Raw genomic sequence first — 113,913 nt, 5'->3', positions numbered from 1 at the left:
CTCAAATAAAGTTCAAGAAGCGCAGCAGGTTTAGTGCCATGACAAAGGAAATATAGAAGGGTCATTTAAGGACCTAACTTTTGCTAAGCATTGAAGTATATGCTTAATCCTGTGGGCATCAACCAGATACTCAGTACTTACTAAAAGCACACAATAGTACTAATAATCAGAAAACAGGAAAAATTTCCATGGCTAGTTATGGTTAATGGGTAAGAATTACAACACTCTCACAAAAAAAAAAAACAGTATCACACTTAATTACATATTTTGGAAGTTTAAATTTAGCATGCCATCCTCATAATGTAAGACATTCAGTAATAACCATAACCTGACTGATAAGACCTTAGAGACACATGACAACGTTGTACTAGGAAATACTTCAGTACCTGAGCTAAGCACGGCCTACTGTTGCCTTTTCTTAAGCCCTCTGGGCTACAACAGGTTGAAGTACATGCACCTTCTCTAATACATTACCATGCAATTACAAGCTTAAGTGCTGAAAGGAAATGAAATATATTAACTTCTTTTCATCAGTTAATTTTTATTAGACAATCTAGAAAATACTTTATTGAAAATCTTCATTTGCATGAAGTTTAGATGAGGCTCATTTTTAAATCATTCCGAGATACACATTGCTTTGCTCTAAACTGGCCATAGGTAAGAATGTATTTCCCTGCTTTCTACAGGTCTCCTTGAGTGTGTTATCTCCTGAGGTTATGCAATGGCTGCATGAGGCTCTGTTTAGGAATGTAACAGTACTACAACAGGAACCATTTGAACTCGCCATGGGTTTTATAAAGGAGATGGAGAATTTTCTAGGAATTGCAAGTGAACTTGAGGCATTTTAAGACTATTACTTGGTTTTCATTTTGAATTTGATTTTAACAAAAATATCCAATAAAACATGCGAAAAAAAATCATTCTCTTCCTATACACTCAGCAAACAGAATTTGTTTGCAGAAGTGAGAATTCATTAGACTAAATCTGTCATTAAAGGCCTCCACAGAGGGAGCCTGCACAGCCTTGCCAGACAATCTAGTGCATTGCTTAACAACTTTTCCTATTGGAAAAGTTCATCTCATTGTCTAACCTGAATACTTCTGCAGCTGAAGCCACCAGGTCTTGTGTTCACCTTGCTCAAGGAGAATTGGTGCTTACTTCTCTGCAGGGTAATTATTTATATCTGTATATACCTATACCAGAGCATATCATCATGCCTGTTTCACCCTTGCATCTCCCAGCCTGTCTTCCTTGAGCCAAAAAGCAAAACCTTTCTCTTTCTTTCTTCTTGCCTCACAGGTTGCATTTTCTAGACCACTGACTATTTTCATTTAGGTTCTCTGGAGAAAATGCTTTAGGTCCAGCACCACCATTCCCTAACAAACTAGAAGGCTTGTCTTCCAGAGTTTGCAGTGAGTATTCCTGCTCATACACAACCAGTGCAAGTTTTGGCTTTTCTAAAACAACACCGTATTGCTCATTGACATACAGCTATCACGGATCTGTAAGGTCTATATCCTCTCCAAATGAACTGCTCCTTAACCGGCCCTTTTCTCTTCCTACAGTTGCTCATTCCTGCCTACTGCAGCATCTTAGCTTTATCTTTATTGAATTTAAAAGAGCACTTTATCAAGAACATTTTGATCAGCTCAGATTATTGTTGAAAACAGCTTTCTTCCATTAAAAAAAACCTATATATATTACTTCCTTTTGTTAAGGACGTTATCTTCCTAAAACTTCACTAAGCATCTGACAGTGCACTAGAAGCAAAGCACTACAAATTAGAGAGACATGATGAAAGCTCAGAGGCTATAATTGTTCAAAAAGAATAATTTCCTTTTGAAAGGTAAACATCAGCCTTGCAGACAAAGATAAGGCCAAGTGCACAATTGGATACGCAAGTCTGTGTTTCTGCTCCTATCTCCTGGTATCAAAGATTGCAGGAAAATTTAAAATGTTTTCTTAAAACGTAAAAAAGAAATGAACAGGAAAAAGTGTAGGAGACTCTAAGGAGTCATAGCAGAACTGCCAGCAGCTTTTAGGAAAGCTGTTTTCCTCAATGCAGGAAGTCTTTGAAACCAGAGATAACCAGCCATGAACTGCAGCAGCCATTCAAAGCAGAAATAATTTAAAATGTTTAGATTTTGTGCTCTGCTCTTTTGAATGAAAGCATGCCAACCTCCATAATGTTATTTAATTACATGTCTTTGACAGCCTGTCTCTTGCAAGCAGAAAAGTATATTGTCAATATACACTGGGGACAGAGAAGGAGTAGCAATTTCACCTTTGCAGTGTGAATGCAGGCTTGAACTATTATTAACTCAAAGGTACATGAAACCTAAAACAACCTTTGAAATATATACTAGCAGAACCCATTCTTTCTACTTTACTATTGACAATTTTAAAGGCAAAAGTCTATGCCTTTTATAACAGAAACTTCTCTTTTATTAGAAAAGATACTCTGTGTACCAAAGAGAACCAGCCCCTCAGGCAGCAACAAGTAATGAGACACAAAACTCTCCATTATTATCCATTTTATTCAGGTAGACTTTGCAGCCCTAGCAGAAAAAAAAAACAAAACAAAAAAAAAAAAAAAAAAAAAAAAAACAGCCTTGAACTAGATTGAAATAAATTGAACTAAGTATTGCATAAAACACATATAAGGGTTTCTACCTTTCCTAGATGTTTAACAGTTTATAAATAGACAAGGCAAAAAGAGAGTGACTACTTTGCCAAAAGGTACATGGAAATGTATGGGCATAGCAGAGATAGAAATAAAGGAGTTGTGACTCCTGATGAAGTGAATTACCCATGGGTACTCGTGGGACTCAAACCCTGTAATAAAATTTTACATTCTTCACTTTATCACTCCCACTGAGAATCTTCTTTTTCAGATGCAAGGCAGCAAACTCTGCACCAGATCATGAAAAGCAGATTAAACAGATTTGATCATTTATGAAAAGGTGGTGCATTCAAACTCTTTTAGCACATTTCCCTATCAAAACGCTTCTTACCTGCAGCTACCTCTGACATGCTCGCTGTCACTAGGCATTTTCAGTGATATCAAGCCTGATTCTTTCCAGCATGATCTGGTGCATTCTGAAGGTGCAAAAGAATGAGTTCTCAGGTGCCCATAAAGTTACGCAGTGGCATGCAGACAAGTCCTGCCCTCACAGACCCCAGCCTCTCAGCATCAGTCAGTGCCTGACCTTCTGGTGGAGTCAGTCAGTCTCAATCCACTCTTCTTCCAGCCTAATGTGAACAATTTCACAGTAGACAAAAAAAAATCCTCCCCTCCACCTAATCTTTTCTGATTTTCCCAAGTGGAGTCCATCGAGCTTACATCAAAGAACTGGTTTCGTTAAGCTATTGTTTGATAAGTCTGCTAATATTTTTCCTGTCCATAATACAGAAGACACTGCTGATAGAAATATGTCAACAGGAAAACAAACAGGCAGCATTTGACATGCTATTAGTCCAAGTCTGGGTGGATAAATAAATCATAGATCAAATATTCATAAGGGGGAAAACACTGTTTATTTCCACTGGATTCATTACGCACACATCTACCACACATCAGCACGGTGACAAACACATCCCACAAAAAGAACATCACAATGTACCCAAGACAGGACTATTGATGCATTGAGGACAATGTATTCCCTCCTTATAAAGCTGTTCAGCCTCTTGGGAATATATCGCACCAGGCATACCAAACAAAGTCATCCAGAAGTGTCTTTTAGCTATATCTCTGCGTGAGGCAGGGTAATTCATTAAGACTGGATCATTCCTAACCACTGAATGTTTATCTGAATGTAATTTGTGCCATAAATGCTATAAGTATTACGTATTTCACATCTTTCTTTAAAATATCTAAACTCCCATGCTATTCTTGGATGAAAGATATATTCAAATTTTATTCTGATCCTATATCTAGCCTACCTATCAGACTAAGCCAGGATAAAATAATGAATTAAGTTGTTAGCCATCTACATAGATATAAGCTCACAATGCTCCTCTCATGAGGATTATTTCAACATAGAACTCTAGGATGGGTCGGGTTGGAAGGGACATTAAAGTTCAATCAGTTCCACAGGCAGGGACACCTTCCATTAGTCCAAGTTGCTTCAGGCCCCTTCCAACCTGGCCTTGAACACTGCCCAGGATGGGGCAGACACAGCTTCTCCTGGCAATCTCTGCCAAGGCCTCACCACCCTCACAGGGAAGAACTTCTTCCTCATGTCTAATCTGAATCTTCCCTCTTCTACCTTAAAGCCATTCCCTCTTGTCCTACCACTACATGCCCTTGTAAAGAGGCTGAATGTAATAAATGGTACTGATACAGCAAAACTGAATCAAATGTATTTTTGGTGACACTTCTTATTAAAAACATCAGTAAAGAAACCACCATAGCAATTGTTTCAGATGCAGCCTTGGCTATAATAAAGCCAGGATGAGATGGCTGTTGGCATCTCTTCTCTCCTGAAACAGTGCTATTGAAATCAGGTCACCCGAACTCTAAGGAACAAAACATATACGGTTGTGGAGTCTTCAGTTACTATAAGTCTATAGCTCATGTTTTTAGTGGTGAAATGAAACATCAAACAAGAATATTCATTCTGCATTAGATGATACCTGTGACCCACTGGCAGACAGTGGGGAATGATTAAAAAGAAATCAAGAGCTCTCTTCTATTTCTTCAGAAGGAGTTACTTCAGAGGAAGGATCTCAGATAGCTAAAAATTTACTTTGATCTCTAGATAAATGCTATGTGGAAGCACCACAGACAAAAGGTCATGTTGTTTAAAGCTCAAAGGTGCCTCTGTGCCTAACATACCATTTTCCAAAAACCACCTACAGTTTAGAGGACCAAGTATCACTGAAACACATTGTCAGTCTGTTTCTCCAGAAAACACAGCCCAGCTGAGCACAGGGTACAAATAGGGTGTGACACAAGAGAAGACAATCCCTATTAACTCCATTTTAACTGTGAACTAAGAGTTCTGGAGGACTGAAGCCCATGACTGGTAAAAAAAGTACAAGCCATGATTTCCCCAGTGCTTTGTTTTCTTAGAGCAAAGAAAGACTCATGAGAAGCCAGGCAGTATTCATAGCTCTGGCAGAACAACTCTCATCCTTGTTATTAGACAACTGCAACTAGAGGCACAGGAGCGGCATGGCATGGACTTTGGGGTTTACAAGTAATAAGCCAAGTTATTTCCAGTCAGTATTGCTCCAGGGTTAATGGAAAGTGTTTGCCCCGCACTGCAAGAAATCCAGTGTATTTTATCTGTTGAAAGTCTCCTTTATGCATGAGGAAGCTCAGCTCATATATATGGCACAGTAGCACACTGACTTAGTTATTGCTATAAGTGGGTGCCAGCTCGCGAGGCAGGTCCATTGTAGGCTTTTCTCCAACAATGGCAAATTCTATTCAATTCTTTCATTATTTGGTGCTGGGTGAGGAAACATTGCCAGTGTGCCAGATCTTGTTCTGGCATCTTGCTTATAAATCTTCTGTAACTAGCCAATGTCATCACCATACTCACTCATTACAACTTTGGTTTCTCATTAACGATTAAATGGTTCAAAAGCCAGGGTTGATTTTCCTGGAATCCACTCATCATGAGAGAATTGTTTCAATTGAACACATTCGGCCCTGACTTATACCACAGATCATCTTCCACAGCTTTAGCCTTACTTACCAGTCCTGGTACATAGCTGCAGTGTGTCCTCTGCTCCTTGATTGGATGCTTCAAAAAATATTTTTAAAAATTCCAAACCACCTGAAAAAGAGGGGAATACAAACCACAAACCTAAAACACAGCCTTCCAGGAAATATTAATGCCTTTCCAGGCAACACTAATGCTAAAATCAGGGTGCCTTTAGTTGCGTAACTTTAGCTGTGTTGAATGTCTGGCCACTAGCAGTCTGACTCTTATTTTTTCCTACAGAATATATTAAGTGATTATGCCTCACAGATTTAGTCAGTGCTCAGTCTTAAGCCACAAAATCTTTTAGATTGTATGGATTCTCCTTTACCTTCACTCTCTCCATTTCTGTCTCTTCTCTGTACAGAACATTAAACACTGAAAGTAACACAGATACATTTGCATTTCAAATAACTACACTTACTAACTGCAGACAAGAAGACTGGTAAGAACTTAAAAAAAAAAACCAAACCAACAAACCTGTGTTCAAATCACATCTGTCCATCGCAGTAGTAAAAATCAAAAAAAAAAAAATCAATTAAATGCAGCAAAAGCCATGCCAAATGTTAAACACATGGCAGTGCCCTACTACCCATTCCTTGGGCCTAAGAAACTAGGTAAGTTTCTGGAGAAGCAGAGCAGGTTTCTCAGAGACAGATGAAATGAGATCTCCTCACTCCAGGAACAGGCTCCCCTCATTTGTTTGTTTCAAAAATCATTAAAAAAGCCTGAAACAAAATCGCATACCCATAGTGAAATGTTAAGGGTGTTGGGTTTTTTTACGTATTACAGGCCAATGCTCACCATTAAAAATAAATGTGTGGAGTTTTCCTAAAGACCCCAAATAAAGTCATACACCATGTGTGTTATCAGTGTCATTCCCTTGCTGCAATTCAGTAAAGGAATTATCTCCCAGCAGGAGATAACACAGCAGATTTTAACAAATTCAGCAAAATTCAAGGGAGATTCAAAGAATGGCTGCTTCATTCCTGCAAAAGGAACCAATTAAAGACCCAGTGCTAAAAGGGATTTTGAATGTATTGCTCTTGAATGAAACTATGTTTGAAGAAGGAAATGAATTTGTTTATGAGACACATTGTTGGCTTTGCTGAGTTTTACCACCACAGTTTTCCTCCAAGAGGAAATACATTATTAAACAAGAAGGAAGAAAGCCTATATCAATCCCAGTAGGGCAGCCTAATGTTAATGTCAGCAATGGTAAGGCTCCTACCAGAGTTTTACTTGGCATCTTTTTATTATAAACTCTGCAGAGCTGCCAAGTTCCAACTTACATCCAAGTTCCTTCCAAAAGGTTGGATTTTGACCTGAGTCCATTACATATTTTTAGCTACTGGGTTTAATATTTTTTGTTATTTAGAACTTGTACTGGCTTTTAATTCAGATGTTTCAGACAGCCTATCACAACAGGGCCCCTAACACCATCAAATAAAAATGATTATTTATTCAGCACAGCAACCTGACCCTTTAATGTACATTTTTGGGAGCTGCATTATCAGGTAGATCTGCCCAGAAACAGGCCCCGGAAAATAGGTCCTACAAACCATACACCAGAATCAGATAATTACATTGTATGATAATGACCTAGCACAGTTAAGGAAGCATCAATACTGCCTTAGTGGTTCCTAACAGTAAAAAAACTGAATTAGTGGGCCATCAGAGCTGTTATACCACAGAAACACAACACAAAGCTTCCAGCATTTCTCTTGCTCCTGGCCTCACACTCATTCCAGTAAGAAGACTTATTTCCCTGCTACTGCCTCTCTAGCTCTGACCCATTTTCCTCTTCTCCCTGCAGGGGCTGCAGACTTGTCCAAGAGCAGGTACTGGAACAAAGTTTTGCTCAGATCAACTCAGAAAAGGCAAAGAAAGAATAAGGGTAAGAGAAAAAAAAATAGGGCAAAGTAAAAGACAAATACTATGTGAGTCAGTGGTTAATGTTAATGATTAATTTATTGAGAAAGAGAATACTGTTGAGTATTCAACTGAGAGTGCTGTTGCTGCATTAAACCCTGCTCATGCCTCCTTACAGACACACCGATCATGAGTTGCAGGGGCTGAAGCCCATAGGAAAGGAGATGTTGAAATAAAAGGAGAAACCATGATTCCCAGCTTCCTCTGGCAGTTTTGGGTTTAACTCAACTCATGTGCATCAGACCTTCTTAGTTCAGAGCACTCACTGAAAGGACTCTGAGCTCCTGGGTGGAATTGGACTCAAGGCAAACCACACTTCTGTGAAAAGGTACTGAACATACCTGACCCTCCTCCAGAAAACCTGCAGACTGCTAATGAGACAGGCCCTTTGATTTCCTTCTGCAATATACATGGAAGCTCAGGCAGGTCCTTGTCCAGAATTTGGAAATTAAACCAAACAAAACAATAGGAAACACTAGGATTGCAAGAATGTTTTAAGAAATAGCACTGCCTACATTAATAACAAGCAGACTAATGATGAACAACAGCCTTTTCTAACAGCAAAAGCTTCTTTGAGGAAATGGGAGTGAGCATGTATAACTCATTGTTCTATGCTGTTCAGAAGCACACACCATGTATGGTAGGACATCTTAATTTTCTGTCATGATGTGCTAGTTTGCATTTGTTTTCACAGCTTTCCATACACATCTTTTTATTTTAAATTTTTAAATTTCCATGTGCTCCTTTGTGCAGGAAGTTTCTGCACTCTACAGCTCCAGGAGAGCACAGCTGACTGGAACATAATGTTATGAGGGCCTGATCCCTAATTTGGTTCCCCATCTCTACCTCCCTACCACAACACACCTGCAGAATGTGAAATATCATAGAAAGGTTCTGAGATGTCTCCCTGAATGTACAGAAAGAAGCTCAAGTGGTTTCCCTTTCCTGGGCATTCAAAGCCATGCAGAAAAAATTGTTAAATTTATCTTTTATTTTATTCCTAAAAATAGTAAGGCATTTATTTTTATTATCCTTCCAGTTTTGAGCCCTTATGGTTTATATTTTCAGCTTACGAGCTAGCTAACTTTTTATTCCTGGATGGAAGCTAGGTATTAAATAGAATCACATGAATTGAGATGGTGGGACTTTATCAAAATACCCTAAATATTGTGAGGTTAGGGCAAGCTGGCATACCTGGGCCACCCACAAAGATGGAGGATCCCTGGGGAGCTGCAGTATAGCAGCACATCTGCACCAAGGCACACCACCCACCAGCCTTCCCCAACCTTATTCCAACTCCCATCTTACTGCCAGGCACTCCCTGGGGCTGGCAGTCTCCCTGATGCTCTTTTTAAAGAGATTCCCTTATGCAGGAGATCCTTCCAGAGCATGAACTGCTGTCCCATCTTGTGCTCGTTTTCACAGGTTCCTCTCTATGGACAGAAGAGGGGCTGTATTTGCATTATCCCAATTCCTTCCCTTACACAGTGAAGGCAGGCCCAGGTTCCATTCCATTCCATTCCCATTGCACTGGCCTTAGCATAAGAAAAGTGTCCCTTAAAACAGGAGTGGTGGCACCTGGGCTCCTCTTCTCGATCAAACCCTAAAAAGAACAGTGGCTGCAGTTCACCAGAGGGAAAAGCACAGATGAAGGGTAGGCGGGTGCATAGCACAATGTTCTGTCGTGCTTGGAGATCAGCTGTGTAGCAAATTTGCCTTTCCAAATCTAATATATCCAAATTGAAGACACAGGGAAGGCAGGCAGAATATTATTCTGCTGAGATTACATGGACTATCCAGTTAATAATGATGATCCATGAGGGGATATAAAAGACCACCAGTGGGATAGAGAATGGGGGGACTGCAAATGCACATGTTCACTAAGAAAGGAGCATACCTGTCAGTTCTTCTTAACAAAGTAAGTCCTCCTTATACCTCATAAAGTGCAATGGGACCCCAGTCACTGATGTGGAATACCATCGCCCTTGCTGCCATGATCTCTCCTGGTAATGTGAAAAACTTTGTAGTCTAATTTGTATCAAAAAAGCAACCAGCCCAATATTAAGCTGGATTTCATGTAGAACAGAAACTGTATAGTCTTCAGATGTATCCTCAGTCTACAGGAAAGTTAAGGAGTAACCTTGAGAGGATCTGATGGAGTAGCAAACTCCAACAGTAACAAAATCTCAGCTACTGCTCATTTATCTTTTCTACTTTCTTCCTAATCTGCTGCCACCATACTCTTCTGTCTCTGCATGAGCACAGGATGAAGGCCATTGTAGACTTACTATTACAACAGGGTTCTTACACTCTGCTATCAAACAAGTCACAAAATTCTCTTAGAAACAGCACAGAAATTGACAGTATAGAGGTGAGTATATTCAACTGCACCATCATACTTTCCCAATGGGTGATAATTTTTGAACTTGACCATGAGGAATTATACACTATCTCATCATAACTTGGACACTTGCAAGAGAATGCAACATGCAATTCTTCAGAAAGCAAAAGACATTTTTTCATGTTGAGGATACATCTGAATGACCCATCTTTCCTTCAGAGTATGATGTCTCACAAAGAACTTCACATAACAACTAATCTGGTATTATTACTCCTTCAGTACACAAACAAATAGTGAAGTTTTTGCTTGGCAATGTACCATCATATTTTTTAATTACATAATTTGATGGTTAGCCCTTTTTATGCTTATGATTTACTGAGATGCAAGCGCTGTACCTTGATTAAGAACAGTCTGAAAACTGAACAATCACAGCAAGGAGGGGTAGCTGCATGTTTACCTGCTGGTTACATCTCGGCTTATTTGTTTGAAATGAACAAAGAAACAAGTATTCTTCAAATCTACATCTAACTACAAAATCCACACTTTCATTCACTTCCATTTTACATGAAAGATCCTTGTCTGCCCAGGACAAGGAGCAATCAGGCAAAATTTGGTATTAGCTTTAGGAAAGCTACATGGAATTACTAGGTCACAAAAGTTTCAATTCCTGCAAATGGCAGAAGGACAGGAGATGTCTGGTGTGAGAGAGAGGGAGCTGTCAGTGGAGTAACCATGTTTTAACATCAGCTCTTCCATTTACTTGTGCCACAGCAAAATCTTAACTAAAATGTTATCTTGACAACATTTCCTGAGCTTTGATTGCTTGACTTTGCACTTGGACTGGCCTTCAACATTGCTATTCATAGGTCTCAAATGTATAGAGGTCAGTATTTAAAGGGTAGGTACAAAGGAGACAGAGACTTCCTTTTTACAAGGAGTCACATAGAGGAGAGAAAGGGTGACTGGCACAAATTACTCCTGGGGAGATTCTGACTGGACACAAAAGGAAAATTTTTCACAATTAGAACAAACAATAATCAGTCATTGGAATAATCTCTCCCTAGGGAAGCAGTGAATTGCCCCGTCCTGAACACTGTTAAGACTGGATAGGGTGGTGCTGGGCCATCTAGTCTAAGGTCATGCTTTACCTAGAAAGGTTGGACTAGGTGATCCTTGAGGTCTCTTCCAACCTGGGATTCTATGATATGTTTCAAATCAGCATATTTGCTGGACAATTAAGGGAGTTTCTGTCTTCCTTATTTGCAAAGCAGCTGTCTAATTACCATAGAAAACCACTGAGCTCTAGTAGTTTTAGAGGTCTATAGTATTTAACAGGAGGAAGATGAGAGGCACGCAAGGCAAGTCGCTGCTTCCTTGAAGGGCTGTTCCTGGGTTTCAGGTTCGGCAGCACCAGGAACCCCAGCTCCCTGCGTCCCGTTGCCTGCACAGCAGAGCCCTACCCCCACCCCGCCGCGAATCCCTGCACTGGAGAGAAGGACCAGTAGGTGGAGCTTCAGGGCAAGCCAAAGCACACTGCCCGGCCTTCAGCGCCGCAGGGACACTGCTCACTTCCCTTCCCTGGCAGCACTGACAGCAGCATCCCTCTTCGCTGCAGCCCCACCAACCGCCTCACAAGGCTTCCTGACAGGAAAGGAGAGCTGCTCAGAGAGCAGAAGGCAAAGCACTGTAATTATTATCTATCTAAATACTCAATAACCCAGTCTGGACAAATGCACCCCCATCCTGGCACCAGCTTCCTCAGGAGACGGGGCAACAGAACTTGCTACAGCGTTCTCCTGGAGGCAGCGCTGTGTCTATGTGCCTCTTTTTCTGTTTCAATAGCCACACCAGTGTATGCTCCCTTTAGTGTACGTACATCCAGAACAGTAACACGAGTATTTTTTTCTGCATATTTTCGATCTTTGCAAAACAAGGTTAATGACTATGAAACCATTTGGGCTCAGTCTGGAATGCAGAAAAAGAAGTTAGGTAACAACAGGAAATCCTACCAGTATTTCTATCTACATTAAGTACATACAGGAGTTTATTTGAAGTCACTCCCTCTAAAATTCACTGAGTTTTAAAGAAAACTAGAAAAATATTATTTTTCTTTATTCTGTAACCTTCTGTCGTGGACACCTTCCACTCCATTTGACAGTGATCAGGCACTGTCTCCAGAAGGAATTTACCATATCGTACATTCCTAGCCAACATTTCAATTTTACCTGTTTCTTTTAACTAACACAACACACACACACTGCACTCCTAAAACATTGGCTGCTATGTCTACTACAGTTGTCACAGTGCAGCTTTACCTTTTAATATCAGAGCTGAAATGAAGCGATACATAGAGGTACATACCTGTGTGAGTGTGAGGACTATGGGGCACCAGTTGTTTTTAGTGGCAAATGATTTCAGGTGCCCAAATTAACACAGATGTGGCTAATTAGGATTTATTTTCTCACTTAGAAAACATGTCCCTTCTGTAAGGACACACAGTTTGATATCTCCTCCACTCTTCCTGTCACTCCCCAGCATTCCTGCTGATTTGGAAACTCACAGCCACTGTACTTACAGAGTCTAATTGTCCACCATCCCTACCACATTTAGGATCCAGAAGTTAACTTGGTTTACCTAGGCTTTTTTTTTTTTTTTCCAGGTCCACCTTCCTTCAATCTGGCTTCTTGCTTCTAACCTTTCAGCTTATCAGCATTGATTTATTTAATACAAAGTAGCGAGGTTACCTTAGATCAATTATACCTTTTTTTCTGTGCAATTTCCACTGCTTAATACATCTGCTACTGCTCAGCCGCAGGGACAACTTGTCCAACTGGATTCTAAATTATTTCAATCCTTAATTCAATTGTATTTTTGCCACAGCCCAGCCAATGAGCATAATTCTTTTATGGCTAAGAAGCCTCTTTAGAAATAATCCAATAGCCCATATTAAAATATAGGTCATTGTGAAAACTGCCAAGTGCCTGACTTGTCATAACTTTGAAGACAAGGCTCCGAGTCTCCTTCGGCATTGCTGATTCTTTTAGTGCTTGGAGGCTTAATTTTAAAACAATCAGCTCAACAAAAACAATTTACTTATAACTGTCCAAACTAGTCAATGTTAGCCTGGAAGCTAATCTGCTACTGGGTGCTGCACTTTGATAAACACTACAACTGACAACAACTGGAGGTTTTCAGGTACTAAATCAGTTGACAAGTTGATGTACCTGTTGCTATAGAACTGTAAAAGCTTTAGGCAGTAAAAATAAGTAAAACTCATTCGCACATTTTGGTTTAGTGTGAGGTGTCCCTGCCCATGGCAGGGGGGTTGGAACTAGATGATCTTGAGGTCCTATCCAGTCCTAACCATTCTATGATTCTATGATTCTATGAACATATACATGAGGGAAACAAGTGAAAACACCTGTCAGACGAATGTGTAAACTTACATATGGCAAAATAGACACTAAGGTTCTTAAACTTTGAGATTGAGTTATTTTTGCTCTTCAAATAATAACCACAAGGAGACTTGGATCCTTTTGAATATTTATATTTTTACAAATTCACTTTGGTTTTAGGAGACATAAAGATCTGGTCTCATTCAGTGTTTGGGAGGAGACTATTGTCAGTTAGATACTGGGTTTTTTTCTCCTTCTATCTCAAAGAGATGTAATCAGACTATCAGAAGCTTAAGGAAATCAGTTGCCTTAGGACTACTGACAAACACAGTAGTCCTTTCTTTCTGAAGATACCAGCAATGGAAAGCTAATTGCTTCTAAGTAGATAAGGTGAATCTGACTGTGCTTGTGCATGTTCAGCGTCTAGCACAACAGAACTCTGATCTGGATCTGCAGTGAAAGCCTTGGGTAACAGTAGTGTGATCTGCTGCTTGCACACCTTCCCTTACTGAAAAGACAACTGTATTGATCACAACTGACTGGTTTCTGAGTACTCTTTGAAAAGCCAGAAGTGACAAACAGAATTTACATAAGTAAGGGTTGTTTCATTCCCACACCTCCTCTCCAGATCTGTGTATAGCATTCTCACTGGCTACAAAGGGAGTTCTGTTTCTATACCAAAGGAAATAACTTGGTCCCAAATGTTAATATTAGGCCTAACAGAAAGCACAGTGCATAACTTAATGAAACAACAATATATAATTAAAATGTGCTCACTCTTTGTTTGTTTAGTGTAATCAGTGAAATCAATTGTTTTGCATTTAGAAAAAGAATCAGTCCTATCACGTCTTCAGATACAGGTGCATGATGCCTCATAATGAATAAGGCTATGTAACGATTTGCTTTGAATATGTTCTATAATCAGTATAGAACACAATAAACTTCACATCAGAAACCCATACTGAGGTGCCTATTTAAAATTAAGCAAAATATCAGTGCTCATTCTCAGTCTTTTCTGTAGCAAGAACAGTTGGACATATTTTACTTGCTGTACAAGCAGAGATGTCAGCAAGAGACTGGCACCAAGTGAAAGGGCAGGTCCTCCCAGCAAGTAGGGACAGATTGCTTCCGTTTTTTTGTTTAGTCTTTTCAACAGGAGGAAAATAATATCCAGCATCTTGCCATCAGCAGTGCAGTGAAAAACCTAATCTTAGGATCATCTGAAATTCAATGAGTTTTTTCATATTATAAAATATTTTGGGTCATCTCTCAGTCTAGCTTTGGACATCAAGCAAGGTGTCTTCTTATAAAAGCCCTGATTTATGGAGATGCATATAATCCTATGACCATATGGAGTTCCCAATTTAAAATACTTATCATGTATTCTACCCATAGGCAACATAAGCACAGAAGACTGCTACGTGAAAAACAGCTTCCCAAAGTAATCCAGGTTAATCTGCTAATTTATTCTGATAACTGCCTTTTATAAAAGCAAGTAAAATGTGGTAGATATTAATCTATCACTATTTCACAAAAGCAACTGCTACAATGACACTTGTTAGTCTGAGCAGAAGAGAGAAAGATAAATAGAATTGTTCAGACAGGAAAGGAACTGATTGAAGATTATATAATACTGTGTTATGCTGCAAGGATAATTACAGGCTTGGAGTGATATTGCCCATCCTGAAAGATCTGTTATTGGGAATGATTTTATTAAATATTTGCAGTAGTAATATGCACCCAAAAGTCTGTGTTTGCTAATGAAACTTGGAGATTATTAAGTTGGCCACCAACATTAAATAATGAAGAACGGACTCACACAGGGGAAAAAAAAAATCCCAAGTAACAGAAATGGGATGGAAGTGAATACAATTACACATTAAACCTGGCCTTTCAGAATTAGAGAAATGATAGAACAGAATGACTTGTGTGTTTATAACCTGTCTGTGGATATACCTGTAATGAAGGTGTGAAAGAGGCAAGTAGTTCTCCTTCTTATTAAAGTCTTGTATGGGAATTACTACTGTTGCACTAAATGTTGGTAAGACTTCATCTGAAATCTAGGCTATTTTTATTCAGGAAAGATTTATTCCAACTAGAAAAGAGAAAGATCACATGGACACATGACATGGTGAACTCAGAGGATGGACTACAGTGTTCTGGTTCTCTCACTGCTCAAAGCAGGTACTCGGTCAATGTGTGCCCTTGCTGCCTTCTGAACCCACAACTGGATTCTCTCTTGCACAAACCAAGATGAAGGGAGGATGGCAGAGTCCAGCTAGACTGAAACTGGGAGAGCTCCCAGTTTCACCCCACTTACATGCAGCTTTACAAATTACTCTATTACAACTATGTCTGAGATAGAAAAAAAACATGATGCTAAGCAGCAGCAAGAGTTACTGATTCAAAACAACAATAAAGAATATTGTTGAAGCTGTAACTTATCTGCTGCTGGTGTGAAATGTTCAAAAATAAATTTATAAACTTTACAAGATAGTAAGTGCTAGTAAGCTGGGAAGAGGCCAAAGAGAGGCAAAGAGAGTGTGCCCAAAGAGGGTGGGTAATGGTGAAACTGAGAGGAATAAACCTCCTAGACTTCAACATCATCTTCTACACACAGAGGTATTCTAGATGTGATAAAACAATGAAGTTGCCATGGGATAGCTTGCTTGGGTGACACTGATGTCTTCTTTGAAGAAGGTTGCCTTCTGCCCTGGGTAGCAGATCCCAGATGAAATAAGCCTGGGACTCATGTGTTTGTGACAATCCTAAGCAACTTGGTAAGAAAGATACAAATGCTACTATTGTAAGAAACAGGGAGAGATGTTGTCTTCCCCTAGAACTTTGCATTCTTGCATAAATGGAATACCAAAACATTGTAGAGTGCTTTTGTAATATTTATTTTCAGTCTGAAGACAGTTTCTAGCATGACAGACACTGGCAGTGGAAATACAGGGCTGGACCAACCCAAATGGGCCCTCTCAGTGAAAGACACGCATTTCTTTGCCTGTATGGAAGAGATACTATGACAATAGCCTGCTAACAATAAATACAAAGCTTTTAAATGCTAAGCAAACACTCCATTTGGAAGGGCAATATGATTTTAGAGGTACTATGTTACAAGTGTCCAACCCACTTGTAACAGTGCAAGAAGCTGGACCTGACATACACGCTGTCATTAAAGGTGTCTGACACAGTCTACAGCATAGCATCCTTTACCTGCTAACCTAGAAGGATGGGTACCCCTGCCACTGCAATGTTCCCATCACTGTGAAATCATTTTAACATTGATTCAGGCAGAAGGCTGTTGTCTATTTTGTTCCCAGTTCCTGCAGCAATTGGCTGCTCCCTGAGTTTCTCTTATCACAGAATAAACAAAACTAACTACATTCAGCTTATGCACCTCATTTGAAAAATGTTTAGTCTTCCAGTACCTATAAGCCCCAAGGCCAGAATGAGCTCAGTTTCTGATGAACCTGGTGAGAAATTAAATATTTCTTGCCCCCTTTTTACTCTTTCCATTTTATTTTGGATTGTAATAAGAAAATGATTGTCCTCGGTCTTCAAGCCCAAGTCACAGCTCTCTCAAGCAATATACCCCTGCTCATAAAACAGTATCCTAAACCCCATGTCTTTAGTTCCTGCTGTATTGACTGCTTTGGTAGCAAATTTATTATGATTCTTTTGTCCTTTGATTTAAATAGTGGTGGGTATTTTTCTTGGTGAAATTTACCTCAATTTATTAATAAAGCAATCATATCTCCTCTCACTTTTGTTTGGCTCAACTGCCAAATTCTTTCAAAAAGTGTATCAGACATAACATGAAGCAAGACTCTTTGAGATGCACCAGCCATAAAGTGAGTTCCAACATATATTCCAAGTGTTTGATACAGGCCTCCTCAAAAGCTGATTCATAGGAAGAAGTGTAGCCAGCTCTTGGAGTTCTGTACCATCAGTGGCAGAGAGCTGTCCTGCCAAAAGGGGAGAATTCAAACCCTGCTGACAGCAAGCACAGTGAGCCTTTGCACCAGCAGCAAATGGAGATCTGGAAGGACATGCTAAATAGTGGTTCACTAGGGTGGGGTATTTTCATCTTAGACACTAACGTATGGGAACAACAATCCCAGCTTACTGTAACAGTACACAGTACATTTTTCTATACATTGCAAAGAGGATGACAGATAGAAATTTGAATAATTGATGACTAACCTAACAACACCTGACTGTTTTCTGAAGTCTTATCTATATTAAATTATGGTGAATTAAATACTTTCTAAAGTAAATTTCCCAGCCAACAGTGGAATATCACAAGTGCCCTGCTAACTTACCTGGCTCCATTGAGGTTTCTGAATACAATATTCCCTTCTCTGACTTCAACTCTACCAGCTGTCAGACTCCATTAGGCATAATGAGATCCAGACAGATTCAAGATTAAGCAACTTTTTTATAAAATCCAATTGAGGACTTTCTTACCTTGAGGGTGCAGCAGATATTACATTAACCAGATTGTGCACACTTCCCATGCAAGTACTAAAGGTATATATATATATGCAGAATGACTTAATTCTCTTGGGAAATAAGTGGGGGCTTTCTGGATTCCTCCCACCATAGACATCATGATCAAGCTCAGCTAATCAAGACATTGTGAGGAAAAGGGTGCTCCTTAACAAGGCCTTATTTTTCCAGAAGCAATATGGGAGTACTGTTGTCTAGCATAGGAAGTCTGTGCAGATCATTAAGACAGTAATAGTCACGTGGAGAGAGGGGAACCAGGTTTAAAAAGCTCCTTAGTGGCTACAGCCTCAGCTCCCAGAGAGACTGCAGCACCCGAGTGGTGGAATCAAGGAGGAGGAATCCCCCTTCTGTCATCTTTCCCCTCCCATAGGTACCAGGGAATGGGACAGAGACACCCCCAGTGCTACCTGGTGAGTCTGTTTGCAAGATGGCTTTGGGGCTCTGCAGCGGGAAGCAGAAGCTCTCCTCATGCCCAGAGAAGAGCTTGTCTTTGACTTGCTGTGGGAGAATGGGTGTGATGTTCACTGCAATGCAGGGGAATGGGGCAGATGTGAGGTCACTGCACATATCATGGGTCTGTATTTGATGCATGTGGTGGCACTGACTGAGGGATGTTATGAGGAAAAGTCAGCAGTGTATCTGCACACAGATGTAAAAATGTGGCTTTTACAGCAAGTGTCTGTAGGGTACTATGTAATGACTGTGCACAGGGGAAGTACTTGCAGCATGTGTGGCATGAAGTGTCAAAAAAGGAGAGAAAATGGTCTTATGGGGTGTATGCAGAGAAGATGAGGGTGCAAAATCAGAGAGTAATCAATAGAGAACATATGAGCTGCATGTTCTAAGCATCCAGTTGCTCTGAAACAGTACAGCCACTGCTCAAATGCTGCACCCAGATGAGAGCTTTAGGATCCAAGTCACAGCCTCGGTCTTGAACCAAGAGCTTTTTGTGAAGGCAGAAAATCTGCAAAGTGTCAATAGATGTCTTACTAGCATTTTTGTTGTCTCTGGCCTAAATAGAGGAAGGGGAAGATGCCAGTATGTGAGCTTTAACTCTGGGTTGAGGCTCTTTTTCACGTTTACACTTATAACACTGTGTTATCAGTCCTAGGAAGTACTGGCAAAGAGAATAAGAGCAGTAAGTTGCACCATCACCAAGTATCCTCTGCAGTCCAACCTATTCTTATTGATGACAGGCAGAAGGGAAGCTACTTCACACTGGGGAAGGGGAGCCCATTTCTGCCTTATGTGCTCAAATTTTGTCCCCATAAGAGAGACTGAACCTAGAATTACTGCTTACAGCTGTAATAGGAACAGCCCCTGAAAGCTATTTTTTGCAGCTGTATTTAGCCAACTTTTGGCACTAATCCCTGTTGCTCTGCCAGCTCATTTTTTTGCTCATTTTTTTGCTCATTTTACATGTAAAAGACTCAGGTCCTATTTGGAATAGCAGCAAATAGTTAACGTCCTGCAAATACCTCAACCTGACAACTGAATCCTACCAGGCCCACACTTGCCAGGAAAGAAAAAGCTGGGCACCCATCCTCCCTGGCATAGGAACATCAGCAGCTTCCAGCTCTGCCAGTCAACTTGCACCCCGCCAGGTCCTGATGTCAAAAGCCAAATTCTGTTTAACTAAGGCCACTCTAGCAGACAGGGAGAAGTTGCCTCTGTACGATTTAACCAAGGCCACTCTAACAGACAGGGGGAAGCTGCCTCCGTACGGCAGCTCTGCCGGGAAAGGTGGGAAATGAGCAATCCCGTTTAGCTCTACCTGTTGCCCGCTACAGGCATCTCCCGATTACTCGAGCGGGGCCCTTGCGGCAGAATGAGCTCTAGTGGACCCGCAGCTGGCGGAGGGTCAGCGCAGAGGTGCCGCAGCTCACGGTGCAGGTCGGGAGGCTGCCGCTGGTGTCGGGTGCGGAGCCCGGTGCGGTGCCCAGGTGCGCCCGCTGTTCTGGGCAGGCTGTGGGCAGTGGCGCTGCTCCCGCTCCCGGCTGCTCGCCGGCGCAGGCAGGAAGGGCGCGGGCAGCCCCGCTGCTCCCCGGGGGCTCCCCTGTTGGCGCGGGCGCAGCGGTCCCCCCTCTCCCGCCTCATTTGCATGGCTCTTATTACGGCCGTGCCTCTCTCCTGCTGCTCTGACACCGGCGGGCTGGAGCGGCGGAGTCGCCTCCAGCGGGAAGTGCACTTCCGTTATCTGCGCTCCCGCACCCCGGCTCGCCCGCTCCCCCTCCTCAGCTCGCTCTCTCTGGATGTTTAAGGCAAGGATGAACAAACAGATCCAGCCCGACCGCAAAGTGTCGGTGGTGGCCCCCTTGCCGGAGCGCGCGGGGCCGCCGCCGCCGCGAAAGGACGTGGAGCTGATCCTGGTGAAGGAGCACAACGGAGTGCAGTACACCAGCAGCAACCTCCTGCCCGCCGCCCCGCGACACGGACCCCCTGACAGGGAGACCTGGGGAAAGAAGATCGACTTCCTTCTCTCCGTCATCGGCTTCGCCGTGGACCTGGCGAACGTTTGGCGCTTTCCGTACCTCTGCTACAAAAATGGAGGGGGTAAGAGTACCGCTTGCGAGGTCTTTTTCCACCCCACACCCCCCACCGGCCCCACAGCCCAAAGCCGCTCCCCCGCACGGGCGGCATCCCCTTCCCTCCTCCCGGAGTTTCAGGGGCAAAGCTGAGCGGCGAGGCTCGCTGGGTAGCGGGTCACTGCGCTCTGCCGCTACCCACTGCTCTCTCTGCCGCCCGGCCCGGGCACCCCGCACCCTGCCCGGTCCCACTCGGAGTGTAACTTCGTTGTGAGCACAGGCGGATTTGCTTTCTGCGGGCACTTCAGCCTGCTGAACGCTTTTTTCGTTCGGAAAATAAAATAGGATAGGGAGAAAAAAAAACAATAACAAAAACCAACCCAAAAACCAAAACCCCAACAAAACCAGAAACACTTGAACAGAAAAGTTAGCGCCGAGCCACTGAAAGGTTTTTGAGGAATAGTTTTAACGTGAGATCAGGATTTCTGTCCCCCCTTCTGAAGTCTGGGGGTTCTACCCCCCTCCAGAGAAGGTAGGAGACTCGTTACAAACCAAACCTCACCTCCTGCACAGTTTGGCGATGACAGCAACAACAAAATTACACTCACTAACTACAGTTAGCTGAGATTGTCTGGCACATCTGCAAGACCTAACTTCCAGCATCCCCTGCCATCCCCCTTGAACGAGGCTGTGTAGTGATGAACCCATGCCGTGACGGAGTAACAGCCCCTGAAAGCCGGGCAGACACTGGTGTGCTTCCAGATCCCAGGGAAGAGGAGCAGCGGCTGCCCAGCAGATGCGGGACTGTGTGTGAATGGTGAACCATACTGCAGGTAGTTGCAAGACAAAAAGTATGTTCTGTAGGATAGTTATGTATATCTTGATAACGTGGTTGCCTGGTGATAAAAGGCTAATGGTTCACACTTGTAGCATAAAATCCTTGCTTCCTGTGCAACGAGGAATGTAGGTTGGGAAAATCCCTACCAATTAACATGGAATTACATCTGCCCTTGAAACTTAACAGGACACCGAAAAGGGCTGGTACCAAAACACATGGTCGATTTTTGTACCTCCAAAATTTCTGAATTAAGTCAAAAGATCTCCGTACTTACCACCCAGACAGAAAGTAATTAGTTGTCAAAAACAACCTCCATCCTTATTTCATTATGGCCAAAAATAATTCCTGCCACTTCCAGGGCAGCAGCACAATGCATCACAAACCCAGCGGGCTCCACTGTATCAGGTGCAGGTGTGGCAGCAGCATCATTCATGCCACTAAGTACACAGACACCACTGCCAGGTCTCCAGTTCCTCTGCCAGTCTTCTGGAAAAGAGATGTATTCCCCTACCTCACACTGCACAAGGTGACACCCAGAATGCTTGAATTATTTTCTATCATATTTTGGGTCACATAATTTCCTAACCTACTTCCTTGGTAATTTGCTACCTGCTCAGGCATTGAAGCAACTGAGCAAATCTGCAACTCTTCCATTTTCTTTGGTCTCCACATACGACCTTATGTCAGTTCTGCCAGAGAAACCAGGGTCTTCATTAGTATTTTAACTCAAATACTTCTAAATTGCAATGGGGAGAAAGCTAACTATTTGACAGGTACGAGAGGCGCTCCTCAGTGGAAAGTTTGCCCCAGTTCTTCCATGCCATCAAAGAGAAATCAGACCTTCACAAGCAGAGGTAGGGAGGCCCTATGCTAACAAAGTCTCTAGAAGGACTGACAGCTGCTTACTGGTACCAGATTATAACCACTCATTTACTTTGCTCTTCAATAGAGCGCAAACTGCAGTATGAAGTGTCTCAACCTAAGATGCCATCCTTGACCACATACATAGCATCACAACATCCTTTATTGGTGCTTAAAAGACTTATTTTACCATAAAATGAAAGATGGGATAGTCCCGATGGCCAGAATCCATCAGCAGTGGGCTTTTCCTAAGGAGGTGTTCTCATGGAAGACATTGGCAGCTAGCCTTGATGCAGATGCGTAGTCTGTGACTAGTAGGGGTACAAACTAATTTTTACAGTCTGGTTGTATAATGAAGTTTAATCCAATCTAGATATTGAGATTATTTTTCTTTTTCTGTGCTGTTTGATAGAATATAGTCATCAGCATACCACCTATCAGAATTCAGTCAGGACAGAATTTCCAGAATAGACCCTGTGCTGAGAAGTGGGGAATAGAAATAGAGCCAGGGACTGGTTAACAGCTTTATTCCTTCTTTTTGTAACAATTGTTTCTGCGGTATCTTTCAAAAATCTACACACACAAAAGTTTCACAAATGTTCTTAGATGTTGAGCAGCAGCATCAAGGGCATGAAAGGGGTAGAAAATGGCATTCTCCTTTACATCTGAACAAAGTGACTTGGTGATATATGGACTGTTATGTTCCTGTGACTAGCTGTGATTAATTTAAGATGCCAGTAGAAACACTGAGGGCCTTTCCATGTTTTTAAAAATAGGTGGCTCTCAATAAAGCGTGAGAACTTAGAGGAATTCAGAAAGAAAGTATAAATACACTCTGTATTCCCTTGTTCAAAGTTGAAGTTTTAGAAGAGCGGGGATGCATATACACTATCACTTTCTTATTAGACAAATCCATGAACTTCTTTCTTTGATAAACTCCAGGGAATCTTCTTGATTGAAAACTAAGCATACAGGCTTTTGGGTTTAGATCTCAAGTTCCACAAATACAAAACTCTGATAGTTTACTTGTGTGAATTTTAGGTACATGAGGCATACACCACCCAGTGGTAGTTGCATAGACTTTTTTATGTCAGATAACTTTGAAGACAGCACAAGTAGTGTTAACAGAAGGTCCCATTTGTATTTTAACAAGCTCTCATTAACAAAAAGCTAGAGAGTAAGAAGTATCCAGCAACAATAAAATGCTGAATGATGAGCCAGAAACATCTGTGTTTTGGGAGTAGCCTGGTGAGAGACCCCAATGGGATTTATGCACAAAGATAGATGGCAGAATGTAACCCTTCTGTGAGCAACTGTGATTTTTGGAAACATTCTTCTGCTATTAAAACAATAATTCCCGATCTTTAATAAGATCTAAAAAGCTAAAGCATTTATTTTTTCATATCAGATACCTACTTCCATAGGACTTGCCTGCCTTACAGGGGCACAGACAGATTCAGTGGCTGTATTAGAATATGAAATGGGCCACAGAAAACTTTCAGGACACTTTAGTATGAACAGACTGGATGAGATCTTGCCTTCCCTGACTTCTTGAAAGCAGGATATGCCCACTAAAAGACTCTCTCCCTCTCTAAACTGCTTTACAAGATTATCAATAATCTCTATACAAATGGTAAAATTCTGTGAGCTCTCATTAAGCAGATAAGGCAACACTGTGGCAGCAGGAATTCTGAACATTACCATGTCAGGACAGCTGATCAATAAATACCACAACTTGCATGGATTTGACTGCTAAAAGCTCTGTTTGCAGTGAATCAAATACATTTTACACAACCCTTCTGTAAGAATTTCAAGGAGCAGTGAATGTTACTGGAGAAATCATCAGCTATGGTCACTCCTAATGCCTGTTCTCACAAGGGTCATATCCTCATTATAACTCATTTCTGGCAAGAGCCCATTTCTCTTTTTTAAGAAGAGATTCCCTATCTGTATAACTCTCTGCAAGTGGTCAGCAGCAGTGTGCTCAACACAAGTCTTTATAACACAGCCAAAGTTTTAAGTACTCCCCAGTGCTGTAAGAGGCTATGCTGAATAAAGTGTAAGAAGAGTATTAAAATTAGACTCTCCTCAACTTTGGGAAAGATTTATCCTGATATTTGGATTACGTCTGACATTTTACTGATGCCAAATGAAGTTGAGTAATGCCTAGCATAATTAACTGGTGTGCTCACAGTGGGGGAGGACAATGCTCAGTCTTAGTTAACAAAGCTATTTGTAGCTTTTGTAGAAAATACTTTCAGTATTAATGTTCATTTTTGCTTTGTTTTCCTGCATAGTTATTGGCAAAATTAGTATTTCTCATTGAAAACTGTGGAAAAAGAATTTACCTACATAAAGTATTTTTTGTGAGTCAAAGTATTCGCAAGGTCAGTCATGTTCAGACTACTCATTAGGAAGCATGTAATAGTTGGATTAGTCACTGGAGACTTATTCTATCATAAGAATCAGATTAAGCTTTTCATGAATACACTAATAGCTGCAGATAAATTTTTTAATAGTTCTCTAGCTATCATAATATGCACTTCTAATCTCTGAAGCATTATTTTTTATGTGGTTTTAGACTACAGTATTTCTAGAAGAAATCATTGGCTTCAACGAACAGTTTACCAGCACTCAGTACACCTCAGAAGTATCTTACCATTCATCCTAATGCTTCCTTTCCTATTCCTATTTCCATAAGCTGTAATGCAGGACTGAGGAACTCACATCATACGTACCAAGACAGCATAGAACTGAATCTGAATATCCCCAAACAAGGCCAGCAAAAAGTCAAGAGCCAAGATTTGTCACACACTGAGAATGACACCTGTGAAAGCATCACCTCCCACAGAGCTGCGAGTCAGGCTAAAAGCAAGCTATGATGCTGACCACCAGCAGCTTGCATTTCTGATAGGCTCTATCCCCTAAGTTTTGCCAAATGTCTGCCACCGAATTTAATTTCTATTTTGGGAAAGAATATACTTTGGCATTTTACACTTCAAAGATGAATGACCTTTGCCTGTAATATCAAGGTTTAAATTCCAAAATAGCATTGATGATGATATTAATAAGTTAACTTTGAAGTAATCTCATTGCAAAGCCTACGCCAAGAGTTTGACTCATCAATCAATCAAAGCTTAGATGCAAATCTAGAGATTTAGGTTTCCTAATAAGAAGTTTTTAGTTCCCATTAGAACATCAAACCAGTAACCTCAGACAGGTTAAGCTACCATACTGATCTCCACACTGTGACCATGAGCTTTGGGCTTCTGAGCTTCGTGTGGCATTGGGGACAATTTTCAGTTTTGTGGTGTGACAGTACCTCTTTCCCCAGATCTGAATTCAGTGGCCAGCTCACAGCTGCTCTCTTCCTTTTCTCATGTGACTTATCCCTTTCTCTTTCCTTTCCTTGATCAGCCAGTAATCATCCAGTGTACACAACGCACAGATTTACCCAGACTTACCAACACCGTCACTCACATGCTTGTTGCCAGTTCCTTCTTGTGAAATTCTGTGTTCTCCTTTGCATGCCTTGCTGGCTCTGCAATACAAATCTTCAGAACTGTAATGTCTGCAGGGTTATAAGCTACTGCATCATACACCTACTACCTATGAAGCATTTTGAATAGCTGATAAGGAGTCTTTCTCACTCATATCTTTCAATTCTAAAATTCTAGTTTCCAGCTGTGGGGTAAGATACCATGAAAGAATGTCTCAGTGGTACATACATGGACTCAGCTAAATACCTGCCTGAGTGCAGAAATTATTTGTCCCTGAACAATTCTAGCAACCCTTAGATTGACAATTGTGCAAAGATTGTAGAGATACACAAGCATGGAAAGGTTCTAGAAAATATTCATAATATGTAGCTTGACACTACACCTTAAGAGGACAATGCTGTGTGTAATGTGCTTTAAGTATTAAGCACTCATCTAAGGAGTGCTCCAATCACCAAACTGATTTTCTACCTTTGTCCCTCCAAGTTACCAATAAAAAAGCTGGTGTGAATCAAATGAGCTGTTCTGACAACAGCAGAAATACCTTTCTAAGTGTGTTGAAAGAGCATGTTTTGATTACCACTTAGAAGTGCTTTATTCTAACATAAGAGGCAGAAAAGGCATCAAGTAGTAAACTTAGTTCCATTGTTTGGAAATTTAAAATCTCTGCTTAAGGTCTCCCTGCTCTTCACTCTAGTATGGCATTCTCAATTCCGCCAAGAATCTGAAGAACTGAAATATCTAATGGAATATATTCCCTCCTGGACAAGTAAATTCTGAAGTCACACTAGAAAGTCTCTTACATCCATATTAATACCTACTATAATGGGTACAGGAGGTCCTTGTAGTTTGGCCGGGGGTCTCAGGTTCATTCGAGCTGAAAGAGCAAGGTCTTTAGCTTCACCTCTCTCTAGTCTGTTTTCTCACCAATATTTGAACTCTTTATTAAATTTTCTGGGAGCAATGGAAACCAGAAATGCCATATTAGAGGAGCATAACAGCCAACAGCTTAAGAAACCAAAATATTTCTAAGGAGACTGAGACATGATCTACATGGGTTTGGGGCAGAGTTTCCTTTTCATCTTTTGGTAAAATATCGGAAATCCATCTGTCAGTTCAGTAAATATGTGAATACAACTTCAACAGTCTAAAGATGTTATTTCAAGACAGATATTTTCCACCCCATACTTACACCGACAGGAAGCAGAATGCTAAGACAACTACCTACACGTAAGATCAGAGAGAACATACAGCTTTAGTGAGCGTTTAGATATACTGTGAGGGAAATGATGATTAAAATCAGTCTGCAAATTACTGAACCCCTTGCTGTGAGTTCAAATGGAAACACCATTTAAAGAATTTTGAGCAGTTCTGAGGAGCAACATCAAATAGCTCAAGCTTTCATTTTTTGTTTAATGGGAAGCACATCAGCAACTCCCAACTTCTAAAGCCTTTGTACAGGTTAACCAATTGATTAAAAGTTAAGAATTCTAGTATGGCTCTCTAATATCAGTTTGCACTGTAAACTCCTAGCATTTACATACATTTTAATTATTAGATGATGTACCTAACTGCTGTGAGCACTATTACAAAATAACAAACCATAACCAAAGAAGTTCTATATTTATATATATATTTATATTAAAATATTGTCATTCAGGAGTGTCTCTGTAATATAGTTCTAGGTCTTTCAGTACTACCTTTCTCTTTGTACTTTCCTTCATATAGAATATAAGAAAACATGACAATGGATTTGGGGGAATCTTACAAGTGACTTTTGGCTCCTTCACTTGAAATGTAAAAGTAAGAAATAACAGCAACAGTAATAATAGATATTATTGTTGTTGTTATTATTACAAGTTGAACTAAGTTGTACTCAATACAACTTCAATGCCTCAATCCAGTTTCAGGGAAGAGTGTCAAGATTCCAGGAATATCACATTGATTATAAACCTCCTGTTTCCCTTCCCTGGGGCATTTGGAGACAAGGGATTCATGTTAGTGTCCTGGGTTTAGCAGTAACTGTCATTTTTTTCCTTCCTAGTAGCTGTTGCAGTGCTGTTTTTTTGACTTTTGGCCTGGGAACAGCACTGATAACACTGATGTTTTTAGTTACTGCTCAAATGTTTAGTCTGACCAAGGACTTTCTGAGTCTCATGCTCTGCCAGGGAGGAGGGGAAGCCGGGAGGAAGCAGAGACAGGACACCTGACTCAAACTAGCCAAAGAGGTATTCCATACCACAGCACATCATGCCTGAGATGTAACTGGGAGTTACCTGGAAGGGCACTCACTGCTCAGTCGGGCTCGGTCGGCAGGTAGTATTGTATTCTCTTGCCTTGTTCTTTTCCTTATTGTTATTCTTATTGATGGTAGCAATAGTAGTTTGTGTTATACCTTAGTTACTAAGCTGTTCTTATCTCAACCAGTGGGAATTACATTCTTTTCATTCTCTCCCCTGCCCCTCCGTGAGTGGGGGCGGGGGGGGGGGGGGGGGGGGGGGGGAAAGGTGGGGAGGGTGGAGTAGACTGAGTGGCTAACTTGATGACAGGGTTTAAACCTGTTACTCATGTCTATACAACCTGTAATTCCCTCCTCCAACTACAGCTCCCTAATCTTTGCCTTTCCTTCTCCATGCCTTCAAGTTAAATCTTGAGCCTTTCGGCAAGATTTCATCCTAATTGCATAGATCTTAAGGACTGGTACCAAGTCAGAATAGTTTCAAATGAAGGCTTTACTAACACTCCAAACTTGAGTTTTTGAATATGAATATCAGTCCTCCAGGAAACCAGCACCAAAAATGCCTGGCCCCCAGTAATGCTGGATAATCTCTGTTACGGAAATTCTGTGGAGATAACTGCAGTATAATTCAGCATCTTAACTTCTGTGAATTTGTATTCTGTATATATTCAACATAGTTAATTTTAGCTGTAGATATTTTGAAACCTATAATCCAGAAAGAAGGGGAAAGGGAAAGAGTTAAGCTCCTTGCCTTGTGACATGCTACTCTTCATGAAGACCATAGGAAAGAACCTCTAAACTACTTATGAAAGTTATCCTTTGTTTTATTTTCACTCTTCTTTCTCCTTTCCTCTATTCTCTATTTAAGCAACTTTTGCAATCTCTCTTCTGAAGCATAATAAAGGTGACAGCACAGCACCACACTTTGAGAACAAGGGTCTTGCCATTCAGAAACAGAAACTGTCCACAGGGAGGTCTGGCGACGGAAAGCACAGACTCCTTTGCACTTGTACTCATCCAAAGCACACTACCAACTTTCCAGTGCATGTAATTCCATGGTAACATATTACTAAACAAAACTGGGGCAGGACTGGGCAGGCAGTTGTCTGTTGTCAGTTCATAAATGTTTTTATGAATAGCATTCTCACTGCTGGCAGTAAGGCAAGCTGCCCTTATTATACAGTAAGGCTTTTTATAGAAGATTGTAATTTTTCCAGTGCTCCTACTCTTTAAGGCTTTAAAACCATAACTACTCACTTCCAAAAGTACAAGTGACTGCAGAAGCTGTGCTCTTAATGTAGGTATTAGCTAGTTGCTGTTGTTTGACTATTACTGTTGTTCAAGAATATACATTAATTGAAGTGTCCAAAATAGGATCCAATGCTCCCAGACAGGTGATGTTAGACTACACAAATATAAAGCCTTTCTTGGAGTGTTTTGCTATAGAAGTGCTGTTAGGTTGAGAACAGCTTTAGTGACATTGATGTACAAGAAGGATTGTGAACAGGCATTTGCAGAGTATCCATCTTCACTGAAGGCTGCAGGACTGTGGGAAACTGCTGATTTTCTGTCCCCTCAGCAGCATGCCAAAATACACCCCAGCTGTGTCACTGACTTTACAAGCAAGCTGTTACCATGGGCCTAGTGCATGGACCAAAAGAAAAGCAGCTGAGTATTGTGCACCCTAATTTTGGCTAGGTATTTATAATTTATTTGCACCTTCTGAACTATGTGCATTTAGTAGAACTCTCCACTAATTCAACTTCCATTTCTCTTCCTCTTTTCTACTCCTCTGTAATCAAACATGTCTTGCAATGTCTATCCTGAAGTATGCCAAAGGTGAAAACAACTTAATTGCCCTTAAAAATCCATATCTCGAGACCGAGTATGATACTGATTCCAACCAAATTCCTGTTTAATAAAAAAAAAAAAAAAAGAGGAAGTGGTTGGACTTCTGACACAGCACTCTACAGAGAATAACAGAAAACTTTTTCAGGCCACAAGGTGGAGCAGTAGATCCTTATAGGTCCCAGTAGATCATAACCTGGTAATTAACCTAACAGCAACCTATTGCATTTATGGAGAAAAAGAATTACTGGAACTGTCCAGTAATAGCAATGATTGTTCCCAAGCAGATCCTTGTTGGCTTTCCATTTCATTTTTCAGGACATTATAGGAATGGCAGCTTTTCGTGAAGTGTCAACTTCACATCAAGGAGCACATTTGTCGGCATTGCCACAATGACAGCAAAGAGACAATCCACTAATAACAGGATGTTACCTCTGAACATCCAGTTAACCAGTTCTAAAATTAGTGCAACATTATGATAGAGATACAGTGTCTCCCCTAAAAAGAATGATACAGGAGGATATAATTTTTCAAAAAGCTTAGGAGGTTGTTCTCTGCAGTCCCCTGAAAAGATCCACCTTTGGAAAAGAAATAAGCTCCACACATGCTTTCACTACCACTCTACAATAAAGAGCCAGGGTACCTTTTTTCCTTCTTCAATGCTAACGTGACCTGCCTTGCAGCATGTTTCAGCACCTTGCCTTCTTGGCAGAAGCATGATTATTTCACAACATCAGTAACAGAAAGCAAAGAACCTTTAAGTATATCAGACTAACTGTGATATTAGGTCAAGGCCAAGTGTTATCAAACGTCAAGCTGACCCCTTAGAAGCTAATCAGAAGTATCTTTGCTACATGACTCTTAGTCAGCATGCAGGACTGTATCTGCCTCCTGATGTCAAATAAGACTGATGCTGAAAGAGAGCTCAAAATCTCATGCCCCCAGCTGAGAGGTGATTTTAACTACACAGAGGCATCTTAGAAATCAGATTTATCATAAAAGTAAAGAATAGCTTGTGCTGTGCAGTGCTTTTGTTTCCTCTCCAAAGAGAAACACAGATGTGTCAATAGATCATGAGGCAGGTGCTGGTGAGACCAGAGACACCCCAGGATTTTGTTTTGGGGGAAGAGTCTGATCATTTGCTCCTTTTGTGCAGTTTGTGTCTCGTTTATGTGTAGCTCTACAGCCTTAGTTGGAATCAATAAATTCGTAAACCACAAGGGAGAAATCCTGACCCGGCTGAAGTCAATGGGTGTTTTTTTCCATTGACGTCACCAGAGTCAGGATTTCAACCCAAGTAACAGACGTCTCTCTCTTAAGGACTCCTAAGTAGACAGAATTTCCAGACTAAGAATTATGTGAGAATTAAAATAGAGTAAAGTCATAAAAAACATTCAGACCAAACTGATATAGAAGACTTCCATTGACTAATAACTTATCTTCACTCAGAGCAATAGCTCAGTATTTTACCTAAGAAGCAAAATGTCAGGATGTACTGTGTAATAATGATGGTCATTATTACACAAAATGAATTTACTCTGTGAGAGTTAGACTATGACCTCGGCATTCTCCTCTGTATAGTTCCAGATAGATTAATTTTTAGAAAGTACTATTTTAAGTCATGCTTTTTACTCACAGTTTTATAAACACAAATTATTAGGCAAAAATATCTTTCATTCTCTCAAGGCTAAAAAGAAAAGCTGGAAAAATACAAAGCAAGTACAAGACCATAAGCCAGCAGGTAAAAAAAAGTTGAACTAGAAGATGTTCCATTTTGAAACATTTTAAATTAATTTGGGGCCTAACACATAGTTTCTGAACTTTTGAGATTGGCAGCTGTAGGAATATAACTGGCATTGGTCATTGTCTCTCCCTTCACTCTTCCCTAAAAGAGTAACAGAGAACACTTGCCAGGCTTTTCCTTAATTCCAGGTTAAACCTATACTGACATATACAGAGGCTTATGACAAAATCACTGTCTGTAACCCTAAATTAAGAGATTTGGAGATCTTCAAGATCAGCTACATTTTTCTTTCTCAATAGTGTTTTACAGTTATGAGGTAGTATGTGTTTAAAAGCTGTTCAGAAATTGGAAACGCAAAGCTCAGCCACACTGATTTATCATAAGGTCTGAGTAATCAGTGAACAAAACTGCCCCTCAATCTGTCCTAATAAAAGTTTGCACTGTGATGAAACAAGAAGGATTATGCTTCAAACTGTTAATAGGGCTCTGCTTCATCTTGGCAGTGAGCTGATGGGCCCTGAGATCATTTTCACATTCTTCTATGGCATTTTAAGCTAGGAGGTCCTGTGCAGAATGGCAGTGATAAAGTATGTACTGGACAGATTGGACTGAGGAGAAAATTTACTTCATTGCTTGAAGCCTATTAGGAAAATAGTCCTTCAAATAAGAACAAACAGTACACCTATGTTTCAAACTTTAATAAATGATTTTGTCTGATCAGTTTCCACCAAAGAGGGAGAGTAGCTAGACAGAGAATGAAGGGAGGATATTGCTAGCCAATACAGTGAGATTGATGCAGTACTGTTGTGGCTTTACACTTATCTAGGTGAGACTCAGTTTACCCATCAGAGTAAGGGAATGTAAAGAGAAGTAGTTTTTACAGTCCTGCCGCAGGAGCACTGCAGAAAAGTTTTGCTTTATGCCCACAATGACCAAATTCTCCAGGCCCCAGCTGATGGTTCTGCATCACATACAGAATATTCCCAGCACTACTCTAGGCCAAACACATATTTTTCCCAAATGGAAAGCTTTCCTGTGAAGAATACTGTTAAAGTTCTTGTGAAATTCTTGTGTTTGGTGCTAACAGAAAGATACGAAGTAAAGAAGCCACAGCTATTGGGAGCTACCTTCACCCAGAGCCTCCAAAATTTTAGCAAAATCCAGTGGTGACTCTAATCTTTGGTAAGAGTACATTTTACTTGCGTAAGAGTACATTGTACTTTGATAAGGGTACATTTGACAACAGTTGCATTGGTCTGCACAATTATGCTGTAGTAGCCATCACTGTAATGGTAAATTTTCCAAAATTTGTATAAACATGCATTACATGTAGTTTAGATTACAGTTATTCTGCTTCCTTTAGTGGCATCAGAAAGAGCATTCATCCCAAAGGCTTAATTTATAATGACAGAGTAAAAGTTGGATTTACTACAACTCTTACAGATAGGAATATATAGCTATCTCATACTTCTGTGGTAGAGCACAACCTTTTATTGACAGAGGGAATTTAGGAGATTCTGTTGTGAAAGAGTTTTTAATAACTAAAATGGTATAGAAAGTACTACACTATTACAAATAAAGCTCTAATAAACCCTGGAAAGAAAGGGAATGTTTTGCTTTCTTCATCAAGTCCAAAAATTGGAGTTACAACTTAAAATTGGATTAATCACTAAATGGTAAGGCAAGCTTTAAGTGTACCTCAAAGTGTTTATACTTAATTCTTCTCTAGCAGAATTTCAAGGCATTTACCTCCTATTGGTTTATACATTAATCCTCTTGAAAGCTGCCTGGCATTTGTCTAGGGCTGATTTAAGATGTCTTAAGCACTTTGTTTTACTCTGGCACTGTTATGAATCTCCTGCTGCCTAAAATAGGTACTGAGGTTCAGAGGGTGCTTAACTTTGGGCTGTTTTTTATTTTGACAATCTGCAAAAGAAAAGCAGTCTTTAAGAGAAGCACCCTGCATCTGAAGTTGTGTTGTGAACCAGCAATTGCACTGTTACATGCACATAAAAAAACACTTATAATATGCCGTGTATCACTGTGCACATTAGTTACTAACTGCTGTGGTTCTAATTAGCTCTGCCAAGGCACTTGTATCACCTTGTATTAAGCACCCACTGGAGGTAACGTAACCAGGAGATGTATACTTCTCCAAGTATACCCTGTTCAGTATGCACAAGACAGTGAGAAACTGCCACAAGGGCAATCCTGAGAATGGTAAAAAGAGCAGAAAGACCAAAGCAAGGAGTAATGCTGCCTAAATGAGGGCCTGAAATCCAGAGGATTCATCCCAGGCTCTTTTCTAGTAAGGTGCAGGAACACCTCAGGAATATAAACTTGGCATTCTTGAAACATCAAATGTGCAGCTCAGGAAGTGAGTACCATCATTTAATGCAGGTATAAAAAATGTCCACATTAACTCTTCAACCTGCCAATATATGAACCTGGTACACCAAGGAATACCCATAAGATGGGAATTTTAGACAGAAAAGTAGGAATCATTATTAAGAATCACAGCATGATTGAGGTTGGATGTAACCACTGGGGGTCATTACTCCAGCCTCCCCGCTCAAGCAGGGTCACCTAAAGCACATTATTCAGGGCTGTATCCAGTCAGCTCCTGTGTATCTCCAGGGAAGGAGACTCCACAATCTCTCTGGGCAACCTATTCCGATGCTTAGTCAAAATTACAAAAATTACAGTCAAAACACTGTAATTCATTAGTTTAGTTCACTCAAGTATCTTCAGATTATAAAAAGAAGACTGGAACACTTGATTGCAGCACTTCAGAATCTTCACAGGAGGGAAATAGAAGGTATTGCAGTGTATGTTAATTTATCAGAGAAAGAGCTGCCACAATCAGATGTCAGATATATTCAAATTACAAATAATGAGGGGGTTTTAATTATGTTTTTATAACATCAAAGTTATTAATCTATGAAATAAACTGTCAAAAAAGCGAAGAATCTGCCTGGTATATTCAAATCAGAATTGTATGTTTTTCTGTCTGAAACTCTGGTTTATGTTAAAGAAGAAGTTAGATCAAAGTATCTAACCATTCTGGCATCAAAATCATATGGAATCATCAATTTTGAAAACATTCATTTTAGTTTACAGTTGACTGAGACAAAACACATAAATATAAAAGTTCTCTGAGAAGGGAGATAAAACTATGAGTAACAGCATGTATCTGAACCAAAGTAAAACTAGAGTTGCCAAAATCTCCTTGGCACCAAGCAAGGACTTCCCCACATTCAAGAGACAGTTAAAGCTGATGAAGTGGTATTTCCTTTCACGTACATGACTATATTCCACACATTACAGATTGTAGGTTTTCAGAAAACACATTTCGAGCAGAACTTACCACATGATGTTATTACAGATTTTCTAGTGCTGGAATCTAGCAAAACCTGCTCTTTTTGAGCCACAAGCTCAAAGCTTCTGGTGTCTTAATTAAAAACTATTTTTAGCCATGGATGTTCTGCCACCAATAGATCAGGGTACATTCTGACAGACACTTGAATTTATACATCTGAAGTACTACTTACACCTTACATGGATACATAATTGCAGGTGAATATACCCTTGTGTTAACCCCAGTAATGGCAAGGTTGAAAGAAACCAACCAAATATAACACTCCTATTAATGAAATCATTGAATAGTATTTCTTCTTCTTTATTAGCATCTCTTAAGCTTCCATTCATGTCTGTGGTGAAGCAGCAACTTTCTCCAGCTAGGCATCTGTACACTGACGCAGCAGCCCAGTACTACAGAATTCCCCTGACCAGCACCTTCTGAAGAGCTTGTGAACTACAAAGTTTGCTGTTTTGTTCCCAACAGTGTTAACTGTTCCAGAAAAAAGATACTAACCACTCCTACAAACACTGTCCTATTGAGCACAGTAACAGGGATTTCATAAATCACTTAACAAAAGAGGTTACAAGCTGGCTCCACAACCCAGCTCACTCTCCCATTTCTTGTTTAAACCAGTCAGATAGTTAAGAAAAATCAACAGGATGATTTGCACAGGAATGTTATTAGCTAGACATTAGGAGCTAGATATTGTTATAAACTCCAGGTTATTTACTTATCCAGCTACTGTCAAAACTCACATTGATGCTAATTCATTCGAAGGAACCAGGCCAATAGTACCTCTGCTATAAGTAGGCACAATGTCAGACCAAAAGCTGTCACTGCACCTTGAAAAGCAGATTTTTGGACTTCCTATGGTCACACTCATGGCAGAAGATGGGGATGGCTTAACTTCCTAAGCTAGCAGCAGTGAGAGCGTTGTGAAGGTCAGCAACAGAAATATCCCACAAAACTCCAGAGCTCCGACCTGATTTGTATGCTATCAAACTCACCATGTTTATTTCTTCTTCAATTTCCTATCCAACAACATAGGCCAGGGTTCTGTTCTTGTATGTTCCTGCAATTATCTTTAAACTACACACTGTTGTAAATGTGATCATTAATTTATGTAAATATGACCTTAGCCAATTACTTGAGTGTTATTTATGAATGAATCATGCTGCTCTGAGTGGCTGGGTATATTTAACTGTCATTTATTTGTACAAAATAGCTACTAATGAGTTTCTTTAGATCATTACTCTTGTAACAAAAAGCCAGAGAGATTACTGTTTTGCATGGAAGGGCTTGGGTGACACTTTTTATTACAAATCAGCAACCAGCTTATAAATACACTGCACTTCCAGTCACCACAAATGATTTCAAGGCAGTAGCAGGTTAACAGTTCAAGACAGGAAATGCAGGCTTCAGCTAGCATGAGCCCATGGGCAGCACTGAACCGTTTCTGGAAACCTTGTTTTCACTTCCTTTTGAGTGAAAAGAACTCTATTATAATTGGAATTCTGGAGAAATTGAAGGCTCTGAGCCCAAATTGAGAGTAGACATATAAACAGGTTTAAATCTAGTAATGGTAGAGTTGCTAAATATAAGGGCTTCAGAAGAAACATGTCAATCACTACATTATAGCTCCACAAGTTTTATGTTCAAAAATACTTTCCATGAAAAAGGTTGCATACTTGGAAGATTTTATGGCATACTTTGAGGATTTTATATGTGCAAAGTGCTGCTGAACTTTTTATAGTATGTCATGAGATCTGTTTTGCAGAAAAATGTTATTTTTGACTACTATAATCTATTGCTGGCAGAGTTCACTATCATCATACAGCTGCTGTTAAAATCATCAGCTTGGCTTTGACACTGAGGTTACATCTCACACATTTGTATCTCTGACTTCTCTTTGCTGTACCATGCAAACCCTTACTGCTTTCAGTCTCAGGGCAGTAAAGATCTGCCCTTCCATTCCTTCTCTCCCCAGGATCAGCACAGGCTTGGGCTCCCCTCCATAAGAGAAGCCTCAGTGGCTGTGCAAACCAGATGGTCACCAGTTTGCTGGAGAGCCAGGACTAACATTCATGTACTAAGAAACGCCCACCTTTCTCATTACCTAGTTTTTCTACCTACGGTGATCTTGTACAATCTAGATTTTAAGATCTCTGCATCAGGGAACTCTTTTTTCATTCACAAGAGCCTGGACAAATTAGTTTCCACTCATTTTCCTCACTGTCAGAACAAATGTACTACATTCTATCAACTGTTTGTTGATATTGTTTAAAACACTACTTCATACTCCTGTATGAAAGAAACAAGCGGTGTTGATCAGACACAGGATTAGCTTGTATTTCAATTCACCAACTGGGAGATCTTTTTTTTTAGATTCTTTTCCTTCACAAATTCTGGAAACGTTCCTATCTGAAAATGCACTGCAATATTTGCTCCCAGTTTGTTGTTTTAGCAGACATCCTTCCAGTTGCCATTTCAACTGGGATATCCATGGTAACAAACTCAGAAGGCTAACAAGCACAGAGTTCAAAGTTGCTTCATACCCCTGGGCTGGCCTGCTTCTTGTATATGCATCAGGTCCTTCCAGGATAACAGCAGCTGTTGAAATGATCTTTTGAAAGTCATTAGTAAATTAGTGCTTCTTTTTTTTTCTGGTATTTAAAAGTAAAATGAGACCTCCCCATAGGACTGTGAGTATTTAGAGCAATATTCCTCTTTGCTTCCCACCCCATAGGATGCTATGGATGCTGAAGTACAGAAGAAAGACACACTCTTTGCATGGATTCAGTTGCACCAAAATTAAAATTTTTTTTGGCACTGAACACAGGAATGCAAAGCCAGTCTTGTATTTTGTCCTTCACTAACTAAATATGATAGGTTTTTTAAAACCTTCTGTGTAAGTTTCCACTTTAAGTTTCACACAGATGGTTCTTGTAGAAGCTGAGAGTTTGACCTGATCTAGTTTTGCCTGAGACACAAGGCTGCCTTAACTCCGTGGACACACTGATGCCTTAAGGGATGTAGATGGATCTCATGAAATCTATTAACTGAGAGATGTAGCAATTTACAACAGTCTGAAGTAGACCTGTAGCTTTTGAGCTGCATGTGACTCAGCAGCAAGTCAAGTATGGCTCTTATGCCAGGGCTTTGTTACAGATGTTAATTATTTCAGATTCTTAGCTGTAAAGGGAAATTAGGGAATGCTGAAACCAATATTGCCTTGTGGGATGCAGCTGTGTGTGCATTCAACCTATCCCATCACACAGCAGGAGAGCGGAATCCCCTTGAGAGCTATCAGTATGTTACTGCCAATGCAGCAATCCCACAGATTGCATTCTCTCAGCTCACTGAGGTAGGTAGATCTTGGCAAGCTAGTCTGAAGTGCTGGCCAAACTGTGTGCTCCTGTGAGTTCAGCTGTCTGGGCTATACAAATCTGACTAGAATCACGCAATTCAAGAACAGCAGTTTCTGGAGCCAGTGGCACAGCCGGGAGTGACACAGCTGACAATGTGTCACTCTTCCTAACTTATTTTGACTTCCTATACCAGGAAGGCATTAACAATGAGGCTGTTCCTTCGGAGACATCTGGTGTGATGCTCAACACAAATTCCCACAAGTGTACCTAAAACAAGAGACTTGTCAGGAGGCTGGTTGCCTTCTCCCTAGCCCAGAGGATGTTCACACATGCAGGACAGAACAAAGTCTATTTCAAAACAACACCTCATGCTTGTAAGATACTGTACGCAAACAGTGCTGTGACAGAGCCCTGTGCAATCACAGAGTGAAGCTGGTCATAGATCACACATATGCTGTTTATAAACATTTGCATACCATTCTAGTTTGCAGTAATTTGAATGATACTTTGACCATCATTTATTTTCCTCTGAAGTGCCCATAATTTCGAAAAGTGTTCAGAGAACATGATGAAGTTTGGTTCTGGATATTGGCTGGGAAGAGATGAGCAAATATCAAGATATTTACAATACACCTGAGTACTTGGTATTTTTTACCTAATCATAACTTGCCAAACAAGAAGTTTTAGGAAGCCACCAAAAAATTAAGTCAGCTTAATGTGACTAAGCACCCTTACTTTCATCTGTATCTCAATTTCAAAATACTTCAGTCACTTAGTTACGTGAAAAGTAACCCAGCTACGAAATCCTGCCATAACTGTTCTTTACTGAAAATGACACCACACCTTATTAATCCCTGCGGGGGCAGGGCAGGGGAATTAAAAAAGTTAGAAACCTCCTTTAACTGAAACCTGGAATGTCTTGCAGCCAACTAGATGACGCTAAAGCAAGTATGCCTAAGTACAGTACACTTCACAGTTCATCATGGTATTAGTCATACTTGAAAAACATACAGTTTAAACTAGCATTTATTGTGTATGTCTACTACACATTGCCAGGATTTATTTTCTGAAACACAAATTCCCTGTTCAATTTGTGGCATCATGTTTTCCACAGTCTCTTGACGTTCACGTGAATCAAACAACATTGTGCAGACTCCATACCTCCAAAGTACAAGCTAGGCTGGTGAGTCAGCTCCACACACTGTAATACTATTAAAGTAAGACAAGTACAGCACTTCAGAAGCTGTCACTTATCAGAAACCTGACAGTAACAACACCTGAAATAATTTTTATAGATACTAGATAAAGTGAAAGCAATATATAATATCCCAGATTGATTTATCAGAGTATGATTCAACACAGAACAGAGATGAGAACTGCAGGGTATCAAGTATTTGTTAAATACAAGCATTTTTTTTTCTCTACAATATGACAGTTTGACATGAAAATTGTAGAAAGCAGCTGATGAGCAACACTGAAATACGACTAAAACATGTATTACTGGTACCATAGTAGCTAATGTGAATGCAGGTTGCATTTACACTACACTCCATATAAACACCATGAACAAGAAGATACCTTCCCCACAGTGATACAACCAATACATTTCAACTTTTAGGTTACATTGTCAAAGCTTTAAGCTATTATTTATTTCTGTTGATGTACCTTGTCTTCATTTCATCGCAAGATTTCAGCTTTCAAATGCCTGAACTTACAACTGAATGCTGAATACATTGTCCTTACATTACATTCCAGCACATTACTTTTCAAATTAGATTTGTGGTTTGACTAAGAGAACAGAGTTTGTTTTTCTGTTCTTATTCTCCAGTATATGCTTTAAATTTTCCCTCTGAACAGCCACGCTAGGCAGCTTGCATTGGTAATAGCTGTGAAAAACAAACATGGAAAGAAATCAAGTATTCAGACTTTTAAAAGCACTACAGTGGTTTCAGAAGTACCTTTAAAATACGCAATTCACTCTGCTGACTAGCATGTTTTACATGGCTACAGTCATGCTTCTAGCTTTTATTTTTTTATAGACTGCACATATCTTCTTTAAGTTTATATATTTAGAAGTAATGCAAATTTACTTCATTTTGCAAGGAAAGTTTTCCAATTACTAAACCAGTACACGCAGATTTTAAAGGGTTGCAAAAGTTCCTACTACTTGCTGTTGGGAGAAATAGACAGCTGCTGCTGTTTTCTTTTTGTCTTCTGCTGAACAATTTAACCATGAGTTTCACAATCTGTTTTTATTTTCATCCATAACTTCTAAGGACAGGAGTCAGTTTATTCAGTATATGTAGTTACTCTGGCAGCTCCATATTTATCAAAACAATCTAATGATTTTTTTAATACTGACAAATTTTACATGAATTGAACTGTTCTGGACCAAGTAAGCTATGCAATAAAATAAAAGCTACACCTGATTGGTATCACAAAGCAGAGAATTGACAGAGTATCCAGTTACTAAACATGACACCAACTACAATTATTAAACAACTACACCAACTACAGTATCATGTATATCCGTGCACTGGGGGAGTCTTCTTCCTGTGACCTGAATCATATAAAAGAGCTAAGAAATCTTCAGATAGTTTCTACATTGAATGATTCTTCTGTATTTCAGTTCACAATACTTTTTATGATAGTACCATTGCCACATCAGGATTTTTCCAGAAGTGACAGTTTCTGCGGTATGAACTCACAGGAGAATCCTCCATCAAGGAAAGTAATGTATTCCAGGCAAGCAGTCCTGGCACTGTCCTGCTGCAATATAGCAGTGAGCCTAGCACTGAAACCTGGTACATACTGCATTAATATACACTCCATAGAATCATAGAATCATAGAATAGTTAGGGTTGGAAAGGACCATAAGATCATAAGTTCCAACCCCCCCTGCCATGTTAACAAAGGTTGGAAAGGGGGCTGTTGTCTACCACTTTTCATAAGAATGAGGGAATTTATTATAGCAAAAACCAAAATATACCATGGAAACCCAAATTCCATATAACTAACCAGCTTTGATTAATTTTCAAGCCAGAGGTTCCTGCAGACAACCTTGCACAGTATGAGTTAAACTGCACTTACAGGAACCCACATGACATTTTTTCCCCTCAGTTGGCGGCCTCCATGCTCCCGTTTGAACATACTGCACTAACAAAAACTTAACAAAGTGTTTCATAGTCCCTTTCCCTTTTAGCTCTGCAAATGCACAATTCCTTCTGCAGTTAGGGATTAATTTTCAGGGACACATCTTTTTCCCTTTGAAGCCAAAAAGCGGTCAGGAAGCATTAGAGGGAAATAAGAGCCACAGTTCGCAGCTTTTTTTAGGGCTTCTTTCTCTGTGATCTAAAAAAAAAAATAAATAAATAAATTGGAAATACAAGGAAGGGACCAGAGAACATGGGTTCTTCCCCCCTCATATTTTCTTTTTACTTCCCAAAGACTGGTTTTGTCTTTAGCCAGTAAAAGTAAGCAATAAAGAAAGCAAAATGCAACCAAAACCGAGACTGCAATGACTAATTATTCTTTTTCCAGGTGCTTTCCTTATTCCCTATATCCTCTTTTTAATCATTGCTGGAATGCCCCTGTTCTATATGGAATTAGCACTGGGACAGTATAACCGAGAAGGGGCTGCCACTGTGTGGAAAATCTGTCCAGTTTTCAAAGGTAAGTGCTCCTCTGTTTGCTTGAATAGCACCGTGAGGGTGCCACAAATTTGTGATCACAAAGTAAAGGTCTCTCATCTTCCCACAGACATCATGATATTTGCTGACCTTTCCCCAACCCTTGAAGTCAGAAGTCTTTTTATTATCACAGGTGGAGCACAAAATGGGAAAAGCCACAGAAATCAGGGTGATTGCTGAGGACTGCAATAGAGAGCAGTGAGCAGGAGCAGATCAGTCCTTTTCTCCCTTCCCTGCATACTGAGGTGTGGGAGGAACTGGGTACCTTGAGGTAGAGGGGGGCTTGGCAATGAGAACAGTTGGAAATTCAAAACCCCACACAGGTCAGTTCAACCCTTCTTCCCTGGTGATTAATATAACCACTGGCTCCATTCAGTTAATTGTGTGGAGCTCTGCAGAAGTCAGCATGCCACAGTGGCTAGAACACTGAAATGGAGTTGTGAAGTCTATCATTCAGCCACTAGACCTGTAACCTTGCACAAGTTATTGGTGGCTATGTACTTCAGTTTCCCTACCTATGAAATGGGAGCAATTATTCCAATAGACTTTTTTAAGTGGTTTTCAAATCTAGCAATAAAAACCCCTTAATAAACCATGAATTTTACTATTACTGTTGAGTGTTTTCCACTAGGGATAACTCTCCAGCATCACTGAATAAAATGCTGTAGGTTGTTGTCTGGTGCACTAACTTGCGACCATTCTGTAGGCTAAAAACAGCCCAGATTAGGTATTTGTATACCGATCAGTGTGCCTGGCAGTGATTAGGGATAAAGGAATCACTCTGGGCGAAAGAAGCCATATGCTTTCTGTACATGAAGCAGATACCTGTTGAGGAGCTTCAAGAATCTTCGTAAGCATTGCTTACCAGTAAAAATTGTAAATTTCCCTATATCTATACCAGGTTGTATCTAAAATCTTATGTAAAAATCTTTTCAACACAGAGCTATCTGAAATGAAATCAGTCAAACTCAGTTGACCTTACAACCTTAAAATTCAGACCATGTTCATCCTGTGACTGATAAAACCTGAGGAGCTTAACCATACAATCCAAATTTGGTGGATCCAGTGCTTGGATATAGGTTACACTGAGTAAATGTTAGTCTTCTTTCTCAAAATACAGGTTTCCTCTTCAAGGAGTCTAGTGCAGAATAAGAAAACTGGGGGGGTTTTTGTTATCATTCACACCCAAAACTCACAGCAAAGTTAAGAGAGATAAAAAACAAATAAGAAAGTTAATAAAATATATGCTCCCCAGTTTTCAAATTAATTCATACAGACCTAACCCTTCTATAATCCCTTCATGAGAGGCAAACCTCATCCCAGCACCTGGGAACCTGAAGACCTTGCTCAGTGAAAATTCCTGCCAGTATCAGTTAATGTATTTGGACAGCATTGAGGATTTTGAAAACCTAACTGCAAAAATTAGGCCTTAAGGATCTCAAAGTGCCCGAGCCAAATATGACTGTGCTCAGAGGCACTCTGTTGATTTCAGGATTGAAAATATGAGAAAGGAAAATAGAACTTATTTCATGTATAGTCTTGTTGACTTTACAGCTGTGTTTTTAAGCTGACATTTTCAAGGTGGACTAAACACACCTTACTGTTGATTTTTAAGTGTTCTTATTACTGGGATATAGAATAGCATAAGTTATTTGATTCTCAAAAGGTAATAAGCATTGAGTTGTATTTGCACCACAGCACTAGTATAAACTCAGTACTGGTAAAGTTTTCACCACATCTGATGACGTACAAACATTTTACTGCTAATGTTTTTGTTATGTTTCTGGGCTAACTCAAAACTCTCACACAAATGAAAAGTACACAGTCTACACAAATTTGTAACAGGTTCTCTAAAGCAACACCACTATAATAGTAATTTTAGCTATGAATATTATTGCTGTGAACTCTAAGGGCTTTACTTCTAATGAGATTTCCCATAACATATGCAATTAAAAACATACCCTGTATCCTTTACAACAGTTTATTTTCATCTCTGCATTTTCCAGGGTCTGTTTTAGAGTGTGGTGGTCCAGCATTACGTCTAAGAAAGCTAGATCTAGAAACAGTTAAAATACAGTTTTAAATCTTGATATTAAATATCTATCATTGTTCTCCTGAATTGGAGGAATTTTGGGAAGACTTTTTAAACAGAAATAATGAAATGCCAATGCAGCATATATTACTTAGTATTTTAGTATCTTGGTATTCACATTAATATTTAAGAATGATTCACTTGGGTGATTCCCCAGCCCTATTCCATTCTGTTGATCATAACTTATCACTAGATTTCGAGTGTTAATGTACTGGATTAATTTAAGCACCAAGGATTTGAAGTTACAATTTAATTTTTACTTTCACAATCTTTTCCCCAGTGTTAGGGATGAGCAAACTGGTCTACGTATTAAAAGCCTCCTGAAGAGCAAGGAATAACTCTGGTGTATGCAGCAGTATCTGAACTGCCAACTGCTTCAGGGTCAGCATCTGCTCCTTAGGCAATTCTTAAACCAAGGGTTAATACCAAAGGTGTATGCTGCTTCCTTGCCTTATCAAGAAATATGAGGTTTACACTTAGGTGTTGTGACAGTACAGTGATGATAGTCATAAAACAGCAGTATTCTCCACATACAACTTCTGAGTAGGTTTCAGAGAGCAATGCTGTGCACACAGTAAAGGAAGAATAATATAAGCCAAGGCAAAGCAAGCTTCCTGAAAAGCCTGGCAACAAACTGTAGCTCTACTCTCACATTAGTACCAAAACTTCCTCCCAAACCACTTAAAAATGTCAATTTTCATAAGGAGAACATGCACTCTCTGGGACTCTCTCACTATAAGGACCCTCCAAGCACACTTCACAGTATGCAAAAACACAAAACAAATATTCAAAGTCAGAAGAGAATGCTTGCAGTGGGGATTCTGTAATCCTGGGGAGATAATTATATAGTCTGAAGGTCCACACACAGTTTAGCCCTAAGCTTGATATTCACCAAGATTTACTGGCGTGCCCAAGAACCCCTTGGAGCCCCTCAGTGGAACAGCACAGGCTGCTTCACACATTTTGGACCTAGTCACATGCTGAAGGAAGCCAATCTGGAGAGTAACAATGGGAAAGAAACAGGAGAGGGATCAGTGTCTGTTCCAAACTAGCTCAGGGTGGGAACGTGAGGCATAGGGAAACTTCACTTAAGTCTGGAACTTCACTTTTCCAAGAAAAGTTGCCAAGGTCTCTGACATTAGGAAGATGAAGTGAGTTTCACTCCTAACATGGGCTTGCAGTCTTGTGCATTGGAAGCAAATCAGCAACATAGTTGTACAAGAGAAAAATTTGACATAGCACTGCTTAATTTCTTTTTCTGGTAAACAACTGGATTTGCCAACAGCCAGTCATTTTCCAAAATAATTAACATAATCTTTTGGATTAAGGTCAGTGACACTGTTTCCACATGTGTGGACATAAATGTCAAAAAATCCTTTTATTGGTTTGAACACCTAAAATGAATTTGCAACTATGTACGGCTGAGTAATTACAGTGTTTGTATATACTGCTGCATGTAAAACACGATGTGTAATCTAGTTTTCCTTTGTCTTTAGGTGTAGGCTACGCAGTGATACTCATAGCTCTTTATGTGGGATTCTACTACAACGTTATCATAGCTTGGTCTCTGTATTACCTATTTTCATCATTCACATTTGAGCTCCCCTGGACACACTGTGACAACAGTTGGAACAGTCCAAACTGTACAGATCCCAAACTCTTCAATGCATCAGTGCTTGGCAATGGTACCAAATACTCGAAGTACAAGCTCACTCCTGCAGCTGAATTTTATGAGTAAGTGTTGACTTAACTTTGTTTTATTTAATCAGAATTCTATGTCTGTGAATGTTTATTCTGGGACATAAAAACTTAGCATCCAGCCTCTAGAATAAGCATCAGAAGGCTAAGGTTAAAATGCATTTGTAATGTTGTTCTGTATTCCCTTTTAATAGAGACTCTTGCCTCTGTGAGGTTTGGTTTCTCCTGTACAAATGCAATTCTTGCCATGAGCAAAATGGAATTGAACAAAAGACACAGATCTTCCCCAATGTACCACTATTGCTTGCAGCAACTTTGCCAGGGAACACAACCATATTTTGACAATAACGAATGCATGCCAAACTGAGCTGACTTTAGGGCTTTAAAGTAATAATTTGTTCAACAGGCTTGGCCTGCTTCTCTACTTGCAAAATATCTGAGAGTAGTTCTCTGCTCAGCTGCTTCAATAGTTCAATGCAGCAAGGGGAAGCACTGAGCAGGAGAGTGACCCAATTGAAAAAGATGGGCTTTTTCCAATTCCTAAGCAAAAGGGCATTCTGCAGTATGGGCCAAGACAGGCAAAGACACTCAAATCAAATATGTGGAATCAAAACCAGAAAGGTATCTCAATTAACATCCAAAGTATAAAACAAAAACTTTGATCTGTGAGTAAATACTTGTATTATTAACCTCTTGGGGGAAATGGGATTTGATTAGAATAAAAAAAAAGAGGAAAGACATCAGGATTGAATCAGCTGTTGAATCAATCTGAATAATCAATCAATTGATATTTCTCTGTTGGGAATGGAGCAATACCAGGGCACACACCTGCTGAGTAGTGAGTCCAACCATGCAGAAACAAAGGAACACCACTGTTAAAATAAATAACATGGTGTGTGTTACACTATGCCTGGCTACAGCAGGGATCGTGGGGTCTGCATTTATAGTTCTGAAACATTTGTGGCTATTTGTCCTCTGAGGCCAGCACAGTGAAAGATCAGGAGTGATACACAAACTGTTGGCAGAGGTTTGGGTAAACTAAATTCAGTGCTTTGAAAACAATAACAGAGGTTGAGTTCAGAGGAGCTCACTACAATGGCAAATAATGACAGCTGGGAAATCTACTGCCCTTACAAAGACAAGATAGGATGTGTTCATAACTCAAATGTAAAGTTAGATCATTTATAGCAAAGTGCTATGACATGTAGTCAGTTAACAAACCTGATTTTGAAGTGAACTATAAGAAACTATATATTCAGGATCGTCAAAGAACTGCACCATTACAGAACTTTGTTTTGAACAACATTTTAAAAATATTTTCTTTATAATTTTCTTTAATTTAAGCCTTTGTAAAGCAAAACACAATCCCTATATTATTCATTAGCTCCTTTATGACTTAAAGTAGTTGAATGCATTTTCAGTTATCACATCATGCTTGGGGTACAACTTTGCAGGGGGTGAGACTGTGGTAGAATCTATTCACAGTGTTTGGATTTAGTTCCACAGTTCTGGGAAACAGCTCAATTTGTGACTTTGCCTGTACACTGAAAAATTAGGCTTCTTTCCTCACCATGACATAGGTTCAAGGTACAGTTTTCAGAAGATGAGAATAAAAAGTGAATGTAATATTTTGTTATGCTTTGATACCTGAATTAGGGGGCTGTAATTAAGTCTATAGGCCCTGTATTTATTAGCAATTACATTATATTGCAAAACCGGAAGTTTAGATTGGATATAAGGAGCAAGTTCTTTACTGTTAGGTTGGTGAGGCACTGGAATAGGTTGACCAAGGAAGCTGTGAATGCTTTATCCCTGGCAGTGTTCAAGACCAGGTTGGACAGAGCCTTGGGTGACAGGGTTTAGTGTGAGGTGTCCCTGCCCATGGCAGGGGGGTTGGAACTAGATGATCAAAGTCCTTTCCAACCCTAACTATTCTATGATTCTATAATAACCACCACTCAAGTAACACAGTCTGTAACCTGCTTCCCCAGCTGTAAAAACAGTGAATCACAAGGGGCATTGCGTTCACTTACCCAGTATTTGGATTAGCTCATGAAGCACAGCTGTACAGCTCAGGTGTGGACCTAAACTTGTGCAAAGTTTTAGTGTATTTAGATCCAACCAATGAAAGACAGCCCAATTCAGAAAACAATGTTTCTTCTTACAACAGGGACAGCTGATTATAAAGTTTCACATTATATGCAACAGGGTTAAAGAAGCGGAAGTAATTATGTAATATTAAGTTTGCATCAGTATAGTGCCTTTCCAAAATGATACACCATTTTTGGATTATGTTAAATAATAGCTCAAGTAAGGGTCTTGGCTGGCTATATTCCCTCTGAAAACCCATTCAAGTAAAGGCTGAATATTCCCTTATCTTATTGGGTGTCCTTATACCAGATTGCACTACTGCTTGAATGACTGCTGAACTTGACCCAAGTGTTTATGTGGAATTATAACTGATTCTTCCTGGAAGATAGCCATTAGTCACTTCTTTATCAACACATCTTTGCTGGAGGAGAGCTACAGTTCACTTGGTTTCCAAATTTTACAATCATGTTTACTTTCGAGGTTTGTACTGCTATCCAAATATTCAAAACCCACCCAGGCACATTCTGTGCAACTTGCTGTAAGTGGCCCTGCCTTAGCAAGGTGGTGGGATAGACAATCTCCAGAGGTCACTTCCAGCCCTAATGATTCTGTGACTCTATAATCCAGAGGTGCAAGATATTAACAGTAACAGAAACAATTACTTTTGCAGCAATAGATTTAATATGGCAGATTTCAAATGTTGGGGTTTTATCAGTTAAATAGAGAAACAAGGAAATAGAGCACCTACTTTTATACCAGAGGGAAATCAAACTATGCCACTCAAATTTCAGTGGGATACCTATGGAATCCCAGCCCCAACACTAACAGAACAAGGTATGATAATTAGCATCATTAAAACAAGGACTGAAAACTGGTGCCCACTGTAAAAATATCATGGAAAGGAGTGATTTTGTTAGGTGGGGTGAAAATAAGTTCCATTGTTCTCCCTAGGAGCATATGGGAGATCATCCAGTTTGGAGTATTTGGGGCCACCTTTTTCAACCACAATAACTTGCTGCTGGAATTTGCTAGAGCTTATGGAAAACTTGTTAAGGATGCTAAATGCACCTCAGCACTTGAGCCTTCAACCTCAAGACTAAATGGGAAATGATACACCTTGAACTTGGTTCTGTAGGTTGTATACTTACATCGAGAGCATATGCAAACCTTTGCCTTCTGGTGGGCAGGCAGAACTGGAAGCAGGGAGGCCAGAAACACTAAATATCTATTTAACAGTTGGAGAATTATTGAGAAGAGGTACATCCAGAATGGGCCACAAACAGAGAGCTGATGTCACTACCCTTAAGAGAAACTGACACTTCTGTTTGGGGCATGATTCCTTCACACCTGACCATGACTGCAGAGTAGCTGCAACCATGCAGCTGCCAAAGCTGACTGCCTCTACCTGCAAAGGAATAAACTGTAGGAAGGGGTGGAAGTATTGTGATGTGCTAGTTCATCTAATACTTTAAGAAAGGCACTGCTAAGTTTAATAGAAATATGATGATTTTCAGCACTAATGTTCAGTGAGAGACAGGAACACTTGCAAGAATCTAGAGCAAATCTTTTAGGTCCAGCATGAGGAAAAGCAGGCAGAGACCTCTAAATCTCAGACTTGGAAGAAATCCTTTCAAATTGCAATTTCCATGGCAAGGCAGTGACAGACAGACTTTGACAAGCATGTTTGGCTTTCGTTATTAAGCCTTAAGAGCTGGGCAATAGTTCAGGTTGAACTGGATCTACATGTAGGTTTTCTAGAGTGTTTCACTTTACTAAATCTGGTTTCGGTCACTCAGGCTTATTTGAGGCTAAGGTGCCACTGACGTCAACAGGGCAGTTGCTTATGACAGGAAGGAATGGAACCCCTACAATACTTCATTAGAGACAGTTAGAATCATTTGCAAAGTATTTGTACAGTGCAAACTTGGCAAAGAGAACACTCCACAATGTGAAAACAACTTGTGCTCTTCTGTTCATAATAGAATCAGAAAATCATAGAATAGTTAGGGTTGAAAAGGACTTTAAGATCATCTAGTTCCAACCCCCCTGCCATGGGCAGGGACACCTCACACTAAACCCTGTCACCCAAGGCTCTGTCCAACCTGGTCTTGAACACTGCCAGGGATGGAGCATTCACTACCTCCCTGGGCAACCCATTCCAGTGCCTCACCAACCTAACAGTAAAGAACTTACTCCTTATATCCAGTTTAAACTTCCCCTGTTTAAGTTTGAACCCGTTATCCCTTGTCCTATCACTACAGTCCCTAATGAAGAGTTCCTCCCCAGCACTCCTATAGCCTCCGTTCAGATACTGGAAGGCTGCTATGAGGTCTCCACGCAGCCTTCTCTTCTCCAGACTGAACAGCCCCAGCTTTCTCAGCCTGTCTTCATATGGGAGGTGCTCCAGCCCCTGATCATCCTCGTGGCCTCCTCTGGACTTGTTCTAACAGTACCATGTCCTTTTTATGTCGAGGACACCAGAACTGCACACAATACTCCAGGTGATGCCTCACAAGAGCAGAGTAGAGGGGCAGGATCACCTCCTTTGACCTGCTGGTCACACTTCTTTTGATGCAGCCCAGGATACGGTTGGCTTTCTGGGCTGTGAGCAGACACTGAAGCTGGCTCATGTACTCATCGACCAAACCCCTGAGTCCTTCTCCACAGGACTGCTCTGAATCTCTTCTCTGCCCAACCTGTAGCTGTGCCTGGGATTGCTCCAACCCAGGTGTAGGACCTTGCACTTGGCATGGTTAAACTTCATGAGGTTGGCATCAGCTCACCTCACAAGTGTGTCAGTATCCCTCTGGATGGCATTCCCTCCAGCGTATCAACAGAACCACACAGCTTGGGGTCATCAGCAAACTTGCTGAGGGCACACTCAATCCCATTGTCCATGTCAGTGACGAAGATATTAAACAAGACCAGTCCCAACACCGATCCCTGAGGAACACCACTCGTTACTGGTCTCCAGCCAGACATTGAACCGTTGACCACAACTCTTTGAGTGCGACCATCCAGCCAGTTCTTTACCCACCGAATGGTCCACCTGTCAAACTGATGTCTCTCCAGTTTAGAGACAAGGATGTCCTGTGGAACAGTGTCGAATGCTTTGCACAACTCCAGGTAGATGACATCAGCGATTCTACCCCGTCCATCATTTCCGTAGCCCAATCATAGAAGGCCACCAAATTGGTCAGGCAGGATTTCCCCCTAGTGAAGCCATGCTGGCTGTCACCAAGCACCTTGTTGTTTTTCATGTGCCCTAGAATGCCTTCCAGGAGAATCTGCTCCCAGATTTTGCCAGGCACAGAGGTGAGACTGACTGGTCTGTAATTCCCTGGGTCATCCATTTTCCCCTTCTTGAAAATGGGGGTTGTATTTCCCTTTTTCCAGTCATCAGGAACTTCACCTGACTCAAATATGATGGACAGTGGCTTAGCAGCTTCATTCGCCAGCTCCTTCAGGATCCGCGGATGGATTTCACCAGGGCCCATGGACTTTTGTACATTCAGGTTCTTAAGATGGTCTCGAACGAGATCCTCATGTACAGTGGGCCCAAGGTCTAGGTTTTCACAGTCCCTGCGTCCGCCTTCCAAGACTCAGGTGCTGCGGTCAGAGCCTTTGCCAGTGAAGACTGAGGCAAATAAGCCATTCAGAACCTCAGCCTTCTCCAAGTCCTGTCTAGCCAGTTCTCCTGAAAGTTTCCGGAGGGGCCTACATTGTCCTTAGTCTGTTTTTTAGCCGCTACATACCTATAAAATCCCTTCCTATTATCTTTAACATCCCTTGCCAAGTTTAGCTCCAATTGGGCCTTAGCTTTCCTAACTTGGTCCCTAACTACCCTGACAACATCCCTGTATTCATCCCAGGCCACCTGTCCTTGTTTCCACCTTTTATAAGCCTCTTTTTTCTTGTGAATTTTTCTCAGCAGCTCCTTATCCATCCAAGGAGGTCTAGTGGCCCTCCTGCTGCACTTCCTTCTGGTCGGGATGCAACACTCCTGAGCCTGTGAAAGCATCACTTCAAAACTAAGCACAAGCAATTCTGCCTATAAATGCCCTTGAAAAGTGAATCCAAGAACAGGAGATAATGAGGTTAGATAGCCCTATATTCTGCTAACCATATTTGATAAGTAAAGAAAGACTCTAAGCTTATGCTAAACATGAACAGCAGTTCTCAATGTATCCACCTTCCTGGACAACAAACCCCCACTGAATATATCTGGAGCTTCTTTAAGAGGTTTCTTCATGCAACATCCATACCCTATAAACTAATTAGAGGGTTTGTAAACAATGGCAAATTAAGAGCCTCTCTAGACATCTAGATTTACTCATCTTTTACATCTTAATTGAAAGGAAAGTTGTCAGATGTTTCCGAGAGGTTTGAAGACAGCAGTCATCTGTTTTACCCTTACAGAGATCATGCAATCAAAGGCTACGAATAATTTTAGCCAAGTTATGTACCTTCACCCCTAGAAAATCCCTTGACTATAACAGAACTCTGAATATCATGTACTTAGAATCAGGTACGTTATTAAATGCTTTATGTGGGAAATGCATGGTCACATTTTGAATAGCAATGAGCAAACTACTTTAGATATCAATTCTACATTAACTGCACAGGCATATTTAGGAAGTGTTTGGGTGCATTCTTTATGCATCTGCAGTCTGAGACTAACAAATTTGCCTCCCGACACATTACAGGTTTACTTTTGACTCTATTGACTTTTTGGACCAAGTAACTCAATCCTTCTCAGTGCACAGAAGTTTCTGCTACAAGTGCATAAAATAAGAATAGCTGTTCCACAAACATTTACATATGCAGCTGTGAAACTTACTTTTCATATATGTTCATATCTTCACATTTGTTGACATATTTACTTACACAAAGAGAAAAGAAACTAATGTGAATACAGTGGAAGTCAATCCATGTAAGGGTATACATATGTTCCTAAGCTTTGGACAGCTTTATGGAAACAATTCCTAAATCACATGCCCTTGTGTAGGAAGTCCTGAAGACTGGAAGAATAACCACTTTCCCAACTTAGGTTTACATGGGAGGTTTATGAGATGTGGCAAATGTCAGGAGCTGCACATTATGCTTCATGCAATTGACTTGCTTTGTACTAACTTGTAGGAGGAATTTTAACTGCTTATCCATACATACAGAACCCTCTGCGGTTTGGTAGTGGTGCCAGTATCTGAGCAATAATTACAGCAGCTGAGGTCAGTGAGACAGCACCTTCCCTACATTACTTCGCATTTGAAATTCTGGCAAGCAGAATCAGAGTCTTTCCATTGTTAAAGCCATGCTAATAAAGGTGTAACACAACTAAACACCCATTATTTTCACTGGTTTTTCATAAAATGTTCTTTCCAACACAGTACTGACATAATATCTCCACTAGTATTTTATGCATTGCTTCCAAAACATTCACATCTGAGCATTAATCCATTAAAAGCTTACAAACTTCACCTTATTGTGCAAAAGATCCAGCATTATGAAAAAATGTCAAACCTTAAAGTGAGCATTCCCTCAAGTACCTAAAGGTGCCTACAAGAAACCTGGAGAGGGACATTTTACAAGGGCACATAATGACAGGAAAGGGGCAATGGCTTTATACTGAAAGAAGGTAAATTTTGATTGTATATAAGGAAGAAGTTCTTCCTTGTGAGGGTGGTGAGGCCCTGGCACATCTTGCCAGAGAAGCTGTGGCTGCCCCATCCCTGGCAGTATTGATGGGGCTTAGAACAACCTACTCTAGTGGAAGGTGTCCCTGCTTATGGCAGGGGTTGGAATTGGATGAGCTTTAAGGTCCCTTCCAACCCAAACCAGTCTGTGATTCTATGATTATTCATTCATTTGTTTAAATGTCTCAGTGCTCCTCAGTTTGTGGTGCATGGGCTTATTCCTGTGGTTGGCATTCTTCTGGCAATTTTATGTCTTTCCATGCATCTCTTCTGAATCAGAAAAGCATCATGAAAGCTGAACAACTTCTTTGGAAAGACTGGAGCTCTTCTTTCATGGCCATCCTGTCTAGGCCAGTGCACAGCCATTTGAGAATAACAGCTGAAGCACCACTTAAGTTGCTGAATAAGTGCTGGGGCAGCTCTCAGCATGTGTGCTTTAGTTGCTTTTCCATGTATCCTCAAGCAACAAATTTAATCTGTTCATTATTCAAACTTTTTATAGTCATTAGATATATGGGGTATGGAATTCAAGAGTTTCCAACCTGCAAATAATATAATGGGTTTAAAAGCAGATTTTGAAAATATCAGTGCAGACTTGAATGTTCTGAAGTGGGGCACAAACAGGAGGAGAGGTCAGATCTATTAAGCTAATGGGAGAATTAAGCTGGATAAAGACTTCAGTGAGCTAAGCATTCTCACTGAATGAACAGGTTAGTCCTGGCTGCATATAACTTCAGGATTATCATGATTCAGAAAAAAAGCATAATTTCATTCAGTATAAATAATAATGAATTACATGACAGCCAAGGTGCCACTGGTAAATTATCTTTCTGATTCCCAAAATCTAGTTTGTTACACAGCTACATTCTCCAACACAAGAGGGAGCTGAAATATCTTGAGAAACAGAAAAACCCAGACAACAAAGATGTTGGCTAGAGACAGTGCAGTGTCCAACAAAGCTGGAGTGAAAACACACAGCTGAACCCAAGCTGGGTGCTGCAGAGCCCTTGGCATACCTATGAAGTGTGTCCAGTGCTCCATGGTAGGGGAGAGCTACATAGTGCCCATCAGGTGGCTTGGAAACACTCTCCTTTGTTCTTGGCACTCTCCTGGACCCAGGCTATCATTCAGCATCTAGAGGCACCAAAGCAGCTATCAGTGGCTGTATGTTTGGCAGAGGTGGGTCAGAGCCAGGCTAACCCTGTTGCACTTTCTGACTTCATGTAGAGGCAAGCTGCTATCTCTGCAGTGCACACCTGCCCCTACAGTTACAGTGAGCAGGCAGTGATGTTCTACCTGCATGGAGCCAGCTCAGGTCTGCAGAGTTTGCACTATAAGCTCTGCCCCACACAGCTGTGGATAAACACCTTTGAGACACAAACTCCCATACAAACATTACAACTGAATTTAAGCAGAGCTGTTTCTGAAGTAAAAATACCTGAAGCTTGGCAAACTGTGCACAAAGGACTCTGTCCATGACTGCTCAATACAGACAGCTTAACCTTCCACAGATAAAAGAACCAATCAATTTCCAAAGGAAATTGGCAGCATTGACTGAGCTATGGTTGCCCAAATACATAATGCAGAAGATGTATGCTGGAGAGCCTTCTCATTAAGCACAATTATCATGCTTCAAATTGCCTTCTAAATAGAGTATGTAATTTTATTTCTATAGATTGCACACTGTATACATTGACAGTCCTTTTAGCATCTTCAGCTGACAATTTGCATTTAGTTTTAAATCATAAAAAACTACCAGAATAAGGAATGGAGCTCAGGAGACCACGACTATTTATATATTTTTATATATTTTATATGGCTATTTATATCTCAGCCAAATAGCTGATACTTATTTCATACATGCCATTTGCGTTTGATCCCATAAAAGTGACTACTAACTTTTAGAAGTTTTTGGAAATTCTTAGAAGTACTAATGTGTTAAACAAGAAATACATTTTTTAGTTTACATACTAATTTGTTGACAAGTGGATGACATTTTTGCAATCCAAACAAACATACATCAACACATACAACACATCTAAAAATTGTTTAGATGAATGACACCCTTCTGTTGATCACATCAAAATTAGGCAGATAAATTTTGCCTGTAATAAAAAAAAAATGAGCCTAGAGAGGTGTGTAATCATATTTGGATTGAAATTTAAGATTATAATTGATTTGGGATTGAAAAAGCAAGGTCTGCTCCAAGAACTTTCACTTGAACTGTTTATACAAAACTTTCTAAATTTCAAAAATGCCATGACATAAATCTGCCTAGAGCTAAGTAATACAAAAGGCTCCTTAGAAAGTCCTTAGAACCAGTCTGACAAAAATGTTTTAAGAGAATTCTACACCTAAAACTCACCTCCTGATTTCTGGGTACAGACTAAGTATTTTGGATTGAAAAAGATACAAAGTAATTTTCAGGCCACTATCCTTGGGTGTTTCTTTTCCCTTTGATTTGGCTCTCTGTTTATACTCAAATACTCACAAGTCCCATAAACAGTATGTTCTGTATTGCTCAGTGGAGTTTAAGCAAAGGTTTCTAACAATCCTTATTTGATAGATGGAAACACTAAGACAAAGAGGATTTTATTGGTTCCAACATTAGCTGTTACTAGAACTATGACTGAACCCTTCATTTACTGAGTCCCACTGAGCAGCTGCCTCCACCTCCTCAATAATTTGTCTTTAGTAGGGCTTATGTGTGAATTCCAAACAGCTGGACTTCCTGATGGCTCTTTGTGATCTGATACCAAATTAAAGAGAACCCAAGTGCTGCATGAAGACAAAACAGAGGACAGTGGTACCAGCAAATGAATGGCTATTGGCTCATTTCAGCAGAGGTGAACTATTTCCCTTTAACCGAATGCAGGGTGGAAGTAAGGCAAGAAATAGTGCCAGGGTTATTGGGTGACTAGGGGAGTCTTCCCAGTAGAAAGCACAGGAAAAGACAAAACGAGAAGAAATCTCCCAGAGAAATCAGAATCTCTGAATGTCTGTCAGCTTCCTGCTGTTCTTGCAGATAGGCAGGAAGACTCTTGGGACCCATATGTACAGTGATGTACAGTCTCAAAGTCATTGCAAATGTAATTTCTACTTCCTTACATGGAAAGAACTTTTAGCATAAATCAGGCTCCTTTGCACAAAACCCTGACAGAAAAAGAAAAGAATTTCTGATCTCTAGTGCATGTTCTTTGATGCTTGGTGCTATACTAACTAAATACGGCTAGAGCTCTGACTAGAATATCAGAAAGCTTAAATGATTTATTAGCTCCTCTTGTATTTTGCTCAGCATAATATAATAGGTCCCTGTTCTATACTCTCCGCTCCATCTGCTAACATTTATTGCCATTCTTTTCCCTATAACATTTTCTTCTCCTTTTTTGCACATATTTCTCATCTACTTCTATTCTTTTCTCAATAACACATGATAGGCAAAATACTCATTGCCTTACTGCCTCTGATTCTTCCTTTCTCTTTGACTTAGTGTTCTGAATTATGAGAATTTATTTTGAGAGCAGAATTGGACATACATCTCTAACATATAAATCAAGAATCCATTACACACTTTCAAAAGCTTTTACTTAAGACATTCCCAGTAGTTCTGGACATGATTTAAAGAAGCTGACAGACAACAGAGGCTGACATTTGTTGGTGTTGTATCTCCTCTGGTTCCCTGCAGGGATTTAAGAGAGACCAGTTTATGCTATTTCATCTATGACTTGTACATGTCTTTATAGACTGGGAAATGGGTCAATTCTGCGGCTACTGAAAGCAACCTAAATTTAGGAAAAGTCATTGGCCACACTGCATTATTGCTATAATATCAAAAGACTAAAAATTCAGGTGTTTTGAACTCAGAGCTTCCTGAATGGAGAATCTTGCAGTATCTCTTACTTCACATTTCCCTTTTTGTGACCAGTATAAGGGAAGCAACGGAGTATAATTGAAAGAAGCCAGTTAGAGATTTATCACTCAACCTGTCTTAGCATAGACAGGGTAGAAACAGCCTCAGCTGCTCCTGAAATAAGTACAAGCATTTTCTTGGTGTGCAATAAGAATAATTGTGGCATAAGAGAATTGGATTTTTTATAGCATCACTGATGTATGCAAACTTGGATGAAGATGATGAATGAAAAATTCTTTTCAAATCTGCCCTCCTCTAAAAAATGCCTGTTTTTCAAAGAATAAAGCCAAATCCTTCAAGCCAAGAAGGCTTAGTCTATCTAACCCTTTAGCAACTGCTTCTCTCCTCCATCTTTTCACGTCAGCACATCTTCAGCTAGATCGCAGTTTAGCACTAGATCTTTTATAGTTTACAGTGCTGCTGGAACAGAAATGTAGTTTCTAGTAGGTAAACATTCATGAACTACTTCCCAGCAACCTTCTATAGGGGCATCTGTTGGAAAGCTTCTATGACTATCTCCAGAGGTCACAAAGAAAAACAAAAAAGAAAAGGAACTAAAACCTGCCAGAATTACAGCTCAGAAACAGCAGCTGTCTATGAAGTTTTCCTTGTGTAGTTGCCTAGTTACACAGCTGTCTTGACTGGTTACTGTTTTTCACTTCCTGCTTTATGATCCCTTACCCTGATTAAGCGAGCAGAACACTTGGAATGGAGATGCTCCTGAAAATCCTGGGAATCCCACATTTGAAATGGCAGTTCTGGCAAGTGTTCCAGACAGCAAGACACATTGCAAGCTGCTTCTTGGAAAGCAAACACACGAGGAAGTAGGCTTCTTTACAAATCCAGAAAAAACATTCAGGCAAGAAGAAGAATAAGTTAAATGGGCCCAAAAATACAAGTACAGATACTGTTCTTATGTGTAGACATCTAATGTTATAATCCAAAGGATTTTCTTTAAAACATCCAGCTCCAATACCAATAGCAGTATAACTGTGACAGCACAGATTGCCAAACCCCCCCAAGATCCTTGAAAAATGTTCTGATCAGAAACTCATGAAGCTTTTCCTGGCTATACTTATCACTGTCCAGCCTGGTAATTTAGAAGGGAGTCAGGCATCCCTGCCCAGGATTCACTTACATCTGGGAATGCTCTGGCAAATTATACTTTATTAGCAGAAATGCAAATAGGTTTCATTCACACTCTAAGCAAAAGTTAGAGATGTACCTATTTATTTACATTCAATTAAAGATAATAGGTTTTCAGATGAAATAAAGAAGTCTGTTTCTATGTTTTACTGTTTTCACAGGTAACAGCTATATTGTTAAGCTGGCATATTGTTGTATAGTAAGAGTTAAACTCACCTCATATTTTCCAAATAGGAACATTCTTGAATACATGCCACAAACACATGGTCACTACTCTTTTAATGCCTTATTTATTGTTAGCCTTACAATGCAACACAAATGGATCAGCTGCTTAATTCAGGAGGATGCTTTCTACAAGTGTCTTTTATCCAACCTAGGATTAATCACAGAAACAATTCAGAAACATAGAATTTCTTATTACACATGAGAAACTACAGACGCAGAACTAATACAATTCTTAGCTGATCATATCTTGATGCTTTAGGGATCAAAAGAAAATTGTGTACAACTTTTTCATGTTACTAGATGGATCATTCTAATGGGCCTTAATTTTCCCAGCATGTTTCTATGATTTAAGTAGTACAGAGATATAATTCAGTTTTCCCTGTTTAAGTTGACAAAGGTTTGCCTTATCTTGGAACTTATTCAACTACCTCACTCAGCTCTGGCTTGGTAAGACAAGTATTTAAGCTAACTCTGAAGCACCATCTATCTAGTAAGAGATTGTATCAGGACAGTCAATGGGTTTGGAATTAGACTCCTCTAATTAGTCTCTGCATGTCTGCAGTCATGCAGGACAAATCAATCAGTTCTTCAGTTTCTCTAAAATGTAGTTATCTTCCTAAAATATGTCAAGGACCTCCAGTGAAAAAGGCTTCTTTGATTTCATTTGTTTTCTTTATCATGGTGATAAGAAAAGCCAACAAGGATTAACTTTCTATTCTACCCAAGCAGTGCATAACAAATAAAAGGTGATCGAGAAAAGGGAGGAGGCAAGGAAGTTTCTTTCCATTTTATCTGGATGAGCACTGAAACACTGGGAAACTGAATCCCTGAGCCAGCATCCTGTAGATCCATATCAGAACCAGAACTTAGCTCTGCAATTCACCTCTAGTGCAGGGCTCCAGCCACAGTGCCATTCCCCTGTGCAAGTACAGCTTTCAGTAAAGCAAAGTGTTTCTGCATTTTCTAGATTTGTAAAAGCAGCATGAGACACTTCAATAGCAGAGATATGAGTTAAAGCAAGATCCACTGTAACATCTCTCCCATTTCCCTGTGCTGGTTGCTTTGACAGCTCTAACTGTAGATGTCACCAGTTATGAGGACAAACACTTTTTTACGCTTCAATCCATTTCACTGTGTATATGTCTCAAAAGAATTAGCCTGTCCTGGTGAGCAGCAAAATTTCCTCTACTATCACTCTACTGCCTCAGTGAACACCACAGAGCACTATAATCCAGTTTAAATTTACCAGCAGTTGCTTTTCCTACCCAACCACTTTTGGAGCCTCGCAATAGCCTATTTCAAATAAAAATCAAAAGGAACTTTGGAACTGTTCAAGTTGGAGGAATCCAGCTGCTTGCTTACCTGGAATCACAAAATAATTTAGTTTGGAAGAGGACTCTGAAAGTCACCTAATACAACCCCTTACACAAATTCAAGGCTAACTTCAAAAGTAAATCAGTCTCAAAGGCTTTTATGGGCCAAGTTTTAAAATCTCCAGTGATGGAGGTTCTGCAGCCTCTTTGAGCATCTGTTCTTTGTTCAAGCAAGAATCAACAAATAACACTTCCATAATCCCCAAACACTTCCAGACTTCCAGTAAAGGAGAGTGCTATCGTTACAGCACGGTGGTGCTAAACAGACATTGGTGGCCAGTGAGACCATAAAGGCATTGTAGAAGAACCACAATGCATGACTTCATTAAACAGATTCTACTAACTGATAGCAATATCAGTAGGGCAACTACAAGTGCAGTGCAGCATCCATTTCTGCTGGCCGTGAGACATGTAAGAGCCTTTTCTCTAAGTGACTCATTTGTTTCTGTGTATCTGGTATGTAGGCGAGGAGTTCTGCACCTGCACGAAAGCCGTGGAATCCATGACCTTGGCTTGCCTCGCTGGCAACTTTCCCTCTGCCTCTTGGTGGTGGTTATCATTCTTTTCTTTAGTCTGTGGAAAGGCGTGAAGACTTCAGGAAAGGTAGAGCTAATATTGTCCTTCTATCTTAACCACCTTCTTTGTCCCATTTAAAAAGTCTCTTAATTTTAGAAAGCAAGAGGCTAAATCACTGCTTCTGAGGGAGCCTTGTGGACCAAACCATGTGAGAGACCTTCACATTTGTACAGCGAAAATACACAATCCTGATTCAGCCTTTAGCTTATTTACAAGTTTTACTATATGATGAACCAACTGGAAATTTTATCATCAGATTATTTTCAATTGAACATTAATTGTCTCATCCAGCAAGTATTTTGAAAGACTTTTAAATTGTCTGAAACATGCCTTCTTTTCTTAGCCAAATGTGCTAATGTTTCAATGGTATAAGATGCTTTGGTTTTATTATATAATAATGACAAGAGAAATATCCAATGAAAGTAATTTGAAATTAGTCTTTGACATCTTTCAGAAAATACCTTAACAGCAATTCTACGGTTGGATACATCTGAGAGCTTTCTGTACATTGTCATGAAGGTATTACCTAGCAGCAGGCGATGAATGTACTTTTTCTTGTAAATGAATAAGCAGCTGAATAGTTAATCAGCAGTCTAATACACTGGTAATGTGTAAGCACTCCAAGTCTTCTATTTCTCAGAACTGTCACCTACTAGTATCAGTAAACATATATACATAAAGGTTCATAACAGCATTTTCCCCCCAAGACACCCTATAAAGAGCTTCCCCATCGAACTGAATGAGCAAAACCAAGAAAATGCTACCTGTAATTTTCACTCCTTAAACCTTCTGTACCAGGTGATTAACCTTTGGGGTCTCTGTTGTCTGCAGGTTGTTTGGATAACAGCCACTTTGCCTTATGTTGTATTATTTGTCTTGTTAATACATGGAATAACCCTGCCTGGCGCATACAATGGAATAAATGCATACCTGCACATAGATTTCAGAAGATTAAAAGAAGCCACAGTAAGTGTACTCTTCTGCTCTCATTCCATTACTACTATTAAACCTGTTGCCCTTGTTATTACAGATGAAAATAACAGAGCTAATTTCTCAAACTGTATAACCACAATTCTGTTTTTGCAGAAGAACTAGTCCACTGTCCCTAAAGGTCTAACTTTCCAACACTCTGACATAACAGAACTGTCTCAGCCTCAACTCAAACTGTTCTGATCACAACAAGTGTACAAGGGCAGTTTCAGGTGTGATAGTCCTTTAAAAAGTCCATGCTTTGACTGAGATGCTGTAAATTGCAGTATCCTTTATACATGCAAATTGAGTCATGCAAAAATCAGTTCTCAAGAGGCTAACAGTTCTGTCAATAAAAAAAAATTGCTTTTTTGAATCATAAGGTTAAATGTTAACTGGGTAAACAAAAATCTGGCCTATGAAAACCGTGCTAAATATACTAAATAAGAGCTAACTCACCTAATCAAATCATGGTCCTTCATACTGATGAGATTTTCAATAGTATGGTGCTCTTATCTTACTATTGAAAGTAATGCACATTTCACTGTATCATTTAATAACATTGCAAGACATTCTCATTAAATAAATACAAACCAACTCAATTTGCAGAGTACCTTGGAACTAAGAGTTATTTCATCCGTTATAAAGCCAGATCTAAGAGTACAGTCACTAACTTACGAAGTTAGCAGCATTTCAGACCTACAAAGAACAATGATCTGGTGACTAGAGTGATCTTACAACATAAATAATTTCTAAGACAGTGGTCTCTCTGTGGATTGGTCATGAGGCCATTCAAATGGTTGCAGAAGTAAAAATCAAGGATGTAGTTCTGCTGGAATGAAACAAACTATTCAGAAAATCTTCAGTTTTCAGAGATGTCTGTAATCTGTACATAGTGGCACTGTACATTACCTATGCATCCTATCTTGATTTCCATGAATATTTAAAAACACACTGAGAGTTAGAATACACACCTATTTTATACACTCTTAGCAAACCAATCCTTCCTTGGCTTTTTAATACTGAATTTGGAAACTGGAATTTCTTCCACAACAGAAATTACCACTAGAACCCAGACCCCATCTCACTCTATTTTGAAATAGTCAAACTGAACGTCTTTCATTACATTCTTTACTGCCACCAAGGCAGTAGCCACCTCGGTAGTTCACATTCATGCATACACATAAATACAAAGATGCAAGGATGAACAAAGTAGGTGCTTAAAGTTTTCTTAAATATTTAAGTGCTGTTTGAAAAGAACATCACAAGTTCAACTAAATGTCAATGGAGCTGTGCCAACTGGCATCAGCTCAGAATCCAAACCTTCATAATCATTGCTGCCTTCTGCTTTTGGAAGGATATTCTGTGCACTGCTCCTCCTTGGCTTAATATTTCTGCAGCTGCTATTTGGATGACCCTAAAGTTATTTGTTTCTAAGACTAACTTTTTTCAGACAACAACAACAAAAAAAAGTTGTTCAAGAATAATAAAAGACTAAAGATCAGTTATAAGAAGTTTCACAAACTGCTTTGTCACATCAGCCTTTCTCCTGCTTGGAGACTGGGATACCTGGTGATGCACTACACTTGTGTGTTTGATTTTGTCCTCAGGCTCCAAAGAGCATACTCCTGCTTTAGCTCTATGTCTGTGTGTTCCTGAATTCTTCTGATTTATGTTTTTCTCTCCCAAATGAAAAATCAAACAAAGAAACATTGTAAGGCACAAACAGTAATGACCTCTGCCAATGCTCCTCTAAAAGACCTGATATATGTCAAGCTCCGCTTCATTTTATAGAGCCACATATCGCACACCACTGAGCAAACCCTGAGACGTGAATTTTTGGGAATACTGAATCCACAAAGAATGTGTCTATAAAAAGGATAGAAAGATACTCATATCTCTTAACTAGACCAATACTTAGCTATGTTCTTTCCTGACTGTCCAGGAGCTACAAAGCCACAATGCACATCTCCACCACACAGATGGATACATTAAACACCTGTTTAAAACAGCAGCTACACTTCTGTTCTGCTAAAGAAATCAGTATTAGAGAATTAAATCATATGTGAGGAAGAGACCCTCAGTCTTTTATATACCTTAACAAGTTTCCTGAAAAAACACACGTTTCCTTTTCACGCAGCACAGTAATTCTTTAAATCTACATACAAAAGACAGAATATGCACTAGTTGCAATGGCATAAACAACTAAACTAAGAAAAAGCTCAAAAGATGATGACTGCCTCACATAAAATGTTTATATTTTTTTTCTTTTTTAATGCATACAAAACCAATATCCTACTGTAAAATATATTAGACTATGCATCAATCAGAAGCCATTCAGCTGAAGTGAATAAGTAACTCGAGCACAAACTTCAAAAGAATGAGCCCCACTGCCTGTTTCACAATCCTACTTTTTTATAGTAAAGGGAATATTTTGCATTTAATCTTAGTTCTAAAGGAATTAATGGCTTCTGCTAATTTTTCCCTTCACCTTGATCTACTCAATTTGTTTCCTAATCAGTTACTATGAGCCAAGACTCTTAATTGACAGATACTTAAGCATACACATAACTGTTTTGGTAGGCAGCAAGTGCTAACCTCTTATTTGAATCATTAGGAATTAAGCATGTGCTGAACGATACTTTAATATTAAGAAAGTAATAATGAGTACAATGCCACTGCCAAGACACAAAGAGCTACAGAGCCACTAAAAACAAACGCCTGGTGGCAGTTATATCGTAAGCCAAAAATATTTTAAGAAAATTCAGGAAATTTGTTTACAACACAACTTATAAGAAGCTTTAAAAAACAAGAAAAATTATAGGAGGCTTTGCATCACCTTGTCGTGCACTCTTACCCACATAAGCACATTTTAGGGGATACAGTCATCTTTAATACCAGCCTTTGTGTGGGGATAGAACATGAAGATGCAACCAGGTACACAAAAGGAATGATCAAGGAATTAATTTTGCAGGATCGTTTTGCTATTTAGTAAAAGAAATCCATGATACCTAAAAGCCCTCTAGGAACTGCAGTTTGAGAGGAATCATATCCACCTATCTACTGGTTTCCAATAAACACGTAGTTTGTTCTTCATGTTATGTTTCAAGTAATTAACTTAAAACTCATAAAACTAAGTTTCTCTACAAATCCAGAGTTCAATAAATGGTCACAGTCTTCAACATGCAGTAGTAGAAAGCATCTATCACTTATGCTGAGAAAAAAAATTGATCACTAATGTGGTTTCATATATCATGTTAGAATAGGATAAGGAAATCTCTCTCCACTAGGCCAAATGTGAGAGCTTAGCTTAAAGCCCCAATGTAGATGGAGCTCATAAGCAGCTTAGATCTGTTAAAATGCCCCTGCTAAATAGATACCTTAGATCTGATTTTATAGAGCTGGGTGGAGATAAATCCAGTACTTTTTTGCAGTCGTGAATTCCAGACCCTTGGTGAAGATGCTTGCTTAAATATCTCTTTGTAGCAATTGAATATGTGGAACCCCAATTAACCAGGGTAAGCTATTTTCAGGCTTCTGATTCAGGACACCAGCAGCATGCATTGTTCCTGACCGCTGTCTGCACTTGGATGCTGAGCTGGATGGTCACTTTAGGAAATGTTATAGCAGTAATAACAGGTTTTCTTTGGTGCACAATCCCTAAAATTACCAAGCTGCATCTAAACTGAAATTTAATGACTATCACAGGAATAACTCCTTTTCCACCTGAGCAGGAAAAGTGACAGATAATGTGTGTGGTTCTGTTCAGAGCACATCACTTGTACTTCAGCTTCTGAAACAGGAAAGCATTATACAAAATGTACTAACAATCCCATGGAGAAAGCTCTCTCATGGGAAAGAAAATGGCCTGTGACTCCTGACCCTTTGTATATTTTTAGTTTTCTGATTGTCCAAATTATCTTGGAACAAGAGCTATTGGAAATGCATTTCTGCCACCCAGGAGAAAAGCCGTGTATCATTTCAGTACTCAGTAAAAGCTCAGAAGTACAGATTCTACTAGGACCCCACAATATGGTAGCACTTGCCCACTGCTTCAGACCTTACTATTTCAGGCTAAACCATTCTGGACCATGACTGTGCTCCATGTGACATCTCATGTGACTGAGAAACACACTCCCATGAGCTTGAATTCTGTTGATTTTTCAAAAGCCATCTGTCTTGTACAATTCTTGCATTTTCCTGATGTATCTTTTGGACTGAACTGACATTGATAATGTTGGTGTCATTATGCAGGTATGGATTGATGCAGCTACTCAGATATTTTACTCCTTAGGAGCCGGATTTGGTGTTTTAATTGCGTTTGCCAGTTACAATAAGTTTGACAACAACTGTTACAGGTAGGCAGCCTGTTCTTTCACATGTTCCTTTACTGTTTCACAGCAATACTATTTTACTCAAACTGCATCTAGAATAAGTACTAAGATATCTATCTTAAGTCTTTTATTACTAATGGTTAGTCTTGCGTAGACATAGCAACCAACCCAAATCTTGAAACACTGTCTTCCTTACTGAAATTTTAGTAACAGGAACCTGCCAAGATATCTGCTGTACAGCAAAACAGAATGGGATTAGGTTTGGACTTTAGACAGCTGTGTAAACTGTGCTTGTGTTTGCCTTTCAAAAGTACCAGTAAGTGCAACAGTGAACAGAGGATGAAGTCTTATTGGTTCAGGAACTAAAAGCAGAAGGATTCCATTTTCCAGCAGTGTTTCTGTGCCTTGGGATTATTTCTGATATTTTATGTTGAGCTCTAATTTAACAATGCACTTTAAATTAAATCAAGTCAGTTTGTAAGTATTTTGCTGAATCACCACCGTGGAAATTCAGCCAGAATTGTTCTGCACCTTCTGAGAACTTCCAACATTTAGAAGTCTTGTTAACATTCCATTTTGGAGTGAAAACAAGCATAACTTTAAATTTTCCCATGAAATAAAAATTCAGAAAGTACATGTGTTATAAATACATTGTGAGCTGAAGGATGGCAAAAAAAAATACGTTGAAATGAGAAGGTACCAGAAAATGCATAGATTGGAACTGTCTCAAGCAGACTGAAAGCCAGAATCATGGAACACTTCCACTCACTTCAGAGTTTTGTACTTAACTGAAAGCAGCCTGGGGTTACCAGCTGATCATTTGCAGTAGGTACTATTACCAAGTTTGAGAACCCTTCAGTTAGTCTTCCAAAATAACAGTTACCATCATCTTCAACTAATTTTCATTAATCTTATAGCTGCTGTGTATATTTCTTCTGTATTTTAATTTTGATTCAAAATGGAAAAAATCCACTTGAATATGAGAAACTACCCTCACAGACAATATGCAAATTCATATTATGTAATTCTTAGCTTAACATATTTGTTCAATATCGCTTCATAAGCCTGGCCTTCCATGTAAAAGTAATCTGTACTTTCATTAAGTACTGTGGTTTAGTTCTAACCATAAAAGCACACTTCAATTCAATAGCATTTGCAACACATTGCTTTTTAATATCTTAATATTTAATAGAACTTTCTTGGTTTGTGGGTTTAACAAAACTCTGTTTTAAATCCAAACAGTAAACAGAAGTTGTTTCCTAGCATAGTATGATGATACAAGCTTTAGATCATCAAGATAGTTTCACAATTAGGATTTTGACAAGAATCTTCCTATGAACCAGTCCTCATCTACTCTTAAAATATTTTTGTTGACTTTTTTTCACTGAGCTGTTCTTCTCTCCATCATTAGGGATGCTTTGCTGACTAGTACCATTAACTGTGTCACAAGCTTCATCTCAGGATTTGCAATTTTCTCCATATTGGGCTACATGGCTCATGAGCACAAAGTCAAAATTGAGGATGTAGCTACTGAAGGTAGGAAATTAATTTTATACTAGTTCTACCCTTTTTCATCCAAAAAATGTGTTTATATTTGTTTCAAACAGTGTGTGAAAATCTTACGCAAATTACTTGAACTAGCTTATTTGGAACTAAAGCTCTGTGTGTAAATGCCTTGCTGAAAAGTGAACTCCAAGTGGTATTGATTCATCTTGTCTCCTCTGAAATGAAGTTCACAAACATCTTGCTCCTCACAAGTTTAGCCTGTCCAACAAAGCAACGTTTACCCCTGTGTAGTATCTTATGAAAGCATTGCTGCTCAGTACCACAGCTACTGGTTTGGATGGTTCTGATAAGTTTAGCTGTAGATTCCTTTCACTGGTAACAGACCATTAATGGTTTCAGTTCCTGTATCTCTCATCCCATCCAAGTTCTTCTGCCAAACAGTAAGGTCCACATCCATATGGCTCCTTCTCTACTACAGAGTTGAAAAACAGCTAGCAATGATGTAAATCCAATAAAAAGATTAATAGAAGCGAAAAAGAATGGGATAGAGATTTTTTTTCTTAGTACAAAACTGTCAGGAGTACATTATTAAAGTACTTTGAACATATTTTTGGTATAACACAAATTTTCTTTTAACAGTTACTCAGAGTGTGATGTGAACTGATGTAAAAGCCAGTCGTATTTTATCTTTTTTAAATGAACACTTTTGTGAGGCTAAGAAACATCATTTGATTTTTTTGTATTTTGTTGGGGTTTTTTTAACTTTTCTTCCCTATTTCAGGAGCTGGTTTAGTTTTCATCCTGTATCCAGAGGCAATTTCAACTCTTTCAGGATCTACATTTTGGGCTGTGGTATTCTTCATCATGCTACTTACTCTTGGTATAGACAGTTCTGTGAGTATTTTTTCCTTCAAGCCTTGACATCTTTCATTTGCTGTTATATTCTGTAACTGGAGAAGTATCAACCTTAAACAGGGGCTTTATTACATCTCAAATAAACATTCTGTATGTTCCCTCAATCTGTTTTCACAGTCACAGCCAACATACCAATAATATTAATCCTGACAGTATATTTTAAAGGCTCACAATATTTAAAAGGTTTAGAAAAAGATCAAGTCTCTTACAAGCCAGTAAATAATTACTTAATGCTGCTTTTTTATGACCTTATAAGAGGGGCTGTTCATCAAGAGTTATTACTATTTTGAAGTATGACCCAACATCACTGTTTTGTTCTTGCCAAAGAGGGATCAAGACATCCTGTTATATTCTGCTTAAAGGTTGATTCATTTCTGGGGGGCAAAAAACCAGGGTCTTTAAGAAATAGTGAACCATGACAAAGCATCCATCATTTTTAGTAGGATAGGGGTTTGTTACTCTTCTAAAACATAGAAGTATTATGGTATTTTTGAATGTACACAGCTAATCTAGAAATTTCTTGCTGGAAATGGCAAAACACAGCATTTCCATTGTTTACAACTTCAGAAAACTTCCTTAATTTTCAAGGACAGGAGAGGGAGAGAATGAATTGACGTGGAGGAGAGCAAAACTGAGTAAAATAAGGCTGCAGAAGGAAGCTTTTATAATCATTGGCAAATAGAATGAGATCTTGTGGAGTAAGGCCTGAGCTGTAAAGGTCAGATTTGGGTCTAAATGTTTCCGACATGTTTGGATTTTTGGATTCCAGCTCACGTTCAGTAAAGTTTGTCTTTATACACAAAGATCTGAATCCTTATTCAAAAGTCTGAGGCACAATTATGTCTGGCTTTGTAGATTGGCCACTTTCCAACTGTAAGCAAACATGAAGAATGGAAAGGAAGGGTTTAGCACACTGAAAAAACATGAATGGCCAGTAGAAGAGGGCAGAATTAAGCAGAAAATACATACTCAGAAGTGTTTAGATCCAAACCAATTAACTTTGTAACAACAGTAAATTTAAGGCAACAAGAAATATTTGAGCAAAAAAGGCACAAGTCTTTAGATCACAGAACACACTTTTCCTACAGGTGGAGAAAGCTCTTTTTTGTGGAGCTGAATAAATAATGTGAACTGAGAAACTGTGGCCAAGTTTAGCCTTTTTCTGTTTAAAAGGCAAAGAATTTGCTTGCTCATGTTTTGTTCATGATTTTTCATAATTTACTCAAGAAAAGTCAGGTCATGGGGTGTGACCACATGAGAATGTGATCTCCTCAAGAATCCCCCCACATTAAGTCCCTGAAGGAAAATGAAAATTTTTAAAGCTAAAAATCAAATTACCCTAAAACTAAAGTGGAATAATTATATAAAACTACCTTTATTCATGCATATAAGCATGCAGTGGCACAGAAATACAGACATCTGTGTGGAACTGTCAAAATGTTTAAGCAAAGAGAAATCTGATTCCTGCAGGTTTAAGCAAGCAACAATAAAAAGGACAGAAAATGGAACAAATGTTTGTAAACATTTTAGAGTAGGTATCTAATTTGGCATAGAGAACTGACAAGAAGAATAAACCAGTGACATTAAGGAATGGTCCTCAGCCAAAACCACTCAAGCATACACTTTCCAGTTTCAACTTCTCCCAAGACCATTTAGGTGCCAACACAGTTACAACTTCTGAGAATATCAAATATTAACCCATCTTGACTTCAGTGCACTCACTGTTGCCCTCATAGACATTGAGAAGTACAAGACAACATGAGGTTTTGGGACATTTTACTTGTGAATATTAGTTACCTTTAAAAAAATTGGTCTACTGCCTCCATCAATTTGGCTCTAGACTGGAATCATTCATTTTCTAGAGAGATAATCCTCTGCTACTGATTTCAACCAGAAACATTGCTTTCATCAAATTCTTACAGGCAAGGGACAGGCTATGCCAGCATGGAATCCAGCCTCCCCAGAACATTAAATATACTCATTTATTATGACAAGGAACTAGAATTCATTTTTACAACTTCCTAGTGGAGCAGAGGCAGAATGCTTTCAATGGTGGAAAGAAATTAAAATTTATAACCACCTACATAACCCAGCAATTTCAATGAAAGCATGGAAAGTACCTTTCCTATATTGCAAAACAAATGCTAATTCAGGCACAGTGGCTGAAGCTCAGCATTAACTTCCAGAAAACAAAGTAAAATTCTTTCATGTTGTCAAGAAAAAGATGTCAAGCTTCCTATGTAGGGATTCTCTCAGATCTATAAAGATTTCTGTCAGACTGGATTTGGTTATTCAATGGCTAAACTGAATCTTTGTTCAGTATGTTTCCCCTAGGTGCTTCTTGTATCTGTCTTTATGTTGGAATTCTCTTCAGAAGTTTGGTTGCTTAAGCTACCAGCTTTTTCCTCAAAGCACATTAAAATGTATATTATTTTTCCCAAAGTACTGTCTACTTACTATCCTGGTGAGCCAGCAAATGGTCACGGAGGATATGGCCACTGAGCCAACAACCACTTGATGTCCAGTTCTCTCACTCAGTTCTTCACCACAGCAGGTGTTAAAACATACCTCCGAATGGCAGTGATCTACAGCTGATATGTCAGTAATCATACAGTAGCTGGAAATTATTTATACAAGTTGCTGTACAACAGCCAGTAGTGCTTAAGCAAAGCTCTTGCCTTCTCTTTCTCAGATGGGTGGAATGGAGGCTGTCATCACTGGCTTGGCGGATGATTTCCAAATTCTGAAGCAGCACAGAAAGCTCTTCACCTTTGGTGTTTCTTTTGGCACTTTTCTACTTGCCCTTTTTTGCATCACCAATGTAAGTACAACAAAAATTCTCATCCATAAGCTACCTTAAAAATGCAAGGTTTTATCATTGGATAGAAACTTGAATAGGTTCAGGTGACTATTTTTGTCATAAATTTTAACACTTAACTTTATGGTCAGAACATTACTCTCAGTCTAAACTACATGAAGTTGCTCTGCTTTTTTGCACAAGATTATTAGCTGTTAACAGAACCTACAAGTCTTTCTTCCAAGGAACTGTCTGTGCTACTGTTGGTTTTGTTTGGGTTTCTGTGTTTTGGTTTGTTTTTTAATTCATGTTAAATGTAACTGTGTTGAGTGCTTAGTCCTGTGTGAGAAACTAAGAATTTTAAGTGACTATTCTCTTGGTCATTTTGCTATTCTCTTCTTGAAGCAAATAAGAAACATTCACTTTATGTGAAAAAAGTTTAGAATAATGATCTCATTCACCAGAGGTTTTCTTATATTCCATCATGTACATAGAGCGTATATTTTATCACCAGGAAAAGCACACAAATAACTTATCCTGAACATCTAGTGACCTGTATTTAGTACTACCATTGTCCTGCATGATCTGCCTCACCAGGCTTTTGACAACTAATTAAAGAATGAGAATCACAGTGTTCTAGTTTGGAGACATTTTTTGATTTTTTTTTATGAAAAAGCAAAACCAACTGAAACTTGAAGAAGCCACCATGAAAGTAGATGTGCTGAAACTCTCTCCAGCTCTAAAACTGGTTCCAGATCTATTATTGAAATAGCATAATCTTATAGGTAATAAAATTCTTTTCACACTAAAAGAATAAGGCAACATCTTTACTCTGGTTTCCTCAAAGTGGAAAAAGTTTGAGACATTAAAAATAGATGCAACATTTAAAATACCTATCTTTTTGATACCATGTTAGGGTTATTGTTACCTGAAGAATTGAACATGCTCCTTCCTTACTCAAATTTTAAACTGGAATAAAATTTCCTGAAGTACAAGCGCAGAAAAAACTCAGTTGTTAAGAACCTGAAAAGTTGGTGCAATTCCACTGCCTTCAAGTGAGCTAAAGCAGTTCAAGATAACAGCCTAGCTCTAGATTTTAAATAATGACACCTGTTTGGACTTCAGTTCACCCCACCAGCTGGAATGCACAAAACTGCCCTGACTTGTCCAATGTATTGGTTCACATAACTGAACAACTTTTCTAATGTGTACAGAATACAAAGAAAAACTCTCATGATACCATCACATTAAATTTATCTGCTTCATGTTGTCCTCGGAAATTTTAAGACTGTATTTTCAAAACATGTTTCTTATGAAACCGTATTAGTCATTCACTTTACTAAGTCTGATAGCAAAGGCATTCATTTAAAGCAGGTGTAGAGCAAAAACAAGAGGTCAAACTCAAATGTCATTTAAGAAGCAACATTTTCTTTCTAACACAACAACCAAAGTTCATTCAGTTTCCGGACAAGTCCCCACAGAATTAAAAATCTAGACAAGGCCTAAGTACTGTTCTCTCTCTATTTGTAAATATGCACAGCTGTTTCAGAAATCTGTATTTCATAAGAGAAAACCAATTGATCACAGAGATTAAAATCACCTACAGATTTAAATTTTCCAAGTGTTGTTTATCCCATTGATAAAACTATGCAGAATAATTCCTTTGTCCTCCCCTTCTGAGCAGGCATAGTTAGATCAAGTTTTGTTGTAAAAAAAATAAAAACAAAAACTTAATGCAACTGCAAACATTTCTGTATTTACACATGACAAAGAATGTTCTGAAACATTTCGTTCTTCAATTAGGTTCAATTTAAAACAAGTAACCATACCATGGCCTTCATTTCTCATCCCTCCAAACTAAATAAAATAAGCAAGAATTTACACAAATTCATACCACATTGTAAAATGAGGTAAAAAGTAGTCAAATTGGAGCTAAAAATAAAGTAGTATCAGTGAAACTAGGCTGTAGTAAATGCATTTACAGTTCTCAGTCATGAACCACTGAAGAACAGAAATGTGTTACTGGGAAGGAAGATGGTCGGGTTTGCTCTCTCCATTGAGCAAAGGCTTACTAGTACCACAGCCAAGAAACCAAACAAAGCTAAGCTGGCTTCACGCTGGGTTGGCAACAGGGACTTAACATGCAACAGCTCTCTTTGCAGGAACATTGGAAAAGAGAGCAGTCTGGGAAAAGGAAACATTCTGAGATTACAGATTCACTGGACTACAGAATAATTTGCTTTAGGAACAAACTGAGTGGTAATGGCTTGTGGCAACTCTTGTAGTGCTCCATTCCTGCTAATAATTTTGAAAGTTGTTCATTCCTGTAGACAGGCCCTGTCCTACAAGCTGCTGAGCGTTCCCTGACTAGCCAGTGCCTTCAGCTTCCATTGAACACAGAGTGCCAAGAACACCCATTAATCATGCCAAGCTGAGGCTTCTGTTTCCCAGTTAAGTGAGGACATGGGTGAAAGGAAGCCTCTTCAGAACTTCAATCTGAGTCCACTGTTTTGTATACAAGCATATACCATGTCTGCAGCATCAGCTCCATATTGAAATACTTGGGTTGAGATAATGTTTCAGGTAAAGGTGATAATTAGATACTAAGCTACTGAGATAATTCTGTTTGTAACTTCTTTTTGTTGCATCTTTTAACTCCCTAATGCTAGGGTGGGATTTATGTGCTCACACTTCTGGACACATTTGCAGCTGGGACTTCGATATTGTTTGCAGTTCTAATGGAAGCAATTGGAGTCTCCTGGTTTTATGGTAAGCACTTCATTTTGCACCTGAAAAATCTTTTCTATAATCCCAAGTGCTCATGACAAGCTTACACATTGCAGGAAAACCAGCATAGTCATGTATACATGAAGCCACAAGTCAGGTGTCATACAGTGATTTTCATCTGATTTATGAATAGCCAGGAATGCAGATGTCTATTGGGCCAAGCTTTGAAACCCTGCACAAAGCCAAAAAGAAAACCCTGCCTTACGAAGGAGACTGCAGTGGGATGGTAATGTTGCTACTTTTGTCAGTACTTTGCAGCTCTTAACATAGCTGATGATTTGCAGTAGCAGGTTTACATCTGGTACTTTCAAAGCAAGCAGATTAGCCTAAAGACTCACTTGTTCCTCCTCATGATTTCTCCAGGCCAATCTCAAGCTCTCCCCATGCAATACAAATAGAGGCAGTTTGTCTTTAGAGTTATTATTCCTATGTTATTCTCTTTTGTCTAAGAAAATATTCTACTTCATTGTAAAGCACTATTGGTTTAAAATGTATCATATTTCACAGACTGGTATGGAATACCCAACATCCTAGGTACCAGAAATAGTACTTTCTAGTATTTCATAATAATTTGCACCACAAAAAGGGTGCAGTAATTCACTTTATCCCCTGTATAGCAATCTTTAGGAGTATTCAGTTGATCTCTGGCACTAGGCTGGAATCACTGTGTGCCAACTGGAGTGCAGTGATGTGCTGTAGTACCCTGACAAAAATACCACTCAGAACTGAAGGCAGGTCTCAGATGATGTGCACATCTTATTAAATGTGGCCATACAGTTCCCTGGTCTTTTAATATATTTTGCCTCCATAAAGTAACATAAATAAAAATCAAGACACTTGATACACAAGTTTCATAAGAAAAAAAGACTTTTTTTCTTCCCCCTCCCTTTATTTTTATTCAGAGATACTGTATGATTCAGTATATAATTGCATTCAGAATTAATGTATTATTCAGAAGGTTCTTAGACATTATCACTCTCATGCCATTTACCTCCCTCAGTCACTTATTTATCCATCAGTTCTGTGCCACCATATTCTTCTAGTCAGACTCTCTCTTGAAGTTAAAAATTGTTGGTAAGTGAATGAGGCAAAAAAATGGCATTCGTGCATAAAGCCCTGCAATCTACTAAAGAAATAGGTTTTAGCTTTAATGTAATAATTCTGTCACTCAACATCAGCATGGACTTAGCAGCTCATATGCTGTTCTCTCTCAAAGTAGTGAAAGCACTGCTTTCCACATACAGCTGTCTCTAATCCTTGTAAAAGAGCTGGATGTGAAAGAGTGATGATGGCTTAGTTTGGAAGCAGAAGCATAAAAATATTCTTCAGTTAGTAAGAGCAAGTTGTTCTCTGCTACTATTAAAAGTAGGATTTACTGCACCTTACAATAGCTAGGCTTTGCATGTGGTTCATGGACCAAGTCAAGTTTAGTCAGATTCTGTTTGTTTGTTGCGTCTTCTGTCCTTCACCATTCTTTCCTTCCTCTCTCCTGCCTCCCTGTAACTGGGAAAATAGCTATTTACTTGTCTTGAGCACTTGACCTATGTTTTTACTGACACAGCATGATCTGTTGCTGTATAAAGGACTTACTGCAGCCCCAGGTGCTATTTAAACTGATTAAAACTGGCATGGTCCTGTCTACCTCTTTCCTTTTTTCACCAGTTGCCTTAATGACCCAGATGAATATTAAGCCAGCCTGAAGGCAAGCATTGACATTTTGGCACAGACCAAAACCATGGAAATTTAGTTCAAATTATACCTGTGACCACTTACTGTGAAGTTTCCTCTTGCAAAAGCCAGCTGTATGTGTAAGACAAGGAAGAGCTAGTTTGTTTTACTATACAGATGTATTTTAGTTGTGGCTGCTGGCTTGTTACCCTTTTTGCCAAGGGGGGGAAATGTTTCCTACTGTTATGCTTGCTTTTACATTAACACAGCTGCTCTTCCTTGGCAATGGTACTGTATGGCTTACTCCCCTCACTGCCACCAGGTGAGGCTCACCACCAATGAGTATCAGTATTGCCCAGAGTTAGAAAGGAGACTCAGGAATAAAAAGGGATGATGGTTGTTACTTCCCTATATGGCTAATCAACAGATACCTCGTTCTGTGCTCTGTTGGATTTGCAAATAAACATTCAACAATGGCTTTTATATTCTTTTTATCCCTTCTTCCTCATTTTCTCAATGCCAATGGCTGCTGAACTGTGTGAAAAAAAAACAATGTATTTTCTCATCTTCTCCTGGGTGACGGCTCGTATGCTTAGGGTTCTTCATTTGATAGATACAAGCTCGCTAAGACAGAAGCAGGAAGTAGGTACATACTGAGCTGTAGCAGAAGCATAGTCAGGAGTATACAGGAGATAATTACTCTCTTTTACTTGGCACTTATACTGCTCCTGGAATACTGTGTCCTGCTTTTGACCCTCAGTAAAAGTCTGTGGTGGTAAACTGATGAGTTCAGTGGTAGGCCACCAAGATACTCAGGAACTGTGAACAATTTTAGTGAACCAAGCTTGTTTAGTCTGGAGGAGTCTGAAGGAGGACCTAGTAGTGGCATTCCAGTACCTACAGGGAAGCTATCAAGAAAGAGAATCAGGCTTTCCACAGAGGTGCACAATGGGAGGACAGAAGACCATGATCAAATTGAAAAGAGGAAAATAATTTTTCTATATAAGGATAAATACACATTGGAACAGTTTGCCCAGAGTGAGCTTGATGGCTCTTTCCTTGGAGGTTTTCAAGACCTAATGGGATGGTGCCATGAGAAAGCTGTTCTGAATTGTTCTGACCTGGATTTGAGCAAGAAACTGCACCAGAGACCTCCCAAGAACTCCTTTGAAAGGAAGAGTTTGATGGTTCTATGATTTGTTGTCATTCCCAGAAGCAAAAAGATAGGACTCATTAATGAAACAGTTTTACTACATTAATTCATGTACAAACTTACAGGTGCTGTTGCCTGTAGCTGTGTTCTATTTTACATGTTGATTCTTACAACAGTTATTTGAAGACACATAGTACAGAAAAAGCATGCTGTTAAAAAAGCAGGCTGAGAGCATGGCCTACTTATCTGCCATTTCCAGTAGAAATTGAACACCAAGCATCATTTGAGCTCTGGCTATGTTTGTCTAGAAACCTATGAATAACATTTTTGGAGCTATCTAGTCCTTCTCTTTGACCTTCTGCACAATGATAAATTTCACTCAGTATTCATAGCAGTTGAAATTCAGTCATGTTAAAGTTCACAGAAGGCCCTGCAAATAGAATTAGATTAAATTTAAAGAGCATTTGCAGATCCTTTTGGCTACTTTTCTTCGACTGTACATAATACTTGGGTGGGGGGGAAGGGACGAAAAATCAAAGAGAAATTTACACTGTAATGTCCAGACCTTAGTAATATGCTACATACTGGCTGCATGTAAAGGACTAACTCAAGCCATCACCATTATTTACATTAAATAGATTAAGTAAATCCTACTTAACTGATCCACATACAAAGAAACAATTATTGTGGTAAACTAAACATTCTCTCTAAGAAACAAATCACAGCAAAAAGCTGCATTTCTGCTGTTTACCTGATGGGATTCAGGATTAAAAGTAAACTTCCTAAACACATCAAGTATAATAAATTACAAACTAGTAGTCTGACATGACAGATTGCACTAGAAAGAACTGCTTGTCTGTGAGCCACTGTCTCTAAAGTATAAAGTTAGATCTCTTTCTTTTTAAAGAAACTGAGGACATTTTTCCTCCATTTATATAAGTGATAATCATTTCATTCTAAAATACAGTGTGCCAAATACAATGGGCTTAGACTAAATTTTTGCAAGATACCTCATGCTAGTAAGTCCTGCCAGAATAGAATCAATTAAAAAAAAAAAAGGGAAGAAGCTACGATTCAAATGAACATTTTACAGTCACTCCATAGTGCATGTTTGCTTTCCATAGTAAATTATAGTACATTACTTAATGCAAAAAAAAATAGTTCTAATAAATACTGAAGGCAGAAAATGCCCCACTGACTGAGGATAAGACAATTTCCAGAAAATCCAAAGCATTCAAGTTCATATGAATTAATATTATTAGAATTAAAAAAATAATACATTTCCCTCATACAGACAAGTTTGATTGATAGACTTGTAGATGATTCAAGATCTTTAGCTAGATTAGGCTAGTACCACTCACAGAAAGCATGTTATTCTTGTGTAATGCTGGTGTGTATTCAGACACAGAATTACATGCTATGTTTATTACTCACATGAACAGGTCATGTATCTTCTCAGGTATCTACAACAACTACATTACTAGATATTTAGCTCCATATAAAAATTAACAATTTTAGAAATTCTAGTTGGTATTATAATTTTCAAAAACACAAACAATACTTTAAAAAAGCCGCCTGTTTCAAGCTGACATAGTTTTGTGCATATTTTCACTGCACAGAAGTTGCATCTCCCTTGTTCCTTAGAAGGTGATAAAAGATGAAATTACATTTGTCAAGTATAATGAATATTCTGTGGTATTCAGCAAAGCACTGAAAAGTAGGTAAAGTACATCAATAAGTGGAAAAAAGAAGCCTCTTTTGATAAATTAAGAATCATATGAATCTACCTTATTATCAGTAAGCAGTTAGAGTAAGGTTCTGGGGTTTCCTTCAGTATACTTGTAATTCTGTTGAGTAATTGGGTCACAATAAGCCACAACTATTGAAAAAATGTGTGTCCCATTCACAGCTTAAATCTTAGTTATTTGTGCAAAGCCACTTTTCAATATAGTGCCAGTTGCAACAGGCGTTAAGTGCTCACAAGCATTTAAGTCTTGGACACAGTGATGTCAAAGACACAAGGTTGAAAGGAGATCAGTGTTGTTATTTTGTATGTTTTCTGATATGGAAATCGTTCGTGTCTGCTTACTAAAAAGGCAGATTTTTGGGGTGTTGCCAGCATCTCGTCAGTTAAGGTTTATGTCAGTCTGATGTTCATATCCCTTCTAGGTGTGGACAGATTTAGTGAAGACATCCAGCAAATGATGGGCTTCAAGCCAGGCCTCTACTGGAGACTGTGCTGGAAATTTGTTAGCCCTGCTTTTTTATTGGTAAGTGCAGATAATTACCTCATCATGGAAAGTATGCCAGTGTACTAGTTCTAGAGCAGGTAATAGGTATCAACAGCAGGATACCCACTGCTATGCCGGGTGTTGTCAGGTTGAACAGAAGACACTCCTTTTTAATTCTTTTATTTCCACAATGGCATTAGTTATATTTGTATAATACATTTCAGTTGTGAAAGAGAATCTAATTGTGGCTGTGGTCATCTTCTGTTCCTTCACTTTAGCAGGATTTAAAGAAAGTGGTTTTTCTTACGGAACACTGAACACTTAGGCAGTGTTGTCTGTCCTGCCAACATCTGTTCATGTTAAACACAAATAATTCTGTTAGGAAAATAAACTAGCCAGGCATAAGAGATGGTGTTAGCAGGAATGTATCTTTCACTGGAGTATACCAAGGTTCTTGGCTGTTTGAATGACACCTCAGAAAAACTAATTCTACACCAACTAATTAGCTATGTGAAACACTGAATATATGTTGTAAATACACATTAAAAGCTGCCTCATGTGAAAAAACAAGTGCTTCATTACATCCAGGGGGAAAAATAATAAATCCTACTGTATGAATTAGGTTTTTTTTTTTGTGTAAAGGTTAGATTCAGGACTAAAATACAGTTTTATATTCGGATCTTTTCCTATGCATATTTGTAAATCAAAAGGTCAGGTTGAATAATATGGAAATTTGACCTCTCTGCGTTTTTAGTAGACTATTAGTCTCATCAAAGCTGTGCGTTTTGAAAGTAGTACTGGTATTCCAAAGATGCTGAGTAGGTTTTTATGAGCTTTCAGATCCACTTTTTTATTTTTAAATACAAAAACTTCTGGCCCCAAAACTTGTCAGTAAGCACCTATGAAGCATATATTGATTATCCTTTTAAACACTTTTCCCTAAGAGGCTTCTATAAAAGCATGTCCTGCAGTAGTTCCAATAGGCTGACTTAAGTGAATGGAAAAATGCTGCACCAACCTTAGGTTTTCACATTAGGAGACTGTTGAAAAATTAGATTGTACAGAGAGATCCAGCAAGCTCGCTAGAGAAAGCTGAAATGAATCTCAGTCTCACCTTCAGGTAGCTTAGGATTTCTTGATGAAGTGGCCCCAATACCATCCTACTATGAACCTAAGGGTCAGAACAAACTTGTAGGTAGTACATCTTTCAGCCATCACAGTGTGCAAATTTTTCCAGCTGCCAGTGCTAAACTAATCAACTTAATTATGGCTATGAATATGTTTTAAAGCCCATAGGAATGATATCACAGTAGATAGGGAACACTGGGCAATTCTGTTATAGCTGTACATTGTCTTGATTTCCTAAAAGGCAACAGGGACATTAAAATCTTAATTTATAGGGGAAAAGTAAAAATAATTTATCTTCTTACAGTCCATCTTTTGGGTTATTATTGAATACATTCATAAAGCACATTACATTAAATTGGCCAAAATATTTTAACTTGATCTGTAAATGAAAACTATAAAAGATAGCAACTAGTATGAAAAAGGTAGTCCAACATTACCCTACAATAATTAAACCTATGTAGTTAGATATAAAGTCTACATAATTAAAACCTGCAAATTTTAGAAGTTTGGCCACTTGTTCTAAGAAACTGCACTTTTTTCTGCCATCTGTATGAAGCATACAAAGTGCCTCGCAAGAACAGACTGAGACCGTAAGCATAGTAAATACAAATTACGAAAATGACAGATTAATTTGGAAAAGGCTACAAAATTGTCAGACATCAGTATAATTCTTGCTCTAATAATCCCATGTATGCTTAGTGCAAGGTGGCCCCTGTTTGGGACTAGTAATGTATTACAGCAGTTCCTAATTCTCTTTAAGAGAAAAGAAGTTAGAGTTGGTCAAGTATCTGATACTGGGAAATATGTCCCTTAATCTTCTTCTCTGTATTGTCTGCAGCTATGGACATCATCCCAAGAAAAATCTCAAAATGGAATTGGTGTTTTCTAACCAAATTTCAGTCTGACCTTCCTTTAACCCAGAGTACTACTCCCTTTGTAACTCTTGGCTCAAAATACTCTAATTTGAAATTGCTATGTGGAGCAATGGAAAACGTATAGGCCTAGAGACCCAAATCATGGAACTCTACATACTACACAACCTATATGGATTTAACAGGAGGGAAATAGGGTAGTATTCCACTCTTACTTGTGTGCATCCTGTACTGGACAGGGTAACACAAGCAGAGAAGAAACCCAAAACCTTTGTTTTCCAGGCCTTAATGCTGCTTGACCTTTCCTCAGAAAAAATGTTATACTGGAGTTTGCATTATGTCTCTCACTGAAAAATGAGTACAAAACTTCTAAATGAAGACTAATATCTCTGTGAAACAAAGAAATGAAAACCAACAGATCCTGCAGAGTTTTTTCTTGACTACATAATCCCTTTTTTACATCTGTAACACTAGTTTAAATGAAGCAGTAGCAGAAAACCACCTGCTATTTCCACCAAAATTTTATACTGTATGTGCCCAAAGTAGCTAAAATACACTGTTAATATTAGAAAATGCATAAAGAACTTCAGCAGTTTAAGTAGTAAGAAGCACAAATAGGATGAAGGTAAATAGCAAAGCTGGTTTGAAATACACCTTAGGTGGGCTGCCTAATAAAATACATATAATTGTTTTTTCACTAAGTTACTTCATCTCAAAACTGTGATTCATTTTATTCTTTCTTCCCTAGTTTGTCGTGATAGTTAGCATAATAAATTTCAAACCTCTGACCTATGATGACTACACCTTCCCTCTCTGGGCAAATCGCATTGGTTGGGGAATAGCATTGTCTTCCATGATACTTGTGCCTGCCTATATTATCTATAAATTCATGAATGTGCGTGGGACCTTTAAAGAAGTAAGTGGAACACTTATAAAATATCATGATACGTTGCTATGTAATTAAGTGGCTGGATAGAAGTTGGCAGCTTGTTTCTCCCAAAACCTATTACTTATGAATGACCTTTTGGATTCAACCATCAGATGGATTGGAATTTTGAGGTAGGATTGCTGCATGCTGTTTGAAATTACCTTTCCATTCAGCACAATAATTCTGAAAAATATTTTTGATGCATGTAAAGAATGCAATGGATAAGATTATTTTTTTCTTATTAACAAAAAATACAAATCATGGTATCTTCATATTCATCTGTGAGATATAGTCTTTACACAGGTCTATCTAAACAAAGGTCAGTCCAAGGTATGCTTTATCAAGCTATACCACAGTGTTGTAAACTGTTATATGTATAAGGTTAATTCAAACCTCTCCTAACTTAGCATTTTAAGAGTCTCTAAACATACATCCACATTCTGGGTAGGTGGGATGCCCCCATAGTAGCCCTGTGTTCAGGATGGCCTTTGTTCCTTTAATGAACAGCCATCAAGGGCAGAAAAAATGCTTTACTGAGTGACAGCAACAGATCCATTTATCTGTGTGTTCTGCCTTTAACAGCAGCCACTTCAGGTTTCATTTCCATTGCCCTTATCCTCTATTTACTGGAATTATTTCAACATTCTCTGAAGGCTAGAATTAATACAGATCTTGCTCTTGATTTCATCAGTAATATTAGAATTCTTGAAAAAAAACTCAATATTCAAGACAGGTGCCGGCATAGATCTCAAAATCATGAAAATTCTTGTATAGTCACTTATGATCTCATCTAGCCTGTTGCTTTTTAACTAATTTGGTAAAAAAGAATCAGGGCACTAGACAGCAGCATCTTGCACTACATAAACTCACTTCATGCACTGTATGCCTGGTCTGTGCACTGAATAAAGAAGAAACTGGGGATAAATAATTTGTGAACATCTTATTCTAATGATTTGCTTAACAAGACATTTAAACCTACAGCCTTAATTGTGTTCTTGTAACCTCATTTGTATGTTTATGTGTAGTATTAGATCTATGTAAAAGAACCTGCAAAAGAGCCTACGCAAAAGGAAGAAACACATCCATTTTTCATTACAGTTCACCTCCTCTTACTTCTCTATCAACTCCTACTTCTCTACCACAGTCCCGTATCCCAGAAGGGTAAAGAAGTAGGATTATAGTTCACTGACCATAACAATTTTACAAAGGTAATAATTTTACAGCCATAGCAAATTAAGTACAGTCTTGAAACCTCTAATGGTGCTCAGATGGAAGACTCCTCACCATTTTATAATATCGGTTTTTATCCCATCATGTCATAATTTTACGACTTAACCTAGACTCTCACTTACATGCGGTTCTATCGCTCTCCTTTCCTACAGCTAGTTAGACAATGGTGTAGCAAGACAGTAATGCTCTTAAGCAAATCACTGTACCACCACAACCACCACCACACAAATGAATAAGCAGAAAATAGGATCCCACCCTATACTTAGGCAGGAAGCTACACTCTCATATAGAACTGGCAAACCCAAAGGGATAAACGTCTTCTTTCTGAAACTGTACAGTCACCTCATTCGATGCTCACCTCAGAAAGGCACCCCAAAGTGGGAACCCCTCTTCACTTGCCCTATTTTCATCAGCTCCAACATTTCAATATTTTGCACAATTTCTAATTCTCATTTCCAGCAATTCTATAAGCCCTTTGTTTAGTTCCATTCCTAGGGGTTTATAAACCTATTTTCTAGTAGCATCTTAGTCAAATAATAATTTATACTGGCCCAGTAGGCTTTAGCCAGCTTGCCCAAGTTCAGTGATATCAGAATGCAAAAACTTTGACGAAACCCACATTTTCTCATTCATTTTGTAGTGTTAGCTAGTTCTGGCTTGCCTTGTACAGGCTCCTATAGTTAGAAATTCTCCAGTTACTTCATGAGAAATACAGCAAAAGTCTAGTGTATTACATCCAAATAACTGCCACAAGATATGATACCCTAAATTGTGACTCTTAGAAGTAAGGGGAAAGGTATGCTCTTAGTCTAATGGGAACTCCCTAAACTGGTTAGAAGTTAATGACAAGACAAAATCCACATGTGTTCCCAAACAGCAGAATGTAGGATAGGCAAGGGAGATGAGCTAGGAAATAATCAGTATCTCCTTTACCTCCCACTGGGACTGAGCAATCCCATTGCAGCACAAACAGAAAAGTGTGAATTTAGGGGATTAAGGCCTATGATACCAACTTGTTCCTGATGTTTTTTCCATATGCACTTGCTAAATATTTGGACTTCATATTTGCATCAACTTTCTACTGTTGCTTCTTATATTAAAGGCTAATGCCAAGGGGCTTAAAATAAGCTTGTTCTTTCAGTGACTAAGTTAAATGCACATGGTGCAGCGATATTAAAGATCTAAGTTACCATTTTATATAAAGTTCATGCTACTTCCCCATTATAGACTGGGGATTACAGACATAATCCCACTTCATATGGCTGACTTTTTTTCTCTTTTTCCCATCTGGTTTAGAGACTAGCTTACTGCATCACACCCGAAAATGAGCATCAACTCGTGGCCCAAGGAAATGTCAGGCAGTTTAAGGTTTGTACTCCTTTCACCAAACTTGTCTCCCAATACCAACCTTTTTCTGTCTTCAGCAGCAACTACAGATTTGAACCAACCTCCTTATAATGGAGGCCTCTGCAGGTCTGTGGTCCTTTATTTCTGCCAGCATGACAAGATGCAGGAGGAATCAGTACCATACCTATCAATTCTTTTGGAAGGCTTTTGGTACCTTCCTTCTTTTACTAAGCAGAACCCTTTATTTTATAGATCACCCAAATTCCATATTTTAGGTTGAATCTGAATACAGTGAGATCTCACTAAGAGACAAAGGTATTTACAAACTATCGTGTACATTTGTACAAGTCACAGTCTTTCTCTCAGGTATGCACAGCAATTTGAAGTCACGTTTCCTAAACTCCAGTTATGTAGCACAATACATGGTAAACAGAAAAATAGACAGTGTCAGAGCTTAGGCACAATGGCCATGATGATGAAACAGTGTGCTAGCTTATGTGGAATCAGCTTTCCCCACAGGCCTGCAGTTGTTTGAAAGTACTGCTGGAGGCTTATTAAGCAGCCATGAAAATATACTATAGGCTTCCAAATAGTGCTTTCCTTTCTGCAAACAAAATGAGCTCATTGAAATAAAGTCCTTTTTGTAGAAGATTAAAAGGATGCAAATGTGAAGCTTGTTACACTTACCAGCATTCATGTTTGACCACTTTCTTTCTTCAAAGTTGAAAGCAACTGGAATGATATACACCACCTCAAAACATGACCCAGATTTTATAGTGGTGGTTTGTATGCTGATATTAAAAAAGAAATTTGTCTTTTGCTTACTCTGAAAAATAGTGTTCGAAGCGTAATTTTTAATTTTATAGAATACAATCCAAGTGTAGATTTATGGGATGCAGAATGAAAGCAAGAAGAAAAGACTTCCTGTTTCATGACCAGAATTTATTTGATGTGGCCAAAACTATGAACTAGCACAGCACCTCTTCCTACCTTCTTTCCTTCATTCCTGTCCTCAGTTGTCTGAGGATTTAATGTTCCAGATGTAAATAATAACCTGATTTTTCCAGAGGCAGATGGTCCTGTGTGAATGGGCTATAAACAGCCATTCCTACAAAGAGTACTGGTCTTCTGAACCTAAATCTCTGATGGCAAAGAAGAAGCAAATGAATTTCACATAAATGTGGAAAGACTGTATTCAGAAATAAATTTCTAATGATACCTCAAACCATGCCAGACACTAGGGAGCATTAATTTGTTGTTTTCAACGAACAGCAAAGAATAGCTTTGTTATTGCTAAAGAATAGTTAGTTATGCTTTAGTTCATAGTTATGCTTTGCTCATAATATTTAAACTTGTAAACAAAACACTGACTACCATAACCAAACAAGTGCAAAAATTTCCTGCTCATATATGTTCAGCAGTTCTGAATTTTAAAACTGAACTAGGAGTTGACTAAAATAGCTTTTCTATTTAGCACATTTCTCATTGGAAACTGGAATCCACAGAAATTTAGTTACAATCTATGTATTATCCTGAAACCTCTTTGTAACTCTAGAATTGTCAACCACTGTATTTAAAAACTTTCTTACTACCATCATTTGAATCAATAATGTTATTTAACAAATATTTCTATTCCTTTACAGCTTCAACACTGGCTAACAATATGACAACCAACAGGTTGAGGAAAAAGCCAACATATTAAGTTAAACTGAGAATACAGAAAAGCCAACTTCAAAGCTCCCTCGATTATGCTTGGACCAGGCTGGCTCAGAGCTTATCTACTGACTCTTTGAGGGAAGAAAACTGCTCTCTGTTCTCAATGCCTCCCTTCTATTACTTGGCTTCAAATGATCTTTAAAGACTGTTTAATTTTCCTTACATCCTTTGGTGCCATGAGATCCCTACATGACCAAAACTTGTGAGTTTTGCTATTGATAGAAGTGGAGGAGGTGGGAGCAGAGAAAAAAGCAATCAACATAAGTTAAATGCTCTTTTAGTGTGAAGAAGTCAATTAAAATTTTCTGACAGTAATGATTACTTCAGATATTCATGCCACGACCTATTTTAAACCAACAACACCTGAACGTTCTTAGACGTAAGGGAAGAGTGCATCTCCATTATGAGGAAAGAGCAATTTTAACTATGTACTAATATAATTAGCTTTCTTGCCATACTATCTTTGGGGATATAAACTGAAAACTCATTACTACATTTTCAGTGGTTTGATATTGATTTTCTTCTCTTTGTGAAGAAGGTTGTCTCTCCTACATATGTCCATGCCATTTCCTGTCCAGTTTAATTACACAAGCTGAAGAGCAGCAGGAGCAGAATTCCTGTTGTTGACACTACATACAGAATACAGTTTAATACCACCCTATACTTCATGAAAAATATATTCCCTTATCTTAACAATTGAAATAGTTTTATCATGCCATCCATACTCCACAGACCTTTTCAGCTAAGTATGAACGTGACACACAAATAATTACTTTCATTTTTTTATTATATTTTGTAGCAAAAAAAGAATGTAAAATGCATAGGAAGAGAGAACAATTTTTAGAATTATATAATCTACCCAGAGGCATCAAAATACCAAACTTCGGCTTTATTCTCCTGCTGTGAATATGTTACTACTATAATTTAACCTGGAGTCACCTACAAAACATAGTAAGATTGTGTTGAATAATCTAGGGTATTTCCAGCGTACTCAGCTCTCTAAACGTGTTCCAGCTCTTCTCTCTGGTAGTGTTATGCAAAGTAGAAGATACGGAATAAACTGCATTTGGGTGCTGTTCTAATTCTGTGATCACTTATCACTGTAGTATCTTCCCAGTGATCACTGTATCTGGTAGCTTTAAGCTACTTCTTGTACTTATTTGCCAATACATCTACAGCAATTTTCAGAGGCAGTAGCTTCTCAAGAAGAATCCAGCCCAGAATTTACCTCCAGAACTTACCTCTCATTTTTTTTGCCTCTATACATTGAACTCATCTTTCAAATGTGTGTAGCAGTTCCTATTTAAAAGGATGGAGCTTTTTTATTTATAAAACAATTTTTGTTGAGGTTTTCTTTCATTTGTTAAAAATAGCCCAGTTTAAAAGTCTTAAGTGATTTTGGGCTTTTCCATTTAACACTAATTTCTGCTCCGAATAATGGAAGGGAAATTTCCTTATTCACCCTTCTTCTCCAATATGATCAATACTTTGGAATATATCACAAATTGTCCTTTTCTCAAAGAGTTCCTGTGACAAACAGTAGTTTTATTTAACCAAGGTTTAAACCCAAAGAATACTTTCTCCTAATTATAAAGTTGTATTTACTGGCCCAGCTGACAGCTGATAGCTGTTTAAAACCTGTTATTAAATATATTTCAATAATAAAGGAATTTCAAGGGTGGTCTATAGTTACTCAAGAGGCCAAACAGTGAAAATATGCTGAGGGCTTCAAAAAAAGCCATCCTGCTAACCTCATAGCAAATCCCATTTTTATTGTTTGCCAAACTACATAAGAATCTTTCATTGTTATAAAGCTTACTTTTCAATAATACAGCTGCTTCAGTCACTGTCTTGGCATGGCTCTAAAGCTTCTTAGCATAGATATAATTACTAAGTTTGAAACTCTTGGGGACTCTTTTACATGAAACTTTAATAGCTTGTCACATTATGCATAGTTTGGTTCACTCATGATTGGAAATGTTACCAACCCACATCACTTGTGACACACCCCATCAGCACCATCCATATAGCAAAACCCACGCAGGAGAAGTTACACGTTATCACCCCTCTGCTCTGAAATAGGAGCAAAGGTATCTTAACTTAGGAATGCAAGCAGCTTTACCCAGCATATTCGGGTTTGATTGTATTTTTAATCCCAAATAACAAGGCAATTACCTACTCCATTATTTCTATTACTGAATAACTTCTTAGGCTTAAGGTAGTATTTATAGCTCAGAACTCCACTGCATTACTGCCATCTTGTTCTGAGGTTTTATAGAGAGCTCACAATCTACATAGAAGGTGATAGGCAAGTCAGAGAAAGCAGGAATCTTACTGCCAGGAATAGCCCAAATGAAAAAGAAAGATAATACACATTGCCTGAATGCACAGCTAAGTTTTAAATTCAATATGTTGCCCAAACGAAGTATACCCAAAAATAATACAACTTCTATCCCAGAGATGAAGAACAATGTCTTCATTTCTCTACAAAACAAGATGCTCAGCTACCTCATGCCTCTTGGATGATGAATGATGCCATTATCTAGATATTAAATAGTGTTCATTCAAATGACAAACACTTTTGCAAAAAACAGGTTATATTCTTTTTCTCCACTCTGTGATATGGTACAGACAGTCCCATAAGAAGCCACAGCTCTGGCATCCAGCTTCTCTTAAGCACCTATTTTGAGCTCCTGAATATGTTTTCAGTATGGAAAATACTAAATGCCACCAACATATTCATCTCCCTTCAGTTCGACCACTTGTAGTTTAAAACAAAATAACCATCCAGGTCCTTACCACCCATATGTTTTAACTGCAAGCCTTTCTCTAATTCAGTCTTGAATTTTCTGCTGGACAGCTCACTCTTTTCCTCAGCTATACGTATTGTGGGAAAAAGCCCTCTCTCCCAGACATCCTCATGGGATGGCAAGTGTATGCTGATGGAGTCGGCAGCCTACTTCCAAAGGAATATATCTGATACAAGCTTGTTCAAAATGCAGTATCATCTGCTTGCTAGTTATGTTGCCTGTTTTAGTAACAAGCCAATAGGAAGAATTTAGTGAAGCAATTAAATAGCTCACTTGACAGTTCTAGAAATTTCTTTTCTAAGCCTTCTTTAATCTGATAAAGGAAGTAGCTGTCATATACTAGCATCTTTCTTCTGACCTTCTTTTCTGCCAGTGATCCATATTGCTTAATCAAGCTACAGAAAGTTAGTTAGCACCAAGGAAAGAGATCCTCCACTTTCTTTGCACTCCTTCTGCTGTCATTTAGCAGGGTAATTCTTTATATACTTGATATTGTCTTAAAGCTACATTACTATTAGATTTCTGGTAGACATAGCAGCTCTTTCTTGGGCAGCAGTCCAAAAATCACTAGTGCTGTTCAGTGTTCAGCCCCTGTTCGAACTGTATCTCTTTGTCAGTCCCTCTTGTGTTCTGTTGTGTCCTGAGGCATCCACCCTGGCAACATTTGAAAGCCATCTTACCATAGTGAAGGATTTTGCAGGAAAACCAGGATCATACATGATACTTTAAATATAGAATGTAGGAGAAATCCTTGGCTGTTACTGTTGTACATGTTCCCTAACTGCACGTGCGAAGTACATTGTATGCAATTTCCCCAGAGGAAAATTTCCTATAATTGTCCATTTCTTCTTGGCAATATACCATTTGAATGCTATTATTCAAAAAGGTCAATCCCAAACATTTCAGATGTACATCCACTTCTTACACTACTGTTTTGACATGAATTCAGTTTATTTTGTAGCATTAGATTGTAGGAGGCCATGTAGAAAGTTCTTTTGCTTTCAATATCTCTTTCAGTTCTTCAGATTCATACAGCATTAATTAGCAGATACTTGCTTTTATGGGAGTAAATGGCTTTCATTCATATTCTGGACTGATTCACCAAGCTTCACATGACACTAGCAAATATTTAGGGATTTCTTCCCTAAAAACCAAATTTAAACTGTAGATGAGCAATTCCAAAAGAGACAAGATTTACGTTTTATTTGCAGTGCTCTGTTAAAACATTTTTAAATGGGCCTGAAGGACTCAGACATCAGGCAGTTCCCACAGCTCAACAAATGACAGTATATATTCTACCTGCAGAAATTATGTGTGCATTCTGAGCCTTTGAAAACAGCAAAATAAGATATGCCTGTTCTTATACACTTTATTTTCTCAGGGCTAAGAATATGTATGGTTCATAGATCAGGTCATGAGTAAGAACTCAATCTCCTCAATTTAAAGGCCAACATGATGTTTCAGATTAGACCCTTGAACAAATTGGAGTCTTTTAGCTACAGTAAAGGGAGACAGATCTTCTGGAAACACCTCCAGAAAATCTCCTCCAAAGGGAAATTATTATTCAGTCTACCTTCCTCTGACTCATACTAATGTTCCTGTTCCTGTAGGCTGACCTGGTTGAAAGGACAGTTAAGCTATAGAACATGGAGCTAAACGGTCCATAATACATCACACAAGTGAGAAAGAGAACCTTGTAATGACCTTACTAAGTTCATACCCATATACAAGCTGAAAGCAACATATGGGCTATTTTAAGCAAAGCTGGCCAGAAATCACCATACCAGACTGAATCTGTGAGCTGCCTGGACACCTGGATAGTTAAAGATCATCAGTTACTCAACTAATATTAGCTGGCACATGAGAAAACCAGACACATTCTGGCTTACTTTAGGTAAAAGGTACACTAGTATGATACTGCAAAGCAGTCTGAACAAAATTAATTTACAGAAATTAAGCTTCCAGTTAAACCTGCCAAATCTGTGATCACTGAGTTTCAGCGAGGATGACATACAGGGTATAGCTATATCTCAAGCATCCATGTTTGAGTGTTTCTGTGCTGTAAAATGGGGTTTTGTTCATCCATTTCAGCCTGCTGTAACTCAGACTTTAGTTGGAATATTTCACCAGGCACTTCTTCCCTCTAATCCATATTCTCAAAGAACAGTTTTTGCTGATAGTCAGCCAAGACCGCTTGGACTGACCAATCCAGTATGCAAGTGTTCCTTAGCTGAGATTAGATATACAATCAGTGGGGTTTGCCTTCTTAAGCTTAGCTGGGGAATGACAAGACTTGTAAGCCATGCCATGCACAAAGAAGTTTTACCAGGCCAAAAATCCTAAATTTTTGCACATTGTTCCTAATAAAAATTAACACAGGACCAAGGTCATCAGCTGTGGATTAATCCATACGTTGTTATTGTTTGATGCCTGAGGCTGAATTTAGATGCATCTACCTACACCAGAGACTACTAAAGAGAACTAGATGGCAGATAAATATATTTTAACCAGCAGAAAAACCTCGCAGTGTAACGTAGCTGTTCTTAACTACTGAATCTGATCAGTTTTCCTTCATTTAAAACCAGAATATGTTTAGACAAATTGCAGTCACTGTATTAACAACCTAGAAGCATACAGAGAAACAAAAGGCAGACAGAAGACTACAAGTATCACAGATAACATGACTATGCTCAGTGAAACTGTCCCACATAGGCAAATATGTAAGTGCTTAGATGCAGGTGGTTGACAGGAAGATGAGAGGGGGAGAATCAGAGAGGATTAGGTCTCAGTCCAGCAGTGCAGCCTTCATATAAGTTAACCATTCCTGCTGTTAGTTTTCATGTTAAGAACAGTGGGCTTTTTTTGCCTAAGAATTGACAAGATTGGGCCATCTCTGTGCTTTGCTTTCCTTCTTTCTAAAGATGTTTATTTAGCTGCCATAATAAATGAAAATTGCTTATTTTTTTAGTAAGGGAACTGAACAAATTCAGCGAAGTAGCAAAATTACTAAGCCTTAAGCTGACTCTCTTCTAAAGGTGTCATGGTGATATTCTTGGTCATTGTCAAGAGGCCTCAAACTTGCAGGTAACCTGCATTTGCAATTTATGTTGCACTTTCTGTGAACCTATCTACAGTACTCTGCTTTTGTTTGCCATGGATAGTATCAGTTACAAAGGGAGAATCTCCAAATAGTACATTTTGAAAATAGCTTCTAACAGGTCTGAGGAAGATTTGCCTTACAAATAAAAGCTTTATAGTGAGAATTTACTTGGTTTACACTAGTGTTTTACTTAATTTTTAATACCTTTTTATAGCAGTGACTAGACTTTACCTTAGATAAGGATACCTCTATATAGCAAATATTTTAATATTTTTACCTGTTTTTTTTTTAATTTTCATAGAAATAAGTGTGTATTGTAAGGCAAAAAAAATCAACTTTGATGTACCATAGTTATCACACAAGACCTATTTCTCCATTAAAAGATTTTGTAGTCAACCAGTCTAGTTCAATAATATGTTGGCCTTTGATTATAAATGTAAAAACGTGATAAAGGAGAATAAAACATTATCTACAGTTAATGCACATTGTAGCACTACTTTCTCCATTGCTGCCTTAATCTCATAAAAGAAGTCATATGTTTTTACTTTATGTCCTAAAAATATTTAAAAATAAAAATCCAAAGCATCCTTTAGCTGCAATTTTGTGTTGTTAGACAACATTAAACCCAATGTGTTAGTCTCCAGTAAGTCTACTTCCAAAGCAAGAGATCACATTACAGTTTTCAGGAGTAAGTTTTCATAAGAGTTCAAAACTTGGCACTAGTAGAAATATTCTTCAATGTGCCCCAGTGACCAAAAGTGTCCAAACACAGCCACCCCATTTCCACTTCCAATTCCATTATTTGTGCAATCTGCAGGTCCTTTTGCCTCTCTTTTTTAGTAAGTAAGTCTTTGGTTGTCTGGGGGAAATGGCATTTCAATTTCTTTCTTTTTTTTTTTTTTTGAAAGGGAGACACCTACATGTCCATGTGTGTGATTAGAAACAACTACATTTCTTATAAATGTGGATATGGATGTGTGTGATGTGTGCTGGTTAACTATACTCAAAATGCTGATAAAGATGGTGAATGTAAAGTATTTGTCCTCATTCCTCTGTCTGTGATCAGTGTAAATAAAAACTGTTTTAAGCTGTGCATTAATGTAACAGATTATCCAATATTGTGTATAAAATTATTTAAATAAAAACTGACAAATATGCATATAAAAAGAGTATAAAGAAAAGTCTTATGTACCAAGAATTTACTTATGACAGCCAATTAAAAGCCTAAATGAAAGTTTTCCTTGTTGTCAATACTGTTCCCAGCAAAAGCTTCCCAGTGACAGCCACTCCTTGGTTCTGCAGTGATTACTGCAGCAGTGGCAGGGCTGCCTCCCAGGGACAGGCATTCTGGAGCAGGCCTGCCCAACAGCAGTGCCAAGAGAGCCTCTAGAAGCCAGCCTGGAGCTGGCTCTAAAGACTGGCAAACAACCAAGAACAAAAGCTCAAAAGCCAGAGCCATATATAGCTCTCAACCTTCATGATGTTTCACATACTTTCAGTACCCAGCAGATGTAGTGAACAGATTAATTTCTGCATGTGAACTCCTTTCAGGAATGTAAATACAGTGGTGCAATGATGCTTTCACAACCACACACTGAAAGGAATCAAGACCTCTTAGGAACATGAATCAAAATGCACAGCCCAAAAACTTTTAATTCCCCAAGGATATTTTGGTTTCCTATTTACAAGAAATTCCTTTTGTCCCATTAACTTTGGCTTAAGAGCATTAGTCTTAATTTATGTATCAGTCAGGAAAAGGCTATTCTTATCCAGCATGAAGGAACAGTAGGTAACAGTGACTTTTTTTACTAAAACTCAGGCCTTTTTCTTGTATTTCTGCATGGGACTTCACAAAATGAGACACACTGTTTCCTAAGGTACAGTTTGTTAGGTAATCTCCATTATCTGCATACAAATTCATACTTGACACATACAGAGACCAATCTACTTCCATCCACAATTTTTTTTCCATCCTTTTTTGCAAATCTCAATATTATTAACGTAGAGACTTCAATATTTTGTATTCCTCTACTGCCTTCAAGCAAATGAGAAAAACATGGTTTAAATTATTTTTAATACATCTGAAAAAATAATGAAGGGTTTGTATGTCAGCTTTTAATAAGGTAAAACACTTTAAAGCACATGTTAGTATTACAATATTCAAAGTTAATTAATTTCAAAATTCTGTTAGGGTTGCACAGAAGTTTTCTTTAATCTATATTCCTCCTCAGCAAAATCCCGTTTACAAAAATTTCATTTTTTCCTCCTTTTCGTTCTTCCATTTACTATTTTCAATGAGCTTCAGTCAACTGGTGAATCTTTTAAGACTCGCACTAGCATACTATTATGAAAGCAAAACTAGGCAGGGCTTAAAATAATGGAGGAATTTTGTCTTCTTGGAAATACTCTGGAAAGCCAGTTTCCTATCTGCTTTTGGATAACTACATCATCTCCTCTGATATTCCCCCAATTTATTCTAAATACAGGAACTTTAGTTACATCCTTCTTCAACACCCAAAATAAAGAGGCAGAGTCAGTACTGATGCTGCTTGTAGCAAAGTCAACTGCTTCAGCGTCTCTGATTGTACAAGTAAGTAAGAAATTTAAATTTGCCCTCCTACATAAGCCAATATTTATATCCTAAGTTATTTTAAAATGCAGAACTACTACAAAAATATTATCTTTGAAAAGAAAACTGAAGGCTGGAGAAAAATCAGAATATATCTGATTTATTTTCATTATAACAGAAATCAACAGTGCTGCCAAAATGTTAAGACACTGGAGTCTTGTAAATGCAAAGAGGATGAAGAAAAAAAGCAGATGTGTCTAAAAAAGTAACTATAAGTACAAAAGACTTTTTTTAAAAAAAAAAGTTTAAAGAGAAACCAGTTAAGATTTTTTTAAAAAAAAACAGTATACTGCTATAATTGAGAGAGAACCAGAAACGCGCACTTGCATATTCCACCAATATGCAATTCCAACAAATCAAAAGTAATTCCTAGAGAATAGAAAGGCTGTCTGCCTCCTCAACTGTAAAAGCAGTCATAATAAAATGTAAAAGCAGTGGTAATACTGCATATCTCCATAGAAGGTCTACGAGATCTTGGACAGACCAAAGAAATGGCATACACAAGGCAAATAATAGAACTCTTCACTCTTACAGTTACTAAAACTTACTAAAGAACAAAAAGCCTCCAGAATGTTGTACCCTCCTATAAACTCTCCTATATTTCAGAAAGAAGTTTGCCTTACCTTTCTTTCACTTCTGCATGAAGAGTATTAAAGCTAAGGACTTTAAATTAGTCAAGTACCAAAGGGTCTCTGAAAGGGTCTACATTTTACATGGTTCTGAGCATATTTTCAACAATTTTCTGGCAAATTATCTGCCTCAGCCTCCCTCTTCACCCAATCCAGCCATATGCCTGCTTCTTTTAATCCTAGTTTCTTCAGCACTATTTTCAAAGTCACCTATGATTTAGGGGGGGCTGCAGGTGGGGGGAAGGTTTGGTAGGTTTCTGAAAGCAAACAAGTAGCCTCTTTGTGTCTTTATCTTCCTAACATCCTCATAAAATCATGATATAATGCCACTTACAGCAGTCCCAGGCAAATAAAGGTCCAGCTATACAAGATACACCTTGGACATGCCTTGGCCCACTCTATCAGAGGTCCACCATCTCCTCTCAGAGACCTTGCTCTCTGAGAAAGTCACACACACATATATACAGGAAGCTTACTGACTAAATCAGTACTGTGGATTCCTGTCATGAACTGAAAAACAATGCTTTTGGATGCCAAGCCCCTCATTTGTCTTGCCCTCAGACTTGGACAAAGTTGCAAAAGAAAGAACACTCACAAGGCCAGTGACAGACTTTAAAAATCACTACCGTTTTCTTCTTATAGCAATACCATTTTTGCCTATACTATCACAGTTTATTGTCTATTTCCATTAAAATAATTTTTATACTCTTGCTATCAGATTAATAATTGTGTGGCATGGCACAATAGGACAGTGTCATCATGCTCCTTTAGAATACAGAAATAACAGCACATCATAAGTTTGTAAGTCCAAGCAGCACGTATATCCAAATATTATTTTCCACTGATTTATGCTAGCTCTCAGATTATCTTTAGCATTCTGAAGCATAGTTCTATCAAATTTCATACTAACAAGACAATGAATCAATCTTGTGGTCTTGTAAGCAGCTCATTAGATTTAACTGTCCTTCTCTGCTGACACTGAAAATCTGGAGGAAGCATGGACCCAGTTAAAGGAGCAGTATTATTTATACAGACATACACACATAAGATGCTGAAGGGAACGACCACCATATCTTCCACATGCACATTCAAAATAAAATCACACTTCCTAGAGCTGCATAAAGTTGATATCTACCAAAAAAAACCCAAACATTAGGTGAAATCCAAGCATAATCTGCATGGCTGCTTTTACTTCAGACTGGAAAACATTAGTGGGCAAATGTACAGAGTGTGATGAGATGTGACAGAAATATACACAGCTGGTGCCATGACTAAACAAATTACTGTGCTAGATTTTTCTCAGAATTATTTTTGCAGGATAATCTTGCTAGAGAATTAATTTCCTTCTGACTTAAACACTATGTTTTAAATGACATAAAAATACAGAGGAAGTCTCATACCCAGGCATTACCATTCTAAGGCTTGAAATGCTTAAGAAAGAGGTTTAGAATACAGAAGTGTTTCATCCTGGATGGGCAGAATTATGTATCCATATCACTGAAGACAAAGCAGAAAAAATAGAAAACGAAACTTACACCCAAACATTTCTATAGGAAAAAATGAACATTTTCCAAAACCTGAGAAATAAATACACAAATGCAAATTCCAGCTTGATTGCCTTGCATCACAAACAGAGGTGAAAAGACAAACCCAAAATATTCAGGATTTAAGAACTAAAACATTTTTCCTTTTATTTAGACAGATTAAAAATAGATGAATGGCAGAAATAAATGAGGCTTGACATCTACACATCAAACAACTCTAGGTAAGTCTGTAGGCTCTACCACTTTGAAAACCTCTGTTTCAGGCTGTACAAGGCTGAAAACAAATGGTGCTCCTACCTGTCCTGATTTATAGGAGTTAAATACTTGAAAAGTACAGCTTATCAAATCAGATCAGGTAACAACTGTGATGATTGGGAGAACACAGAGACATACTAAAGAAGCTCCTGGAGAACTGAAATAAGAATAAATAGGTTCAATTTCCCAGTAGCAGGATAGATTCTATAGCTAACAGTTCCTCATCTGTCCTGAAACTCTGAGGAATTTCTGGAAGTGAAAACATGACAGCTCCTTATCAAATATTTCAGTAATTCAGAATCTTGATATATCTTGCAAATTAACAAACATTAACAGCAAGTATGTTTTCAAATATCAAACGAATTAAAAGGGTAAGACACCAGGATAACAAAAGGAATCAAAAATAGCAAAATTCTTCACAGGCACGCACTCTAGCAAGTCATATTTCATCAGAACGGCTAATCAGGGTAAGACAGTTGATCTCTTGTAAAGTATTTTAAAAACAGCAGATGAAAAGGGCTCTGTAAAAGCTAAGTATTATCCTTACTGTACATGTTTAGATTTTCATAATACTGTCTGATTCTTATTCAAATCATCACATCTAACACAATGACGATCCATGTTACCTTGGGCAGGAATTCATCCAAATAGATCCAAAGCCCACTTGACATCCAAACCTCAGACACCCAATAACAGGAAAAAAAATTGGCTAGAGGAAGATACATAACATATATACACCTTTAGTCTTCAAGAATTCCTGCATTTTTTTCTAGACAAAAATCAATTATATTTGAATTTTTTTAAAAATAAACTGTTATAGAATCATAGAATAATTAGGGTTGGAAAGGACCTTAAGATCATTTAGTTTCAACCCAGGTGTAGGACCTTGCACTTGTCATGGTTAAACTTCATGAGGTTGGCATCAGCCCACCTCACAAGTGTGTCAAGGTCCCTCTGGATGGCATTCCTTCCCTCCAGTGCATCAACTGAACCACACAGCTTGGGGTCATCAGCAAACTTGCTGAGGGTGCACTCAATCCCACTGTCCATGTCACTGACAAAGATATTAAACAAGACCAGTCCCAACACCGATCCCTGAGGGACACCACTCGTTACTGGTCTCCAGCTGGACACTGAGCCCTTGACCACAACTCTTTGCATGCGACCATCCAGCCAGTTCTTTATCCACCAAGTGGCCCACCTATCAAATTGATGTCTCTCCAATTTAGAGACAAGGATGTTGTGTGGGACATTGTCAAACGCTTTGCACCAGTTCAGGTAGATGACATCAGCTGCTCTACCCCTGTCCATCAGTTCTGTAGCCCCATCATAGAAGGCCACCAAATTGGTCAGGCAGGATTTCCCCCTAGTAAAGCCATGTTGGTTGTTACCAGCCACCTCGTTGTTTTTCATGTGCCTTAGCATGTCTTCTAGAAACACTTCTTTTCTCTATTTTTATTGTTATAAAAAATATTCAAATAGTTACAGTTTAAATACTTCAAAAAGTAGTAATACTTTCAATGTGCTTGAAGTTAGATGATCTTTACAGATATGTGACTACATTTCCCATTAGAGTTCAAAAAGCTGAGTGCTTTAAATGTCAACCATCTAACTGCCAGATTTTCTAGAGGAACAAGTTCACAACTTTTTTTTCCTAATACAGAGGGTTAGTCCAATTCACCATACACACTAAACCAGGTAGCAAAGTTTTTTTCATATAAACTGGTTTTAAACTTATAGATAGTAGATTTCATTTGGATACAAGGAAGAAGTTCTTCCCTGTGAGGGTGGTGAGGCCCTGGTGCAGGTTGCAGAGGAGGTGTGGCTGCCCCATCCCTGGCAGTGTTCAAGGCCAGTCTGGACGGGGTTTGGAGTGATGGTCTAATGGAAGGTGTCCCTGTCTGTGGCAGCAGGTTGGAACTGGATGATCTGTAAGCTCACTGACAACGCAAATCAGACAACTATTCTATGGTTTCTGTATGAACTTGATTTCCTACCTGTTCTAACTACAGCACAGAAGAATTTCAATTCAGCGTCACTATCCTGATTTGGGCCCATTTTAGAAAAGCAAAACCCCAAAGCACCAAACAAGCATGCCATGCTGCAGAAACATGGGCTATTGTGCTTACATCTGATATGCTGTCAGATCCAAGTGTTTGCTTAAGTTACTCTAAGAAGTTCTTCTGATGTACCTCAATCCCATTTACTGCTTTGATGCAATAATCTGAAAACCAAACACAAACAGAATAATTTCTTTCTTCCTCCTACACAGAGTTACCCTAAAGAAAATTAACTTGTTCCTCTGATACTCAATTACAGCCAGATGAGGATTGTGACTTACTTTGACAACCTGGGTTACTAACACAAGCCAGCACTGCTATTTGGTGTTCATTACAGTTTTGCTGTCTTCACTGTGAAACACAAAAGGAAATTCTCTAGAAAATGTTCGCTGAACAGTTTACTCGTTTAGCTCCCATCTACCACTTGTCCTCTTTTCCTTCAAGCTTTCATAGCAACATTACCTCCAAAGGACCATTAGAGCAACTTACTGCAAAATTAATCATGGTGAAACACTAACTGCAGAACTATTCCTCCCCCCTAAGTATGAAATGTTTAAATAAGCAAACATTTCCTCAAATTTTCATTTAAGAATACAACTTGAGTTGTATTATTGAGAACTGAGTCTTGAGAAAGATACAGGTGTTGAGGGGTTTCATTTGACACTGGGGGCTTTGTTTGACGTAGACATAGAAAACTAGCGGAAGAAAAGGAATCCCCCCAAATCACTCTGGACTAAGCAGCACTTCTGCAAGATAAGGAAGAGCCAACTTTAATACTCCCCTTCTTGTGGTTTGCAATAGAGAATCAAAAGGAGACAGTAATTTTCTTCTTAGGTGTCTATAGTGTGTGTGGGAAGGTGTACAGTTTGTAATGAACCACATTATGCAAATCACCATTACTGAACCAAACAGGAAAGCTGAACACCGGTACCTACTGGTCTTAATTTCTGCTTGTACCGTAAGTTCAGCCACCCATTAATTCACCTCTCTTCAGTGTCTTGTTAAAAATAAATTGCAAAGTTTACTGTCGTTTCAGGCAAAATATATGTATGATCAAGCCATTGATTTCCATTTCGTTAGAGGTTTAGTTCTCAGACTACATGGACAAAAATCAACTTTAACCAAAATATATGACACTGCATACATTTTCAGAAGGCATAAATGTTGGGGGTTTATTACCTGTAGTTATTGAGACTCAGATAAAAACAACATAATTTAAGTTACTTACATAACAGTGAAACATTTTTAAAATGAAAATCCATCTTTTGTCATTTTCTTCCTTCCTGTCAAAGCCATGAAACAATCAAGCGGGGAAAATTGTTGGTCAATACTGCTTTTCTAAATTCCTGATCACAAATTATCTGTATACTAGTCTTGTAAAACAACTCTTGAAGTTCAAGTTGTCTTAACTGAGATGTTGCTGTATACCTCACCCCCTGTATCCAATTGATAGGTAGGTACTTGAGCAGAATGCAAGAGATTCAGTTTCAAATCATATTCTAGTTCAAGCAGACTTGTTTTTATTATCAGTCTTGAATTGCTTGTCTATTTACATAATATTATTCATTGTGATTCAGTGTCACAGGTTGGCTTTCAGACTAAATATTACACTAAGCTGTTCCTAACCCTGTTCTGAACCTGGCAGTGACTGTGCAGTTTAGGTTTTCTTCTTACCTATTGTTGTCACCTGCCTAATGTTAACTGGAAATTCCATTGCTTTTGAAAATTGCACATACTTTGTTATATTCCCATTAAATTTTGGGGTTCATGACTCTTACTTAAGCCCCCCAGACAACAAGTTGGTCAGGCAGGATTTCCCCCTAGTAAAGCCATGCTGGCTGTCACCAAGCACCTTGTTGTTTTCCATGTGCCCTAGCATGACTTCCAGGAGAATCTGCTCCCAGATTTTGCCAGGCACAGAGGTGAGACTGACTGGTCTGTAATTCCCCGGGTCATCCATTTTCCCCTTCTTGAGAATGGGGGTTATATTTTCCAGTCATAGGGAGCGTCACCTGACTGCCATGATTTTTCAAATATGATGAACAGTGGCTTAGCAACTTCATTCACCAGCTCCTTCAGCACCTGTGGATGGATTTCATCAGGTCCCATGGACTTGTGTACATTCATGTTCTTAAGATGGTCTCAAACCAGATCCTCTCCTACAGTGGGCCTAAGGTCTTCATTCTCACAGTCCCTGCAGCCACCTTCCAAGACTTGGGTGGTATGGTCAGAGCCTTTGCCAGTAAAGACCAAGGAAAAGAAGTCATTCAGAACCTCAGCCTTCTCCAAATCCTGTCTAGCCAGCTCTCCTGATAGCTTCTGGAGAGAGCCCACTTTGTCCCTAGTCTGTCTTTTATTCACTACATACCTATAGAATCCCTTCCTGTTATCTTTAACATCCCTAGCCAAGTTTAACTCTAACTGTGCCTTAGCTTTCCTAACCTGGTCCCTAGCTTCCCAAACAAATGTTATTACATATGTGTTTGTGTTTCAGCTGGGATAGAGTTCATTTTCCTCTTAGTAGCTGATGTAGTGCTGTGCTTTGGATTTAGTGTGAGAATAATGCTGATAACACACTGATGTTGTGGGTCAGTAATGCTTACTCTAAATCAAGGACTTTTCAGTCTCTTATGCGCTGCCAGTGAGGAGGGGCACAAGAAGCCAGCAGGCAACAGAGACAGGACACCTGACCCAAACTAGACAAAGGAGTATTCCATATCACAGTATGGATTACTCACACTTAATTCAGCACAGAAACTGGGGGAGTTGGATGGAAGGGGCAAGACACTGCTTGGGGTTGGGTTGAGCATTGGTCTGTGGCTGGTGAGCAACTGTTCTGTGCATCACTTGGGTTTCTTGGAGTCTTGGAGTTTATTCCTCTCTTTTTCCTTTTATTATTTTTCCATTTTGCTGTATTTCAAGTATTAAGCTGTGTTTATTTCAACCTGGCTGTTTTGTCTTTTTCTGATACTCCTCTCCATCCCAACAGGAAGGGAGGAAGGGGGCTGTCAATGATCGGTTGTGTCATACTTAGTTGCCAGTTGGGGTTAAACCATGACAACATAATAAGCCCATTGAAAGAATAGGAACATCAAGCAAGTTTTGATAATAAAGAGAACAAAAATCACACGTCAGCACAGCCTTTATCTGATCTGAAGCAGCTCACCTCCACAGGCAAAGCTGTCTGACTACTGCTGACCATACTTAAGATAATTTACCTATTAAATCACACCTACTCTGCACATTAACATATGTGCCAACAACATTCTCTTCTATTCTAAAGTATCTGTCTTTTCTCAGTAGTGCTTCCAGCTGAGGAACTGTTGCTTATGAACAATAGGCCACCCTAAAAACACATCTAAATTAATAAAATTATCCAATCAGGAAAGCTATCTTATACATCCTTCTAAGCTTGACCAAAACTATGGATATTTTACTTTTCACCATTTGCCACAAAAAGTTCTAATAGGGACTGCCTAGGTATAAATGCAGTACAGTTTAATAATACTTTCTTCTTTCTGAAAAATCAGTGTTTTTTCCTACAAATAATGACTTTCTTCTTTGATGGAGATCAGTAATGAGTGGTGTCCCTCAGGGATCGGTGTTGGGACCAGTCTTATTTAACATCTTTGTCGCTGACATGGACAGTGGGATTGAGTGCGCCCTCAACAAGTTTGCTGATGACACCAAGCTGTGTGGTTCGGTTGATACGCTGGAGGGAAGGAATGCCATCCAGAGGGACCTTGACACACTTGTGAGGTGGGCTGATGCCAACCTCATGAAGTTTAACCATGACAAGTGCAAGGTCCTACACCTGGGTTGGAGCAATCCCAGGCACAGCTACAGGTTGGGCAAAAAGGAAATTCATGGGAGTCCTGCAGAGAAGGACTTGGGGGTGTTAGTCAATGAGAAAATGAACATGAGCCAGCAGTGTGCACTCACAGCCCAGAAAGCCAACCGTATCCTGGGCTGCATCAAAAGAAGCATGACCAGCAGGTCAAAGGAGGTGATCCTGCCCCTCTACTCTGATCTCATGAGACCTCACCTGGAGTATTGTGTGCAGTTCTGGTGTCCTCAACATAAGGAGGACATGGAACTGTTGGAACAAGTCCAGAGGAGGGCCACGAGGATGATCAGGGGACAGGAGCACCTCCCATACAAAGACAGGCTGAGAAAGTTGGGGCCGTTCATCCTAGAGAAGGCTGCGTGGAGACCTCATAGCAGCCTTCCAGTATCTGAAGGGGGCCTACAGGGGTGCTGGTGAGGGAGTATTCATTAGAGACTGTAGTGATAGGACAAGGGGTAATGGGTTGAAACTTAAACAGCAGAGGTTTAGATTGGATATAAGGAAGAAATTCTTTACTGAGAGTGTGGTGAGGCACTGGAATGGGTTGCCCAGAGAGGCAAAGCTATTACAGTTTGGTAAGCACAAGAGCCCAGGAATGGGAATGCAGCAGCCACAAGACAGAGCTTCCTTCTGAATAAAGTTTGTGACTAATCCAGCCCATAACAGAGCAAGGCTCACTCACCACTTACTGCTATCTCACATGCAGACAGTGACCATCACAAACCTGCAAGATTACCCAGGGTCCATCAAGTGACAACTGCAAGTGAAAAAATCACTTCTAAAATGTAAAATAGTACCACAAAAGAATGGCACTTCATTGGTATATTTATATGGGAGAAACCAGAAAATCTAAAATAAAGGATCAAAGATTTCATTATGACTATTAGCCATTGTGCATGAGCCAATCCTGGAAGACTATGAAAATTGCCTACAAAAAAACCCTACTCTATTTATGGAGCAAGAGTTACCAAAAGAGACAAAATTATAGTGGTTCTCCAGGAACTCCTGTCTCAAAGGACATTCTGAGTGCAGGGGGCCTAATTATATAGAAAGCTTATCTTGTCTCCAAGTGCAATATAAGGGATGAAATAAGTGCAATATATACCTAACTAAAGCTAATTCCTCCCTCCCAGAGAAGGAAAGTTTATCTTGAATCAAGGCTTCAAGTAAATGTGGGTGATTTGCTTGCAACCAGATACACATGTGTCTAAACTATTTCCTGACTTCTTCCCAGAACACACATTAACAAGAACCACAGACCAGAATTTTTGCGCCTGAACTGAAACAGACATTGGCTACAAGATAATGGATCTTGTCCTGCTCTTCGTTCCTAGAAGTGCTTGATTTTTCTGCCACCTACTGTCTTCATTACAATGATGGTCCTGACAGCTGAACAGTGTTCAGTCTTCCATATTCTGCTAAGAGAACACTGACAGCTTCCCTTAAACTTCTGCTTTCAGACCTTGAAGTTAATTAAGCTAGATTGTAAAGAGTATATTGATTTAACTTTACAGCCAATTTTTAATTCTGCTGTCACTAAGCTTTCATCATCAGTAATGAAAATTCTGAAGGGTACAAAGGCATCATAGAGCTACGTAGTGAGAAACAATTACCACGAGTAACAAACGAACATACAGCACTGATGGAGTAAGGCCTGACAGACGGCAGACACTGACTAGCATCAGCTCTGCTAGCAGACACTAATACTGTCCCCCAGCTGCATTGCACCATGACACAGGTCACTATCTTGCCCTTCCTCTCACCTAAGGTCTGCCAGCTAAGCAACCTGTGCATGGGTTTCTTAATCCTCTTTACTCAAAAGGAATCAAGTCAGCTATGCTATTTAAATCATTTGTAGCTCATTTGATATAGGACAAGTAGTAGAGCAGTCATACAAGAGAAAGGTAGCCTGCCATCCCTCTGAAACAGAATAAAGCATGAAGTCTTCCGTAACACGTTCCATACGCTAAGAAAGCATAGGTAGGAGTCTGCATTTGAAAACTATGAAGTCTGAATGCTATAAAGAGCTGATTTTATTTATTATGTAATTACTATATTTGGCTTCAGTGTTTCAGTGAGCTTCAATGGCCCCATTCCCATCGGGATTGTAAGTGAGGCTGAGAACTGACTGTGTAAGAACTTTGATTTCCCTTTTTCAGAAAAGAACAAGCTGCTTTTCAATTCCTAGTTGTCTCCTCCAAAAGCACGGCAATAGAAGCTTGAGTGCTGATTGAGTGCTAGCACACCTACCTAGAAAGGCCAGAAGCCCACATCTGTTTTGCTCTAGTCTGAAATACTTAAGCAGCCTAGGAATTTTAAACTCTAGCTTTAAATCACTCTTTTGCCCTTTTGGTTTTTGTTAAGTATGTTACAGAAAAAATAATTGAATGCACACACTGAACTGACCTTGATTCCCTTGAACTATTTTGTTCTTTGTTTTTAAATCTATTTTACTTCAAAATATTAATGTCCCTCCTAGGCATGTAGCATATTCTTTGTTATCCAAGAGAATGAGCTGTTTTATACTCATCATCATGTTCCTTCTGTCCTTGCAATATGCCAGTTCAGTAGTTCACATCTCCCACTGACTTTTCAGTGTTTTCTGAAGCACAAATGACATTAACCTTTAAGAGTATGAGGCTATTGTCACCAAGAAAGAGGTAGACAGAAAAGTCATTGTATACAAAGCTAAGATACAATTAAGCAATGAAAAAGAATAATGATCAACCATTTCTGCTCCCATTCACCCCTTCAGTGCAGAGCACTGCTGGAGTGATATTTGCTCTGACATTCCTCACAATACAAATGAGGATAGCAGGCAAGTTCAGGCCAGAAAGTCAGGTCAGGCTCTGCTCTGTAAGTTGTTTTGGGGGATTTGGTTTTTGTTTTATATTTTGGGGTTTTTTTTCTAGACATAGGAGTCCCATGTGTGACAAAACCTCAAAGATACCTAACCATCATTTCTAGATGTTTTGCATTTTTGCTCTTGAAACACCTTTTTAGGCATTACACAGGGCATTTGTGCAAAGCATTCAACACTGTCCCACATGACATCCTTGTCTCTAAATTGGAGAGACATAAATCCAGTGCATGGACCACTGAGTGGGAAAAGAATTGGCTGGATGGCCTCATGCAGAGGGAGTTGTGGTCAACAGTTCAATGCCCAGCTGGAGACCAGCAAAGAGTGGTGTCCCTCAGGGCTTGGTGTTGATCCTGTTCAACATCTTTGTCAGTGACATGGACAGTGGGATTGAGTGCTCCCTCAACAAGTTTGCCAATGACACCAAGCTGTGTGGTTTGGTTGATGCGCTGGAGGGAAGGAATGCCATTCAGAGGGACCTTGACACACTTGTGAGGTGGGCTGATGCCAACCTCATGAAGTTTAACCATGCGAGGTGCAAGGTCCTACACCTAGGTTGGAGCAATCCCAGGCACAGCTACAGGTTGGGCAGGGAAGAGATTCAGAGCAGCCCTGTGGAAAAGGACTTTGGGGTGTTGGTTGATGAAAAAATGAACATGAGCCAGCTTCAGTGTGCACTTGCAGCCCAAAAAGCCAACCGTATCCTGGGCTGCATCAAAAGGAGCGTGGCCAACAGGTCAAAGGTGGTGATCCTGCACCTCTGCTCTTGTGAGACCTATTTTGTGTGCAGTTCTGGTGTCCTCAACATAAGGAGGGCATGGAGCTGTTGAAGCAAGTGTAGAGGAGGACACAAAGATGATCAGAGGACTGGAGAACCTCCCATATGAAGGTTGGCTGAGAATGTTGGGGTTGTTCAGCCTGGAGACCTCATAGCAGCCTTTCAGTATCTGAAGGGGGCTGACAAGGACGCTGAAGAGGGACTCTTCATCAGAGACCATAGTGACAATACAAGGGCTGATGGGTTTAAATTTAAACAGAGGAAGTTTAGACTGGATAGAAGGAGGAAGTTTCTGATCACAAGCATAGTGAGGCACTGGAATGGGCCACCAAAGGAAGTTGTGAATACTCCATCCCTGGTGGTGTTCAAGGCCAGGTTGGATGGAGTCTTGCATGACATGGTTTAGGGTGAGGTGTCCCTGCCCATGGCAGGGGGGTTGGAACTAGATGATCTTAAGGTCCTTTCCAACCCTAACTATTCTATAATTCTATCAATCATTAACAATTAGCTCCCAGTATTCCTTAATTTCAAAGATTTCATTTCCATCACAGCATTAATCTGATGCAAACTAAACACTGAAAATTAAAAAAAATCCCTTAGAATTATTAGAGAGGTTTTAAAGATGTTCTGTAGTTTCATTATATTCCACCTTCAATTATGAGTATATTATACATTTGAGAAAATACATACGATTGAGAAAATCTGGCTTTTCAACAGTTCTTTAGCCTGCTGGTTTCCTTCCAAGCTCCTGCTGCTACCTGATGTTACAAAAGGTCAAACTTACAAAACTCCTTAAAATTTATTTAAATAATAAGTCAGTAAACTGTCTACAAAGCACAGCATAATTGCTGTGACTACAATGGTTTAATCCAATTTAAGAGGAAAAAAATTTTGGTTAGCTGTCTGGTATCAAACTCATTCAGACAACTTCAACTCTAATCTAATTCACAGAACATTTATCTGTCTGGTTCCTCATCTAAAAGCTACCTTTCTCAAAACTTTGCATCTGACCTTATTTGAATGCCTTCAAGCTCTATTAAAAACCTGTCAAACATCTTTCAGTAGGAAAAATACGTGCAAGCACACTCTTTTGATTCTCAAACAAGCCTCTATAAAAGCCCTTTACATGGTTTATAAACACCAAATGTTAAATAGCATCCCAAACTTAAGGTAGTTAAAAAATATTCAAGAAAACAAAGTAATTCCTGAACCTGAAGTTCCTCAGTGTGTTATTTTCTATATAAAATTATCACTAATATGGTTTTTACATATTCATACAACATACAAAATATGACAGAATAGCCTTATATCAAGAAATGCACTGGGCTGATTTATAGAAATTTTCTTTACTAGAGGATTTCCACAAAATAAGAACAATAACAGAAATAATACTCTCAGCTGCTCTTCCATCTTTCTCCAAATCTCAGAAATCCTGTCCCTATTACGATTCAAGTATGCAGGGTTATAGATTACTCATTTATTATTTATGTGTTTTGTGTGCCCAACCAGTGGCAACTAGATTGATGCATGCTTACTCCAAGAGAAAATTCTTATACTAGACCTGGCTACAATAAACCATAAACTCAAATCCACTGACCATGATTACCATAATCCCTGGAGAGGGGGCTTTCATTATTTCCAAGAATTTCCACACCAGTAATACTTTCATAAAATATGAACCCAGAAATACACCCAAATTCAACTGTGTGAACATACCCATTTCTGTCTAGCAAAAGGCAGTCTGAAGATCTGCAGAAAATTCTCAGGCTTTGTCATTCCCCAAAAACCCAATCATCTCCTTTGAAATGTTCCAACTAAAATGTAGGGCAGAGGACATACAGGTGAACATCTTGCACAAATATCCATTGGAATTCAACTTGGAATTCTGAGCTGGCAAACCTATGTAAACATGACAGGTTTTTTACACAAAGACTGGAAGAAGCTCCTGAGGGGCTAATTCTCACTCTACCAATAGCATCTCTTAAACTCCTACAGAACAATTTAGGATCACAAAACTGTGTACCTTGGTGAAAAGTGCAGTTACAAGCTTAGATAACCACACTGCCTTCTTCGATTAAAGTCGTAGCAAAAGGCAGATACCAAACATTACACTGTGATCACAGCCTTCTGTATACACTACCACAGAAGGGAGGGCACCCTGAAGACTCCTCCTATGCAGCTCTTTGCAAGCCAAAACCTATGGAGACACAAACAGGAAGCATGCTAAAGCACAGTCCTCTTCTGAATTTAAATTCTAATATGTACACATTTAGATGTCCTCTGCAGTCAGTAGAAAAAGGCCTAACCAGGCAACATTCAAGATTCATCTCTTTAATAGGCTGAATTGTTTTCTGGACTCTTTGTCTGCTCTTCATCAACTAGGTCCTCTAATTATGAGTCTCACTTGGACTAGATAGGTTCACATATTATGTGGAATAGCATCCTAACTTACCTATCAAATTTTACTTTCCCCAACATCAGATCTCTTGAAAAAGCTGGAGGTGTAGACAAGCACCGTTCGTAGATTTGGACAGACTGAGAACACAAGTACTCCTAAGTGATACAGATAAATAATCATACATTTGAATTAACCATTTTGAAGAATTAGAAACAAAAATGCAGAAAAACATAATGAGAAATAATTTTGAACAGTAAAAGGAGGGCCGAGGGGTTGTTTTGTGAGCCACTAACAGCTTGACAGCTGTGTTTTGCAGCCTAATATACAAAGTAGATGAATGAGCAAAGCTTCCAACAATTCACAATGATTATGCTTTTCTATTAACTCTATATTACTGGAGGCTTTTTTTCGGTTTAGATCAGCTCTTTTGTTTAAATCTTATAAATTAAAAAGCACATTTTACATAAATATGGGAAAAATACATCAATTCAAGAACACAGCAAATTAATTTCTCCCCATTTAACCTGAAGACAGACTTACTCCTATAAATTCATGCTGAATATGGCTGTACCTTGCATTCTGTACTATTTTAAAATGGTTACCAAGCTTGCAGTGTTAGCTTGTCAGTTGAGGTAGTCAAACAACTCCTGAAGTTTATTCCACGCTTTTGACAACTATACTACAGACCTTGGTAGATGAATATCTGAAAATGTTTTGAGAGTATTTTCAATGAATCACACCCTATTTTACTCTTTTCTGAAAGTGACATGACACTGCCCTTTTCTCTGACAAAACAAATGGACTCCTCTCATGAACTCACTCAAAGCAAAACAAAAGCATATATAATCTCCCAGAAAAATGTGTCCAGGATTACAGAGTCATCAGGTTACTGATGTATAATCGTGGTAATGAGCAGATGAAATGTTTTCATTAGTTGTTGCTGGAATTATTTTTTATTACTTTTTCTTCTTTTTAATCTGGAACAGCATTGTTAGAATTCTAAAAGAAAGCTTTCCTTCCCCCATCTTAGAAATAGGAGACTATATTCTCTAAGAAAAAGCTCCAGCCATTTAGGAATAATGTTTACTATGGGCTATGCAATACAATCCCTTTAAATAGCACTTGTCAAACATCTATCAAAATTAATTATCAAAACATTATTAATTGTTCCCAAGTCACCAGACTAAAATGTTTAAAGGGTTTAGAAACACAAAAAAGAAACTCTATTCCTGCTATACATGGGCAAAGAATTTCAAGCCTCTGGCCTGGCAAGCAAATCTGAAGCACAAGAAAAGCTATAACCTGTAAAAGAAAATGACCACTGCTTCTGAAGAAATAGAAATTCTATGCAGACATGAGGACAATCAAACTACCAAGGGCTGTGTTGAGCTGCAGAATGGTTTTACAGCCCCAAAAGGAGCACTAGCAGCAATCCTGCCTTTGAAATCAGTCAGCACCACAAGCCCTTGTGGGGTATAACTGACATGGTTAGACCAGGATGAAAGGCAGGAACTTCAGGGCTGCTATTAAAACTAGTCTCACAACACATATATATTGCTTTATACTCATGTGCAAGATACATTTGTGTATCTTGTTTGTATTATGACTTCTGCCTCCTACAATACTCCATGCCACATATGTCCGAGAAACACATCCACACGGCAAAAGTAACACAATACTCAACTTTAGCTCTTACATTCTTTTTAGCATGTCTTGTCAACTCTATGTAAGCCAGGTCACATGTCATTTCCTATGCACCAAAGTTTTTAACAAGTTGCAGTTCCACCAGAGAGTTGGGTTACCAAATGAGAAATCATTGCTGGAGAAGTTGGTATTTATCCCTGGGGCAACCTGATGCGCATGTGCTTTTGGTGCATAAAATGACAACAAACAAAGCCTGCTCTATATATTTTCTGGATCATAGATAAATATGATACAATTAAATGCCAATTGAACTAGCATAGTAACTGCTAATAGTTTTCACATATTTGGAAAACAGAGCAATTGTTGTCTGCTACAAATTATTTAAGGCTGACTCATTACCAGGGTTTCTTAGCACCACGGGGCTCCACAGTTTTTTTGCAGTGCTGCTTGGATTTCATAAAAATAACACCAAAGAACTTTTAGCAGTAATGATAACTAACAAGCCTGACATGACCTACTGGGCTTTTTATTACAAAAACCAGACAGCATCTAGAGATGGAGAAGAGCTCTTTTGCAATAACATCTAAGTACTTTTAGCTTCAGGAAGCACTTCTTTCTAGCATATCCCACCCATATCAAAAATTAGTGTTAGATAAAGCACAAATACCTAACAGTACAAATATTTTTTTTTCCTAATGTGGAATAATTTATTATGCGATTTTAAATGCACATCACCAAGGTCCATAATATTACCTGAAGATACATTCACACTCATGGCATAGGTTTAGGTAGCTGTGCCATGCCTTACTCTTCCCCCTATAAAATGAATGCTATGGTATTTAATTCCCCTCATAGAAATAAGCTTACTCATAGAAGTTCTATGAACCCTGCAAAGGAAAGACAGTGAATTTAAAACAATTTCTCAGGTTTTCTGCTTAACACACTATTAGCTGCTATTCTCCATGCCTTTCAGTTGCAACCTTCTGCTTGGATAAGGTTTTACTCTCCCATACAATGAAAGGTGATAAACATTAGCATTTTCCACATATTTGCAAACAGATCAATCTAGAGTAAGTTTGCTAATTTTTTCCCCCATTGCAAGTCTATTCAACTTACAGAACCTACTTCTACTTTCAGCTCAACCATGGAAAAGAGTGGTTGCATCCAGAATTATATAAGTAAACCTAAAGCAGTTTTAAGCCTCATCAACTTATACAAAAATCAGACTCACTAAGATGCGGTGAAATACATTAAAAAGCAGGCTTAACATAGCTGTAATTGAATAAGATGCAGATGTATAGATAGATATGAAATATGCATTTTGTACTCCTGGAAAAACTTAAAAGTAATTCAGTTTTATACCATCTATTTCTCACATGGAACAAGCTTTTAACTTTACACACTTTAACAACGAGAAATAGTAATTATGACTAACAACTAATACATTTAGAAAGCCAGAGGGGCTGAACTTTACAAATTCCATCTGTGATTGATTCAGCTTGAGAATTGCTCCTCAAATTCCAGATATTAAAAAGAAGCAGACTACACACAGCTTGAAGCCTCTGAACTTCTAATGTTCAGTAAAGGATCAGTGTATATCACCCCATTCAGATCTAACATTTCTGCAGCAAAATCTTCTGCACACAAGTTTCAATTACTTAGTATTTTTCTTTGGTGGGCCTGAAACAGGGTAGAGTTTGATTTTCTTAGAAGCTAGAACTATAAATCTTTATGTTTGTGGTGATCCAGACATACCCCTTCAGTTGTGAGGTACAAAATGTGTGTGTGTACAAATAAATCATTCCTCTATTCAAAGTTGCCGTAGAGACACATTACTTACTATTGATCAGAATGGCAGCTCCTGCTGAAGTCAGCGGGACTGAGAAGACAAGAAGATACTAGACCATGAGATTTAAAAACTAAGTCCCATTAATATACATCTTTAATAAAACTTACTAGCTACATAGAAATTAATTTGGTGCTGAATATTCCTGTGGACTATTGTAATCCACTGACTTCTGTGGAGTTATCTTTGGCATGAGTTTCCCTCTCAGTTATACTGAAACTCTCAGTTCCTAATAAAGCTTATCTGCTAGTGAGGAGCTGAGCAGGAGGACTGGGTCAATAGCAGGCTATGCCTTAACTTAAACTGTAGTAACTGTAGTAACTTAAACTGCCTAAATGAAAGACCTCAGAATACATCCTGACAAGCTCCATTATCAAAGCTGCTGAAAAAAGTAGGGTTGCCAAAACTCAAATTTTGTACCAAACTGACTTTAAATGCCCCTTGCAATTCAGCAGATAATTGTATGTATATATATATATATATATATATATATATATAACACATAAAGTCTCTCAAAGCTTTAACTCCTAGCTTCCAATTCTTCAGTATGCCCTCTCTTGCCAGCACTGCTGATCACATACATATTGATTTACATGTAAGCTTATTGTCATAGGATCATAGGATGGTTTGGGTTGGAAAGGACCTCAAGATCACCTAGTTCCAATCCCCTGCCATGGGCAGGGATGCCTTACCCTAGACCATGTTTCCCAAGGCTCAATGCCTTTTTCCTTGTGGCTTATTTAGAAGCCTCCCCGTGCCCAGCATTACTGACATCATTATTAGGCTGGAAACGTAGCATATTCAGGAAAATGAACCTAGACCAAGATCATTCTACTCAAAGGAAAATTCAGCCCCTCTTCATAATGCAAGTGAGAAGCAAATGTCAAAAGCACCAGTAAGGCATTTTACCATCACCTCAAAAATTCAATATGGTTTGACTCAGTCCAGTTAAGATCCTCTTATTTAAGTAAGGCATGCACTCACATACAAGTCAATAGCTCAGTCAAGTAGGAAATTTTCCAGTTTGGTCTATTTTACAGCTATTAGAGGAACAGGTACATTTCAGCCAATGCAGAAATATTAGAGATTCCTGCAGGACTCCAGATAAAATGATTACAAAAAGAACATGCAACTTCAAAACAAAGTTGTATTTAGTACCAGGGCATGTCACAACTTTGCTGCCTGTTCACTCAACTAATAAAACCCATTTACATCATGGGGTAGGACACTGGTTGTTTATGCAAGTGAGGAAACAACAGCCACA

The 113,913-nt window shown here is 38.9% G+C and overlaps 1 protein-coding gene across 1 annotated transcript; it reads left to right on the top strand.

The window, feature by feature from the left end:
* Window positions 1-19,995: 19,995 nt before the first annotated feature.
* On the top strand, window positions 19,996-86,252 carry SLC6A2 (solute carrier family 6 member 2). Its single transcript, XM_031051828.2, is given in 15 exon segments — window positions 19,996-20,112; window positions 20,114-20,447; window positions 41,716-41,847; window positions 45,453-45,690; window positions 60,557-60,695; window positions 61,500-61,634; window positions 65,892-65,995; window positions 67,383-67,507; window positions 68,259-68,371; window positions 71,085-71,213; window positions 73,859-73,958; window positions 78,967-79,067; window positions 81,777-81,944; window positions 84,483-84,554; window positions 86,177-86,252. Coding segments are annotated over 15 exon segments (2,031 nt in total). The 3' UTR covers window positions 86,201-86,252.
* Window positions 86,253-113,913: the final 27,661 nt, after the last annotated feature.

Source organism: Melopsittacus undulatus, chromosome Z (assembly GCF_012275295.1).
Source record: "Melopsittacus undulatus isolate bMelUnd1 chromosome Z, bMelUnd1.mat.Z, whole genome shotgun sequence".
In the NCBI taxonomy this organism is placed as follows: domain Eukaryota; kingdom Metazoa; phylum Chordata; class Aves; order Psittaciformes; family Psittaculidae; genus Melopsittacus; species Melopsittacus undulatus.
This window is presented reverse-complemented; position numbering and strand designations above follow the sequence as displayed.